At 39.7% G+C, this 126,519-nt stretch overlaps 2 protein-coding genes across 2 annotated transcripts; one reads left to right on the top strand and one right to left on the bottom strand.

Moving 5' to 3' along the window:
- Nucleotides 1-49,756: 49,756 nt before the first annotated feature.
- On the bottom strand, nucleotides 49,757-90,486 carry LOC139709609 (terminal uridylyltransferase 7-like). The gene is made up of 23 exons (XM_071621568.1): nucleotides 90,409-90,486; nucleotides 87,926-88,848; nucleotides 87,039-87,155; nucleotides 86,200-86,377; nucleotides 85,334-85,474; nucleotides 84,497-84,572; nucleotides 80,117-80,357; nucleotides 79,142-79,313; nucleotides 76,940-77,901; nucleotides 75,222-75,318; nucleotides 74,157-74,347; nucleotides 68,456-68,707; nucleotides 66,671-66,784; nucleotides 63,370-63,447; nucleotides 61,078-61,309; nucleotides 60,360-60,460; nucleotides 59,561-59,741; nucleotides 56,118-56,248; nucleotides 55,386-55,631; nucleotides 53,713-54,414; nucleotides 51,471-51,548; nucleotides 49,805-50,589; nucleotides 49,757-49,769 (listed from the first exon to the last, which is right to left on the bottom strand). Exons 2-23 carry the CDS (start codon nucleotides 88,835-88,837, stop codon nucleotides 49,757-49,759), a joined length of 6,000 nt encoding a protein of 1,999 aa, XP_071477669.1. The 5' UTR covers nucleotides 88,838-88,848; nucleotides 90,409-90,486.
- Nucleotides 90,487-98,277: 7,791 nt separating this feature from the next.
- LOC139709614 (uncharacterized) lies at nucleotides 98,278-111,311 on the top strand. The gene is made up of 11 exons (XM_071621572.1): nucleotides 98,278-98,601; nucleotides 100,940-101,073; nucleotides 101,898-102,043; nucleotides 103,281-103,445; nucleotides 104,008-104,186; nucleotides 105,153-105,283; nucleotides 106,938-106,970; nucleotides 107,762-108,095; nucleotides 108,830-108,901; nucleotides 109,813-110,028; nucleotides 110,739-111,311. The coding sequence occupies exons 1-11, from the start codon at nucleotides 98,483-98,485 to the stop codon at nucleotides 111,097-111,099; spliced, it is 1,890 nt and encodes a 629-aa protein (XP_071477673.1). The 5' UTR covers nucleotides 98,278-98,482; the 3' UTR covers nucleotides 111,100-111,311.
- The last annotated feature ends 15,208 nt before the right edge of the window (nucleotides 111,312-126,519 follow it).

Raw genomic sequence — 126,519 nt, 5'->3', positions numbered from 1 at the left:
TTTAAAAGCAACGCAACCGTTATAGCCATAAAGGTAGAATGATATCTAAAATTTTCTTGTGAAGACGCGAGAATCTCCCTTTGTTTCTTCTATAAGATTATATAGTTGTGTATAAAGATAAATCTATGTACATATACATTGATATTTACTGTTGCTCTAATATAGGTTTAGATGCAGACATACTGTTCGTACCTTTTGGCGTGTATGTGGCTTTCGAATCCACATTCCAAAATTCCACCTTCGTAATTTCAGAGCTATAAACACACTTGGATGAACTCTGACAATATTCCGAATTCTTTCCTTTGTCTGTCTGTCTGTTAGTCTGTCTCTGTCTGTCTGTCTCTGCCTTTGTCTCTATCTTGCCGTTTCCTTCCTAGTTATGTGAAACACTAACAGACTTTGTTGACATGCAGTCGTGAATCGGTATAAAAAAGGGCGGCTACATGCATGCATCGGGGCCTCACACTGAAATCAGCCATCCGGCATGATGATACAGGAGTCGAACGGGCATTGACCCGGAGCTCCCCGGGTAAAGCAACCTCTGGAGTCGCTATATAGCTCTCCCTGCATCCTCCCTCCGCTGAGGGCAATGCGAGGCATTTTCAAATCATTTCCGCTAAAGCATTCGTTGCTACACAGGCGTAACAGCACATTGAGTTCAGCTGTCGTTTCAACTGCATTTCTATTTTCTTCGCTCGTATAATAATGATTATTTGAATATCTGTCAATTTAATAGCGCGGAGCAAGAAGAGCGAAAGTAATTCAGTGACAGGGAATGACGAAAGCAGCATAAATCGACACAAAGCAACCAGACATGCACAGACAAAAAAAAAATGTGAGAAGATTCACGAGAAATCAGAAAACCGAGAAAGGGGGTGGGGGTGAGTGTGTTTGAGAGAGGGAGGGGGTTCCCATGTTCCGCTTCACTTTGCATTGAGCAGTATTTATCGTTACTTGGTATTTTCCGGTTAACGTGTATCCTCTCTTGCTATATAATAGCCATGCGATCAAGAATGTGTGAACGGTTGAGCTCGCGAGCGCGCCACAGCATACATAATCACCCCAGGAAGCGCGGCAAAAGCTGCTCTGTGGAGACCTTTGACAGGATCACTTGCAAGGGGCCAGATTTTCTTTTCCCCTTTTTCGGTTTCCCTTTTCTTTTTGTGACTGTAGTATTCTTGTATTTCGGCATATCTCGTTTCCGTTTTGCAGCAATGTAACACGGGCGTTCTCTTAAGAAAAAAAAAAAAGACCGGACGACCCAGTTGATTGTAATCACGTGACACGCTATCTTAGCAACAGGTATAGGACGATGGTAAACCAAGCCGGGAAAAGAGCGCGCAAACAGGTGTGAAGAAGATGCGAATCCACGCGGTTGAGGCTCGTAGGAGGAGAGAAGACACGGGAACGGAAACGAACCGGGTTCCCCGAGGTATATCCGATCACAGTTAAACCAGGGAACAAATTCACAATCAAAGTGAGCATGCAGTACGAACTAGCAAGGAAGAAGATTAATGCGGTCTTCGTCCGCGTATATAAAACAACTAATGACGCCCGCGCCCTAACCCGTCAATATAATGTATTTCCCCTGAAGACGTTCTTGCAGATTCGAATTGGCAACGTTGCCTCTTTTAGGAGAACGTATTCTGGAGAATGAATTGCGCCTCAACCCGTACACGATTTCATTTACGCTCTGGCCTTATTACTGAATAGAAGCGATACGAGTTCCAAAATAGGGGAATATCTCGCAAGTTACACCACCGAGAAGTAAAACAACAACAACAACAACAACAACAACAACAAAAATGACACCACCACCTAGAAATCATGGAATGTCCAATTCCATGGCTTATTTACACGACAATCGAAAAAAGTGATACGATTACTAATACAGTCCGACCTCTCCTATCCGGTCTCCCTTTTCCGGATCTCTCTATTATCCGGATGCGATATCGGCGTGATCCCCCCACCCCCCCCCCCCTAATCTAATAATTACGGGGAAAAGGGGGATTTCAAACTCAAACAAAATTCCGACTCGAAAACACACATGAACTGCATATTATTCCCAACATAATCAACATACATTCACATCAAATTTTCATCTAGATAGCATGCGTTCAGACATGCACTACCCCCAAACCAATGCAAGAACATGGACAGAAAACTTTTCATTAAATCAGGGCACGGAACAGGCGATCGTTCATTGAGCAAATTTTCAGAGAATTCAGAACGCAGACCGGCTGACGAGGATGTGACAAGTTCACGCAAAATTTATGCATGTACACAGTGGCGGATCCAGGAGGGGGCGCACCGGACGCCCCCCCCCCCTTGTATTTTTATTTTTCGTTAAAACAAAAAAAAAATAAAAGATGGAATTCCTGGATCCGCCCCTATATACATGCATGTAGCTATACAATTGGGTATTGTATAGGCTGCTGCGTGTATTAAACATTAAAGGGAATCTCTCCCCTAAAATTTAGATTTGAGAGGTGTGAGAGCATGTCCTAAGAACTCTAGAGAAAATTCTATCCCATCACAAAAAATGCCCCAAACTGTGAAATATTAATTCTAATAACTCAGCACGCACTAGTGCGCGCTGCAATAGTAGCCAGATCTGAAAATAGTAGCCGCGCGTAGATCATCGGTGTGTGCACGTTTCCTTCGTTCGCCTCCGTCTGCACAAAGCCATATCGAATACTCCTCTATCGGTATCGCCTCATCGAGCCATATGCATCCGCATGAGTAGATGCTACTGCGGCTGCCTGGTCAGTGGCCCGGCGCGGCGCAGCAGCACCAACCTAGCTGGGTACGTGGACATTTGTGTGCGTTTGCGTGTTTTGAGAGTATCGTAGTACACTGATCGTACAGAAAATTATCGAACTACGCAATCAAATGCAGTCGATAACGCCAGACGACTACTCTTAGATCAAGGCGCATGTAAATTTTGGCATTTTAGAGATTGCTCTATATCTCTTTATTGCTACATAATTATGTGTATGTGAGCAACGTTGCACTTTTATATTTCACAGAGGTAATCTACCGGTACAATGACCTACAATGTCAGAAAACTAAATTCCGGTGTACAGATACACTTTGAGTCTTCCATATCCGACCAAATCCCTTATCCGGATGAGCGCCTGTCCCAACATGTCCGGATAGGAGAGGTCGGACTGTAGAACGTTCTTGCTCCATGATTGTTTTCAGCCTGTTCTCCGTCAAGGTTTGACAGACTCACAATATAATTAATTTTTTACACTATGACGGTCTGAGATGTAACGATCGCATGTTAATCCTCGGAGTGTACATAAGTTCCTTGGTTTCCAAGAAATACATTGATATGCCATTGAAGTTTGTATACGCAGAAAAAAAGAGGGATCATTACTTCAACTTAATTCACTGTGTGTTTATACTAGATTGTAATAATACCTATCATATTTCATTATATATGTAGAATACGTATATTGGCTTTTGTTGTGCATGATATTTGTTTTGTCCATTTATTGTCTGTTGGAAATGAAAATGAATAAAAGAAATCAAATTAAGTGAAAACTGAGTTGGAGAAGGCAAATTAGGAAGTTCTTATTCGCTTTATTCCAAGCAACTGCCAAGGATCGAAAAGCATGACTTGGTAGACAAGTTGTACGTTCACGATCCCAGTGGAATCGGTTTACCCCGCAACGTACACTGTACCATTATTACGAACTTCCCAGCTCCCGATAGTCTACGAATACATCGTGACCATGAAGATCTGGGGATTAGGTTGCGGCTCTCGAGAAGGCTATTGATGACAGGCTCTCGCGTGATTCGTCAGCTCCAGAAAAAAAAAGAACAACAACAACAAGAATGAAAAGAAATGAGAAACGAGACGCTATACCTGTCTATAGTCGTGACAAGTTGGATGATGAAGTCGTGGTGAGTGTGATGCGCACGTGTCAGTGTGTGTGTGTGTGTGTGTATGTGCGTATGTGTGTGTGTGTGGTGCGTGTGTGTGTGTTTTTGTGCGTTGATTAATTAATTCATTTCATTTATTTCCACAACTTGCACAACTGGTAAAAAAAGAATGAACAATACAGGACAACATGTCAATCATATGCAATACAGAGTGTGGAGGAAGAAGCAAAGGCCATTGACCTGTCAAGGCTTCTTCCCTAGTCAAAAGTAACAATTATGACACAATACAAAAAAGAACAAAACAAAACAAAACAAGACAAAACAAGACAAAACAAGACAAAACGAAAACTACTGACATATACATATATTAGCATAAAGGGGATGGTGTGTGCTGATGTTTATGCTGTACTTGTGCTGATGAGTGTGACAAACTGACACCAACAAAATTCATGATGACGATGTTAAAGATTATGAAAAAAGAAAAATGTGATATTGCTGGCTTATGGTTTCATAGCGAAGCATCCGAAATGACGATTTTTTAGGTCAAGAGCGTCTGATGCGGAAGGTGCGTACACGTGTTTTGATCTTTGCCTTGTACATTAGATACAGACAAAACAAACAAACAAGCAAGCAAATAAACTTGCTTTCTATGTTGTAAGAATGCTTTTCTTGTTTTGAAACGAGGCATTTTCCAGAAAGACCAAGGCATTAGCCTCAATTATATTCATGAAAGAATTCGAAATAATTAGGTTACATTTTTTTTCAGACAGAATTCATATCACATTTACGATAAAATGAAAGAATTTGAAGGACAAACTATCTTGTCATAGTTTTATTTACGTTATGTGTTTAAATAATCTTGGAAAAAGAAACAAACAAAACACACTGTATTGCATAATGGTCAATATTACCTGTGTCATAGATTTGTATGTTTGTAATGCGCAACGAAAGACAAACTTTAAAAAGGACCTGAGTGAAATTACAGCGAATGTCTTCCGTTAACCATTATCAATCTAAATCCCCTTTCCTTCTCGTACTCTATTGTGTTACATATTCTTTCCCAAATTTCTCTTATTCCTCATCCTTTTTTTAAAATAGAATAGTAGTCTCCAGTCTCTTGTCTTCAAAAAGTTTCTTCCTGCTTCGTTTTATTTTCCTTCTTTTTCGAAGCCTCTTATTTTTCTTTCTTTTTTTCACGAAGTTCCCTTTCTTTCTACTTTCTGCCGAGCGCCGTATTCCATTGATGGGTGTATATGTAGATGAACACTGTGGCAAATAGGAGTGAGCGGGGGTTATTCCAGTGAGCAGGAGACACTCACAGCTTTCAGCTCGATTCCGTTGGAGCCGTTTCCGTAAACATTATGCGTTAGTAAAGTCAATATTTGCCCACAAATGAAGCAATCACGGGCTGTCGGCAGAACGCCTGAAAAAGCACTTTTAAGCGTAAAAATATTCAGCGTCTGAACGGTCCTGTGTAGGTTATCCAACTTGAAAGTATTGATTTTGAAACTCGGCTCCTACAGAGTGACTTATAGACCGGATGGGACACCTTGTTTTCCTAACTATCGTCGCAAGCAGTGCCACTCATTGCGCCTATATATATATATATATATATATATATATATATATATATATATATATATATATATGTGTGTGTGTGTACATTTATATATATACATATATTGACATTTATTGAAGATCCAAACATTCCGGGGCCTCCCCCTTCTACTACTATTTCTGCCAATACGGGGATCAAATGGTATATATTCTGTATAATATAATACACAGTAAACCAATGCAGAACTTTTATACTGTTTATATACATACAGGAATTATGATAATGTATTATATACGTATATATAGATCATATTGTATAATATAATGATGACGTATGTTATGTGCATCAAATCATATTAAATATAATCAAATATAATTCAAACATCATGCTATAAGAACAATATCTGTATTTGGATTTGAGTGACTATTTCGTGACTGATTCGGTTTGACTATCGCCATTACACTTCCACAATATTCTGAAACTGAACTGAACTTGAATTGAATTGAATTGAATTGATTGTTTTATTGTCCACAATGCGCATGTGGAAATGTGCCTTCCACCAGCGTTACATACAAGAAATACAAATAGATAGCAATTGTTCAACTTCTATCAATGTTTGAGGAGACGAAAATGCTACACAATAATAAACTATTGCTGTACTGCTCATATACGGTTTGGAGTTATGGTCTTAAAATCTGAAAAGAAGATGTCCCATACTATACAATTTATCGTGTCTTCTACGTTCTTGACGTTTGACATTTCAAGAATTGAAAGGATGCGTAGGAAAACTGTTCAATCGAATTTCATAACATGGCTGTGTCGAGTCAATAACGAGTCTCTCTTGGAGCGCTGGACGAAAATAGTTTAGTCAGGGATCGGTTGATGATGTCAAAAAAACTCAGCATTAATTTTTCTTCGGTCGTTATTAGATAGGCGCGGTCGATGTACTTACATCAGCGAAATATACTTTCTCGTTCTCGTTGCATCGCTCTCTGAATGTCTTCCCTGGCTTTGCCGATTATTGAAATTTATCTATACATTGCTGGCAAGATAATGTGAAGCTGTATCATGGCTGTTTATTTCATTTTTATGCTGTATAGTTTGAAGCAAAATGTTACTGCTGTGTTTGTGTGTGTGAGTGTGTGTGTGTGTGTGTGTTTTGTTTTTTTTGTTTTTTTTGGGGGGGGGGGTTAGGGGGGTATATTGGATGTAATCGTCTCTTTTTTCCCTTGCATGCCCTGCGACATAATGTAGGCCTACAAACCGAATGTATATCTATGACTATGTCTTGAACGAAATGGAAAGTCTGTAGCAAAAAAGACTCATGTGTATCTATTTTTACTTTGAAGCACAAAATCCACACAGGGTCACAAGAGTTAGACTCGTAAATACCTGGCTATAGATCAACGATGTTGATTTTCAACTCTGGGTAGTTTCTCTGAAGAGTTAAGCCTGTATGAACGTTAAATCTTAAGCTTGGTGGCATTGTATAATGCAGTGAGAGTTGTGTTTTTGTATAATGGGTCTGATGTCGAATAGATCTATTTGTATATGGAAGGCTTGTAAAAAATTTTAACACCAATCAGCAGTCGCTTTCAAATCGACTAAATTCAATTCAATTTCAATTCAACATTTTGATTTTTGTTCGTCTTCATCTTCCGCAGAACATAACATGATATAAAAGAAAATCATACTAATGATCTTGAATACACAATAGTTGACTGCACGATAAAAATCAGTGGTAATTAACGAATGAGAAGGCATATATACATATAGTTTCAAACAAACTTGTTACATTATCCATACTCTCATTAAAAAAAAAAATATTGAGGGGTCGACCAAAAAGGAGAGGATGTATCATGTGGACAGCTCATAAAATCGATTAAAAAACTTTCAAAAGGACAATAAAAAGTAATTCCAAACGTGACATACTTTGCAGGACAGACAGAACAGAAAAAAAAGAACATATACAAAAGAACAGCAACATTGCATGATTATACAACATTACTGTAATGACTGCTTTGCTATTGTATTTTCATCAAGTGCGTGCTAATTAAAGAAGTATGCAAAATTTAAGGATAACATGGCAAATCTTTTGTGGCGTTTACCATGGGATTGAACCCCTCTTCTTATTGCACATGGTAAAGAGTGAGTAAGTGATATGATCAGGTCCCAAACTTCAACCCCCTGTTTTTTTTTCTTTTTCAAATGTAATATCATCAGAGGTTAGACTTTCCTATCACCTACAATCATTTGTTTCTATAGGAACATCCAATATTGAAGAGTTACACATCATTCTCAAGTTAAGAATGTCCTTGTACAAAATCTGATCTGAACTAAAACGTTCTCATGGTGGGAGTGTTTTGTTTTGTTTTGTTTTGTTTTTTTGAGGGGGGAGGAGTGCCATGCAAAAAAAAAAGAAAAAAAAAGACAACAACTAAAAAGCCAAAGAAGTGAAAAGTAACGAGGAGCGCCAACACGAAATTAGGATCGTGAAGAGACGACTCCCGTTACAACGAAGTCCTCACCACCGGCAGTTTTAGTTCGTTATATCGAAATTTTGTGATAACCAAACAAACAAAGTATATAGATGCCCATTTAGATAATGATTTGCAGATCTGAATTTTCACTTCGTTGTAACGGAAATTTCGTTATAACCGTATCTGTTATGACGCGAGTACAGTGTATTAATGAAAATACATGCCTGTGTGTTTTTTCCCCTTTGAAAGCTTCGAGTGTTAGTTCGTATGGTTGCCATAATAATTATGGCGACTATACGACTATACAACTATTATTTAGAGGAGGAAAGAAACATATCATTTTACGAGTAAACTGAGTCCATTACCTCAGCCAACGTGGAAAATGCCACAAGCACTCAGAATCTTTTTAGGTGTCCATGCATTCAGCCGAAATATGCATTGGCATTTCATATAATTCATTCCCCCTCCCGTCCTGACATGCCGGTATAATGCAAGCTTGACAAAACTGCGCAAACAGGCCCTTGACATTATGATCTTCATTATTAGACCTGTCGTTTGAGTGAACAAAATGCACACAGTCATGTAGTGGAACTTAAGGACATTGAGTACGCAGTCTGCGGAATTCGTCGTTGCAAAAGTTGCAGGACTGGTTCAAACACATAATTCAATGCCTTTCTCTCTCTCTCTCTCTCTCTCTCTCTCTCTCTCTCTCTGAGATTGTATGTCTATATATCTATCTATATGTACATAATACACACACACAAACACACACAAATATATATATATATATATATATATATATATATATATATATATATATTGTAACGAAATTCGGTGGAACCGATTCGATTTAACCGTTTCGATTATAATTTGTTATGATCGATTGTGCCTATAGCATAGAAAGGGGGCACGATTGGAACGATTGGCAAATGCTGTAATGTGGTAGTGCATTATTATGAGTTTTAATATTTATTATTAGATATGTGGTTACTTGTTTGTCATGGGCAAGTTTGGATTATTTCAATACCAACTCCGGTTTAGACCGATGATACATGCCGAATTATCAGTAACCATGTACAAGAGATACTGCTAAAATGTATAATCGTTGTACGAATTTAATAACCACGCCAACATTGTAAATAATTTGAACAACTACTGCGGGTATCCTCCTCGGTGTTCACGGCCGTGCGGGATTGCCTCCTCATTCCGCGATAGGAGGAGAGGCATATAAAGTGGCCGTTGTGTGACATAGTCCGCAACAAGTAGCCCGTGTATGATACATTTCCAATGTGTTGTTATTGTTTGCTTCTCTATGTAATAAACTGTACATGTATTCTTGTAATGCTGACTTCACTGTGTCTTCTTGAGTGTTCTACCACGCTACTACAGCTTGGAGAGTAGTGGTACATGTTCCTGAGAAGACCAACTAGCAAGTCATTGGATTTCGGGTATATTGATAATGTGACTTGTCGCATAGTCCGTGCCCAATCCAAGTTCCAGTCGTCGTCATTGGATTTCGGGTATAATGGTAATGTGACTTGTCGCATAGTCCGTGCCCAATCCAAGTTCCAGTCGTCGCCTGAGGAAATTGGTAACGGTGCGATACCAGCACTTTACCCCGTGCCATCAACGACACCTGTGCCACCATATGGTTGTGAAAGGTGTTCCACGTTAGCGTGACTGAGTTGGTAGCAGAGTTGGTAACAAAACTTGGTAGCAGAACTTGGTAGCAAGAGTTGGTAGTAAAAGTTGGTAACAAAATAAGTGTACCAATTTAACACCCTCTACAAGTGACGCTTGGGAGTGACATACTTTAAGTGATGCTGAACTTGGTATGTGTGCCGCCTGTGTTGGTGAGCTGCCTCTGACACAACATAATACATGGTAACGTACAGACTAGTAGTTTTAATGATTTAAAGGGATCGTTGTAAACTGCAACAAAACGAACCCCGCCTACTCGGCCATCCTGACACGGCTCGCGGAGACATTTGTACAAACAGTCAAATACACTCTCTTACTTCACGACGAGAAGGCGAGTTCGTCACAATATATATGACGGAGGAGAAGATGGTGCGTAGCTTGGAACTATTATTCCTCTTAGTGTTCCTCCTTTTGGGGAAATATATTGAGATATATGTTATTGTGGACCCATTTTTAGGGAGATTATTATATTCAAGAGGCACACGACCTTAAGGATACAATGTGTATCTCCATCCTTAACGTGTTTCACTATGTTTTACCCTATTGAATCTCATGCATGCTTTACTGCTAATATTGCTTATCTACACAATATCTCCCTAAATCTGGATCCAGAGTTTTGATCGCAGACTCTCTTAATATTATCTATTTCACGTGTTTGATCAAGTCAAACTGTTCAGTCCAATGAAGACGAGAATGAACTCATTGCATTCGTTTCCGTTCTCACCTCCCTCGCTTGCAACAACCATAGGGATCATGTTCGTAACCTTAAGAGCAGCATGCTGTTAAGAATCAAGACGCCCGGTTGCATCAATGTACACACAAACACAGTCATGACTCAAAATAAACAAACCGAACCCTAATTAATTCAGGTTGTCATTTGAATATAAACATCGTCATTTCCTCTCGACCACATTCGACGACACTTTCTCTATTTTTTTTCTCTCGATATATTGACTGAAGAGCGGATCCGAAGTGAAAATAAACAGCAAGCGGTTATCCGTCCTTAGCGATCATGCTCATCCCGCACACAATATTCTGAGCGAACCGCTCTTGAAATATTATTCTAATGTACCTTGTATTACTAAGTCCCCCTGTCGTCATTTCTCATTAGTCCCATCCAACCCCAACCCCAGCCCCCCCCCAAAAAAAAAGTAGAGTCCCTCACAAGAACTGTAAAAGTCATGTAAGAATTCACTTCAAAATTCGGTTCTTGGACTCTACGTACTCTGCATGCGACGTTTCTATGTAGATTCGCCATTTGATTTTCTTATTTGAAGTATTCGACAACTCAAACATTGAATTTCAAGCAATGTTTATAGTTTACTTATGAAATGAAAGATATGGAACAATAAAAACACCAAAAAAATGTTTCTATCCGTGCATATTGTTAGATATAATACTTTATATTCAGCATTTAAATTATTAATATATTGCCCACAGAAATTATATCCAAAATTTATATAAACTCTCTCTGAAAGGCAATTTCGCGCTTTTTTGATAAATCGTTTTCCCGACTGATGATAATCAATTTTCCTTATTTTGCACTGACCGTAATTACTATTCACTTGTCATCATACAATGCTTACCATCTGACTCGTAAGTACCTTAACTCAGCAACCTTTTTCTCATATTTTCATGTCTTCATTTCATATTTTCTTCAATACTGATAATCCAAATGATTGAAGTTGTATTCTCTTCATTGTATGATCATGATGATTCGTATGATGATTTTGCACAAATTTGTATTCTTTCTCTTACATTTCGCAGCTTTGCTGTAAAAAAAGGGGCCCATAGTTGACAAAAGGCCTCCCCCCCCCCCCCTCCCCATGTGGTTGAATAAGTACGTAAACTGAACTCAACTTTCTGAGAGTCCATCTATCTTATTTCTTGTCTTTTCACATCTCTGGCAAGTAACGTTTATCTTTTTTATACCCCCTACAAAGAAATAATAACAATCATGGTCACTTTTTACTTTGAATTACGCGTCTGGCCGAAAATATCGCTACATTAAGAAAAAAAATCATGGCCGTGTGGCTAAATCGGAAATGTTTATAACTGACAGAAATGGATTTTAACCCTGGCAAGTAAAAAAAAAAAGATAATGATAATACAAACAAAAAAGAAGACTTTGATAACAGAATGCTTGTTAAAATGTCTTTATCTTCGCAAACGTTTCCTCTGTCGTGGGACCCCGTTTTCCTAAACTCCGTAACGCTCGCCAGCGGCGGCAGCGTCCTATACACCCTATTGTCCCATTCTCACCTCGTCGCGCTGGGCTGCTTTGATATTCATAGCATGGAGACGCGGCAAAATGAGCTCCTGATGTGTTTTGATTTTTCTCGACAAATTGCTGAGGGACTTAGCGCCACCGGGTGCAAGACATGACCCTGAGCAAGTCGAATCACTCCAGCCGATGAAATACATAACTCTTTCCAGGACTTTAACAAAAACATCAACAGCAAATAAAAGAGTACAAATTGACCGATTGGACATTAATATTCCAATCGAATTTCCGTTCTTCAAAGCGATTAAAGGACCTGGCGGCCAGACAAACACGACTTTCTTTTTCTCTGAGCGTGCAGAGGCTCTTATTATTTTCAATAACTCTCAGAGCTCTGGCTTCTCTCCGGAGAAGGCGCTGGAAGCTCTATTATGAATTCTTCAATTACGTCTGAGGCGGTCCCGGGTGTTTTTCGAAGCGAGTTGATAAGAGTTCTTCAAATCTAACTTTATCAGACTTTTGAGGTCACGCATGAATCTTTACATTTTACTGACTTAGATAATAGACGCCCTTTGTCTCCTTGACTGATGAGGCCAAATCCTTAAATGTATTTATTTTGGCTATTGGTTTCATTTTGCGTCAATTTTTGCGTGTGTGTGTGTGAGTATGCGTGTGCGGAATTTGATTTGGAGTGGAGGGTAGCTTTAAATTGCTGTAATAATTATATGGTATGATTGATTATCCTAAAAATATTATTATGACAGATAAGATTTGCTTCTCTTGGGATGGTAGGGCTTTATCAAAGCTTGTGTAATAGATTTCATTCTTGAGTTGTATATTACGTACTTTTTTTTGTATATATATATATGTGTGTATTCTTATAATTCAATATGATATTTTGTTAACACAATCAAATACAACGCGATTTCATAATCATGTCAATGTTTACTATTCGAGTGGAATGTAATGCATTCTTCAGAATAATTTGTTTTGCTAGTATTGATTAGTTTGTTTGACTCGATGTCGATGTTTAAGTAAAGACTATTGCAGTAAATACTGCAAATTGATTATCTAAATTTTGTTTTAAACGATATTTTGTTGTTGTTGTTGTTGTTGTGTTTGTTTTTTTCATTTTCTGCCCAGCTCGGCTTGTTAATTTGTGCATGATTTGAATGAAATCAATAAAGATCACGGGGAAAATGTACATAGCTTGTGTGTGTGTGTGTGTGTGTCGGTGTGTGTGTCGGTGTGTTGGTGTATGTGCTCCTGTGATATGTGCAGTGGCAATATCGATTGTGTGTGTGTGTGTGTGTTTGTTTTCTTTTTTTTTCTTCAAAATCTCCCTTCGCAGACACGTTTGGCGCTATAAGAATGACAATCCGCGCTCTTTTTAAAGGCCAACCTCATTCCCAAAATCGGTCACGTTCACCCTTCCATTTGGACACGGCCCTCTTGTTGGATTTGCGCGCCGAGAGAAAATCCCCAGCCACGTCTGATTCGTGATTCGTTCACGTTTCTAAACTTAGATAGGGCAGCCCACCGATAGGGAACCGGGAAAGTGGAAGGGGGGGGGGGCGGAGAGAGTAGGGATGGTGGTCAAGGGGGCAATAAGCCTTCTGAAAGGGGTTGAGGAGTCACACATAATCATTGAGCTTGGGTGATGACGTGGTCTCCAGTGACATTTATCAAAAAGCCACGTACAAAAATGTATTTCGTTTTTATTTCGCCATTTGTTCATTTCAAAGCAAAAAAAAAAAATAGATAGATAAAAAATAATCAGAAAACAAAATACAATGAACAATCAAACCAAAGTATGTTATATTTCTTCTTGCAGTTTTTTAATCTTCAAAATTTGTCTACGAGAACAGACAAAATGAATCGTATATGCCGTTTGTTGCGTAAGTGTTCATCCATGATATCGTGTGCAAATTTTGTTGAATATAGTCTCATGTTGTATTGTCTGTGCATCAACACTGAAAATATATAAATAAAACTGAAACTAATATAAAAACCCGTGGGACCCGATATGCCCGACGTCATTGATCTATAGCCAGACATATTTTGCATTCAACAATATTTTAGATCTACGGTTGTTTCTAATTCTCAAGACTCTCATTAGGAATTAGTTAAGCCAAAACAAGCAAGGCCAAACCAGAACAACAAACAATGCATATTGTGGTCAATCATAATGTAAAACGTCCTATTGTATGCGAGAGATTTCTTGCATAGTTCATTCTTGTGGGAATTTATTTAGTTACCTTTAAAGTTAAAGGCAAAATGACCACGAGACCCTCAGGGAATCATTGTCAGAAGCGTATATACCTATTCCCTTGTTGTGTCAAGTAGCAGCGACATTGTTCTACTTCGATGATAGTTCATCAAACAATGTATACTGCATGATTCGCACGTGAGATATCATCTCTAGGGGCCCGTTTCATGAGGGTCTTATGAGAGACTCTTCGCTCGTAAGACACACTTATGAGAGACTTCATGAAATGGATTTGAAAGTCCCATATAGCTACATGATAATGAGCGACTTTGGCCATTCTGAGATTTACGTAAAGACCTTTATGTGATGACTTCATGAAACGGACCCCAGGTTACTGAAAGGACCGTTATTCCCTCTTCGCCGCATGCGCATAAAGGTCCCATGCCTATTGTCGCTTTAGGCCACTTATATGATTGTAAATGTACAAAAAAGAACATGGCGGTGTCCCCGCCCGTTCCCAATGGATTTCTCCTACGTCTTCTTTATGTATACGCGTCATTCAAAAGTAAGTTTTAAACATCATTGTGTCGGATGGCTACTGAGCATATAGAAGCGCAAAGTTTGTGGGGTGTTTTTTTTTCAAGATTCAAGATTTATAAAGGCGCTGTTGATGACGTAGTGATTGCCGCCATGTACATTAAGAAGATCGACGATGTAATGGCTGGTTACTTGTCAATCAAACTACTGTAGATCGCGGGCGCGTCATTATGCGTGCTCTCGCGTTTTTACAGGTCCAGTATAGTCGTTCACAATTCTCTGTAAGCCTATACGTTGCGTAAGTACAGTACGTGCAATTTGTGCCGGATCAATCATATCGTTCTCAGGTCGATTGAGATAAAAAAAAATTACAATCTTACACTTTCACAGCAATCCGACAAAATACTACGTAGGCTTACCTGTTATACGTATATATTTCGAAGACCAGGCGTCCACTAGGGCGCGGACAAGACGCGGAAATCAAATTTAGTAATTTCGCAATTATTCGGCAACCTTTCCGCACGTTCTTGAAAGAGTCCGTTCACTGTCCTAAACGTGTCCTGGCGTTTCCACACCTTCGGGAGAGAGAAAAATTTCCGCGTCCAAATTTTGATCGAGACCAAAATTTGGACACGGAAATGAACTTCCTGAAACCTTCGGCAACTTGTCGTGAGGACATCGTGAGGACATCCCGCCTGTCCGTAACACTCCCGCTCCTTCCGCAAACGCTCCTGAAAGAATCCCGCTGTGTGGGCAGCTTCGCGAATGAAAGCGGAAGACATCTGTAATATTTTAGGACAGCGCGGTGCCGATGCGGATCTATAATGATATGCAAGTGTCCGGAGCCGATGCGGACATTTTGTTATCGAGACATGAAAGAGTCAATACGATCAACGAGCGAAAGGATTTTGAAAGTTAGAAAAAAAAATCAATGCAGCATCATGTCAATGAAACGCAAAAAGACCAAGAAGGGAGCCAAACCTCTTTTCCACTGATGAGGAACAGATGAATATCAGCAGTTACCAGTCCCAAATGAAGAAAGCAAAGCAGAAGACAGTGGATACTTTGAGAACAGTAACTAGGAAAAAGATGAAGCAGCAGGTTTTTTTTTTTTTTCGTTATTTTCAGAAATCCTTTTCATTGGGGGGATTTTCAACATTTGCCATTAAATCGTATACATAGTACATCGTTTTGTTCGTTTCAAATGTGACCAACAACTCAAAACCCACAAAAGTGGGACTCGGTCAACTTTTTTTTAAATATACTTCTGTCAAAGTACTATGTTCTAAGCTTGAAAAATTATCTAACTTGTTTGAAAAATGACCATCCTAACCAATTCAAAGGGGGCCAGGACCAATGCTACCTGAGCATCTCTCACAGCTGGTATTTGAAGCAATAGGGCCAAACGAATTTCGGCTGGAGTGGCCTCCAAGACGGCTAGCAGTCAAATGAGAAAAAATGAAAAGTCGGCTCCCAATTCCTAACCTTGCCTTCTTTCCTTATACTATCCGCATATCTAACTGATGTCCGCAAGTCGTCCTGATTGTCCTCGTTCATGATTTTGCCACTCCTGATGTAATCCTAGATGTGTCCGGGCTGTCCGTTACGATTAGCATATTCCGGGGTATTTCGAGTTCTTCCTGAGTGATTCCTAGAACACTCCTAGGAATGTCTGCAGTCAGTCCGCAGAGGTTCCTAGGAATGTCCCAGAACAAGCCGATTTGCACACTTTTTCCGCGTCTGACGCGGACAGGATGCCGAATTGACAGAATTTTCTTCCGCAACCCTTCCTAGGCTTGTCCGCGCCCTAGTGGACGTCAGCCCTCACATGCAAGTTTCGACGGAAACCTATAGCATGTAAACTGTGTCTTTGAAGGATCATATGCAGTGGACTGAACCAACCATAGAAACAACGGCTAAATTAGGAGAGAGAACTGAAAAACAAAAACAACCCTGAAATTATTTCGACCATCTTCGATATGCTGGCCTTACGTATCAGTTTTATTCCGAATATGGCAGACGCGTAGGTGTGGGTCGGTCCACTGGGTCGGTCCAGTCGGTCCATGCAACGGCGCCCTCACAAGTCCTGGACCCGTTTCCCTTTAAAGATCAGGCACCTCGCGTAGGTTTTCATTCTTCATTGAAGAACAAAATACACAGAGTTGCATATAACTCGACTTTAGCCTCATTGTATCAAATGTTGCGGGAAATAATTATACAGATAAATAACTTGTTTTTCACTTTCACCAAACGACGAAATACAATGAAGTTAGAAAGAAGTTAGAAAGATTGATTTCTACAGAATGGTCAGTGAACCTACTTGCAATCGAGATTGTGTCATGTGCAGGATTTACAAAATTTAGTGGTCGTTAGATGTCTCATAGACGGCATTGATAATCAATAAATCACATGAACTTTACTATGTTATGAGGCCAATGGGATTACCATATCTCGAAACAAGGGATTAACATGCGTGTCGTCACGCAGTAAAGGCATGTACGATTGTAGTTGCAAATTGTACTGGGAGAAGGAACGCACGCAAATTTACAATCGAAATTTTCTTTGAGCAATTCAAGGTTATAACTTGCGGAGTTCTGAGACATTCTGCGCAAATTCCCTTCCAGGAAACATTTTGAAGGGTAATATGGAGAAGTCGGTGGCAATAGCCAGTCCTAGAGTGATTTATGATTATGATTTTATTTTACCTAAGGGTCTGCACTTAAAGTAAGAAGGAATATGAAAGAAAGAAAACCCAAGAAAGCATGTTTGCAAGCATCAACGGGAGTTGAAGGGAACCCCTGTGGTATACTGTTGGACCTCGCGCCAGAATCTACCCGACACCTTCCGCTCTCCGAGGTGTATCAATCATTCGTAACCGGCATGTCGTGCGACAAAAAAAAAAAAACAAAACAAAAACCCCCCAAAAAAAACAACAACAAAAAACGAAATCACCACCATCAACAACAAAGAAACAAAAAAACAAAAGGGCCTGGTTGGATGAAACTTTTCGAGCCTGCTCTGGTATCCATAGCGACGTGCTCACCTTACGTCACAGGGAGTCGGACCAATAAGCCAGTTCGTAATTAGCTCATGGGCACGTTGGTACAAATGGCCTTTCTATTTTCTTAGTTGGTTAGGCACTTCACTCATATTCAAAGTAACATAATGCATACCGGTAAGTTTGCCCGGCGTAACAATTTATGGAATTCGTGTTAAACAAAAAATGATCTTGCATAGCGAGACCAGGTGACCAGAATGGTCCGCCAAACAACCCTCTGGGGAAGCGTCCATTTCTTTGTTTTGTATTGAATGATTTAAAACATGTTTATATTCGTAATGCCAAATACCAGGTTTGCAGTCAGGTGGATGTAATGGCAAGTATCGTGTACAAGGATTGCATGAATAATCATTATATGAGAGATGCTTATCTCCGAGAATTTAAAAACCATCATGCGTTTTGGTTCCAATGACCTTTTTCTGCTCATGCGCAAAGTAGAATTACGAACTGGCTTATAAAGGTAACTATGTACAAGAGATGTAATTGCGAATAGAACATATCTGTTGGTTCCTGTGCATTTTTCCCTCGCACAATCAAGTTTGAATTATGAGTTTCGCCACCACTAATAGTGAAAACTGAGAAAGGAAACAATAAACGGAGAAAAAGTAAACCTTTGCAGTGACACACATGCAGAAATTCGTCACTAAACTTTAATTACTCTTTTGTCTGTCGCAGGGCGAGCGAAGTGTATGAAAATACCTTAAGAGCAGATGACATTTCATAATATTCACACATATTGCAATAAATTCTATTCAAACTCTATCTTTGTATCATGATTGTACTTTCACAATTCCAGAATGAATTCATGAGAACCAAAGTCACAGGCATGACCGTAAACTCGTTGCAAAAGGGCAAGAGCATGCCATTCTTGTCACTGCACTATCATACACTTGATTTTTATATCAGTCCCTTTCTATTAATCTTCCTAAATTCGGTCACGTTCACATCTGTACACAGAAAGGAATATCAATCCTATGATGGACGTGAAATTTGCCATCAAAAATATTAGCACGCTACATGCATTTCCCCATTATTTGTTGTTTGGTGTCGTGTTTTAATCAGGTTGCGAAGGTCACTAGAATATTTCGAACACCAGTAGAAGGCAAAGGAGCTTAATGCTCCGTGTCTCATTAACATGACTTGATGGTTTTACATTAAATGCAATTAGTGTAATGGTCCGTTCGTAATCAATTTCCCCTGCGTGCGTGTTGATGGCATGTCCACGTTTCCCACAGTGGACAGTTTACTTTTAAAAAGAAAAGGAAAAAAATGAAATAAACACACCACACAAGATAGAATATATACAAAACACACACTGCCGCAAACACAAAACACACACACACACACACACACACACACACACACACACACACACAAACACACACACACATACACAAACACACACACTTTAAATGGAATTGGATTTCGCTATTATAATTAACCGGCTTAAACCTTCCTTGAACCTTTGAAGTAAGATGTATCAAACGCAGCTCAATTCAATTCAATTCAATCCAATTTAATCCAATTCATAGTTTTATATCATTTTTCGACCAAAAAAAAATATATACACTTCACTTTTCACCATATAATCATGCAGTTTAGCTACATAATATGATGAAAAGAGACTTTAAGATAGTCAATAACATTAAAAAAAATCTCTGCTGTTTATAAGGAAACCACATTATTCTCATAATAAACTTGAGTGTGGGGATATGGGTCAAGACACACTCTTGCTTTTGTAGCGTGGGTGTAGGAATTCAGTGGCCAGGACTTGAACTGAAAAAAAAATCAAACGCTGACCGGCAAAGCTTCTAACGGACTCTCTATCGCCATTCTCCCGTCGCCGGCAGCGCTGGTGCGTCCCGCGGTAGAAGCCAGTTAGGAATTATTAACCTCACTGCAAATTGCTCCCTCACGCTTGAATTTCCAAGTGAGCTGACGGTGATTAAACTGACACCCTTTCATTGGTGCCGCTTATAATACTTCGTCCGTTCTGAAATCCAACGACAGCATAAAGAAAGCTGGACAATAAACAAGAAGACGGGAAGAGGAGAAAGAGATTTATTACTTCTTTCTTTCTTCAGTGGTGTATATCATGACCTGTATCAGTTTGCATTCATTCATTTTGAAATTCAGCCATTCAGTGTGTAAAATACAAATGATGCACGGGTCAATGTGGTAACTTTCGTTCTTTTCTTCTTTACGTGGATTATTCTATGCATCTATACATTGTATTGATTTAATTTGAGCATATTCATTCAGGATTAAAAAGAAGATACAAATATCAGATGAAAGTTGGTTTTACACTTTGATGTCTTATGAAAAATGAGAGGTTTCATGTAGACTATGCATTGGATCTGAACGACATTGCGTTTTTTTGTTTTTTGTTTTTTTGTTACAATAATACCTAGAGGTACGCAACTTACTTTGTAACTTTGTCAAGTAGCGCACATCAACGGGACGACAAATTGACCAGATATCTACTGACCAATATTGTCCAGATATCTACTGACCAATATTGACCAGATATCTACTGACCAATTGACCAGATAGCTACAAAACCCTTTCCAACAGGACAACGTATGAGAGTATGAGACGATGATTATGTACAGTCGAAAAAATCCTTTTGTGTTGAATTCTATATTCTTATTTTGTGCTCAAACCATTTTTTATTTATTTATTTTTGTTTAAGGCAATATGAAAACATTTCAAATAAATGAAGAGCCGATATTACCCTCTCCACGCCTTAATTTCATAACAGTACGGCGAAGCGGTTTAATCGTACCCGCGATGTAACCGACGATATTCTGCATAATTATTATGTGGACCACACCTATTACACATGCAGATATTGCAACAAAACTAACACATCATTGATTATTCGATATTCTTATTTCCCACATTATTTCATTGCACTGCCTGTGAGTTCAATACGTTATCTCCTTTGCATGGTAAATTGATAGTCCCCGGTGGTTCTTCATAGACAGATGGAACAGTGTAGAATAAATCTACTCCCCCCCCCCCACCACCACCACAGGCACTCACACGCACGCACACACACACACACACACACACACACACCACTCTCTAGCAGTCTTGTGTAGCGGACATTCATTTATTTTCTTCTTTTATTTTTCTTATATTCTTCGACGTCTGCATTCCCCTACTTCATAATTTGTCATTCCCTTCAATTTTAGATTTAATGTATAAGAATACATCTCAAATCAGCATCTGATAATCTACGCCTTTAAACAAGCTATGCTTCTATGTAGATTCCTCGTATTTCACGTGTCTAATGGTCTAATTTGCTGTATACGTCAATTCACTTATTCAATTTCTTGTTATGTTAATCGTTTATTTGTTAAAACGTGGAATATGGAACAACACAAACATTTACACAAACAAAACAAACACACATTGCCACGCACACACACAAATTGATAAGTAATATTCATATCGTAGATGAGGAAAGAAGGAAAGAAAATATTATTACGAAGCGAGAATACAATCGAGATAAGAACCAGTAACTTTGCTGGCCCTGAGCTCACCATACCACCATCGCCTTTCGAGGCAACATTAAAAGATGACAAAACCGTTGTAGGTGCATTTTTGATGACAAACTTTGCTGGAGAAATTGAAAATGATGTTAATTGGCCTTATAATGACCCTTAATTACTAGGCAGAGGAGGAAAAAAGCTCCACTTGATTAAGCCTGCCCATGATTCTATTATATACATCACTTTTATCATCATCGCAGGAACGTTTCAAGCTAAAGAGTCCGTATCTCCCATCAAGTTCTGCAGTGGACTTCAATAAAAACTTAAGTTCATATTATAGACCCATGACACAGTCAAATCTTTCGTATTAGACAGCTTTAGCTTTCTGCATGGATCCTTTAGAATGTTAATTATAAGTTGGCTAAAAGTTCAACAGGCGTAAACCTGATCAGAGTGGACCTATGAACATGTAGTCTGCATATGGGTTTATATAGTTATAGGTACAAGCAACAAATTATCACATATCTCGCAACTTTATTTGTGCATGAACTCATAAATTTCCAAGTCACGACCCTCCCCCTTTTTTTCCGGCGCTTTTTTTTAACCTCATGAAACTCTCTGGTGTTCGGTAGCTCACTTCTAACACTCATACCATTAGCCTGCCATTCCCGTTTGATAAGAAGGTGTATATTGTCCATTGTGTTGCGACGTTTGGCCTTTAGAAAAAGATGGACTGCGACTCTCAGGCAAGACTTGTGTAGATCACTTTGAAGGTCATGGGTCCATTGCTTATCATCTTCCGCAATGTAGTTTATAACATAGGGCTGTAATGGATCAGAGAGTAAGAAGCTATCTTTGCAAGCAATTTATAGGCCATTGATGCACTCCATTTTGTATTATGTAATGTCCCCATTACTCGGTATTCCATGCTGACAACGATCGATAGACATGGTAAGTCGCGAACAAACGAGAGCAAAGGATATACTGTATAATGTAGTTTGATCGATCACGATATCTGCGTCAAAGGCTATAGTACCGTTTAGAGGGCAGGATACAGGGGACGAGATGAAAATATATTGCGCTTCGTCCACGGCCCGTCACTTTCCCATTCAGTAATAATTCTGTGCTCTATGACCTTGGCTCCTCCTCATACCAGCTGACCTTTCCATTTTATACGATACATATTGCTCTTGATAAAGGAGTGACGTAGCACCTAAGGTCTTCCCGCCATTTTGACAACAAAGAAGACGAAGAAGAAAATCTCAGCGGCGGTGAGAGCAACCACCAATAAATTTGGCGCAAAGATAGTCTCTGTTACACCGACGCGCCCCCAAATGGTGAAAAATGAGCGGCGTGTTCGAGCGCTCACCTCTCATCACTGTTTTTCGGATTACAGTCACGGTAAGAAAGGAAAGCCTCTTACAGAGAAAGGGAAGAAGAGAAGAAGGGGAGGGGAGAACAGGGGAGGGGAGGATCGAGATAGCAAGGCAGGGAGCACGGCGAGAATTGTGGTCGAGTGGTTCGTGCTCTGGGACTTTAGAAATGATATCCTATATAGGATCGACTCCCGTCTCAAAGCAACATTCTGTCCACTGAGGCAGATATGGGTATTTGGCGATGCCGAGGTAATGACGCATGTATTCTTGTGAGTTAAGTAAACATTATAAGGTTTGCGCTTGCTGTATATCTCTCTTTGCTGCCAAAGTTCTTGTAACCCACCAAATGGAATGATAGCAGATTGAGAATGACATGGAAGAGAAGAGCAAGAAATTATTAAAATGACGTTATTGTGAGAAACGAGTCATCCTACTTAATGCTCCGAGAAGCAAGAGAGTATATAAGCAATGAGTGCTTTGATGAACGAACATTGAAATGTCTCCGTCAGCTCATACCGAGGGACAGGGTAACACTGTATGATATCTTGCAAGTTTATACCCGTTCCCCGATATAATCAAAGCTGAAACACATTTATTTGTTTGTTGTTGTTGTTGTTGCTATTGTTTTCACAAAGTTATGGCCTAGGTCTTGGTATATTGTTGTTTTCTATTTGGTGTGTCTGAAGAGCGATCAAAGTCAAAATGTTGACACCATGCATTGCTAAAGATCATGTAATGGCAACAAACAGCAGTGGGCTTTCGAAACTAAAATGTGCAACTGTAAAAATTCTGTAACTTTCTTGTCCAAAGTCCATTGACCATCTTTTATACTGAAACTTCTATCATTTTGTTTGTTTGCTTACTTTTGCTGTATCTGCTAATTAGAGTAAATTTGAACGGTAATGGGCACTTTTTGTCTAAAAGTCCAAGTACATGGTAGCAAGTGCGCATCTTTCCTATAGGGCCCGTGTCATAGAGAGTTACGGTTGATCTTACGCTCGATTTATGACTCGAGTGCAAGACCAATAATAATCGTAAGTCTGTTTCATAAAGATTCTTACGATCGATTTAAACAAAAAGCGCATGGTTCACAGCAGATCGAGCGTAACTCTTTTGAATTGCAACAATCGTAAGATCAATCGTAAGATTAATCTTTATGAAACGGGTCCCTGAACTTATACACAGATTCAGATAGAAGTGAAAAGAATGTTTCTCTTTATCAACAAAACGATACCAACGTTTAACACCTAACCATGCCAACAAATATCATGCACCGGTCAAGGAAGTCAGCGTTTGTGTCTTCAGTGCTCCCAAAGTTCAGATTTCGCAGTTCTGCTAATGAAAATGACACTTAAGCGGCACTGGTCACGACGAAGCGAATTCCGGCAAACACCAATAGCTTTTTTGTTGTGTGTTTTTTTTTTATCAACTTCTGAATTCAATGGCTTTTACTTTGTTTATTTCTCGGCGATATCTTTCATTATCTTACCGGCGGCTAAGTGTTTGTCGCATGGGAGTAAAATGTCACGAGAGAAACATGTAGGCCTAGTAGGAAAATGGAATTGGTTGGACATTGGAAAAGGGTATTTAAAAAAACAACAATGCCATGGAAAGTGAATGTCACACACAAAATGTTGGAGGTAACCCTATATAGAGAGTAACGGACTAACTGGTCACACCGCAAAGTGCGTGATTAGGAGCTGAGGTCTAAGAATGGTCACGTGATTTTATGGTTCACCCGTCCGGCATGGAAATCTACTAAACGATTCAAACGCCAACACGGGACTTGCAAACTGCTTTATCTTATTTAATATGAAATAACAGGATTTATGTTTTTCACTTATATCTATTACTCTGCATAACTATTCTCCATAGACATATCCCATAATTCATATGAGCCGTACGTGTTCATGCACAGAACTAATCCACAGGCAGATTAAGGGATACGTGAGTGGAATAAACCAAAGCTAGAACGTTTTGTGTTGTTTTTGAACGAGCGCATGTTGATATGCGCAAATGTGGAATCCTAGATTCTTGGAATTTCATTTTGACTCTATGTATCTAAGCCTTAGTTCTCGCAAGCGTAGAGGTTTGTTACAAACTTAAATGCTTCTGAACAAAGTCCTAAACCAATATGAGAAATGGTCTTTGATTAGAGTTCACCATTCCTGTTTAAGATATGCAATCAACGATAAAAATGTAGAAATCTTTATCTATTTCTAAAGTTGCGTAAGTATTCTTACGTTCAGACGGTGATCCTTAACTTCGAGGCTTAGCTAACTTCGACGATAAATTATTGGGCGACAAGTGTCGCATGGTCTCTTTCGTCACGAGATCAGTCATTTTGTCACGATATGACGATTTCGTGAAGAAATTGTTTTTGCGTTGACAAACGACGTCAATTTCGTGAACAAAATTGCAATTTCCATGACGAAATTGTTATCTCGTGACGAAAGAGACACTTGGCGACCCATACTTATCTACGAGCTTATCCTCGAAGTTAAGGATCAACGTTTGAACGTAGCTGATTTCAACATTCCTCACATGAATATTGCCGTATGCTGACCAATGTATTCAAGAAGGTAATAATAAAGCTCACTAAAGCAGCCGAATATGACCACCTTGCTCAGATTCCCATAATATTTGGCATCTAGGTATCCCCTTTCCCAATTTTGAGTAGTTCTTACGGCGGCATACTCCCGCACAATCTGATAACGAGATCGAAAATGCTGTACGATCGTAGATGCCCCTCCCCTTTGATTATGGTGAACAATGCACCAGTGAATAGCGTGCGAGTAAACGTTAATAAGAGTTGAAGACAACAAAAGAAAACAACTAACAATACCCCAAATCCCACTTATCCTCCATCTTCTTTCTATGAATAAGATTTGACGTTTGGGAATTGAGGAGCTGAGGGACAGCGAGATGTCTCACCTTTCAGGCTGCTTGCCCTCCTCCCCCTTTTGTCCAAAATCTCACCCGAGACGTGATGGGCGACCTGACGAAGAGAAGGAGGAGAGATGATAGATCCTTAACACCTTGGAAGCGATGCTACTGCCGCTGCTGGGAGGCGGATCCCATGAGGGGACGGGGTGAAACCTTTGACATATAGGATGCTCAACACATTCTCTGATTTACGGAGGAGCCGAGGGACCCAACTTCACCCCCGTGTAAGATTAAGGTCCGGTCTTTCCTTATGCCATATCACACTCAACAGAGTGGCCTCATCTTGAGTCGATGTTGCTACTAAACATGAAATGAGATCATGAGAGTAATTAAATACGTTAAATCTTATCAGACAAAAACCAAACAAACTTTCGTGATTGAGGTTCTCAGGAGTGAGAAAGTTTGTGATATGATTGATAGCGGTGTCTCCGAGAAATCGTATTTATGGTCTCCCATTTCTACAGAAAAGAGGGAAAAAGGCACAGAGGTCTGGGCACCGTTTCATGAAAGTTGTCAGCCCTGACAAGTTGTCAGTCTCTGACAATTTCGATCAAAGCCTTGGTTTTGATTGGCTGAGAAGCTCTGGTCACTGACTGTTACTATGGTGGTGATTGTCAGAGACTGACAACTTGTCATGGCTGACTACTTTCATGAAACGGTGCCCTGTGCTTTCATTAAATCGCTCACTTCTCGGCATTCCCGTTTCCAAAGATGTCATCACGACGGACGGCTTGAGTGGTCGAATAATCTCAATTGTAAAGATGCTGTTAAGTTCATCCCGCCGATTCTACATCCCTTGGATGCCACTGCACTTCACAGTCATGTCATTTTCTTCAGCGGAATCATGTCCTGATAAAAGAAAATTATCAAAGACGAAATCCATCCACAGAAAAAAAAAAAATTGGCGGCAAGGCACACTAGATATTAAGAACAAACTTGAATTAGAACGATAGTTACAGTCCATTTGTGAAAGAAGAAAGTCAATTCAGATTATCTTCGCCCTTAAGATATACAAGGTTTCGAGACGGGTTCCTGCAATGAATAGATTGATTGCGGAATGAACTCATGTGAATAACCCTGTGGTAGGTATTATCGTAATGTTTGATAATTATGAGGTCATAATGTTACATCAACTTCCACAGATAGTTTACCTATAATGACTAGTATAACGGGAACTTGAAGATGCAGTACTCATTAAAGGCAAATAGAAAGAGTTACAACTAAAACATTTATTTTACTGTATTTTTGTATGTCATTTTGTATGTATTTGGTGTTGTCTTTTATGCAGAGTCCTTTTGTAAATCATTTTTTTTTAATTGAAAGGGCTACCCTGTGAAAATAAAAAAAAATAAACAACAGCAATAGTGTATACTAACCTGGCTTCAAAGGAGGTAGTTTCAACAAAACCTAAAGCAATATGCACTCTGTAAGAGTCAGTAACATTGCTGATGAAATTCGTTAGATATAATCATGATTCGGGAAAGGGGGTTCTGATCAGTAGGATCTTCTTCGAGGCATGGAGTAACTACTTTAATATCACCAACTCTCCCATCCCGCAGCGTATTTCCCTTCCATTAAACAAGATTCCGTGACGCCCCCATAACCCAATTTCAGGCGATCGATATTCCCGATGAATGAAGCGCGTGATATCGAAATAAGCCTCATAAACAATAACGGTCGTTAATTTCAGTCTAGTTGTCGCCAGACGTTATGCCCGGAGCGACCGATCACACCGATCGGTCGCGCCTCAAAGGGGAGGAAAAAAAAATGAAGCCACGTCAGTTCACTTATCCCTTGGGGCGATCACTATCGATGATTGTTTTCGATTTATCGTGATATTTAGGAAGCGACCAATAATTAGACAGCGCAAATCAACGTATTTAATGGACGGAGAGCGCAACCTTTTAGCAGCAACTGGTTTTATATCAAAGTATAGCTGTCAAGTCGATGGTAAATTTGTATGATATCTTTAAACGTTTCCTAATATACTGTACTAGATTCGAGCCGTGCAACATCCCTGTTATTGTAACGCAGGACCATGAACGATAGTTCATCGCTCCAACGTCAAATTTTATTCTTTCCGCTGCCACACACACACACACACATATATAAATATATATATATATATATATATATATATATATATATATATATATATATATATATGTGTGTGTGTGTGTGTGTGTGTGTGTGCGTGCGTGTGTGTGTGCGTGTGTGTAAGTATTTGTGTATTTGTTTGGGTGCGCCCATGTGTCCATATCATGTTACAAAATAAAAGATTGTCGGAGTTTGATATCTACGGAAGACAACGTTACCATTCTGCTGCAGGTATATTCAGGAAGTAAGCCAACTCAGTTCTGTTCGATTCTATTCTTTCTGCTTGTCGTCAATAGGTGACGTTGAAACCCTCGTCCCCATCACAATCAACGTCCATCATGCGAAATATCCATTTCCTGTCCCCTCCGTGGCTATTGTGACTATCTGTGTAATTGGTCAATAGTTTGAAGGTGTAGGCTGCATCACGGAGTGGTTCCCAGCGAAGTTGGGCAAGGGAAATGGGGGATGCGATCGGACGTTGATCGATAAATCGTTACTCACGCGCCATCGTGCACCTGTTCAATCTCGTCTCGTTGAGTCTGAATGAGAAGAAAATGGAAATGTCGCGTCCCGGCCAATATGCCATACTTCATCAATGCTAACTTATGCTGGGTAACAAACCTCAAGATGACATAATAGTCATGATAGTACTGAAGTCATGTGTGAAATGTGTAAGGTGATTGTCAATCATTGTTTGACATTTGCTTTTGGACATGAATTAGCCATCTTAGCGTCAATATTAGAATCAATAAATACATTTGTCCAACACTACCTTATCGTCACATTATCAATCAAAATTTGTCCGATGCTGAAAACATAGATATGCATGCACTCTTCTTTTCAATGCACTTACGTCAATAGCGAGAACAATTCTCTGAACGGCTAACGTCGTTCTGGGCAAAGTTTAGGAGGAAACGGAAAAAAAAAGGAAGGAAGCAATACATCCGTAGACCATAACCGTTAACCATTACTGCACTGCCAGATTTCAACTTACACCCGAAGGTTTCTGCTGTGACATAGAAACAGTACGCAGGTGAATCCCAACTTCATTTTGTCAAAACAGGAACTGACAAGATGATAATATATCGTTTTCAAAGTAGTCATCGTTTGCCATGATGAAATTGAAGTGGAAACTTTACAAGGTTACAGCAAAACAAGTTTACGCTTACATTAGATCACAAAAGCGTATCGCTTGTATAAGTTGCAATTTTAATGGATGATAATACTGATAAGAACTCTCACTGACGACCTTGTAGTTGTTTGAAAGAATTATGGAAGACAAACATGACGTTTTCACTATTATCAAAAAAATGAAGATCTGACTCGGCATCACGTCTGACTGATGAGGGTGACGAACGTCGATTTCCTGATGTTGGTATTTTCGAATTATCCTGACGCTGGGCTTCCAGTGATGCCATTAAGTTGTTCTATTTTCTTTCCGAAAACCTATCACAAAAAGCGGTACAAAGAAAGTTTGCAGTCAGCATGTTGAGACAATCAGTAGTACGAAGTTAGATGCAGATAAACGTGTAGGAGATTATGGGTATATCTTAACAACCCTTTAAGACCACCCTCTGAGAGGGTAACGGTATAGTATACTAAAGACTGACGTTAGCACAATATGTCATTTCAAAACGCCACAACTGCACGTTTCATGTATAAACTAAATTTTTGAAATATCGAAGCAGTCTGTAATACACATTGAAATTCATACAGGATTCACGCCAAATTTTCCCTTAAACAGATTTTCTAACAAAAATTTGAATTTTGTAGCAAGAAAGAAAAAAAAAATCGGTCAAAATAGCTTATTCAGCACTTTTCTTGGATAATGTGTGCAACCCTAAACTATGTTGACCGATCTTAGGAGAGATTCAGTATAATATTCATGACTGTGGTATACATAATTATGGTACATGTTTCTCAGGTCAAATGCTATCAAAGAGTTTTGCGTGTAAATTTTATTTGTGTGTGTGAGTGTGTGTGTGTGTGTGTGTGTGTGTGTGTGTGTGTGTGTGTTTATGTGTTTGTGTGTGGCAGCACCATATAGATTTGATATGTTTAATGTCTTCCAAACTTTAAACAAGTTATTTTCTTATTCATGTCAATAATTATAATGACGGCTAGCTCTAGGCCTGTTGAGTTTGATTTGGCTGTTCTGATCGATTTAACGGATATGTTTTCAAGTACCATTGAATGCCTGTGGGATGAAACAAAAAATCAGCTATATATAATCTGATATTTTTGTCATCGCAGCCACCTTCTGATGTTGTGCCATGGGTAAATATAAGGACGGATCGTGGACGCCCTCGTTCCTATTTTGAGATTTCCATTGCTTGTTTGCGGTTCGTTCATTGTCATTTGATTTTATCAAGATGTTCCTTTTCGATTCTAATTAATGTTGGTCATTAATGCGCTCCGATGTTCCCAGGTATAAGGGGGGGGGGGGGAGTCTACGTTTTCAATACCGTATTCTAATCCTTTCGGAACAAGGTAAAAGACTGTCAGTGTCGGGTAGTTTAATTCCTAACACAGGGGCGGATCCAGGAATTTCGTAAAGAGGGGGCGCGTTTACAAAATTAAATGGGGGGGGGGCGTTTACAAAATTAAATGGGGGGGGGGGGGCGCACGCACCCCTCCCCCCATTTTTTCTTTTTATTTCTTTTGTTTCAACAAAAAATAAAGGGGGGCGTGCGCCGGTTGCGGTCCTTCCTGGATCCGCCCCTGAGAGTAAGTTCAATGATTAGATACTTGGTTATCCTCCATGAAGTATACAGCGCAGTTGTCGAATTCATGTGTATGAAATTGCGTTTACAACGTGTATCACAGAGAGCAGAGTTTGTTGCGTTGTCTCTGTCGCAGCAAAGACTATGTAGGAACCACAAATTGACATAAATGTAAAGGCTTAAACATGAGCTCGGGAAACTCAAGAGCCTTATTAAAAGCAGAACCCGAGAAAAGGCCCCTTTGCCTGACGGTGCTATGTAGCAGGACATCAAGTCGTTGCAGACAATGCGGGGTTGGTGGTTACTTCCACACGCCCGCAGCGCTGCATGTTCTGGAGTACGGCGGTTTGCGCAAAGCTAGCCGTAGTGCGCAATGTTTTCAATCACGGGGCGGCCTGAAAAACGTGCTCGCCGCGGGAAGTTGACCGTAGTCGTCAAATGTGACGGTTTTGTGACGCCAACCTCGCCGGCGGCTCCCCCGGGGTATTGATTATGTGCTCACCTGTATCGCATCACATAACGGCAACCTGTTAACTAACAGGCAAGGGAGAGAGGTTGGAGTATAGAGGTTGAATAGACGAATAAAAGATATTGAGAGGCTGTTGAATCTGGACGGACTGTGCGTGTTTCACCGTGTTTGTTGTTCATTCAAATTGAAAGCTTACTGCGCCTAAACTCAGGAGCCAGTATAAGTAATGAACCGAATATCTAGCAGCTAAGAGAGAAATGATTATGCAATAGTACATAATTTTAATATTTGTGTAAGCAAGCTGTTTATTTTTTTTCTCTAAATTTATTTATCTTTCCATCAATATCTCTTTCTCTGCCGTCTTAGGGAGCTCAGTGGATTATGTGCAAAGTGGAGATTTTAGAATCTCGAAATATTTGGGGAACGCTACTTGGTTATGGAAAGAAAGACACCTAAAGCTAAAGAAAAGTACCAGGGTATAGCCAAAGCACACGATGTATAACAACATGAGTTATCAATGCTTATGATGGTTACCTGTATAGCTTTAATGGATCATGATAATCAGAACCCCGTCATCCGTGCCGTACATTAGTCTCAGAGACCATCTAATGTGAGAGCTGACATTCGCCAATATTTTCTTATAATCACAGTCCTTCAATCTCATGAGTGATGAATATTCATGAAATGAATATGAATATAAATTTACAATTTAAATATTCATGAGTCATTTGACAAAGTTTGATAATGAATGTTCTTGATAAAAACGATTATACACTGGCTTGGTGTTTTACAATCGACGTCTCATACAACGGCGTACATAGGAGCTGTTTCGTTTTACTTGAAAGTTGTTTGTTTTATTATCGAAATGTCCTGAAATCATTTTTTTTATAGATAAAAAAACCCGCAAAAACAAAGTCAATTTTCGCCTGAAGAGGTCAGATACACTACTTCATAATATATCCCCATACATGATCATATATTCGTACCGATCCAACAAAACAGTGCATTAATTAGCGTGGTTTTGTATCCTTATAGGAGCATCATTATTCTGGTTAACTATACTCTGGCATACTATGTCGTCATTAAGACTACTCGCAAATCCAATACGCAGAAGTGGAAATGCAGTGTATGATAGCATTTTTAGCGTTAACTTCAAAAGGGGAATGCTTGCCCCTTGTCGTCGAGGAATGTACGAGCCCATCATGCAGAAATAATGATCATTATGCATTGAAAGACGTAACTCGATCGTTTGAAGCTGAGTGGATTTCAAATACAGTGTCCCACCATCAACTCCGGCGAAACCTCCCATCACGCAGTGTTACTCATGTGCAAGGTGAACAACACGATCTCGCGGCTGAGATAACGCACTATTAGTATTCACGACAGGAGCATTAACCATGAGCGACTTACACCTGATGAATGCTCAGAGGGATCACTAACTAGAATTCGTTGACCGACAACAGTGGGGTCAAGCGATCATGCTCTCGCTTAAGCCTCTACACCATCACTCACGCTGTTAGTAGCAAGAAATACCCAGCTTGCACAAACCAGTTTCCCTCGAGACCGAAGTTGGTCAGAAACATAATATCGAACGTGTGCTACCTTCTGTCACTTTCTGTTCTGGTGTTGGTGTTCTTACACTGTTTTTTTTTTTCTTTCTTGCACTATCAAATTTTCAACCTTGTAATGTCCTTTTGTTTCGATATCTGCGGATTCTTTTCTTTTTGTTTTTGTTGTTCTGCTATTTTTCTGCTCTTCAATGTCTGAAGAATACGATTTACGTTGGCCATTCTATTCCTCATTACACCACAAACATTGCTGGATTTTTTTTTCTTGTATAGGGGTGAATAGAATTGCTTCTAACAATATCGTAAAGCCAGATGTGTTACGATCTTATCGATAATTGTTCTGCGATATTAATTTATATGAATGTATAAACTTAAAAGGCGTTATTCCAAATCAGCCTAATGAACACCATACTGTGTAGCAATGGTTTCATGTGTCATGCACTTCTGTGTTCAGTGGACTTTAACAAACTGATAAGTCGAAGTTTCATCAGTAATGGACAAGAAACGTGCAAATTATGGAATTTCAAAGTATATCATAAAGATTGATGCTCTCTAATTGCATTGCCACTATCGCTCTCAAAAAAAATAATAAAAAGGTAAGCTAGTACAGGGGCCTGCTGCATACAAGTTGAGATCTAACATAAGTCAGAAAATGAAGCGTAAATCTGTGAATGCTCAGTTCTGATTGGCTGATACCTGACTTGTGTTTGATTTTTTTTTACTCTATGTTTGATTGCATCTCTTAATGCAACAGGGTGCACATTAACTTGCGTGGAGGTTAATGGAATATTGTGATGCAATGATGAATAATGCATGTGATATATGAGTTTTTGTATGCGATACGCACGTATGTATGGCGAGTTGATCTGCCAAGACTAGTGTGTGTGTGTGTGTGTGTGTGTGTGTGTGTGTGTGTGTGTGTAATTTTTGTTATGTCATTATGAACAGCAATAGCAAATTTGCTATTATGATCACAAATGTATATTTTCGTCATTTCAATTGTAGCAAATGAAAATTGTTATTTTTTTTCTATTACTTTGAATGGAACAGAATAAACATCGTTGAAAAACAAAAAAAAGTGTGTGTGTGTGTGTGTGTGTGTGTGTGTGTGTGTGTGTGTGTGTGTGTGTGTGAGGGGGTTTATCACCCTCTGTCACCCTTCCCCTCCTCCCCATTTATCCTTCTCTCCTTTTTTTTTCTCTCTCTCTCTTTCCGTGACCATCTCTTCCATGAGCATCATGTTGGACCAATATTGTTTTATTTCATTAATTCTATGCAGTATCGGTTTCTAAACAGTCAAGCTCGCTCGTTTCGTTCATTTTATTTTCTATCTAAAAGGATGGCTGAATAGTCCATATTCAGCCGCACAAGCAGGTCTCCGATCCATCTGGTCCATTTGGATGTGAAGCGGGACCACTTCATCGGGCATATGCACCCTGTTCTTTGCGATGAATGAATATAAAGCGGGATCTTTTACGTGCGTGAGATGTGGCTCTCTCACACATGGGACCTTCATTTAATATGTCCTATCCAAGGGACAACGTGTTTTGACTTCTAGTTTGAGGGAACGGTATGATTACACACAACGTATACACTGCTCAGTTAGACTCGGGAATCGAACCCGGGTTATGTGGATCTGGGGGCAGACGCTCTACGTTTATACACGACTGAGCCATAATGTCACCGCTGTACCTTGATGGGCTTATTCTTGGCTGCAATCGTTCTGTAAGAAAATTAAGATGTAGCTCATGTGATTATAATTATTACAGATGGGTAGAGTATTAACGCAAATTGATGAATTGTGCAAAAACAAACATTTTTGTGTTATGCCATAGTTATATACGATATCAATGGTATTGCTAAAATTGATGTAATTGTAAAGCAATGCCATACAGAGAATAAATCAAATAAAATCAAATGACAAGCTTCGTTTTTATTGATCTTTTAATGATGATTTTGCGACTGATACCAGTTTCGGACTTTTTGTTTGTTTGTTTGTTTCTGCTTGATGTTGTCTGAATTCACTCTCATCGATGAGGAGACGCAGTAGAGAGGTTCAACTACCTATACGGCTATAGATAACAATTCATTCCCCAAACCCCAACACCCACCAATACACCGTCACCCTTCGCAGACGTGTGGGCAGATGCGCCCCAGGCTATACCTTCGTCACAGCTATCATGTGCCTATATAGTCAATTTGGTATAGCTGGAACGCGATGAAAGTCTTATGAGAAGAAAACCATGACACACTATATAATATATGACACGGGATGTGCCTATCGGAAAAGAGGAGGACATGAAACGTATTGGTATGAATGATTCATCGCGGACGGCGTCTAATTTTAGTGACGGCGATATGCGGATTTCGCGCGGAACGTCTCGAGGGAGTTTCCTTTTTCCCCTTTTTCGAAATCGCTGTTTCACCCAACAGAGGATGATTGCCAATTTGTTCGTCCAATCTCGTCGCCGGATAATCTGACGGAAATTGGCTGACCAGTGTTTCCCAGAGTCATGTAGGTCCGTCCAGCTGACCCACATTGGTACATACACCCAGTATAGGACTTTCATATTCAATGCACCTCCGGAGACAAAATTAATTGGGTGCGTTTCTTTTCTGCGCTCTCTATATAGATATCCAAACGATGTGCAGGGAATATGAAATACAAAATGCATGCATGTATATATGTTTGTATGTATGTATGTACGTAAGTATGTGTGTATAGGTGCATGCATGTGTTTATGTATGTAAGCGTGTAAGTGCATATGTGTGTACATACAATACATTCATTTGTATGTTTGTACATGATAAAATATGATTACAATCTTTGGCGTGTATACTATATACATTGAGATGAGAGTTTTGCGAAAACACCGTTATAGTTTTAGTCCTTAAAGTTCGTGTGTCCCTTTTGCAAACCTGAAGATTCCTTTCGTAAGTTGGTACATTGTAGAGGTTTGTGATTCAGACCTCTTCTCAGTAAACTAGAAGTATCGCTAAAGGTGATTGATAACCCCGCTCCCGCAGCCCATGGCCAGCTTCCTATATAAAAGAATTGAACCTGGGTTTGATAAAAGGTTATGTGTATGTGTCTGTCTGTGTGTTTACATGTGTGTACCTTGTGAGTACCTGGTGAGTTTGACTGCTTCACAATCGTGGAAGTAGTTCACTCCACAAGATTTGAAGAAAATACTGTAGGCAGTTACCATGGCAACACGTTGTCAGGTACAAACACAAAGAGTGTCTTGCATGACTACACCTATAGATCATTATAGGCCCTACATACTGAATTTGAAATATTAACACTGTGGAAGTAGTTCGCTCCACAAGGTTTTGGGGAAATTGTGGTTACCATGGCAATGCTTTTTCCTACAAACACATACACACAAAAGCTTGTCCTGCACATCTACTCCTCAATATTATCATGTACACCAAATTTGAGTTCAATTGCTGCAAAATTGTGGAAGTAGTTCACTCCACAAGATTTTCAAGAAAATATGCCATTACCATGGCAACACCTTGTCAGGTACAAACTCAAAGTGTGTCTTGCATAACTACACCTATAGATCATTATACATACCAAATTTGAAACAAATTGCTTAAATATTGTGGAAGTAGTTCACTCCACAATGTTTTGGGAAAATTGTGGTTACCATGGCAACGCTTTCTCCGACACACATAAAAAACATGTCTTGCACATCTACACCTCAATGTCATCATGTACTCCAAATTTGACTTCAATTACATCAAAGTTGCTTCAAAACTGTAGACGGAGTTCGCGACGCAAGATTTGCAACGGACCGCCCGACCGCCCGACCGACCACACGCTGATTCCTTTATACCCCCTTATACACTTAGTGTATGCGGGGGTATAAAAAGGAGGACACTTCTTTCTAAAAACAGGGGGATACAATACTAAAGATTTTTAGTTTATCTTGACCCCGAAAAAAAAAATCATCCTTGGCACAAAGGGGCAGCGTATTCTCTAGTGGTATGGGGTTAGTTCTTCCGTTCTTTTTATTCTACACTCAGCAAAAAAAGAAAGTAAACACTTTTTCAAGTTTATCTTTCTCATAGACTATCAGGCTAAAAATTGTGTTTTATAATACCATGTTAAAGGTAATTTAATTAGCTATTAACCTAGAAGGTCAATGAAAATGTTAACTTTACGCATGAGTGAACACATTCGTTTTTCTCTTCCAAGGCACAAAAGTAAAAATTGCAAAATGGACAAGTTGTTATTCAAGCGTATTTGCTCTTCCATAGAATAATGAGAACAAAAGACAAGTTTCACACAATAGAAATGCAAATTAATTTGCAAAAATCAACCTATGATCTCAATAATGTCTCTGTAACCCTCCAAAGATAAAGAAAGGCAAAAAATAAGGGAGGAAAATGAAGAATCTTCTGTCAAATCCGCAGTCAAAAGACATAAGAGAAAAATGATGGTAACAAAGAAAGTTAAACTTGAAACGTTATTCCAAATTAAGAAAATTTGAAATAATATTTAGATCTTGAATTTGTCTCGTGAATTTTAAATACCTTAATTAAAAGGTAAAATGAAGAAATTCTGTCGATCTTATCACCATTAAGGCTTAATCCCTATGTCATCTAAAGTTTGAATTGATGGAAAATACATATGTTCCACCTTCAGTTTCCCCACTATGTTTTTTGTTTTGAATATAAGGGGAAACAAGGGAACGGAAACTTATTTCTGCCGTCTCATTCATGTCTCTCATTGCGTTAAATTGGTCTTTTGTTATCATTGCTATCTTGGAGGGCATTTGCAAATGAATTTCAATATGTCCAATTCTGCAATTTTTACTTTTCTGCCTTGGAGGACAAAAACAAATGTGTTCACTCATGCGTAAAATTTCCCTTAGTATAAACCCACCAGATTGATAGCCAATTAAATAATCTTTGATATGGTATATGTTCACATTGATATTCATCTAAATTTTCTATGAAAAATATTAACTGGAAAAAGCGTTTACTTTCTTTTTTTGCTGAGAGTATTTTATTTTTTTAAAGATATCTGAGGTGTATATAACCGTAAGATTTCATACATGACGTTGGGAGACGTTATTCTTCAACCATGCAAAATTTCGTGACGTTTACAAAAGGGATATACGACCTTTCAAAGAACTGTTACACTGTCAAGACGGAAGAGGATGTGTGGGTAGAAGGTTGAGGAAAAAGGAACATTTCTTCGGAGAGAATATAGCTCCGAGCAGAACCCATACGGGGAAGAGAGTGGGGGTGGCGTATTGCAGCAAAAAGTAAAAAAAAAAAAAAAAATGAAGACGAGAGTGGTGTACCGGCCGACTTCTTCTTCTTCTTCTTCTTTTTTGCGCCGCCCGTCCTCACGAAGATCCACTCACTTAAATGCCCTTATAAGTATTGAAGGAGACCTCCAAAAAATTTTCACACTTTTGCCCTAAAACATCGATAAATCGATTATACTGGGCACAAAGTTACAGAACTTAAAATGACTAGGATAGGGGATAAGAATGCTTGCAAATTATTTATAACAAATCACAGTGAAAAAGGGTGATGACGTAGAAAGCTTCGCATAAGAATGCATGATTGGGTGCTCATGGAAAGCAGAACAAAGGAAGAAAACATGCATAAGTTTTACACAAGTGAACTTGCTTAGTAAGTGACGAATTATATTGCTACATTGGAATATGTGAGCCTCCTACGTCATCATCCTTGTTCAATGTAACTTATTGTTTTTGTCAGAGTACTGTATTGCTTTGTCTGCTCAAGGACCACAATAAAGTCCACAAATCTATACATGACACTATCACGTTCATGTACTACATAATGAAAATTATACATTAATATGTCCCTTTAAAGCAAAGATGGTACCATGAAAATCTCTATCAGCATTAAAGAAAAGCCGATCATCCATACCCGTTCTATGCCAATGAGTCGAATGTGCCCAAATTTCACAAACAAACCTATGGACTGGAATTAAATGTGGCACGCAGAGGATTTTAAAGGAACACTCCCTTTCTAATAGTAAGGATAACCACGAGAGAAAAAATGAAGAGCGAACAATCAAGAGTAAGGTGTTATCTCATTAATTTAATTCAGGCACAAAATCGAGAGTGTGAGCCACCCTCAAAATGAAATGGGAGAAATATCAGCAAATACCATGAACAAAACAGATTGTCCTCCGAATTCATCAATAATGATAAAAAAAAAGAAGTCATTTCACATGTGGGGACCAAGCAGGAAAAAAAGAAGAAGTGGTGCTTGAAAAGAGAATATTCTTTATAGTCTGACATTTCAATCAGATACGCAGCATTAAGCTTGTACACTATCCAATCGGAATTAAATTGATATCGACGGTTCAAAGAGAGATGATACAAGAGAGACGGTTAGTTATAACTTGATAAATTGCAACTGAAATGTCCCGAAATAATCAATATTTACAATTAATATGGTCCAAGAATTCATATTGGAGTGAAACGCAAGACATTGATATATTAACGGCGAGTGAGGTCTTTTGCATTCTAAACAATACATATCGGTGCAGGGAAGCTTCATGCCAATTACTGTATTCGCATCATGCACACATTTATAGCGATGTGATAATTATAGACCAGTCATTATTTTCTTATACTGTATAGCTGTCAACTCAGTACAGGGTACAACTTATATTGCCCTATCTCAAGGATCCCGTGTCAACTGCTTTACTTCATGGGAAAGCACAAGTCTTCTGCCTTCCATTGACAACATTTCTCATGTAGTCCATGACGAATAATGTTCCACTTCTCAAAATATTGTACACTACACGGAGAGCCCGCACAAGCGCAATCTAGAAAATGTGGAATGACGTTTCATGCAAATTAATTATACTGTCAATTTGCATGTGTCTCTTGGTTTTTTTTTTTCAACCAGTTTTTTCCGACAACGTGATTCCACGTATTAATCACTGCGACCGCTGGAAGAAGTTAGATATACGAAAAATATCTTCTTTCCGTAAAGGCAAGGATCACAGCGTCATGCCGGCCCTTTGCACAAACAACCACTCTCCATTATGCACTGTACAGCTTCTTTTTCTTTGCCATAATCGTGTTTTCGTGCTCATTATATACAAATTATTCTCATCTTCTGTTTACGTCTCTATTGCAAGCGGAAATTAAATCGAATTCTTTAAGACAGCACAGAGTTTGTGGCGAACTCGATTCTTACATAGTGCATCACACATGCGCATTAAATTCTTTCTCTTGATGCACTTGTTTCTAGCCAATACACTAATTTCAATGTATTGCTGAATGTACACCTGTACATCATTCTATGTCCGATGTACTCGACAAAATTATCGCAAATCGCAAAAATTACAAATTTAAAACTATATCAGGAAATAATCCAAACGCTTGAAAATCATGTTGTGTGATGCAGACGGAAAACAAAAGTAAACTGACTTAAAAAGAAAGAAAGAAAAAGAATTGAACCAGTAATCTGAAAGATGGCTTAACATCAAACATGGTCATCCTTTTCATGTATTCATCACCACGGTCTGTCAAAAACAAAAGAGATGTTTCTTGTATCTCTATTACTTTCCCTACATACACATGATAACCCATGTGCTGTATCAAGCTCACTTGAGCAAAATAAAAGAACAGTCTTCCAGTTTAAATATTATTATGAGTGGAAGGTTTACTGGGGATAACTTGAATATAATGGGGCGGGGGGAGGGAGAAATTTTCTAATGGAGTCAAACATTGTCACTGTAGGAATTGCCTAAGATGAAGTTTAAAAACTCTTTTAATCTAAAACGAGTAATCATGTTGAAAAACAAAACACTGTACTGTGCAGGTCTATCAAATAGTCCTATGAAAAAAAAGTTTGACAATCTCTCAGAGATCTTGCCAAGTAGTAAAAAGAGATGTAACAGACGTTGTTTCTATACTGTAGTTGTAGCCATGACATTCTTTACATTACAAATATTTTAGCACATCTTTTCATACTCTATAATCACCAACCTGCAAAAATAGACTACTCTGGACACATTTTCTACACACTCTCTTATATGCTACACGAAATACTTTGCACCCATAGGAACTCACATTGCATATAACTGTCTATTCATTAAATACAAACAATGGACTATGAGAAAATAGGACGTGAAATTTCCACGAGCATATGTCACGTACATAAAAGTGTTTGCCATACTCGACATCCTCACTTTTGTTTCAAGCAAACCATATCTAATAACTTTTTTGTTTGTTTTTTACTTAGAGTAGAGAAAACCCGAATACTGTATGTCTGCTGTAAGCACAAACTCCAAAGAATGGTCAGCTGAAGAGGCAGGTAAGTATCATGATATGCATCAAATTGAGCTGGATTCTGGAACCTTCATTCTATCAAGTCCTGCTACAGAAATCATCATCCTTTTGCCATTTAGTTGGCATCTCTGAATTTCACTACACATCTTATCTTGGTATATTGGATAAATATCACATGCAACAGGTGACATTCATTAAATCTGCTCAAAATTAGTCATAATAATTTCAAAAACACGAAGAAATGCCAATTTGAGAGAGAACAAAGAACTGTAATCTTTCTAAAAAAAAAAAATGTGTTCTTAATTTCAGAATTAGTTTATGCCATTAAGGGCCCTTTGAAAATTCTGCAACCAACACAATTATATATAAATAACATAGGTTCAAATGAATGAACATTTTTTAATCTATTTTTTTTTACTGAACCTCATGAAACAGTATTAAAGAATACAACAAATTGAAAGAAAGTTTCATTTAGAGGGGTGAAGGTTCAGGTGTGAGTTTTTTTCAATTTGTTTCCTTCTACAAATTAAATTTCTTAAGATCGCAACTGCTGATTTGTAAATTAACAAACATGTTGGAAAAAAGGAACCAGTGGGACTAGTGGGACTAGAATCCCACTTGTTCGAGTCCCACTGGTTCCTTTTTTTACGACATTTTTGTTAACTTACAGATCAGCAGCTGCGATCTTAAGAAATTTAATTTGTAGAGGGAAACAAATTGCAGAAACTCACACCTGGATAAAACAAATTACAATGTATAATAACAATATGCAGCACCAAGCTACAGAAAGTTGGCATCTAGGGCTGGATGGAAGCAGACACCATCACTACCGTTCCATTTCTCAAATGTTAGTACCTCTTATTCTCATCAGTGCTCCAATCATTGCAGCCGGCTGATGTTGTTTTAAAATTCCTTCCTTTTTGTCTTTGCTATTGTTGTTCCTGTTTTCTTGCACACGGTTCACAATGCAGAAATGCGAATCCACCTGAAGAAGTTTCGTTCACTCAGCACAACCAAAACATAACTAGAAATATCACTGAAGGTGATTAATACCCCCACCCCATGACGACAGTCTTACCCAAGGAATGATCTTTCCTTGATCTTCTGCCATTTAAATGCCGTTACCATGGCAACGCAGCTTCCGACACGTCCGAAAAATATGTCTTGCACATCTTCCCACCAAGACTATTGTGTGTGCCACATTTCATAAGCTTTTGTCAAAAACTGAGGAAGTAGTTCAATCCACAAGATCTTTCCTTGATCTTCCACCATTAATATGCCGTTACCATGGCAACGCAGCTTCCGACACGTCCAAAAAATATGTCTTGCACATCTTCCCACCAAGACCAATGTGTGTGCCACATTTCATGAGCTTCAGTCGAATACAGAGGAAGTAGTTCAATCCGCAAGATCTTTCCTTGATCTTCTGCCATTTATATGCCATTACCATGGCAACGCAGCTTCCGACACGTCCGAAAAATATGTCTTCCACATCTTCCCACCAAGATCAAGGTGTGTGCCACATTTCATAAGCTTTGGTCAAAAAACTGAGGAAGTAGTTAAATCCGCAAGATCTTTCCTTGATCTTCTGCCATTAATATGCCGTTACCATGGCAACATACTTTCGGGTACTGTCAAAAAATGCGTCTTGCACATCTACAACCAAAGGCACACATCTGTACCAAGTTTCATGGAAATTGGGCAAAAACTGAGGAAGTAGTTTGCAACACAAAATTTTCCATCATTTTGGCTCATAATATGTGAGCTGTTACCATGGCAACATACTTTTTGTCACTGTCAAGAAATGTGTCATGCTGACCTATATCCTAAGACAAACATTCAATATGAATTCCATGAGAATTGGAAGAACACTGATGAAGCAGTTTTGCCATGAAGCATTTTGCCCTATATTTTACCAATTACATGCCGTTACCATGGCAACGCACTTTTTGCCACTGCGGAAATATGTGTCTTGCACATTAACATATTCAGATGAACATCTGTACCTAATTTCATAAAAATTGATCAAAAACTGTGGGAGGAGTTCGCGACGCAAGATTTGTACCCATTTTTGCCCATAATATGCCATTACCATGGCAACGTACTTTTGGGTACTGTCAAAAAATACGTCTTGCACATCTACAACCCAAGGCACACATCTGTGCCAAGTTTTATGGGAATCGGTTGAAAACTGAGGAAGTAGTTCGCGACGCAAGATTTGCAACGGACCGACCGCCCGACCGACCGCCCGACCGACCGCCCGACCAACCGCCCGACCGCCCGACCGCCCGACCGCCCGACCGTCCGCTGATTCCTATATACCCCCTTCAAACTTCGTTTGGCGGGGGTATAAAAAGATTAAACAATAAACGCAACAAACGCAATTCATCTAAGTCTCTGATTATGATGTTAATTGGAACCAATTTGCTGTTGTTTCTTCTAGTCTTTCTTCATTTTTAGATAAAAAAAACTACACAATCAATCTGGAGCCAGAGTGGTGTGAACTCTCTTGGGTTGTCATGGGGTTGGTGGTGTGGGTGAAGAAGGAAATACAGTAATGGAATATCAAGATATTGATGTTGTGCAGAAACTATATCAAGGGGCCATCCAGGTATCTAGATGTTGTTCATCATTGCACAAAACTCCACATAAATCTCACCTTTTTTCCCCCCCTTGACTAGCAAAAAAAACCCAAAAAAACAAAAAAACTCCCACAAAAGTTTACTCAAGTTTTTTGCAAAACATATCAGTCAAAAAAGGGTCCCGTCATGCATGTAGCAACATGCAATCTAGCCCACCCACCCCCTTGGAAAATGGCAAAGATACAGACAAAATACGACAGAAAGCTAACGCACACAAACAAAAGAACAGTGGCAATATGCACCTACTTGTGTCTGCGTAAGTACGAGTGTGCTATTGTAGTTAAAAACGCACATTTATACAATACGAAACAAAGAATAAGGTCAAAATGATAGACAATCCATCTCAATGCCTACATAGATTACTAAACCAAGGTTTCTGAGATTTTTGCATCAGGTATAAAAGTCATAAAATTGTCTTTATTTTCAAGAGCACCACATAAAATTAAGGAAAATTGTACTGCTCTGAGAATCTCATAAAAATGTGTACTGGTTTAGAAATTTTGTGATAGAGTAATATTGATCTTCCATCAATATCAAATTGGATTTCATACGTAATAATATTCCATTATGCGTGGAGGCATATCTCTAGAAATATATAGCCATATAATAATTTGAGGTATGAGACTGTTGTCTATTCACTGACAGTGCTTGATATGTTTTTTCTTTCATGGAGGTATCATTAGACATAAATTCCCCAAATCGGCATAATGCTCCTTCATGACGGATGATTTTCTTTTTCCTTCTCCAGTGTTGACATAAGCCAAAATCCTGCATGCATTCGCTTCACAAATGCGAGATGAAAGACATGTTAGAGATGAGGACAACAATAATCCACATGACATTTCTGTGGGCGTGATTGAGATGAAAACAATGCATTCGGCTACAACCCACAAAGAGACATCTTCCCAAGGAATTCAGATAGATAACTATATACTATATGAAGTTCACTGCTCCAGTTTGACCTACCCTTGCTTAAGCAGAGGCCCAAATAGTTCTGAATCAAACAAATTAATGCCATTATATTCTGTGGGGATTAGCTTAATAATAGAGAAAAGGTTACCCTTAGTTTTGAGGTACCCACATATTACAAGCATAGTCTTTTGAGAGGGTACCTCCATATTTTTGTTTTCAAAGACTATACATGTGTGTCTGTATAGTGTATGTCTCTTCTTGTAATTATCACATAAGTGAACATGCTGCTATTTTTGCTTCCAGTGTTTTATTCAAATGCACGCCCATTTTCAATCGCTACTTTGTATATTCTGTTGAAGAAAAAAAAACGAAAATAAAGTTTGAACTTTGAACCTTGTGTCTGTACCTACAAAAAACTACGAAGTGCAGCCGAAGCATACGCTACACTTTAAACTCTTCACTACTAGGGAGGGTAAGAATATTCTTCATGTTTACAGAGTCTAGAAGCTAGATCGCTCAATAAGACTCAATGTTCAAGTGCTACATTTTCATAGCAGACTACTACTGGAAGTAAATGTGGTACAAGTCTGGATGGCGGTTGCCATAATTTGCAAAAAGATAGAGCCTATTCTGTAAATATGGGGGAAATTTCTAGGAAAAAGTAATGACTCCAAAACACTTTGCTACTTCCATTCTCATTGGCATGAGGCGATTTCAACCGTTCATGTAATTTGTATTTTTACATGTATGTCATTGCTATGTAATAATGCTTATTGTACAAATTGTTTGCTATTTTATCATGGAAGTGGAAAATGAATTCAATTCAAATTCAATCAAAATTTGCTTCTACAAATTCTGTCAGCGTTCTTCAGGTCACTGTCACCTCAACTTTTGCAATTTCCCAATTTGTGACAATTCCTATGATGAAATCATTTAGTAAAAGTTAACAGAATTCATCATAGTTGCTAATAAATATTTTTTTGTTTTAAGTTCTATGGTACATATTTTCTACTAATATATGTGTCTCAAAATTGTCCAATTCCACAATGACAGCAGTTTTATTTACCAGGGACTCAAAAGAGAATTTGAAATGGGAAAATACAAGAGGGACAGATCACTAAAAACCAAAAAATATATATCTCATTAGTGTGCAGTATTGTATCCATTTCCATATACAACTCAACTTTACAAGTCCAAATGACTTCCAGAGAGAAGCTCTTTCCATGTTTTGGCATTTTTAGAAACACATGAAAGCCGACTCCATTAATTAGCACTAACTTTTCTGATCTTTATCTCTGTGGGACACACCTTAAATATTGAAGTACTTTCATGCTAAAGAGTAGATACAGTCAACCCCTAGCTCATGTTGATCTCATAACCCAATGAAAACGGCAAACAAAAAAGCTTGGAAATTCTCCCAAGTTATACCTCTTCCGTAGCAAATCAAAAAGTATTATAAAGTAGAGCACACTTTGCACATACTAGTTTCTACTGTTGTCTGGCTGGTGAGGGATGTTCTGCTCTTCTGTTCTTGAATAAAAAGGCAAAATTTGTAAAGAGTAGAAGTTATTACTTAAAGTTAACATTCTATGAAGATGTCATATCATCCGATACAGGCAAATACTTGAATGATAAACGTGTCAAAGTCTTTACTCTCTGCCTTTTCCACATATTTACTTCAAATTTTTGTTCTGTGTCAAATTTATAATTTATTAGTGGATAAATGAGCAAAAAAAAATGGGATTCCATCGGGATTCAAACCCGTGACCTCCGGACTGCCAGCCTGGTGCTCTACCGAATGAGCTATAGAAAGCCCTACTTCAGAGTTCGTTCCAGAAATCCTGAATTATAATCTGTATCTTCTGTGTGTTGCCGTTGACAAAATGTACATCTCATGGAACTGTTACACAGTGATAAATTGGTCTGGTCTGAACAAGACTGATTTAATGCCTTTCAGTTGCTCTTGCGCAGTGAAAGTTTACTAGAGATCTGAAGCTTATTCACTGTGATGCCACAATCGGATTGCTTGACGTTTTGACATCATTCATCAATGCTCATCCAACAATGTTTGCTTGAGGCCAGTCGAGTCAATCCGTGACAGCACCAACAAAGTTACGTGGGCAGTGATTATCCATATGCATCTTGTTCCCAATGGCATGTGTGAATACATGCAAATCCAGCTCAAATTATGCAAATCTAAACATGGAAAAAAGGTCTTGTTAGGCACAGAGAGATTTCCCATCTGGTTCTGTAAACCTCGGGGGGGGGGGGGGGGGGGGGGGGCACACACATTTCAGGGGAAGGTACCTTACAAGTCTGAGCAGCTACATCTTGTAGTATGGACTATCTTATTATCTGTGTCCCCTCCTGAAATTCAAATAAAAGATGATGAAGTGACTCAGCCAAAATTCTTTCCTTACAGCTTCCAGCCTCACTCAACATGTTGATTAGTGATGGAGACGATGACAATAGGAGTACTTTAGTTGTGTCATCACCTCACAACAGTATCCCCCGTGGGTCTTCCACTTCTGAAATATTACCATTGCCCATATTAAAGAAGCAAAGTTCAATATTAATGGTGAAGTGAATGTGATTCCGCAACCTCTCCACCTGCAATTGGAAGATGAAGGCACACCATGCTCCTGTAGGGGTGATTAGGCCAATCAAAACTTGGCTTCCTTGGTGCACATTAAACGTCCCTCCTTGATAAAAAAACATCAAATCTGCTGCTTACGAGGACAACAAAGTCCACTTCTTCTTAGGACGTCAAATGTAAATGGTTATTTTCTTGTTTTTTTTCATGTTTTTGTGCCCAATTTAGCTCCTTGCATGGGAGTATTATTTCTCTTCACAACTAATACGTAACTTTATTGCTGTGTTGTTTCACTTGTCTATTTTTGCCTAACAGCTCTGCAGTGAGGTTATCTTCAACTATGAAGGATGCACTTCTACAGAAGAAGAAGAAGAAGAGCTGAACTACATCAGTAGTTACAAGGGAACCTTCTGTGTGTGTCCAGAGGACTATGCCAATACTTAACATTCATAACTTTTTATCGCCGCATGGTTTTGTCCAAATCATGATGGAAACTGCACTACCACTCATTTACAAATAAAACCTAAATGGAAACACAAAGTTTTGCCAGGACTAGGGACTAGAACTTTAGACAACAAACAATTTCTAAAACTGCAAAAAGTTTGCAAAAACAATGGTACAGAAATAAGCTCTGATTACCCTCATTGATGGAAAAAGCAGGAAGAATATGCCAGAGACTCGTCCCTCTTTTCTGCTTTTGGCAGAAAATCTCCCACTTTGAGGTCATTTTTGTGAAATCTCTCACCTTTACAATTTAGCTTTTTCCTGTCCAACTTCAGTTTTCTCATATGTTCAAAAGTAAGGATACGGCAACTTTAGAGAGCATCTGTAACCCTAGAGCTACCATGGCCTGTTTAAGCAAAGGAACATCGCGCTTTGCGCTGGAGATGTGCACTACACGCATATTGTGCATGTATATCAAATTTAAGAGGTGCTTGGGGTTGGAGTCTCTGGTATTCTAACATGTTGGCAGTGAATATCAATAGGTGGGATATGTACGCATGTGTGCCCGACTGTAAACACACAACTCGGTCACTTAACGATACCTAGTTGACCCGACTAGGTACTGCCACAAAGTGGCAAATTAGTACAACTCCACCGCACAGACATGGATTACTTATCGTCAACTACATCTTGAAGAAATGTGATTTTCATATAAGAAATACATCTATAGTTGGTATTCTTCTCCATTTTTTTCACTAACATAAAACAATTGTCAAAAGGAATTACTAGTCAAATGAGACGCAAATCAAAATATTATCCTAATTTGTTATCACACTGAACATGAGAAGTGCCTGTTGAATCACATCTGTATGAGAAGAACTGAACAATTATTACATGACATGTGTCACTACATTCTCCGTTTCATGGGTATATAGGATCCTCGTTGGTTCAAACTCAGCATTTGTTGATTTGACATGCCATTTACACCGCAATATTTGCATGGACCAACAAATTTAATCTAGCATAAACTTCTCACAGACATATGGTAACAAAGAAAGAAACAAACAAAGAATCACCTAGCCCCCTTAGTGTATATTCATGTACTCTCTCTACTATTTCACATGCACTGACAATTATTCTCAGCAGGTTTCACTTAAAACATCGTTGTATTTCCAAGCTAAAAGGTAAGAAAATGAATTACAAATATAGCTACATCTGAGGTTAAAACAAAAATTGACGGTTACGACTTTGGGCGAAAAGTAGAATCACTCTGCGCTACGAGCTATAGTGGGGCGGGGCACGCCCTCTCCCAAGGAGTTCATCAGAGGTGTGGACATTGCTACTCTGCATTGGAGGGGCCTGGGCCATGGTAGGTACGCTGTTAGGGTGAGAGAAGCGCGGTGGCTCGGTGCCAATCCCAGGTTGGTATGGGAATTGCTGTTGGTGTTGGTGTTGCTGTTGGTTGTGGTGTTGGTGTTGTTGGTGTTGGTGGTGTTGGTGGTGGTGTTGGCGTTGCTGGTGGTGTTGGTGGTGGTGCCACATGGCGTCGGGGCGGTGCTGACCGGGGTACGACTGGTGGTGCTGGGGGTGAGGATGCTGGGGTGGCATGGTAGCAGCGTGGCTGGAGCGGGGCAGGCTAGGGTTGAAGCCAGATCGACTGAAGTGGAATGGCTGAGCGCTGTGTGTGGAATGCAAATGTAACAAAAGAAAGATTTTTTTTTCTCTCCATTTTTCTTTTCATCATTGGCATTTCAATGCACTGTAGAAACAAACCATGGTAACATAATCAATATCCAGTGCATCATCTTGACCAACTTCTATCTACAAAAAAATAAGAAGTATGACTTGCATATAATCATAAAGATGGCTGACCTTATAATACTGGGAATATCAAAGACTTCAACCTTACAATATGGGAAATAAGAAAATGCAGCCTCATGATATGGAGAATACAAGAAAATATATCCCCTTGCTAAGGGGGATAAAAGAAAATGTAGCCTTATGACACGGGACATACAACATACTGTACCAGCTTTAATGGGAGACAAAAGAAAATGCAAGCATATAATATGGGGGATATAAGAAGATGCTGGCTCCCATAAGAAAATACAATGCTCCCCTTGGTCTTATGTTATATTTTCATCTCTGCGCAATATAATATAAGTTGATATCCCCCCGAAGGCCAGTCAACAGCACATGAATGCACATGAATGCTTCTAGCCACTTGCATTAAATGTGGAGCTTTTGCACAACACAGAGGTCAGTACTGTAGAACTTTAGGAAACAGTAACCTAAGACGGCAATCCAAACCTGATTGGAAATGACTATAGCTAGGGACTTTCACATCTCGTAATATTGCATTTTTCTTCCAGAGTACATATCGTAACCTACAAAAATGCCAGACATTTTGATCTTACGTGTTCGGAAACATGACTTCAGGCCCATGTCCAGGGCCAAACCTTGGTCCATTCAGACGGCCCTGGTATTGAGACTCTGCGGGCGGGGTCCTGTTGGGTTCCCTGCGGTCCTGGGGACTACCAGCGCCATCTGACCCCGGGGTGGATTCAGGGTGTGGTGGCCACATGGTAGAGGGCATGTTTGATGACAGTGTGGGGTTAGCTCCAGACAGGGACATGGACATGACCGGGCTGCCTCTCACATCTGAGAATCCCAGGGATGCTCTCTGGTCTAATGGGGTGTGTCCGTAGGGGTGTGGTGGGGATGTGGTACCCGGTGGTGACCGCAGCAGATTGTGTGGAGGAGAGGGTGCGCTACCGTACCCTTGCGGCTGATGCCCTGGGGCCAGATCCTGCTGGCCCGGAAACGGAAAGTTGCCCTGTGGTGGAGATGTGGGTGAGGGATTCCCGGGCCCCTGGTGGGTCAAGGGCCATTGAGCAGGTCTCTCACCGATTGGTATCGGCTGCGTCTGCCCCCCTTGAACAGGGGGCTGCTGGAAGAACCGAGAACTCTGCTGGTCGCCCCTACCCCACTCACTGTCCAGATGCCTCGACTGAGATGGTGGAGCCACGGCGCGGCTGGACTCGGGCAGCCCCGCGTCCCCGCCGTGGTGTTGGTGCCACTGTTGCTGGAGGTTCTGGTGGGGCAGATGCTGCTGAGCTTCTGGACCAAACTGGGGTCGGCGCTGATCGGAGGCAGAGGGTTGTCGGTTCTGGAAAAACTGGTCCTGTCGCATCTGCTGCTCTATCTGTTCGCTGGACTTGGCACCCGGCTGCACCACCTGCTGTGTGTGAAGGTGCTGGTGCTCCTCCGCACGTTGCTGGTTCCGCAGTTGGTGCTCCACCTCATCCAAAGTCTGGGCAGTCAGTGGAGTGGTCGGGGCTCTCACCAATGGAACCTGTGTCGGTGCCTGCCACCAAAGGACCAAGGAACAGTACATGAAGCATTGCATTTCAGGCTGCTAACAATCATGCAAATAATGACACATAATGTTTAATACCTATTCTTCGAGAGGGAATTTCTCTTTTAGCTACAAAAATGGGGCAGGCATTCTAGAGAGGCATACTGCCCTGCACCAGGCAATATCATGTTAATATCTCATTGCAATTTGGGTCTCACTGTCGGCACTGTGGGTTTGTATCATATATGATCAGAAGGGGTGGGATGTTTGTTCAATGGGTCTAAATTGCCATTTGCTTGACTTTCTCTGAACTTGACAGCAATGTAATCCACTCAGATGTCAAAATGTTTTAGAGGGTTACGTCATCCTCTTCACTGACAATCGGTTTCATGAATCTGTACAATGGATCGTTTTACCTATGTTTTCAAAATTCGGTACATTAATTGCTGAGGATGTTACAGTATGCCACTAAATTTAGCTGTTCCTAACAAACATATTTCTACACTTTGAATCAGTTTGCACATAGGGGCTGTAGCTGTGTCAGGTCAGCAAAGAGGGAAACATTCTCCCCAAAATGGATAACCTTTGAAAGATAAGTACGCATGGAATCCAAATAAATTTGTTAGCTGGTCTACAGAAAAATACAACAACAACAAAAGTATGCCACCAGGGTCCTATTTCATAAAAGATGTTATATCAACTCAAGCTGGAATGCCATTTTCCCATAGCAACGGCCAGTCACAAAGTTGGATTCTTGTCGTTACCACGACGCTTGCTATTCCACCAAGAGTTTGCCGTTGTATCAACTCTTTTATGAAATGGGGCCCAGGTGTGCCGATCAGAGAAGAGAAGTACAGCAGAGGCAGTACTTGGTCTTCACGGAACCCAACCTGTCTTTGTCCTGGTCCCTGAGGTGGCTTTGCTGAGCCCTTCTGGATAGAATGCAGCAGGGCCGTCAGATCTTGTTGCTGCAGGTTGCAGGAGGGAGGGTTTGGAAATATCCATTTGAAAGATGTTAAGATAAAAACACAGACAAACAACAACAAATTTTATGTAGTCATTGGATTACCCTCCCCCCCCCCCCCAAAAAAAAAGTTATATATGTGACATTTAGGGCTCGACACTAACTTATTTCTCTGGTGGCTTGTTTGGGTCACTAAAATCTTTAAATCTAAAATTTTGGTGGCCCGCATGAGATTTGTAGTGGCCTGAAAAACAGGCAACCGAAACAATCCATTTTGAATCTTAGTTGCCCAGAATTGGGCCACCAAAAGATGAACCTTTTTGGAATTTGGCGGACCAACATCAATTTTTGGTGGCCCTGGGCCATCATGCCACCGCAAATGGGGCAAATGGGCATAATGGAAGACCAATAACTGAATAAATCAAACAGATACAAAAGGGGGATTATGAACCTTCACTGAAGAAATATTTCAAGCTTTTATGGTAAGAAAACACTGAAATACCATATTTTTTTATTGTAAATGGGGCAAATGGGCATAGTGGAAGACCAAATAAGTGGATAAATCAAACAGATACAAAAGGGGGATTATGAACCTTCACTGAACCAATATTTCAAGCTTTTATGGTAAGAAAACACTGAAATACCATATTTTTTTATTGTAAGTGTCAATGGATACCATCTGAGAGCAATTTAAGAGCCTAAGACCCCGTTTACAGTGCGGGGCTGGGCTGCGGCCTTCATTTCGGTGTAACGCGCAAAAGGTCAAATGCCGAGCCCGGCCTTTTCTCAGTGTAAACGCAAACTGGGCCAAATGCGCGGCCAATTTTAGTCTGGCTTCCAGACCCTCTGCCCGTAATATTTCGCTATTCAGGATATTAGCCCCTTCAACGTCGAAAACTAGTATAGTTTAAGGTGATTTTGTCCTGCAAAGGATTTTTCCTTCGGCAAAGGCCTTTGCCCGAACGGAGACTTCGTCACCACAGAATCCAGTTGGCAAAGGGTCTGAAAACCAGACTATACCAAATTGCATTTGTTTACAAGCAGAGCGCCACTACAACAAAATATTGAAAGGTTTGAATTGAAAGCGCGGCCGAGCCCGGCAGTGTAAACAGACAAAATTGCGTGGCTCGGCCCCGCAATTGAGGCCGGGCTCGGCCGTGGCTCGGCCCAGCCCCGCACTGTAAACGGGGTCTTACTGAACATATGTCCAATATGTGGTCAGCTATGGATGCACAATTGACAATATCATCAATCACAATATATCAGATACCAGGCTCAGAAATCAAATGATTACATAGACAGATAGATAGATACAGTGTAGATATAAAGAAAGATAGATTAAGTATATACATACAGAGAGAGAGAAAGAGAGAGAGAGAGAGAGAGACAGACAGATAGATATATGAAGACATACACATTTGTCTCATATATGTTCAGCTACTTATATAGAATTGATATTGACCATACCACTAACTCAACATATCAAATACAAGGCCCAGAAATCAAGTGATTAAACAAATAGATGAATATTTAGACAGATATATAGATAGACTGATAGATAGATGAATACATAATAAACAAAGGAAATAAATAAATGAAATGAAAACACACACAGTTGAACCAACTGGGTAAGTTTGTCTGTCAGACTCTTATGATATAGAATCATGAAACACTACCATTTTTAAACAACAATAATAGTGATAATCCTGCCTTGTTCAACACTATGAACTGTACATCACACTAAATGCTTCATTTTAATGATCATACATCACAGGAACAAAAAAAAAAATGAACTGAATAATATGACAAAGAAATGATGAAGATGAATCATGAATCATGTAGATTTAACTTACTAGACTATTAAAAAGCATCTTTGGTAGAGATGTACAGGTATAATTTTAGTGTGAATATTTTGATATGATTTGAGTGATCATTTAAAAAAAAAAATCCTTTTGTTCTGTGAAATGTAAAAGTCTCAATATATCATGAATAAGATGAAGATGTTGAATTAATCCTTTAAAAAAAAAAAAATCACTTTTTCAGTTTGTAAAACATTTATAAACTGATTATCGATTTGTTGCTTTGAAGCTCTACTATACTTGAAGACATTTACATCTCTCTGGACAATGTCACCATAACTAATGGCAATGATCAAAAGTCTGGCTTACCTTCAGCTCCATAGGCTTGCTACCATACGGTGGCATCTGTCTTGGTGCTTGGAAATTTGGGGGGAATGGCATTCCCATATGGCCAGGAAAGGGAGGGGAGGGGTGTGGCAGGGGGTAACGGGGGTATGGACCATTGGCAAAGTTGTTAGCAGGACCTGGGAAGCCCTGGTGGGTGGGAAGTCCCATGGAGAGGGTTGGAGGCCGGACTTGACCAGGATTGGGGGCGGGACCGTTGGACATGCTCCCAACCGGACCGGGTATGGTAGTATGCATGGTGTTGCTTATGGGCTGAGATGTGGGGTGAATGGGCGTGGTTCCTGGACCAACAGAACTCGCCACTGCAGTCCTTGCTGGAATAACAGAGGGGTGTGACCCCGCTGTGGGGTTTATAACTTCAGTCCTTGTAAGTGGCTGGTCAGTGTCACTACTCTGTTGCTCTGCCCGCACGGGCCTTCCATCTTCCAGGGGAACTGTTCTCCCGCTTTGATTAGGCAATCTCCGATCTTGACTCACAGCCCTAGATGACATTTCTGGGGCTGGAGCACTAGATGATGCGACTCTGGAGTTTCTGACAGGAACATCCACTGCCCCAGACTTTTTCAAGGTATTTGCGTCCGATTTCTGTTTAACGTCTTCACCGCTCGGAGGAGCAGACTTGGAATCGGATGATGCTGCGGACCTCTTCCTTTCTCTCTTGGTATCCTGACATGAAAGTGTAGCGGTGATGAGTTAGTTTTGGAAGTTAGTGATGTTCCGAGTATGACTGAATCATGAAAACACCTTGGGGTGAAGACTAACGCAACTCAACAGAGTGATGGCACAGATGAGAATATTATCGTGAGAATGTTACTGAAATCAAAATGCACCAGTCTAAACACTCATAGTTATCAAAAGTAGTGATATCCAATGAAACCCTCTCAAAGATGGAGTACTGGACTTTGACACATAACAGACAAAAACAATGTTATGTCATCATGCATTATGATCACCAGAAAACAATGTTTCTACGTAACATACACCTCTACATTGCTGCACTAATGAATCAAAATTTTGGTATCAATGAACATAAGCTACAAATTGAGATTTTTGTATGGAAAAGGAGGCATTTGTTTAAGCTATATTTATTTTGTTTTGTGTCGTTTTGTAGGTGTTCCCGAAAACAGCATCATGGACCTTACGAACTGGAATAAGAATTGGGTTTGGTTTGTATGAATGCCATGGAGCTGTATATTAGCTAGAGTATGTATGGCCTCTGGTCAGGTGTCTAGCGGTCAGTAACATTTCTTGATCGGTGTCTGATGCGGTCTACTTGAGATTTAGAAGTCAGTAGAAGTCACTTTGAGCTTGTTCTTTTGGCGGTGTTTCTTCCGCCAAACATGTGTCTGGCATACAATTGTATGCGGCATATCATTTGTTATCCTTTATCGAGGTAAAACGATTGTCAGGTGTTTAAAAAACCCTGCTGATATAGCTAACAATTTTTTTAGATGACCATGAAAACAAAACAGGAACAGAAAGCAAGGCTAAGACACAGACACTACAAACACATCCACAGCAAGTACACCACAAAAAATAACATAAAATAGACCCTGAGACAGCCAAAACAGTACACTTACAGGCAGAGTGAAAAGAATGAGGGTGAGTAGACACAGAAAAGGAGGAACTGAGCTTACCTCGCTCGGTGCATCAGGTCTTCTCTCTTTCTCAGTGGCAGGGGGCGCTGTCACCTCTTTGGCCTTCTCGGCAGTCTTCTGCCCCGCTGGGGAACGCTCTCTGCGATTCCCATTTTGGGCTACAAACAGCTGCCTGGCAACTGGCTCGACGGCCTTGGCTTTCTCTTTCGACCGTTTGCCGGGCCTCGTTTGTATCTCGTCAGCCACATTTGCAGTCTTCTGCGGCTTCTCTGCTTCTTTGGTGAGCTGAGGCAAAAGTTGAACAAACAAGGAATTCAAAAAGGAGGAATTTGTGAAGATCTAAAACAAGCAATCAATGCACCTGTTGTGGTAATAATTGTCACTACAAAGTACACAAAATACTGTATAAGTCGTATCTTTTGCAGTATTTCTATTTTGGGGGAATTTCGCAAGTCAAATGTCGATATTCACCAAAATTATTGCCTACAAAAGCAATGAACATCATCTCTCAGGCGGAAAATTGCTTACTCTTCTCTTACAAAGGGATAACACTACGATTGTCTCCGATTACATTGCTGTGTTTCTCAATTGCAAATTTTCTCTGATTTGAGAAAAAAATATTACAGTGTATACAGTCTAAAATTCTGATTTTTATTGGTATTCTGTAGTCTAATTTGATTCATATTCTGTTTCAACAAAAGATGGTGAAGTGTGTAAACACATTCTCGCATACACACACACAGCGACACAAACATGAGACACCACTGGTACCTCAGTCTTCTTGATACTTGGCTCGCTGCCAACTTTCTGCTTGGCATCTGTATTCTTGTCTGTCTCTTCCTTGGGAGAGGACGGCGTCTCTGGATGCTTGGCACCATTTGCCGAACTCTTGTCTGGAGTACCTACAACCAGATACAAAAAAAAACTAGAAATATCACTTAAGGTGATTAATACCCCCGCCCCGTGACGACAGTCTTACCAAGGAATGATCTTTCCTTGATCTTCTGCCATTTAAATGCCGTTACCATGGCAACGCAGCTTCCGACACGTCCGAAAAATATGTCTTGCACATCTTCCCACCAAGACTATTGTGTGTGCCACATTTCATAAGCTTTTGTCAAAAACTGAGGAAGTAGTTCAATCCACAAGATCTTTCCTTGATCTTCCACCATTAATATGCCGTTACCATGGCAACGCAGCTTCCCACATGTCCAAAAAATATGTCTTGCACATTTTCCCACCAAGACCAATGTGTGTGCCACATTTCATGAGCTTCAGTCGAATAGAGGAAGTAGTTCAATCCGCAAGATCTTTCCTTGATCTTCTGCCATTTATATGCCGTTACCATGGCAACGCAGCTTCCGACACGTCCGAAAAATATGTCTTCCACATCTTCCCACCAAGATCAAGGTGTGTGCCACATTTCATAAGCTTTGGTCAAAAAACTGAGGAAGTAGTTAAATCCGCAAGATCTTTCCTTGATCTTCTGCCATTAATATGCCGTTACCATGGCAACGTACTTTCGGGTACTGTAAAAAAATGCGTCTTGCACATCTACAACCAAAGGCACACATCTGTACCAAGTTTCATGGAAATTGGGCAAAAACTGAGGAAGTAGTTTGCAACACAAAATTTTCCATCATTTTGGCTCATAATATGTGAGCTGTTACCATGGCAACATACTTTTTGTCACTGTCAAGAAATGTGTCATGCTGACCTATATCCTAAGACAAACATTCAATATGAATTCCATGAGAATTGGAAGAACACTGATGAAGCAGTTTTGCCATGAAGCATTTTGCCCTATATTTTACCAATAACATGCCGTTACCATGGCAACGCACTTTTTGCCACTGCGGAAATATGTGTCTTGCACATTAACATATTCAGATGAACATCTGTACCTAATTTCATAAAAATTGATCAAAAACTGTGGGAGGAGTTCGCGACGCAAGATTTGTACCCATTTTTGCCCATAATATGCCGTTACCATGGCAACGTACTTTTGGGTACTGTCAAAAAATAGTCTTGCACATCTACAACCCAAGGCACACATCTGTGCCAAGTTTTATGGGAATCGGTTGAAAACTGAGGAAGTAGTTCGCGACGCAAGATTTGCAACGGACCGACCGCCCGACCGCCCGACCGCCCGACCGCCCGACCGACCGCCCGACCGCCCGACCGCCCGACCGCCCGACAGTCCGCTGATTCCTATATACCCCCTTCAAACTTCGTTTGGCGGGGGTATAAAAAGTGAGTTTGAAGGATGATGTAGAAGGCTCCATGCATTGATATTCAAGCTTTTTCACTTTAACAAACATCTACACTAAACAGAATCTAGGCATACAATTGACTACTTTAGACTTCAGTACCAACCTTACGTGTCAAACATCACAAATCACTTCCACTGATTTAAGACCATAAAATTGTTTCAGGCAGGAGTATAGAGTGTATTTAAAGGTACTGTTTACCACTGGGAGTAGTGATTTTAAAAATGTTTGAGATATCACATGTGATGCATATGTGTAGGTCAGTTATATCACAAAACATCCTACCATATAAACATTTTGCCATAAAGCCTGAAATATAAGGAGATATCACTACTTTTCTCAATAAACTGTAACTGTACATGGTTTAGTCTAGAAACAGTTTTATTATAACTATAGTTCACACTTTGTATATCTAACAATATTTAACATTGACTATATTGATTCAATTTTTTTAAATTGGTTGTTCCTATCCCTAACTGACATTTTAAAACTATTTTGAAGCAATAAAGCTGGGTTTTTGTTTCATCTGCACATGATAAATTATACCTTTAATCTATACAAGGAAACATTTGGAGCAGCATCACAAGGAAGTAAAATGTATAGGAGCTTAATAATCTGAAGGAAACTATGGGAAGGGCACTGCAAAGGAAGCTTTGGCAAGAGAACCACCTGAGGAGTATAGGTGCATAATCTGCAGGAAGCTCAGAGACTCCAACTCTCCCGCTTTTGACGGGAGATCTCCCGCCGAAAGCCCATTTTTGCAAAATCTCCTGTTCTCCCGCTTGAGATTTAATTTCTCCTGCCCTGGCTCTGTGTCTCCCGTTGGAAAAGATTTCCTACTTATTGCCATATTGTATGTTGAAAAATAAGCCTTAGATAGCACGAGAGAGCATCTAGAACCCTAGACTGGACCCCAGCCGCAAGGAATTTCGCGCTTCGCGCACATCAACTTGGAGTCTCCCGTTTGCTAGGGGTTTCAGGCGGGAGAATCTCCAGATCAGAAGGTGCTGGGGGTTGGAGTCTCTGGAAGCTATGAGAAGGGCATTGTATATGAAGCTTTGTTAACAGCACCACCAGGGTACTGCTGGAATTTAGAAGGGCACTGCAAAGTAGGCATCAGTGTCTCCGAGAATGCATGGGAGCTTCATCTGAAGGCAGCTATCGAAAGGGTACCACAAAGGAAGCACTGGTATCACTACCAACAAGGAAAATATAGGAGCTTAATCTAAAGTAAGCTATGGGAAAGGCACCACTTAAAGGGGTAATCCAGTCCAAATATAAGTTAGTATGATAAGAAAGAGTAAAATATCATAAGTCAAACGGTATAATTTTGATTGAAATCAGATGAAAAATAAGAAATTTATGACATTTTGAAGTTTTGCTGTTTTGGGGGGAAACAGTTCTTGAACAGTCAATATGAATATGCAAATGGCAAAGTGAGCATGTCATTCTCTCACAACTTACCATATAGTTTGTACATAAAATTTTGAAATTTCCACTTTTTCATTCAAACGCAATAAATGCCCGAGGCTCAAATCCTTGTATATCTAACTGATCACTATTCTGAAGTTATTCAACCAGGAATAACATCATGTTTCAGACTTCAATGACACAAACATTTAAATTTTTTCATTCTTTTTTTTACACTATCAATGGAAAATTGTGAGGGTATGACATGGTTAGCTCATTCATATGCATATTCATATCCACTGTACAAGAACTGTTTTACAGAAATCAGCAAAACTTCAAAATGTCATAACTTCCTTATTTTTCATCCGATTTCAGTCAAATTTTTACTGCTGAACTCGTAAGATTTTACTCTTTTCTATCAGACTAACTTATATTTGGACTGGATTTCCTCTTTACGGAGAATAGGAGCTTAATCGGAAAAAATAAAAAGCTAATGAAGGGCTCGCAAAAGAAGTTGTGAAAACGGCACCGCACCTTTCCCTCTCTGTTGCTCTCGCCTTTCCCTGTCCCGCCTCTCCTGATCTCGTCTGTCCTGGCCGCGCTTCTTCACCGGGCAGTCCTTGACGAAGTGACCAATCTTGCCGCAAATCCTGCAGCCCCTGTCATTGGGCGGGGCCTCGCCGCCGGTCAGCTTATCGATGTCCAGAAAGTAGTTCTGAAGTTTGATATGAAACAGTACGAGAGCGCAATCATTCAATGTGGGAATTCTTACAAAGCGTAACATAATTTGATAAAAGCCTTTATCATAAAATATGTGAGACCAAAATAAACAAAGGGCTGATTTTGTGATTGGTTTTCGATCCTGATAAAATGCATTTTCAGCTTTACAATAAATATTTTTCATCAATATTGGATGTTTCTAACCACATGGAATAACCCCCTATGACATTCAGCTTTGAGAATTAAATTTGGCTTTGAAGTCAAGGGTCTATTAAAATGTGGTGACTCCCTCTTTTACTGCGCAAACAAGAGACTACGCTCCTTCGTGTCTGTACGAGGAGATTGTCGATTTTCCTGTAATACGATTCTGTCATTAAGCTCATTCTTTTGTGATTATTTCAAAGCGTTGATGCTACTGCTGAAACTGATAAAGTACATATGGGTATTCCTAGAGCTAAGAAATTCCTCCTACAAAGTTTAACCTGCGCCAACCAATAACATATGGCAACTGCTATGCTGCTGTTTGGATGCAGGGTCACACATTATAAATGCAATGTCTCTATCACTTATCTATTAATGTGTTTGTTTTTTTTGTTTGTTTTCTCTCTCTTACCAAATTCACATTTTGCATCCTGTAATTCCCCAGAGCGTGCTTGTTGGGTGTGCCAAAATGCTGCCTAGCATGGCGAAAGACCTGGAGTATATATGTTGCCACTGGAAAATGAAGCAGTATAGAGAAGAAAAGAGATGAATAGAGCCAAGTGCCTTCAAGGTTCATCATAAACATAACACCATTTTCATTCATTCTATCAATTTTGAATGACCACTCCCATCCCCTATCGAGCTCTTAAAAAATTGACTTCCTCATCCAGGAATTCGGACAAGCATTCCAATGACATGCGCTGCACTTTGCAGGCATTTTTTTTTTCTTTTCTGAAACTGATACACATTCAATTGTGAAATTGACTCTACATTCCACAACAATCTTTTACTGGTGAACTCAAGTTCAGTGTAATAGAAAGATAGTTGCATTTGGCCTTGTTCAGGAGCATTAAACAAAGACTTCGGACAGGAAGTAGTTACATTATCTAACTTTTGATTTTGCAAAAACTATCAGTCTATAAATTTTTAGACCGCATCAACTTATTTGCCAATTCTTTGGCTTGAATGTCTGCAAAGTTATCGAGATACATAGCTTGCCAAGAGGTCATGTTTACAGGTACATGTATCACAGAGGAATACTCTACTATCCTTTGAGAGGAAACAAAAAGAGAAGGTTGAGATTATGGAGATGTGCCCATGGGCAATGGATGGTTGCCTCAGCAGCTCACTTTTCTTGGACGCTGCCCCACCGAGGTTGTGGTCCAGATCGAAGGGGTCCTCGATGGCGATCCCCCGCTGGGGTGTCATCCAGAGCTTCTCGAAGCGCGTCAGCTGCTTCTTCTGCCGGATGCTGACCACGAATTTGGTGAAGTCAAACTCCTCTGTGTAGAAGCGCAGCAGGCCCAGCCACAGAGACCCCAGTGACTCCCTGTTTCGCCCACCATCCCTCCACACAAACCGCTGGAAGAAACGACATGATCAAATAGCTGGTCACTTGGTTGCTTTACATCGTCAATACCCTTGCCCACACATTCACGCTCTCAAAGAACAGTCACCAGAAACTTTGATATCATTGTGAGTACTTGGAGTAGTATAATGTTAAAGGGAGTGTACAGTACTGGTTGAGGTGAGGATTCAGCTTGTAACGTTGTGCGAGATATTTAGAGACCACTCTATGAAATGTTAAAGAGCATACAATTCTAAGGGGAATCAAAAGTTTATTTGATGAAGGTCGGTTTTGAAATGACTGAGATATCTAAAAACAAGGAAAAACAAAGAGATCCTAATAAAAGTCGTGGCCTGTCAATTTTATTGGGATCGCTTTTATTGGATATCTCAGCCATTTCAAGGCTAATTTTCATCAAATAAACATTGAATCCTTCTTGAAATTACATGCTCTTTCATATTTCATAAGAGGTTTCTCATTATCTCACCAAAACGTGTTATAAACCTGAATCCTCACCTCAATCAGTACTGTACAGTCCCTTTAATCCTATTCTAACTGGGCTATTTGAGACCAAGTTTTTACTGAGGGGGGGTCAATTTGACCCCCCCTTCAGATCTCGGCCGCTGATGGCGCGATTGCCGCAAAATTTTGCCTGAACATAGAGCCGGATGTCAACTACAAGATTACACAGTCATACAATCCAAAAATATTGATTTTCTATTTTTAGTAAATTAATTATGCAAATTTATGCATGAAATCATATTCTCCCCTGTAACTCCATTAAAAAGACTGAAGGATTTCTAAATTTTTGTGTCAGAATTCCTCAAGACACATTAAACAATTTTCTTGTAAAAAAATAGCACAATCAAATTTAATTCCTTTTGTTTTTTATTGTTTTGTTAATTTCTTATGTATTTCATTGTTTTTTCAACCTTTTGTTTTCTATTGTTTTTTTCCCAAAATTTATTGCAGGCACTCTTTCAAGCTTATCTACATTAGAATTTATTAATTTCAATGATTTAAAGTTGAAATAATCTAATTTATGTCAATTTAACAAAAAAACACAATTTGCATTGGATTTGCACACGATATCATGAATCAGAGCCGTTTTCGGGTTGACATGCATATGCAAAACATTACGTAACATCAGAACGAAGTACCTGGACGTCGCAAATTTGGTCTCAAAATATGCGGGAGACTTCAATGAAAAAAGTCATGAAACGACGCGGCAAAATCTTTGCGCGTTGCGGAATCGTGGCGCGAAACGTCGAGGGGGGGGGGTCAATTTGACCCCCCAGTTAAAATAGGGTTAATGACATTACCAAATTTTAGTTTGTGGTAAACTATCCACAGCGGTTACCATGTAGTTTAATCCACTTTTGTTCCACACAATAAAGGGGACCTCAATGCACTTATAAATAGAACTCAAACTGCAGCCACAGTCACAAATAAGGATTGACTTAAAGTCAAGGCCCAGTGCTGGGTTCAGCATTAGCTGCAGTTACTGCAGCAACAATGGAGAGAGGGTATGCCATTACAAACAAACAAGACAAAAAAACAAACAAACAAAACAAAACTCAAAGATATAAATCTGCTGAATCACATTTCCTGTTCACTGCCAAGTTCGGCATGGGTGCAAACTCTGTCCAGAAGCAAACCACGCTGGAAATGGCAAACAATGGTATTTCATTGCTACAAACTCAAGGAGAAGACAGTGGCGATCAACAGCACATATGTCATTTCAGTCACACCTGAACAATAATAAGGCTGCATAACCACTGAACATTTTAGGAGGAATCGGAAGGAACTAACTTTATATTCCCTGAGCGCCATATGTGCAATCTCATTTTTCTAGAAACTTTTTACACACGTGGGTGGGTTTCCCAGGACGAATTCATGAACGTATGAATTTGCATATAATATGCATATTCATGATATTAGCATTTTACAGCCATAAGTATCAGCACTCACCAGTCTCTTGATGTTATCAAAGAACCAGGCATTCATGTACGAATTTGGATATATATGCATATTCATGATGTGAGTATTTTACAGTATCAGTATTGGCACTCACCAGTCTCTTGATGTCATCAAAGAACCAGGCATTCCAGCCATCCACTTCATGCACTGGCATCTTGTCACCTGGGTACAGCTGAGGCAGAGAAGACGGTTCAAAACATTACACAAATAGTGAATGGTCACGAGTGCGATGGTACAAGATTTCGCACAAGGTGAAAGATACATGCGCTCTATTCAACAAAGTGAAGCCGAGTTGAATAGTGCGCCTCTATCTTTCACCGAGTGCAAAATCTTGTTCCACTACACGAGTAAAGACCATACACTATTTGTTTTGTACAACACCTTGGACATCAACAGATGTAATCTAGGCAGATTCTTGAATTTAGCACAGAAGTGGCAACCATTTTCGTGATGATGGAAAACGAGTAGCTGCACAGTCACAGTCAGCCGTCAAGTGTATGTACGTACATATGCAAAACTGATCAGTTGAAGTTGTTTACAAAAATGAGTAACAAAAGTACGCGCTTGCAAGCGCGCAGGTAATTGTGGAGTGTGCATGGCAAATGTTTGTTTATTGTGACATCGGAGCCGTGCGATGGTAAACATGCATCATCCATTTTTGCTCAAACAAAATTGTCATGTGATGGGCAATCGACCAATCGGATAGCTATATTTTTTTTAGATATTATATAAAAAGGAAAAGTAGAAATTACGCGGTGCGTAATATATGTCCCCGCCGGAAGTAGCATTTTGTAACAAAATGTACAATACAGGTCAAAAAATCAAGGTCAAAGGTCAAAGAAGTCAAAGGTCAAAATTCTGTGTAGAAGTGTTGAAGCCCTCACCTAGTGCCATCACATAAAGCAAACGGAATCGAAATCGGGTTAGAAATGGCGAAGGAGTACCATTTTGTAGCAAAATATACAATATAGGTCAAAAAATCAAGGTCAAAGGTCAAAGAAGTCAAAGGTCAAAATTCTGTGTAGAAGTGTTGAAGCCCTCACCTAGTGCCATCACATAAAGCAAACGGAATCGAAATCGGGTTAGAAATGGCGAAGGAGTAGCATTTTGTAGCAAAATGTACAATATAGGTCAAAAAATCAAGGTCAAAGGTCAAAGAAGTCAAAGGTCAAAATTCTGTGTAGAAGTTTTGAAGCCCTCACCTAGTGCCATCACATAAAGCAAACGGAATCGAAATCGGGTTAGAAATGGCGAAGGAGTAGCATTTTGTAGCCAAATGTACAATACAGGTCAAAAATCAAGGTCAAAGAAGTCAAAGGTCAAAATTCTGTGTAGAAGTTTTGAAGCCCTCACCTAGTGCCATCACATAAAGCAAACGGAATCGAAATCGGGTTAGAAATGGCGAAGGAGTAGCATTTTGTAGCAAAATGTACAATATAGGTCAAAGGTCAAGGTCAAAGGTCACGACTGAAATTCTGTGTAGAAGTTTCAAAGCTCCCATGTAGTGCTATCATATAAAGCAAACAGAATCAAAATTGGCTCATAAATGACAGAGAAGTAGCAAATTGAAGATTTTGATCACACACGGACGCACACACGGACGGACACACGGACGGACGGACGGACGGACAGACGGACACACGGACGGACACACACACATACGGAGCCCGTTTCATAGTCCCCTGCTCGAACTCGTTCGGCGGGGACAAAAATATATACTGCTTAATATATACATGTTGAGTTTTGGTGGGGGAGGCAAAGATAGTCCATGGGCCAGGCCAGATATTGGTACCACCTGAGGTGGCAAAACCTTTTTGGTGTCATTTTGTTTGTCGGGCATAGATATGCTTATCAAGCTATGATAGCATTTCCAAATGAGTAGCTTAGTCATAATAAATGAATTTTTAACCAATTTGGTCTCATTGTTATATCCCTACACTTCTGAATCGAGACCAACCGGCTATACAAAGAAGGGCACTGTCTTCTGTATGTTCACAGGTGTTTTGTTGTAAACGCGGTGCGCTTAGTCTTTATTCAAGGCAGCGAAGGGAATATCCGAAGGTTTTGATGTCCACAGCGCTTAGTCTTTATTCAAGACGGCGAAGGGAATATCCAAAGCTTATAATACAGTGTATATCCCTTTATCTAAAAACAACAACAACGAAAAAGCAATTCCTCGTGAATTTTACCGTATTTTTCAATTATTTATTATTTTCCGGTGAAAACGCTACGGTGAAAACGCTAATAGCACGCCAGTGTCATTTTATTTACATCCAACAATGAAAGATAACGTAAAAAACAATGTACCGGTACACTACAATACATTATAATAAATAATATTGTAAATGAACAGAGTGATTTTTGTTTAAACCTGATGTATTTGTTAAGAGGGTAGTATAAAAACAGTGTAGATAATCCCTTTTATTAGGAACTTTAGACATGATAACGGTACATTGTTCTAGATAAAGACTAAGCGCACCGCATGACAGCTGTGGACATCATAACCCTTTGGATATTGCCTTCGCTGCCTTGAATAAAGACTAAGCGCACCGCGTTTACAACAGAACACCTGTGGACATACAGAAGACAGTGCTCTTCTTTGTATAGCGGTCAGTCTCGATTCAGAAGTATAGTGATATAACAATGAGAACAAATTGGTTAAAAATTCATTTATTATGACTAAGCTACTCATTTGGAAATGCTATCATAGCTTGATAAGCATATCTATGCCCGACAAACAAAATGACACCAAAAAGATTTTGCCACCTCAGGTGGTACCAATAACCCATTTTTTGGGTCTTGGCCCATGGACTAAGAAGGCCAAGTTAAACGCAATCTCCATAAAATACACAGACAGACAAAACCTATATCAAAATCATGTGACTCTAAAATTCATTTACCCATTTACAATAAACATGTTTTGACCTTTTGACTGTTTTACTCACACTTTTTTTTTGTGTACACTGATAAACTGTGTGTCTAAAAATATGCTGTGATCACCTTATATGGTTGGTGATAATACATACAGCATGAGATTGCGACTTAAAATTTTGTTTGGTGTAGTTTACTTCAGGCAAAATGGTGAAAGCCTGGTATCGGCTTACAATACTGCTATCTAGCAGGACCACACTAAGAAAGGAGATTTTAAAAAAAGTATTGTGCAAGTCTCAAGTTCATTTTTCGATGTAAAAAAACAACAACAAAACAACATACACACAAAGGGTTGAAGTCTAAAATATTTGTCGTACAGATCATGCCTTGCAATGCACAATTATAAACAGCCAGTGTTCATCAAGTTATAATAAATAAATAAATGAATGAATGAATGAATGAATGAATGAATGAATGAATGAATGAATGTTGGATATCCACGGTTTCTGGTCCTGAAAACTCACCTCTTGTAGCACTGGAAGAACAGGTGGCTCTCGCTGCTGCAAGAAATACACCGTGAGCAGAGTGTAGGCGTAGGATGACAGACTGCCTCGCGAAGCATCTCCAATGTCACAATACTGCGAGAAAAGAAATACCAAGAAAAAAATAGAAGTGCTGCGCAAGTTTCAAACTTACTATTCTAGATTAAAAAGACAAACACAATAGGTTTGAATCATGGAATTGCTCCATTTTTCTGCAACACACTCCCCTTCCACATTCAAAATGTGGTTTCTGTTCTGTATCAATGCGCTTAAAAATGCCAGTATGAATCGCTATATAAATGTTATTATTATCAAAGAAATTTGTAACGAAGCTCATGAAAGGCATGTTGTTTTCAGGCCTGCTGCAGAATGGATACACTAACTCTTAGACAGATAGACAATAGATAATATGTCTAGACAGATAAATGGATATGTGCAGATAGACAGAGAAACAGATGGATAAACATATATAGATGGAAAGATAGAATATTGAGAGATCGACCAAGACAGCTATGTAGTTTAACCCTAAAAAGGCCAGGGGGGGGGGTTGAATCAACCCCCCCCTTGACATTTTCTGCAACTATTCCGCCGCGCGAATTTTTTTGACCGCGCCGTTTGCTGACTTTTTACTTTCAAGTCTCGCGCATCTTTTCACACCATTTTCGCGAAAATTGCGCATACCGTTACGATGCTGCACGACCTTTTATACAAGCCTGTCAGACCAAAAATGGCTCAAAAACGTGATTTTGTGTATAAAGTCTATGCAAATGGAGTTTTCTCACCTTATTCATAAAGATATGATTATTTTCACTTTCATAGGCTGAAATCAATTAATTTTAGAGAGACATTATGCTTGAATTATGCTTGAAAAAGGTTATGCTTGAAATTATGCTTGAAAAAGGTTCTGTCATAAATTTTGCAAAAAAAATGATAAAAGAAAAAGTCAAAAAACAAAGAAATACATAAGAAATTCATAAAACAATAAAATACATAAGAAATTAAGTTTCATACCAGATTTTTTTTTCAGTACATTGTTAGGAATGCTACAAAGAATGTTATCCCAAAAAAATTAGGATTCTAGAAGTTTCACTTTCTGATTTAGAGCAAAATGTATGATTTTATGCATATATTAGCATAATTTATTAATATAATGGAAATTTCCATTTCTTTTTGCATAATGTGGTAGATTACACCACAGGTAATGCATGTACCCATTTCCATGGCAATTGCGTGATCGACGGCCGAGATCTCGCGGGAGGGGTTTGAATCAAACCCCCCCCCCCCCCCCCCCTCGGCCACAGAACACCCCAAAAAGCCCGGCCTGGTTAGGGTTAATAGCTTGGTTAATCGATAGTTTCTGTAAAACCAGATATATCCGCATGCATTTTAATCTGACAAATTTTGCATGAGCCACTATTCGACAAATTAAATTCTATTCTATCTATCTAAAATGATTTAGATAGATACATTGTAGAATAGACAGATACATAGGCAGAGAGCAAAGATAAAGATGGAAATCAGCAGATCCAACTTCCAGGGCACAATTTCATGTAGGATGTTAGGATAGCAACTTTTGCTGGAGTGGCAATTTTCCAGAGCAACAGCCAATCAGGAAGCCGGATTCTTCTCGTTACCATGACAATTGCCATTCCAGCAAGAGTTGCTATCATATCAACTTTTTATGAAATGGGGCCCAGGAGCTCATGACACGGCTTTTGTCATACCAAGTCTGCATTTTCATTTTCTTCTCCTTTTTTTTTTTCATACCTTTGCAAAGAACTTCATGGTGTAGCCCAACCTCACCACTCGTGCGTCGATATCAGCGTAGGCCCTGAGGAGCCGGGTGTTGCACTGGGCCAGCGTGTTGTACAGACTGATGTCGCCTTCGAGTCGGGTGGGCCGGTGGACGAACTTGACGATGGGAACCTTGGCGGTGGGGATGGGCACAATGTTGTAGAGGTTGCGGTTTTTCCGCAGGGCGCTGGCGAGGTCCTCCACCACTGATGTCACATCTACACCCTGCGGCAGGCAGGTCAAGAATCACAGAACGACAAAATATCATTTCAAGTGTAACTCTATACTGTGGCCAAGTCCACTTTAACCCGTTGAGGACGAGTCCCGAGTATACTCGGGCAAGTATCTATGGGAAATGCGTGTTGTAGCAAAATCAAACCGCCCTCAACGGGTTGATAAGGAGAATTATAACACATGAATAGAATGGCCAATTTTGTTATATATTACAGTTGGACTTAGCTACAACAAGCTACAAAGCTACAAAAAGTTTTCCACAAATTGTCATAAAGAAATATGATTTTTAAAGCAATGGTACACTCAAATTCCCACTGTTTCGTGCATAAATTTAAACGAAATTTCCCTGTTTTGTCACAAAATCAATCCTCTGATTTCAATCAGTGTAGTCTTGTCATTCAAGCCTAACAGCAGTGACTTCTTCTAAGTAAAGGGCTAATAGTGGCTGAATTATCAATCTAAAGCATAATTTTCACAATATAATTTCGGTGTAAATCCAGTTAAACCCTGTTTTAACAGACTTTACCCTGACAATGTCGGGACAACGCCCAGAGAACAAAATTCCTTGCCTTGGGCAATGAAACCGCAAGAGAGGATGAGGGATACCGTCTCAACAGATGTACACAAAAAACCTTCTCCCCAGCTGGTTTGGGTAGAATTTGGCAAAAGTTACCGCGGCAACATCCCAGCAACATTTCGCATAGACCTTCTTCACAGGCTTGGTTTAAAAAAAAAAAAAAAATGCCCGAAAGTTGTCACAGTAACTCTGGTTTGAAAGGCTCTGTTAAAGAGGGGTTCCGCTACAGACAGGTATTAGGTACTGAGAAAATCACCTGCCTTAATATGTATGTGCAACTGCAAGCAAAATCAATGTTCCGTAAATGTAAAGCAACATGCAAAAACTAAAAAAATACAGGAGTTCCATAACTCCTGTATTTCATGCCTAATATTGATGAACCTACCCCACTTTTTCTGAATGATTTTAGTCATGTTCATTCAAACAAGTTGTACATGAGGTTGGTTTTCACTCAAAGGGTAGAATATGTGATGGAAACAGGTCATTATCCCTGCCCTCGAACGTTGTTCTCATTGCTACATAAAGAAATCATAAAAGGGCTACCAAAAGGGCACTGTAATTTGAAAGGATCTACAAAAGAGCTGGGAATGAAAGGATTATGGACACTGTTCTGCAAAGTGAAAGCCTGTAGAGAGGTACTGAGAATGAAAGGGTTATGAAAAGAGTTATGTCATTTGAAAGGGTCTACAAGGGAGCTCGTAATGGAATGGTTAAGAGAAACTGCTCTGGAAAATGAAAGGGTGAAAACAAGTACTGAAGATGAAATGGTTATTGAAAGGGTTCTGTAATTTCAAAGGGTCTACTAAAGAGCTGGGAACGAAAGGGTTTTAAAATCTGTTCTGCGAAATGAAAGGGTGTACAATGGTACTGAGAATAAAAGGGTTATCAAAAGGGCATTGTAATTTGAGAGGATCCACTAAAGAGCTGGGAATGAAAGGGTTATAGAATCTGTTCTGCAAAGTGAAAGAGTGTACAGAGGTACTGACAATGAAATGATTATCAAAAGGGTATTGTAGTTTGAAAGGATCCACTAAAGAGCTGGGAATGAAAGGGTTATAGAATCTGTTCTGCAAAGTGAAAGAGTGTACAGAGGTACTGACAATGAAATGGTTATCAAAAGGGCATTGTAATTTGAAAGGATCCACTAAAGAGCTGGGAATGAAAGGGTTATAGAATCTGTTCTGCAAAGTGAAAGGGTGTACAGAGGTAGTGACAATGAAAGGGGTATCAAAAGGGTACTGTAATTTGAAAGGGACTGCAGAAGAGATGGGAACAGAAGGATTACATACACTGTTCTGCACAACGAAACGGTGTACAAATGTACTGAGAATGAAAGGGTTGTCAAAAGGGTACTGTAATTTGAAAGGGTCTTTAAAATTGAAATGAAATGAAAGGTGTACAGAGGTACTGAGAATAAAAGGGTTATCTAAAGGGTACTGTAATTTGAAAGGGTCTACAAGGGAGCTGAGAATGAAAGGGTTATAGACACTGTCCTGCAAAATGAAAGGGTGTACAGAGGTACTGAGAATAAAAAGGTTATCAAAAGGGTACTGATATTTGAAAGGGTCTACAAGGGAGCTGGGAATGAAAGGGTTATACAAACTGTCCTGCAAAATGAAAGGGTGTACAGAGGTACTGAGAATAAAAAGGTTATCAAAAGGATACTGATATTTGAAAGGGTCTACAAGGGAGCTGGGAATGAAAGGGTTATACAAACTGTCCTGCAAAATGAAAGGGTGTACAGAGGTACTGAGAATAAAAAGGTTATCAAAAGGGTACTGATATTTGAAAGGGTCTACAAGGGAGCTGGGAATGAAAGGGTTATGGACACTGTCCTGCAAAATGAAAGGGTATACAGAGGTTCTGAGAATAAAAGGGTTATCAAAAGGGTACTGTAATTTGAAAGGGTCTACAAGGGAGCTTGGAATGAAAGGGTTATATATACTGTTCTGCAAAATGGAAGGGTGTACAGAGGTACTGAGAATAAAAGGGATATCAAAAGGGTACTGAAATTTAAAAGGGTTTAAAAAAGAGCTGGTAATGACAGGGTTATAGACACTGTCCTGCAAAATGAAAGGGTGTACAGAGGTACTGAGAATAAAAAGGTTATCAAAAGGGTACTGATATTTGAAAGGGTCTACAAGGGAGCTGGGAATGAAAGGGTTATGGACACTGTCCTGCAAAATGAAAGGGTGTACAGAGGTACTGAGAATAAAAAGGTTATCAAAAGGGTACTGATATTTGAAAGGGTCTACAAGGGAGCTGGGAATGAAAGGGTTATAGAAACTGTTATGCAAAATGAAAGGGTATACAGAGGTACTGAGAATGAAAGGGTTATCAAAAGGGCATTGTAATTTCAAAGGGTCTACTAAAGAACTGGGAATGAAAGGCTTATAAAATGAAAGGGTGTACAAAGGTACTGAGAATGAAAGGGTTATCAAAAGGACATTGTAATTTGAAAGGCTCTACTCAAGAGCTGGGAATGAAAGGGTTATAGAAACAGCTCTGGAAAATTAAAGTGCAAAAAGAAGTATCAAGAACAAAAGGGTTATCAAAAGCTACTGTAATTTGAAAGGGTCTACAAAAGAGCTGGGAATGAAAGGGTTATAGAACTGCGCTGGAAAATGAAAGGGTGAAAAGAAGTACCAAGAATAAAAGGGTTATCAAAAGGGTACTGTAATTTGAAAGGGTCTACCAGAGAGCTGGGAATGAAAGGGTTATAGACACTGCTCTGGAAAATGAAAGGGTAAAAGAAGTTCTGAGAATAGAAGGGTTATCTGAAGGGTTATGACAAGGATACTGAAATTTGAAAGGGTCCACTAAAGAGCTGGGAATGAAAGGGTTGTAGACACTGTCTTGCAAAATGAAAGATGTACAGAGGTACTGAGAATGAAAGGGTTATCAAAAGGGTTATGACAAGGGTACTGAAATTTGAAAGGGTCTGCTAAAAAGCTCGGAATGGAAGGGTCATAGACACCGTCCTGCAAAATGAAAGGGTGTACAGAGGTACTGAGAATGAAAGGATTATGAAAAGGGTACTGTAATTTGAAAGGGTCTACAGGGGAGCTCGCAATGAAAGGGTTATAGAATTTGTTCTGCAAAATGAAAGGGTGTACAGAGGATCTGGAAATAAAAGGGCTATGAAAAGGGTACTGAAATTTGAAAGGGTATACTAAAGAGCTGGGAATGAAAGGGTTAGAGACACCGTTCCGGAAAATGAAAGGGTGAAAGAAGTACTGAGAAAGGAAGGGTTATGAAAGGGTATTGTAATGTCAAAGGTCTACAAAAGAGCTGAAAATGAAAGGGTTATAGGATCTGTTCTGCTATATGAAAGGCTGTACAAAGGTACTGAGAATGAAAGGGGTATCTAAAGGATTATGACAAGGGTACTGAAATTTGAAAGGTTCTGCTAAAAAGCTGGGAATGAAAGGGTTATAGAAACTATAATTCAAAATGAAAGGGTGTACAAAGGTACTGAGAATGAAAGGGTTATGAAAAGGGTACTGAAAATTTTGAAAGGGTCTATTAAAGAGCTTGGAGTTATAGAAACTGTCCTGCAAAATGAAAGGGTGTGAACAAGTACTGAGAATAAAAGGGTTCTCAAAAGGACACTGTCATTTCAAAGGGCCTACTAAAGAGCTGGGAAGGAAAGGGTTATAGACACCATCCTGCAAAATGAAATTTGTACAAAGGTACTGAGAATGAAAGGGTTATGAAAAGGGTACTGTAATTTGAAAGGGTCTACGAGGGAGCTCGCAATAAAAGGGTTATAGGATTTGTTCTGCAAAATGAAAGGGTGTACAGAGGTTCTGGGTATCGAAAGAGTACTGTAATTTGAAAGGGTCTATAAGAGAACTGGCAATGATAGGGCTACAGAAATTGCTCTGCAAAATGGACAGGTCTACTCTGGTTTTGAGAATGAAGGGGTCGTCAAAAGGGTACTGTTATTTGAAAAGGCTTACAAAAGAACTGGGAATGACAAGGATATTTAAACTGTGCTACAAAAAAAAAAAGGGGGAACAACTGTACTGAGAATGAACGGGATACTGTAATTTGACAGAGTCTGCAAAAGAGCTGGGATTGCGAGGTATATACAAACTTTCCTACTGAGTGAAAGGGTGTACAGAGTAACTGAAAATAAAAGGGTTACCAAAGGTTACTGGAATACGAAAGGGTCTACAAGAAAGCTGGGAATGAAAGGGTTAGAGAATCTGCTCTGCAAAATGAAAGGGGGTACAGAGGTACTGGGAATGAAAGGGTTATCAAAAGGGCACTATTATTTGAAATGGTCTACTAAAGAGTGGGGAATGAAAGGATTACAGAAACTGCAAAAGAAAGGGGGTACAGAGGAAGTGAATCTATGACCCTAGAGCTTCCAGGGCACCTTAACCACACCTCCAAGGGATGTTGCACATCATATAATAATCATCATTTATATTGTTTGATTTGATTTTGATTTGATTTGATTTATTTCTGCTTAATTCCGTTACATCAGATATGATTATGTACATGTCATTTATGACAAACAGTTTATTGACACATAGTTTTTAGTACAATTATACAAGACATTTAAATACAAACAGTTTATGGAACTTAAACAGAAGGGTCTCCAAAATAAGCCAAGGCTTGACGGTATGGAGACTATATGGTTACCTACTCTGGATAGAATAGGGAATAGAGAAAGAGAAAAATAGGGAAGGGTAGGGGGAAAAGGGAAAAGGGAATTGTGCCCATGTTTGAGAGCTCAGAGTCTCTGGTTTGCTAGATAGAGGGTCCAGACCAGAAAATCTCCCGTTTAAGAGACGCTTAGGGTCGAAGTCTCTTGAAACCACAGATTATTGCAACCACATGCTCCGGCCTCACCTCTGCACTTGCTTGGTCCCGGAAGGTCAGGCAGATGTCGAGGTCGCTGTTGCGGAAGCCGAAGCCATTGCCCGAGGAACCAAACAGTGACAAGTCAGCCTTTGGGAAGGAGTGCTGTCTGATGTAGTACTCCAGCTCCCTGAGGCAATTATCTCGGTGGCGCAAATCTTGTCGACTCGGGGCGTGTAGCTCTGCATGAGACACCAAAGATGCAGGACTGGTAAAGTTTGTCTGACTGGGTGATATGGTTTTCTAATTTCTACTTTTAATAGATTGCCTGAAAGCTCATGATTTTGTGCCAATGCACAATATTTTTGTATCATGATTATGACAGAAAGAAAGAAAATTATGGTCTGGCCGAGTGATTCTATTTCATTCATTTCTTTATTCATCGTCGTCGTCATCGTCATCGTCGTATGTTGTAGCACGGTTCTTGGTCATTCAGTGTTGAATAAAATATGCATACTACTCTGTGCAGTACATTCAAATGCATTCGTAGTTCGGTTAATTGCTATGTTAATAACTTTTGTTATTGTTTTAACATAGATGAGAAAGGTATGTAATCTGTGAATGTTTTCATGGCACTGTAATATCAGACTCAACAATACAGTGCAACTTGGACATACTGGATACTGGATTGTACTCATGAGAAAGCTACAAAAGTTGTACATGTATCAAACACAAGCAAGGCCCATTGAAAGTCATACACTGTAAATGGTTGTTGTATTTTTCTAAAAGGAATTTAAGAGCATGATTCATAGTTCACCTTACTTTCCAATAAAAAACTATGAAAACAAGAGCTTTATCTCCAGTTACTGGAACCTAAGAAATATGCTGACCAATCAACTTGAACACAACAGGAAGGGCAGAATTTCATGGAGAGCAAGTGTATAGTATAAGCAATGTTTTATACCTGCTTTTTCTCCATTTTGAAGATGGTGCTCACATGAAAGCTAGCATTTTGCGAAATCAATTTGCATAATGCAATGTCCATAGAGAAAAAGGAAAATAAACTACAAGGGACGGCAATTAATAAGATAATAATCTTATGTCTAATGAAATTACCAAATATATTATTGCAGAAGCACGTGACCAATTCCAGGAAATTCGGGTCCATCTTCGGTAGTGGTTGCAAGGGAGGCAAGGCGTCTTCTGGACAGTCCTGAGTTGATCAAAACAGAGCAGTCTTTCCAAACAAAAATTCTTCAATTTCAAAGTAGCCATGATAAAGCCTCAGACATTAAAGGGAACGCAAACCCAAAGAGCAATGTGGATTGAGTGAAAGCAGTAACATTAGTAGAACACATCACAGATACAGATACAGATACAGATACAGATATTTTTATTAGTCTTTCTTCCAACAAAAAAGATAATCATTTTCCAGGTGAATGAATACAATATAAATTATACAAGTACACTGTATACATAATTCAGACATCTTAATATAACCATAACAATATAACTAAGCAGTTGCACATAATATACAATCCACATAAATCAAAACACAATTAAAATATCTTCACAATCATAACAAGAATAACAAGGAAGAGAGACTAATAAGAGATAAAAAGACACAGAGAGAGAGAGAAATAAGAAAGAAAGTGAGGGAGAAAGAAAAAAGGGAGACACCCAACAAGAAGTGGTAAAAAGAAAGGAAAAGTCTGATATAGAGATGAGAAAGAGGGAAAAAAGGACATCATTTATGCACTGAAAGTTTGAGGAAACTCGGGCAATCGATGCAAAGGTTATGAATCTTTAGAGTTTTGGTGTTGGAACTGCTGGGTAAGGAGACTATTAGAGGTTATGTCGTACAAGTGGACTACACTATAAAGAAAATATAAAGGGAATTCAACAAAAATTCATTTTTCATGAAAATTACACATTCCATCAACTTGATACTGACATATGTTAGGGGTAGTACATATCCTTATTCCCCCTGCTTTCTGAAAGTGGTAAGTCAAGTACTCTTTCATTTTGCTAGAAAAGTAAATTTTTGTGGAACTCCTTTTATATTTTCTTTATATTGTTGTCCACTCATACGTCATAACCTCTAGTAGTCTCCTCATCCAGCGGTTTCAACACCAAAACTTTACAAATTCATAACTTTTGCATCTATTGTCTGATTTTCCTCAAACTTTCACTGATGTGTTCTGCTAATGTTAATACTTTTACTCAATCCACATTGCTCTTTGGGTTTGCGTTCTCTTTAAACTACAGTCTTGTATGAACACATCTATGAAAATAACTGTATGTTAACCTTTGTCGAAACACTTCATACATGTTTTAGTATAAAGGAATCCATGCGCCCACTATCAGTATAGCAATTGCTAATATTCATACGTCATGAAAATGATGTGCTGCATGCTTCTAATTGTATTCAATGAACCACACACATAAGACATAGTAGCATGTTCCATCAATGTGTAACTGTGGACTGTGATATTGATATTTCCTTGTGAACACAAAAGCGAATGATGGCTGTCGCGTAAGACTGACCTTACTCATTTTCTCAAAATAAACTAAAATAATTTCTGCTTTACGAAGAATCGATTAGGACACTCGGACAGTACAGAACAATTTATTCATAGATGCACGGCAAACTGGACCTTCATTCACTCGTAAACACATTCTGATACTTGAATGGTTGTCTATGCATCGTAAAAACAGGATTGGTTGCAACAAGAATGTCCCTTCACCAAGGTGGAATGGACGTTTTCAGACACAGATGCACAGAATATAAACATAATACAATGTATATGAGCGTATATATTACATGATCTTACCTTACTGATGTGCCCTTCCTTCAAGCAGCTGATACAAATTATTTGCACCTTCTCCCCTCTCGTCAGGATTTTCTGATCAAAGACAAACACGTACTTCTCTGGTCTAACCTCCTCCTCCTCCTCCCTAACCTCCTCCTCCTCCTTTTTCTCTATTGCATCATTGTGATCATCAGAATTCCTCTGGAGGGAACCAGAAGGTCCTTGCGATGGGTCCTCATTCTGTTCTTTGGCATCTCCTAGTTCTGATGTGGGCTCGTCTTCCCTAATGCTTGTGTCAGCATCATTTGCAGGACTCGAGACATCTAGATTTGCATCGGATATCGGATCCTCACTTTCTGAACCCATGGAAGATGAGCCCTGGTGGGACCCGCTGTCCAAATTAGCCCCACTGATCAAGCTGGGGTCTACTGATGATGATCCCGTAACAGCTTCAGTGGCACTGCCAGATTTTGAATGTGTTTCGCTATGGGAGTTACCTCGTTCTGACTCCGCCTCACTCCCACCCGCAGTGTCAGTCGCCGGGTCGGAAGAAGAGGATGCTACATTTGAGGCTGCCCCATCTGAGTCTGATATCGCATCTTCTTCTTCCCCACCCCTTTCCTCCATGTCGACTTCCCTTAAAACCATCTCGGCAAGTTTGGCACCAACATCAGCTGCAGCACCTGCAGCCGCCCGATCAACTTCTCCGTTTTGTTCGCCCTCAGTGCACTCAAGTGCATCATCCTGGACAGAGTCTGCAGTGGCAGGGCATGCAGCATCCAGATGGTTTGGTGGTGACATGGCCCCGCCCGGACCGGGTTCCCCCTCCGTGTGCTCATGGTCCTTGGCGCTGTTTGCTGAAAGCCCGGTTTGTGGAATGCCAAAGTACTTGAGCGCATCGTGGAAGCGGTCCATGATGTACTGAAACACGGAGGATGTGGTGAGAGACTTGGCCAAGTTCTTCTTCCCGTTGGCAAATGGATCTGAGTTAACGAGGAGTGCAAAGAAAAATAAATCATTTCTAGAGCTTTCAATGACAGACGGACATCTTGCTTGAAGATTTCTGGGCACAGGCCCAGTTTACTTGTCTTAAATAAAGGATTATGAATTCATCATCATCAGCAGACAAAGACTCACAAATACTCACCCCATGTCGGCTCACAATGCCACCTACATGTTGCACAAAGATGAATGCACTCCTTACACAAAAAAATGCATTTGACCATTATAAAGCAGGTGGGACGACTGCTTGACAAGTAGAGTAAAAAATGCATCGTTGACTATGTAAACTCTGGAAACGTTTTAGAAAGTCTGCAAATATCAGCCTGTCAGGTGGTACAGATGAGAGAGAAATGATGGGGGGGGGGGGGGGGGTGGGAGTGTCCAGGATCTTTCATAGAACACTATGTTCACTCTATTCAACAAATAATACAGTCTTCATAAAATGTATCACTGATGATACATCGAAGGTCTCCCTTTACTAGAAATAAATGTAATACTTATGATCATGAGTGTCGCTCCTCAAAAAAAAAAAAATATATGGTCCAGAAAAACTGCTAATATATCAATTTCGGTTTAGTTTTAAGCCACCAAATTTTGACAGTAGCTAGAGAAAAGGTTTCTCTCCGAGGTATTATGACAAAATTTAAAAATTTGGGTCTGTCAATCCACAGAGCATGTTTTGGCCCATCACAGAAAATCTATAAACCTGAGACATTTTGTGCATTTAGAGCTGGGTGGTAACATAATGACATGCTGTTGAGTGTCATCTGATCAACAGTGACTGGACAAGTTTTAACTTGAGACCAGGTTCTCGGGCTCGTCCGGCATTGGTATTTCCCCTGGTAAGCCTTGGCAGAGCTTGGAGCTCTGGAGCTTGTTGGCTCAGATTTCACTGGAAGTCATCGGAATGCTGAAAGTTTTGCATTTTGGGGATCAGATAAGCCTCCAATTGTCAGTGGAAGAAGAGCAGTAAATACAAATAGTGTACATGCAGTGCAATAGGCCTACAGTCTAATAAAGTATCTTTATGACATCACAGTTAGTCCTAGGCCCCATTTCATAAAAAGTTGATATGATAGCAACTCTTCCTGGCATGACAGGTGTCGTGGTAGTGACAATAATCCAGTTTCCTGATTGGCTGTTGCTATGGAAAGTTGCCATTCCAGCAAGAGTTGCTATACTAACATCTTTTATGAAATGGGGATCTGGACTGCAGTCTACCTTCAATGGCAACCCTTCTGTTTGGGAGCTTGAGGTCGCCGCGGGTCACTGGCTTCCGCTGCCGGATGCTGATGACGATTTCCTCGATGTTGATGCCAACGAGGTAGAACCTAAGTAGACCCACCCACAGCTCACCGATGGTCTGCTTGTTCTTCGACTTCAGCTGCTCATTCTGCACCAGAGCAAATTTTCACAAAATTTTGTTTTTCTATGGAAAGCACACATTTCCTTAACATAATATCAACATATGCTAAGGGCTATAGCTTTCCCTTTGCTATCTGAAAGAGGCAAGTCAAGTACTCTTTTGTTATGCTAGAAAAATGAAAGTTTGTTGAATTCTATTCATATTTTCTGTACATCATTGTCATGCAGCGACAGCACAAGTTGTTGTAGCCTTTCCATCCAGTGATGGGGGCACCAAAACTATGAAAATTCATAACTTTTGAACGAATTCTTTAATTTTACTGAAATCTCACTGATGCGTGCTGCCGCCACTGCTGCATTGACTCAATCCACATATATATTTGGGTATCATACCCCTTTCAAGGTTGTATATCTCTTTGGCAAATGTCACAAAATTTTACATGATCGGAGAATGTCTGCCAACTCTGTACATGAAATCTTACTTTAACCCATGAGGACGAGTCCCGAGTATACTTGGGCAAGTGTCTTTGGGAAATGTATGTTGTAGCAAAATCCGCCTGTCCTCAACGGGTTAATACACCTCAGAGTTTTTAAAATAAAAATAAAAAACTAACCCTATGTTACTTGACAATAAACTCTATGTTTGTACCAAAAATATCAGTTGGTGTTTTCTGAAGTCTGAAAAGATTCACTGGATATCTATTGCATTGTTTCCGCCGCCATCATAAAGCAGTGACCAATTTTATTATTCTGAGGACGTATGAAAGAAATCTAGATTTCAGGGTTAAAAAAGGGACACAAACTTTAAAGGGTCAAAGAGACTTGCCGCACCTCTTGCAGGATCGGTAAGATGGGAGGATTGCACTGCTGGAGGAAGTAGATGACGAGGAGGACAAAGGTGTGTGCCGGCATGGCCCCGATAGCCTGCTGGTCGATACCACAGAGCCGCGCCCAGTACCGGAGGCCCATGACCAGCGGGCGGAGCCGGTGGTCGCACTGGTTGTACTCTACCATCAGCTGACTGGCCTGCACGGCGTGCTGATTGGCTGTGCCAACTTCGCACAGAAGATTCCTGCCCATCAAGAACAAACAAATCATTCTAGCCACACTCGACAATCTTTTGTCTCATGTGTAACTTCATAGTTTTATCCACTTTGTGATTTAGAAGTCATGATACAATTTTCTGAGAAATAATGTTACAAACTCCATTGAGACAGTGACATTTTTGCACATGGTACTATTACAGGCAATCACTGTAGCACATTGTTCCCAATAGGAAGAGTCAAAACCCATCCATGTTAAAAGAACAAGAGACCCGCGGGTCTAGCGCTCACCTGAGTATCGCAAGTTCACCTTTCACGCAGTCACTAATCTAAATTATTCACAGCTCTACCAAAATTTGACCAGGCATTCTCAAGTAGAAGATGAAACTGTACAATAAGGGACCAAATTTTTTAAGATTCCTTAATTTGGGGGGGGGGGGATTGGGGCCCCCTGGGGCCCTCTGGGTGGGGCATGGTGCCCATTTTTATAAATTGAGATCCTGACCCCCTAGGGATGCTACCTGCCAAGTTTGATGAAAATACATCATGAGGTTTTCAGGAAGAAGATGAAAATGGACAATTCAGGTCCCCATTTGGACCTTCCCAACCAACCCCCCCCCCCCCCCCCCCTGCCCCCAAGAGGGGCACCCCTTGATCTCCTATGAACAAACTTGAAAATACAGTCATTAATGTACTCACTCATAGTATTATCTTACCTCTATAACTTCTGATTCTAGAGAAGATTTTTAAAGATTCCTTCATTTTGGGGGTTTGGGGCCCCCCTGGGGGCCCCCTGGGTGGGGAATGGTGCCCATTTTAAGAAATTGAAATCCTAACTCCCTAGGGATGCTACCTGCCAAGTTTGGTGAAAATGGGTCATGGGGTTCTCAAGAAGAAGATAAAAATGTACAATTTAGGCCCCATTAGGACCCCTCCTCACCCCCCTCCCCTGGGTCCCAAGGGGGGCACCCCTGATTCTGCCATGAACAAACTTGAAACTACAGTTATCAATGTACAAACTCATAGTATTAACTTAGCTCTATCACTTCTGGTTCTGGAGAAGAAGATTTTTACAGATTCCTTAAGTTTGGGGCGTTTGGGCCCCCTGGGGGCCCCCTGGGTGGGGCATGGTGCCCATTTTAACAAATTGAGTTCCTAACCCCCTAGGGATGCTACCTGCCAAGTTTGGTGAAAATGGGTAATGGGGTTCTCAAGAAGAAGATGAAAATGTACAATTTAGGCCCCATTAGAACCCCTCCCCACCCCCCTCCCCTGGGTCCCAAGGGGGGCACCCCTAATTTTGCCATGAACAAACTTGAAACTACAGTCATCAATGTACTAACTCATAGCATTAACTTAGCTCTATCACTTCTGGTTCTAGAGAAGAAGATTTTTACAGATTCCTTAATTTTGGGGGGTTTGGGCCCCCCTGGGGGCCCCCTGGGTGGGGCATGGTGCCCATTTTAACAAATTGAGTTCCTAACCCCCTAGGGATGCTACCTGCCAAGTTTGATGAAAATCGGTCTTGGGGTTTTCAAGAAGAAGATGAAAATGTAAAAAGTTTACGCACGACGCACGACGGACGACGCACGATGGACGACGGACGACGGACGACGGACGACGGACGACGCACGACGCACGACGCACGACGCACGACGGACGCCGGACGAAGGGCGATCGCAATAGCTCACTTGAGCCTTTGGCTCAGGTGAGCTAAAAAAGAAAAAAAAAAGAAGAAGAATCCCCTTCATTTATTCATTGCAAAGAGCAGGGTGCATAACCCAGTGAAGTGGTCTACCCCAAGCACTGCAATTATTCATCACATAGCAAGTGCATAACCCAGTGAAGTGGTCTACTGTAAGTACTCACAACTAGACCCCATGGAAGACAAGACAGTGCAGCTGAATATGGGCTATCCAGCCATTTTTTCAAATGAAAATGAAAACAAACAAACAAAAAACAAACTGTCTTAATTGTAAACTGAATAGTAAAGAGATAGTTCTAAATGTGTGATTACGCTTTAAAAATAATTCCCAAATACTGAAGAAAGTGTGGAGCAAGCCTATTACAAATTCAACATCACTATAGTGGACCAATGATACAAACTTTCACATGTATACACATAGTACATACAACTTGTATGCATACATGTATCACATCTACAAATATACAAAATGTATGCATACATTCGTCTAGATGCATACATACATACAATGTAGAAACATGTCACATGAGCACATACTTACATAAAGTATGTACACACATACATCTCATTAATTACTGAACCTGATCATCAAATATTGTGTAAGATTCAATGTTTCACAGAAATATTTCATAATCTTTCCCTGTTTGTTTCTCTCCCTTTTTTGTGGCTTTAGTTCAATACCTCTCAACTAAACCACAACCAGCCTGACAAGGTTTCAGGACAATGCAGATAGATTCATCACTATCAGTCATATGTACAGTGCACGAGGCACTCTCTTGCAACAACACTGGCCATGAAACTAATTCCCCAGCATAACACATGGACACATCACTCACACAAAAGCCATTCCCTTCTTTGTTGTTGTTGTTGTTGTTGTTTTTTTGTGTGTGTTTTAATCCATAATCTACACAATATCCTTGTTTTCAAGGAAGCAGTAAAATGCGGTGGTTTATCTTTGGCTGTTGACTCACTTCCCTCCCATTCATTTTTCCCCATTAGTTTAGATCATGATTGTTTATAATGTTTTCCCAAGGGGATGATTCATAATGATAATTTTTCTTTTTTTCACAATTTATATAAACCACTGGCTTGTACACAGGAAGCCATTAGGGATGGGTTTCCCCAATATTGAACAAAGAGAGACCACTGATTTGAACAGCTGAGGATAATTCTCATGGCAAATAACTGGACTTGTTACAACTGCATCTGCTGCCAATTCCAGTTCATTGAACATATGCCATTTAACAGCATTCACAACAACCTTTCCGTGGAAAATACATGCTGCAGCACATTGAACATTCTAAACACAGCTTTTAAAGGTATACTATCAGTATATTTATTATTAGTAGTATTTTTTTTTATTCAACCAGCTTGTTTTTCCTCTAGTTTTTAGTACTTACATACTTACATTTTTCCCATTTGTTCTCCCATGATACATATTTATGCACTGCTGATATAACTATTGTCTTCCTTTTGAAGTGAGATGCTTTTGTGCTGTCAAAATTTTCTGAATACCCTCACAAAAACCAAGCAAGTATCATGTTTCATGCTGTTTCAGCATAGATTGAGAATGCGCAATTCCAAGAGGTCACAATTTCATTTCATGCTTGCCCTCTGTGGCCATGCGGCTGTTGTCCCACACTCAACTCAGTCGTACATTATTACGCTTTCCATGCACTTCGTCCCGACCAACATACTTCATTACTGTCTATACCCACTCCACAACTGGGCATTCGTCATACTCTCAACACCTACCCTGTCACCTCATGGCACTTTGTAAACATAGGCATTGTCAGAAACAAAGACACTTCCTTTCTAGATCCAAAGCAAATCATATATAGATGTAGATCATATGAAGAGTTTGTTCGCAAAAACCGGTTAGTCCATTTTTGAAGATTTTGAAGTACGGTCTCTGTCATAAAGTACAAAATAATACCTTTTAAATGATATATTGGTCACTACATATAAAGGTACATTTTTGAAGTTATGATCAAAAGAAGCAAACATGTTCTTATTATTCTCTTTATTTTTCTTGACCTTTAATCCCAAATATCTCCATTTGGCAAATATTGACTTATCGGTTTTTGCAAACAAACTCTTCATATACAATGTATAGCAGTAGATGACAGGTTTGAGTGCCGTGGTTTCTTTTTTCAGACATGTTTGTTTAAATCATGGATCAGCAAATGTGATCTTACAAATTTCATTTGTAGAGGGGGCCAAATTGAAGAAAAACTCACATCTCAAATCATATCTAAACATCTACTGTATGTCATTCTGCTCATAGCTTCCCTACATAAAACGTATAGAAACTTGGGTACTTGATGCAAGCAAAGCAATGCATAAAATCTGTTCTACAGTTTTGTGGATATAAAGGCTTTGTGGATATGTCTTTCACATTCTGCATTATGTGAGTGAAACAAACAAGTATCATTTTGTTCTGAACAAATAAAGAAGACTCACGTTTTCTTGTCCCTAAATCGTACACACGGATGTTTCCCCTCAAAGTCAGGCTCAAAGTCAGTGACATCTTTGTCAACTGCAGATGAGAAAAAGAAAGCGTGCATGTTAGCAAACTGAATATATCAAGCACACGTAGACGGCTCCTGATTTTTCTACAGATTCTTCAAGTAGAGAGAACTCTCCAAAACATCCATTGAATATCTGCTAGCATGGGCATACCACAGAGCGAGAAGGCTGGCCTGACTCGGATATATTCAATAATCCCCATAACAAATAATGTACAGCTTTATTACTGATCTCTATGTAAGTAAATACACAGCCAAAGGATCAGGAAAGCATGTATTGAAATATCTACTTAGATTTAGTGGACCTGCATTAAACGCCATGTCATTTGACAATTGCTTGTTTAATGATCAAAGAGAAAAATTTGTGCCATTCACCCATGCAGCACGGCAATATCGCTACAATTTTCAGCATGTGATCAGCATGCAATGATGCGATGCAAATATGCCTTTGCAAGTTTGGTAGCTGATTTGAGAACTTAATTAACAGGATTGAGTAAGAGACACTTTGTATTTCTTGACCATTGCATCCATCAAACTAGTGCTCGTATCGAAGGGAGCATGAAATCTATCTGACTGAATATTGGACATGTCCATGGTGTGAGCAGTGTCAAAAAAAAAAAATAGACTTCTTCTCTTCCACATACCCCCCCCCCCTCCCTCCCCCCACAATTCCCATTATTATGCAACCGAATACTCTATAAACACAACAATTGAGAATCAAAGTTTTATCAGGAAAAGGAGCTTACCATCTCCATTATATTCAAAAACCCACCTCTGGCTGCAATGGCCTGGCTGACTGCTACAAGAACCTTGGAGGCCAGCTTCTCGCTTGGGGCCTCAACGTCCAGGTTGACATCGCTGTCATGGAAACCAAAACTGCTCAGAGATGACCCGTAGAGCTTGACCCGACATTCTGGGTGTACATTGGTCAGAGAGATGACAGAAACAAGTTTTCACATGCCAGCAATTTTCAGAAAATGTTTGTGACCACAGCAGTAAATATGTATCATGATATTAAGAGAAGACCAGAAGTTTCTTGACTTTTGTAACAAAGCAAAATATGCATCTTTATTGATCCTTGAATTACTACAGTGTACATCAAATAAAAAGAGAATAATGCAATATGTATTAAATACATTTTCTTTAATTTACACTATTTTTTTGATGGTGTTTGTATGTTCCCCAACAATGCTGATCTTGCAATGTTTATCTCCTGCAATCTCACACAGCTTCTATATTCCATATTGGTTGCATCCTTGGAATAATCTTAAAAACCCTGCAGGCAATTCTGACATCTGTATTAGCAAAATCTCCTCGATGGAATCTAATGCATTGACCACACAGTATCAGGTACAAGACTTTGCTGAATTCCACATCTCTATCCTTGCAAGTTCTCTGTACCAGGTATATCTTCTGAGAATAGGTGACCTTATTCAACATGATACAGGTATTGTTTTGAATGTGACAACCATGCCACGATTGCCAGGGGATTATTCCACGCAAGCTATCCCATGCTCTTTACAATTCCATCAACACTGTGCTGCAGAACAACTTTGCAGTTTTTGTTTTGTTTTGTTTTCTATAAGTTGCAATGAATGAAAGATAAACTAAAAATAAAATGGCAACCTCATCATTTACCTGGCAAATAACTTTGGAGGTTTGACTCCATTCTCCTCGCAATCCCAAGTCGCACGTTCATCTCACTGCCTGTCAGACTGTGCTCCTCCTCCACTCTCTGTAGCAGCTCGGTCAGGGCTTGGGCATGCGCTTTGGACGGCGGTGGCAGGTTCTTGAAGAAGTTCTCGGACTCTTTGGCCTTCAAACATCGGCAGACAACAGTCAAATCATGATTTGCAGACATCTCATGCAAAGCACTGAGCATTTCATGAAATACCACAAATATTACAAAGACAACGTCAGGGCGAAATTTGCATAGTGTAAGGTTGGCCCATTCGTTGAATGTCATATCTCTTTACCCAATGACTGTTCCACAAATACAAGTGTAAATGACAGATAATTATGTGAGGGTCTGCAGAAAGAGCTGTAAGAACTACCAACTTTATACATGAATGCATTATTATTTTTCTTATCAATTAGAGTAATCCAATCAAAAGCATTACACTCATATTACATCTTACATTCACTTACCCCATCTTTATCTTAATAGCAACATTAGCAATAGAACTATTATTCTCTACATTTATCTAATTTTCATTTCTGTTAGATTCATTTATTCTTATTCTTGTTTATGGGAAAAGGAGGGGGTCTTTGAAATCTAAATCACAGTGAGGCAGAGCAATTTGACATGATCAGGTAAATATCTTATTTGACAATAACTCTTAAATCACCTCTACCGAGTAGTATTTTTAACAGATTTAGAGATAATCACAGGGATGTATTTCTTGTGCATTTGATAAGACAGACTTATTGTGACTGCAACACTGAGTGACAAACAATGGTTAGACTGAATCTTGTACCTTTGCCAGTCTGTTGTGTCTTGATTGGTCAATATGCGTCCAGCAGAGCGGCACAGTGTCGATGTGATAGTTGCACAGTCTGCAGTAATACTGGGCACGTGGGAATTTTATGCTTTTCTGTGGAAGAACAGGGATACAATGCGTGGACAAAAATAATATTCTGCTATTAGCATACAGGTGAATCGTGGCCACGTTCTCACTGAAAGCAATTCAGGGTAGCAAGGATATATAATTATGCACATCTAAACATGAGAGCCACCTCATGAAATTATTTTGTGTGATGGGATGTGGTCCAAATAGGGTAATTGTTAGGAATTGTAGTGTACCTACTTTGGCATCTGGAAATGCTAACACTTACAATGTACAATGTAGTACCAACAATGCAGCAAGAAATGTATATTTTTAGTCAACTCTATTCCTACAAATTCTATTTTCTCACTTTATCACTTCAGTATTTCTGGTTCTACTTTCATTTATCATTTTCACAGTATGACTGCTCCCCGGCTTCTTACGTTATTGTAAGAGCCAAATAGAGACTCAGAGCAAGATGGTACCATGACAACAAAATAATTTTTCTGTTCCCTGTGATGACAGCCATACCCAGGTAATTGCAATCCCTCAAATTATCATACCTTTTTGATAATGGCTATGATCTGCAACTGGGGAAGATCTAACAAAATGAAAAAGAACATTGATTTCCATCTGATTACATTCTATCCTACATTGCATACCTTGCAAACATCCAAAACAAGCTGGTTTAATTGAATGAATGAATGCAAAAACCTGATGTAAAGAACAGAGCAAACCTTTCAAAATGCAATTTGTACCATAATTACACACAAACTATCAAATAGATTGTACCACTCACAATAGCCCATCACACGTACCTTTGAAAGTCTGAATATGTAGGTCTTCTCAAGCTCATCCTCCTGTTCTGCGAAGGATTTGTGGCCATGCTTCTCCTCACTGCTCCGCTCATGCTCTGGGGTCGAGAGAATCTGCGGTGCCACCGGATCTGCCTGCCGGCTCCTTTCTTCCTGTTCCTTTGGCTCACCTCTCTCTTTCAGATCACGCCAGCCCTCTCTGCGGTTAGCGGTTGATGGTGTCGGCACTGCCTTTTCTTCCGTCCGCAGGTTGGTGTTAACCAGCTTCCTAGGCAGTTTCCTCTCTACGCCCTTCCTCTTGTTCGTATTGGTCACTTGCGGCTGAGGAGTCCTGGCCAACTTTTCTGCATGTTCACTGGGGACACTCTCACTACCATCATTTTTGGAGGATGGCTCCTGAACGTTCACACCGCCTTGAGCTCTCCTGCGCTCTTCACTCTTTTCTGCATTTGCGAGCTTCACGGCATGGTTCCTTTGCATTTTCTTGGCAGAGGTCTTCCTGATGTTTGCGGAAGCATGTCTACTGTCTGTGGCACCCGCCGTCTCCTTTACCATTTGGTCCGCTGCAGGCCTGAATGGTTCCGCTTGGTTCGAGTTACTTTCTTCACGGGTACTCGCCTGACCCTTCTTTTGGGGGTTGTTATCCCTCTGATCTTTCAGTACCTTCTCTTTCTTCTTGGGCCTCTTCTTTGCGCTCTCTGCTTCCGCCTCCTTTGGCCCAATGATGTCAGCTCCGGCTTGAAGTCGTGACTCTGGGGCTGGTACTTTGTCCCCGTCCGACGATGGCATGTTCTCTCTCTTGTTTCCTGGCACTGGCTGGCTTGGTGGAGACGTCCTGTTCCCCGACACCTGTGCTGCACTGGATACTTCAGATGGGCGTGCCCCCTGAGAGGGGCTGGGGTCTTTGTTTTCCATGTCAGTGCCGGCTGCTCAAGAGAAAGAAGAGGTTAGAGGAACTCTATTTCAAATTTGACCACTTTGCAAAATTGTCTTATAAGTCAACATCGCCCAAATATTATCTTGTACTTGTGAAATATATAACTCAGCCATATCATATGCATTATTCCTGTACTCTAAATGTTCATTGAAAATTAAATCAAGACTAATGAACTAGAGTTTATGGTAGGGAAACTGATGATGGGTGAAGTGACTGCAAACAAAAATCAAAGCAGGCCCTTGTAAAGTACGTACAGGCTGTAGGGCCTATAGAATGCAATGTACAGCAGCTTCTCCCAAACCAGTTCACACTTACTAATCACGGTCACTGCCCTACTTTACCTCAGCACAACACAAACAAAATTGGAGTATGGTTACCACATGTAATGGAAGTAAGACTTAAACAGTACACTATACATCATTTTCCTAATTCCTGCTGCAAGCAACTCAGTTTAAAGGGCCTTGAGCCAGGCCCCTGATGTAACAATATCAATACTCTGTTTCAAAAACAACACTTGGTTAAGTTTCTTCGAATTCTCGTTCTAAAAAGTTCAATAACCATGACTTTATTTCACGCTGCACGTTGGCACTGGCCCGACGATTCCTGACCTGTAAAAATCACTGTCAGAATCACCAGAATGGATAAGTAAAACATGGAAAAACTGGGTTCCTACTGACAGTACTGGTCCGACGCAACAGTGAGGTCAGACCATAAAAAATGAGCGGATGAGCTGGTGTGAGTGTGCACCCCTGCTTAGATGCCAATGAATGAATGACGAACCAACGTGAATTTACAGTGTCCGTTTGAAAATTTACTTTCTTCAGTGACAAATACCTGCTGTCAGGCCCCTGATGTAACAATATCAATACTCTGTTTCAAAAACAACACTTGGTTAAGTTTCTTCGAATTCTCGTTCTAAAAAGATCAATAACCATGACTTTATTTCACGCTGCACGTTGGCACTGGCCCAACGGTCCCTGACCTGTAAAAATCACTGTCAGAATCACCAGAATGGATAAGTAAAACATGGAAAAACTGGGTTCCTACTGACAGTACTGGTCCGACGCGACAGTGAGGTCAGACCATAAAAAATGAGCGGATGAGCTGGTGTGAGTGTGCAACCCTGCTTAAACCATTAGATGCCAATGAATGAATGACGAACCAACGTGAATTTACAGTGTCCGTTTGAAAATTTACTTTCTTCAGTGACAAATACATTCTGTTGGAATGCATACTACAAAATATATTTCTACTGGCGCTAATAGGCGATACTACTAACAATGACTCATAGTACATCTAGCACTAATTACGTTAAGAACGCGCTTTTCAATGGGAAACTAAGCGTCACAAACTGTGTGTAGTCCCACCCATTTACAAACGAGCTGGTTCTAAAGTTAGCATTCTGAGAGAAAAAAAAAAAATCTATCACATCGCCTTGCTCATTCATCTGTTAAACGAGCTCAGATTACAAAATATTATCCATCATCTACGTGATAATAATCAAGCTCATCTGTTTCTGTAATATCAAAGTCACTGGTAACTGTCTTACCTTTATTTAATCATTTTGTTCACCTCCCAGATCTCGATTTTCCACACTCTGACCCTGTAGAAAATAAACATTCGCGTGTGCAGTCACCAAATGCAATGTGCGCAGCTAGCTATCATGCAGGAAGCTACTAGTCGTAGTAGTAGCTCGAAAAGCTTAGTGTATGTAGTAAGGGCAAGCACGGAAGCGTAAGCGGAACTCATGCGTGCGCGTTGCGAATTTTAGTTTGGTGGTCGCGAATGAGGCTTTTCACTCAAGATACAGTAACTGAACACAAGCTTGCACAACAAAACGAAAAGTAAACTGTTGGGGGGAGGAGGGGGGGGGGGGGGGGAGCCTACTGGTATTGTATTCGATGATGCGGAGCATGACCACTTGACCATTAGTGTTACAACGAAGTTACATAACTCGTTGTTTCAAGTTTATTAACTCAATCACCCCACTGGGGTATGTGAGTTCACGAACAAGCAAGTAATACAACTATTATGAAAGGCTGCCATTATGAAAACACAAAATTTACAAAATGGCTGTGGCAAAATAGGCATAATTTACCATTCGCAGATGAAACGAACACCCAGCATTAGTGCTTTAAAATAGTTCTTAAATGTGAGTTCGGGATAGAAACAACCACTGTAAAAATCTGAATCTGTTCAATCGATGTTTGAAGTATTGTTGAATACACAAAATGTGAACAGTAGCTATAATAAAAATGTTTCCAGACTAAACCATCTACAGTAATGATTTGATGAGAAAAATACTTATATCTCCTTATATTTTAGGCTTTATTGCAAAAATTTTGTATGGCAGGATGTTTTGTGACACATCAGACCTACACATGATTTGCATCCAAATGTGATATCTTGAACATTTTGTTTTAAATCACTGTTCCCAAAGGTAAACAGGACCTTTAACTTGACAGAATTTAACAAATTTAATGTCAAGGGTAACTTGCACAATCCAAACTATTATGGTAACAGTAACAGTAGGCTCTATACACTGTATATTCCAGTATCGGTACATGTATTGATACGCACATTAATAGGCTACTATATGATAAAAACACAGACATAGGTGTACTTGTACAGATACAGAGTGACACGTACCATCTGCATATTTTCTGAGCAATATGATATTAGCTCTTAATTACAATTGCTAATTTTTACAGTAAGAACTCAAATAACGTCCTCTCCGGTCCCAACCAAATACTGTAATTTCTTTTCTTTTCTTTTTTTTTTTTGGTACCAGCCATTAACTGCAAATGCAAAAAGAACCAATAGGGCCTAATATATATAACAGACAAAACTTCCTGGTACCATGAAATAGACCTTCTTATAATATTTCCACTAGTGTACAAGCTTTAAAAAAATTGAAAAACAAGTATAAATGATGCATCTTTCCCCCATTTAAACAATTTAAAGGGGAATTTAAAGGGTAATTAAATCTAAAGTTCATCTGATAAGAAAGAGTAAAATCTTTCGAGTTCAACGGTAAAATTTTGATTGAAATCGGGAGAAAAATAAGGACGTTATGACATTTCAAAGTTTTGCTAATTTTTCAGAAAACAATTCTTGAACAGTCAATAATTATCACGAATATGCAAATGGAAAAGTGAGCATGTCATTCCCTCACAACTTGCCATATATAGTTTGTACATAAAATTTTGAAATTTCCAGTTTTTCATTCAAACGCAATTATGCCCGAGGCTCAAATCCTGGTACACTGCAAAAAGTCCGGTGTTAAATAGTGAACACCGAGCTGGTGTTAAATTTTCGGTGCTCATTTATGGTGTTAAATTAACGCCTACGGGTGTCATTTCCAAATGTTAAACTGTTTTTTGAAGAGTTTCTTAGTAACTGCACTTCTTGTTGATTTTTAATTTAAACAAGACGATCAAGAATTTTACATTAAAATACTAGATTTTTGAAAAAATGTGAAAATAAATTTACACCAAAGTAACACCAGCTGGTGTGGTCCCTTATTGAAGCTGGACGGGTGTTAAACCATTGATATTAACACCAGCAAATATCAAATCAACACCATGTGGTGTCACTTTTTAATTAACACCAGTACAGTATCAAAATAACACCAGGTACAGTGTCAAATTAACACCACGAAGTGTCAGGTGAACACTTTTCAACACCATCACAGTGCATTTTTAACACCTGTGGGTGTGGTCCTTTATTGAAGTTTGATCGGTGTTAGATTTAACACCTGTGGTGTTAAATCTAACACCGATGTTTTTACAGTGTACTGCATATCTAACTGATCACTATTCTGAAGTTATTCAACCTGGTACTTTAACATCATGTTTCAGACTTTGATAACAGAAACATTGAATTTTCTTTTTTGTACACGATCAATGGAAAATTGTGAAGGTATGACATGGTTTGCGCACTCATTTGCTAGTTCATATCCACTGTACAAGAACTGTAGTGCAGAAATTAGCAAAACTTCAAAATGTCACAACTTCCTTATTTTACATCCGATTTCAGTCAAATTTTTATCGTTGAACTTGTATGATTTTACTTTTTTTATCAGACTAACTTATATTTGGACTTGATTTCCCCTTTAAAATCGATTCAATCACTAATGAAATATCATTACCTTCTATTGTGACTTTCTTATAAATCAACTGTCGTTTGCTTCAGAATTCACTTTTGTGTACAATGTCAATATTATTGACACTGAGCCAAGTTAACTGTAAATTAGGCTTCTAGATTATGTTCATGCATGCCTTTATACATAGTACATGATTTCCCTCATTCTATTTCAGCACAACATTAACCATGGGTGCAAGTCATCGTGCCCAGTCTTCTGTGTAAGTAGGCTTAAAAATGTTCAGAAAACCTTTTCATCTTTCTTGATACCATTGAGTATTTCCCCTGCTGCTGTTACACAAGGTAACGTTTGACGTGAAAAAGTGGTAGGCATATTGAAATGACGACTGACCTTATCAATATAGAATCGAGGACCAGGTTACCACACACAATATATCTGCTGGAAATGGAAAAATAAAATTAATATAAAGTAATGAATGAAAAAGGAATAGTACAACCCTGAATGGTAGAGGGCGCTTGTCAGTCACTAACACGCTGTCATCATTGCTAGCATGTTATTTATTTTTTAAATCTTTTTATATTTTACATTTGATCGTGAACGATAGTGCATCAGAACGGTATTCAAAACATGTTTTTTTTTTTTTTTTTTTAAATACGAACAAGCAAAAATGAATTGAATAATGAATAAAAAGAGTATCATGATTATTGGTCTTTTATGGGGCTTTTTTTTCTGTCTGGATTTTTTTGTCCACCAATATCAATAATATTTTCTCTATTATTGAGGGATCAGGGGGGCATTTCACAGGCATTTTGGTCGGATATTTTTCTGACAAACTGTTACAAGCTACTGTAATCCTTGCATCTGATTGGCTGAGAGCAAATTTGTCCGACAACTTTGTCGGGCAAAATGCTTCATGAAATGCCCCCCCCCCCCTCCCTGGTTATTAGCCGATAGTCCTTGAGCGGTGCACGAAAGAAAATCATTTATGCCTAAAGTTTTATGTGGAGTGGAATTTGTGCTCATGAACGCATGTATTGTGCAGTTCTGCACATCAGTTTTATATACCGGTTTCATCAGTCCTCATAACTTCATAATGCACTTAGTGTAATAGACCATCACTGTATTATAAAGATCTATACCAGCTATGCATTTTGACATGCTTTTATTGATGGGTTCTATACTGAATGATACTTACAACGAATAGACACACATGGATTTATCATAGTTTACGAAACACTATAGGGTAAGGAGAGAGATTGAAGTAGAAGGAACGCAACTGACCTTTCTCGATCAGACAAAATTGTAATGAATTAAAACCACTTGCGCAATGCAAGTACATTGTAATGAAAATGTGTATTCCCACCTTTCTGATGAGGCTCTGAATTATAAATAATGGAAATTTGTAGTGAACGCATCTAATTCTTCTTGTTTCTACTCATCAGTCCGGCATGAAGTCTGCTTATCGACTCATGTTACTGTTTATTCGTTGATCTTTTTTTTCTCAGATTTAATAGTTTTATATCCACTAACGCTAATAAAGAGGGATATTGTTGCTTTCTGTACACTAGTATACTGAAACTGGTAGATAATTACACTGATGGGACCTTCCTCCCTTGGAAATTTGTTGATTATTTTCTGAAACGTTACAAAATAATTTTGATGTTCAAGTTCATCAAAGTTTTCACCGTACTTTGGGACGGCAAAGCGGATTTATCAATGTATAGCTTCAAAGACGTCACCTATAGGTTGAAGAATATATTAGGTATATGCCTATAATACTCTATACTGCTCAGGGTTGCAACGTAGAAAAAAAAATAACGCAATATTTCCATAGTGGACATGTACTATGTTGTGATAACAACACCAGCAATAATCAAACACCTTGAAAAATGTAGGCCCTAAAAATACAAGAGAAAAATAGATTGGCTGGTTATCGGACGTATACGAGGCGATGTTCAATCTTATTGCATAAAGCTATCTTATAATACCGTTACAATGGATACTAAATGAAGAGGTTTATCGCAAAGCGGACGAACTCCATTCTTGTTAAAGGGGAAATCCAGTCCAAATATAAGTTAGTCTGATAAGAAAGAGTAAAATATTACGAGTTCCACGGTATAATTTTGATCGAAATCGGATGAAAAATAAGGAAGTTATGACATTTTGAAGTTTCCCTAATTTTTGAGGAAACAGTTCTTAAACGGTCAATATGAATATGCAAATGGCAAAGTGAGCATGTCATCCCCCATAACTTGCCATATGGTTTGTATCCAGTTTGTCATTCAAACGGTTTATACCCGAGGCTCAAATCCTGGTATATCTAACTGATCACTATTCTGAAGCTATTCAACCAGGAATAATATCATTTTACAGACTTCAATGACAGAAACGTTGAATTTTCCACATTTTTTTTTTGTGCACGATCACTGGAAAATTGTGAGGTTATGACATGGTTAGCTGACTCATTTGCATATTCATATCCACTGTACAAGAACTGTTTTGCAGAAATCTTTAGCAATACTTCAAACTTTCATAACTTATTTTTCATCCAATTTCAGTCAAATCTTTACCGTTGAACTCTTAAGATTTTACTCTTTTTTATCACTTACTTATTTTTGGACTGGATTTCCCCTTTAATTTGAGATATTTGTGATTAAAACAACGAAAATGATAAGAAAATACAGGATATTTTAATCATAAATTGTAGAATAGTCCTTGTAATGTCAATAGTGAGGTCACAGTATTACTGGAAAGGTTCAATTTTACTCTATCTGATGATCGATGAACTTACTTTAAAAGTGGCGCTCAGCTCATTTTGCAATAAAACTCTTCAAATGTTTACACAGGTAAAAAGAAGACGATAAGTTAACACATTAACAAACACACACAAGACGTGATTTTCATATTCTTTTTAATCAATAATGAATACAGAAAGGTGTGAATTTACAGAACATAATATCTTAGACCAGTCAGAAATCATTTAGGAATATTTCCACCGCAGGAATTATTATTTTTTTTTTGATATGTATTTCATCAATGTTGCAATGAATAGAAATAATCTATATCACCCATTATACGCTGCAGTCAACTACATGTGTATAAATGAGCAAAACATTTTAACTGCTGCCGGTATATGTGACAATAGGTTGATTGTATTAAAGAAAATAAGATGATGAATTTGTATAATATTACTAATTGCTGCAAACAGACTTTATTTTGAGTCAAACTCAACAAAGTATGCACATTGTAGTATAAACGTACGTGTCATGCTTATCACAGTTGTAACCCGCAGTGGGGGTATACCTTAACACGTTGAAATATTGGGCTCTTGTTGATGTGTGTCGCATGATCAATAGTATTTATCAAAAATATCATATGCAAAATGTCCATACCATATTCTCATGAATCAGCGATACAACGTTCGTATCATAAATCTTATACAATGATATCTAAAATCAACGAGCACGACGACGCCATGATTTAATGAATTATGATGGATAAACGTAATTATATTATAGTATTCAGTAGCTTTGTGTAATCTTCCGGGAGAAATGATGCTTCTCAAACTCAGTGTTTCCCCTTGAACTTGACTAAGCAGCATTTATGATAAACACAAATCTGTATCCGTGAAACCTCTTACTATATGCACTGCACATTTTGAATGCTACAATTCGTTATTCCGGATTAGTTAATCTGAAAATGAAATGGGCCTAAGGTTCGTTTTTCCGAAAACGAAATGAGGTTCGTAATTCCAACGGTTCGTTTATAGTACGCACCTTCTCTTCATTTTTTTTTTTTTTTTTTTTTTTGTCTGAGTAACTAACCTTCGGAATAAGAAACCTTTCATTTTCGAATTAATGACCCTTGATTCGCGGAACCTTCGGAATAACGCCAAAATGTTTAATGTTCAGATTAACGAATCCGTTTCCATTTTTGGTTTAACGAACATCTAGGTCATGTAGGAAGGCCTATTTGTCTGTTTCAGAATAACGAACGATCGGAATAACGAACCTTATTTCACTTGCGGACTAACGAACTTTTGGAATGATGAACATGATATCTGTGAAACTATACTTATATATTATATAGTAACCTTTTTTTAAAACTTTTTGTTTCTACTCTTATGATACCGTGAAAATTTGGCCGAAGTGTTATCGGCGAGGAGTTCCTTTCAAATAGTATCTAGATAAGATTGTTCTGATTCACGCTATAGAGAAACCAAAATAACTATAATGCTCAACTGGAACTGCAACAGGAAAACAAAATACCCGCTATAAGTATTGACAGCAAAGAAAGAGAATTATAATGAAAGGAAGTTAGAAAGAAAAGAAGATGAAAAGAGAAGATACATAAAACACATCCGTCTAGGAAGAAAGATTTATATAAAAAAAAAGAATGAAAGTTAGAAGAAGGGAAGAAGAAATAAAGAAAACATGAACATAACAAAAAAAAAAAAGGAAAACGAAAGAAATAAAGAAAGTAAGTCAGAAAACAATAAAGAGCGCCTGAGAAAAATCTCTCTCTTTCATAATATAACGATCGCCCCGGCATTGTACAGGCATGCTAACCTGGAAACATTGAACTTAACTGCGCATTACTTGAATATGAGACCATTCTGAAGCAAATAATTTTCACACAACAATCGATATATAATGCACTCTCAAATGAATCCCACAAGGATTGGAACAATCATCCCCCAGCAGGGGCGGATCTAGCTTTTTATAAAGGGGGGTTCGGTATATATGCGAGCGGAGCGAGCGAGGGGGGGGGGGAGGGTGTGGGAGGGGGTGTCCCCCCTCTCACAGTAGGGATAATTTTTGAAAATCTGTGAGTGAAAATGGCGTTTTCTTGAATCTAAAACACCACTATTTTTGGTATAGAGGTCATTGCCATGTGCAATACATAAATAGAAAAAAAAAATTTGAAGTTTTAAAAAAAAGATAAGATAAAAAAAAATGGCCCCCGGATTTTATTTATTTATTTATTTATTTATTTATTTATTTATTTGTTTATTTTTTTTGCTCCCCCTCTAGATCCGCTTCTGCCCAGCATTCCCTCTGATTCCCACTGATCAGTTAGCTAAGTACTTGCCATCCCCTTTCCAACTGAGAGATTTTTCTCCTCTCCACCACACATAACAATGTACAATGTACTAGTACTGGGGAAAAAGCTCTTTGAGGCTACCATACAAAAGGACGCGAAAGCGCCACACGCACCACGCAGCAGTCAGTGGATCTAGCTTTGGCATTGCGTGCATGATGCATAGTTAGACCACTCGGCTACTACAGAGGACTGGTCAATGCACGCATGCACGGTATAAATTTGTGTGCACTCCAACGTTGAAACTACGTCTTCAATGTGAGTTGCACCCAGAAGAAACATTTGAAACAGGTAACTTTGGGGTCTGCATGAGATGATCGACACACTGTAGTTACTAGAGGAGGTTCTTCTGTCCAAAGCAGGAGTATTTCGCCCTTTTCCTATTTAGAGAGTACCGGAAAGGGGCGATCTTCTCAAGATGGCAGTGACAAAAGTGGCGCAAGTAAATAATGTGTCGTCGGCAGCAACGCTGGAACAGGTGCGAACTCTGTTCAGCTTCTTGGGCAAAATCGAAGACATTCGACTCTTCCCAAAAGAGTAAGTAAAGTTTACCAAATAAAATCTAGTGGACTATTCAACTTAGAGGGTAAGACTGACTGATCCTTCAGACTTCGCTTATTGATGGTGTTCTGTTCAATGTTGTTACTGATTAGCTGATGTTGTCACTGTCTGAATTAACCAGTTGTTAACAGTTGATTAACCAAGTTAACACTGATTTATTAAGAGTGATACCAGTAAGGTGAATAAAGAAAATCTAACTACAGAACTAGGAGAGTAATTTAAGTGGTTAGAGTTTCAAATTTACGTAGACTTGAGCTGAACAGCTTGTAATCATCTCTACGTTAATTGCAACAAAAGTTAGGCACGATGTAGCCCGACCAGACGCCTTTTCGTTATGCGAAAACAGCGTCTGACGAGCGCGGCATGCAGCCTCAAAGTGAGGAACCTCAACACAACTACAAAACTTAGGAAAATGTATACTTTTCTCCTTTAAACAGAATACTTTACTCACGTTAAATGCATGTTTCTATTACAGAAGAATAGTTCGCCACACTGGGTCCATGGAGACCACTTGCGATAAGTCCGTGGAACAAATAAATGACACTTTCTGGCGCAATTCCTGACCGTCGGGCTTCGTCGTTGCAGGATTCAAAATGGCGCCTTGACTTATGCGCATGCGTGACCGGAAGTGCTCCAGAGCGAGCGCGCGGTGTGTGCGTTGAAAGTGTCGAACAAACCTTGGCGTCTGCTACACAATAACCGTGGTATGGAGCTCAATGCTCCTCGCCCGACCAGACGCCAGCCGCCGCCAAGCCCAGTACAGTTTATAGCTGTATACTAGTAACCGTGCGTGCGCTGCTTGAGTGTAGCAGCACGGTCGACAGCGCGACCTTTTGAAAGGGCATTCACATCACGTGACCACCCGATATCTAAACTTGGCCTGGCGTGAAAGATTGTGTACCGTGTGGACATGCTGGATATGATGATCAATTTCGGTAAGTTTCATTACGTACATTTGAATACTGATAGCATCAGATGTAGAGTAAATATTGAAGAGTATACTCGATGAGTTTGAGGTGACAAAAATGATCGTAAGTATCAAAAGTCAAAGCTATCGTGATCCGATTACGTCGCTCTCCTAGTGGTTGGTGGTCGTGCTCGTACAGCCCTGTCGCGACGTACCATGTACAGCGACTGGGCTGTGTATAGTTAGGCACGATGTAACTGCGACCGGCAGCCCCATTCGCACAGCGTAATGGGGCTGCGCACTGTAGCATTCATGATCATGACAAGCGAGTATCGCGGATAAATGTCAACTTAAAATCGAACAATTCTTTCAATTTTAAGACTCACCAGTAAAGTTGAAGTATTGACAACAGGCTTCGGGCAACGTTTGGTTCTGCTAATAACTGAATAGTCCCTTTCTGTTCGAATTGATGTCTTAATGTGACTCGGTCGATAGGAACCTGGGAGAGCTACACTGAATTGACGGCCAGCGCATGGGCACACAAACATCTTAATCCGGTCATGGATTTCATGTAATGTGTGCGCATGCGCTGGCCGTCAATTCAGCGTATTTCTCCTAGGTTCGTCTCGACCGAGTCACATTACAAAATGTAAGTCATCAATTCGAACAGAAAGGGACCATTGGCAGAATCAAACGTTACCCGAAGCCTGTTGTCAATACTTCAACTTTACTGGTAAGTCTTCAAATTGAAAAAAATTGTTTGATTTTAAGTTGATATTTATCCGCGATATTTGCTTGTCATGATCGTGAATGCTACAATGCGCAGCCCCATTACGCTATGCGTATGGGGCTGCTGGTCGTAGTTACATGTAGGCACGATGATGCACCACCACTCCAGCTAGTTTAGGATCAGAGTATTCAGACATCAAGTCAACTTGGGCACCCGGGTGCTAAGTACATAAGTAATCTGGCTACATGTCTGGCTACATGTAGAAACCTAGGCAAGGTCATGTTTTGGTATGGGAGGTCGAACCTTGGTACATTGTACTGTACTGGTACTGATACATCTCGAAATCCCTTGTTTCTTGTGCAGCAAGTGTCGGCCCCCTACTTGGTGTTGGTGTTTGAAATAATGTGTAGTGTAAGTGTAAGTCGCGTAACTCTCAGATATTAACTGAATTAGCTTTCAACCCAATGAATGCCATAATGTCAATGACCATCATTAATTACATTTTGTGCCACCTTTAACCCGTTGAGGACAAGTCCCGAGTATACTCGGGCAGGTGTGTATGGGAAATGCGTGTTGTAGCAAAATCAAACCGTCCTCAAATGGTTAAGCTGTAATGCAAAGTCTCTGTGTGCTATGCGACCATCATTTTTTTTTCTCTCTCACTCTCTCTTTCAAAGGGATTCTGTCCTACCAGTGACAGCACGGATATGCTTTGTGCACTTCGAGGATCCCACCAGTGTGGGCATGGCCCAGCACCTGACCAACACAGTCTTCATAGACCGGCCCTTGCAAGTCACCCCATTCCTTGACGGTCAGTTGGAGAGATTTGGTGTTCTTGTAAAGAAGTTGTAATTGCCATTTGTCATGGAGAAACAATTTTGTATTGCTGTAATGCTCACTGAGTAATCTCAGTGTGAAAATTTAAATTCACAAACTTATAGGCAACCTTAAATCACCTTAAGTACAATGTTCATTGGCATACACGCTTATATATCGTCGGGTGAGAATGATAAGGGCGTTAAGTTACCACTAAAGCCATAGTATTTGAGGCAACTTAACGCCCTTATCATTCTTGCTCAATGGTATTATTGGATATTATAATGCCATTGGCAGTGTTGACTGGGCCTTCTTCATACAAGAGGGATTAAATTTGTCCCGTCCGAGTTATTTCAGCTGAGATATTATTAGGAGTCTGTGCCAAGACTACTACATGCACCACTCCGGCATTGTCCCTTAGGCCCTGTGTTGTAGCTTCTCCCAACAAGGTGGATTGGGAGAGGCTGCAGTGCAGTGGTGCTTGTAGTAGTCTTGGTGCACGCAGACTCCTTTACGACCAACAAGGGTTTGTGCCTGCAAACTACTTCAGTCATGTGATCTTGAATTGCATGTTTCATTATGTAATCCAGGGGAGCATGTTTAGAATCAATGTTATAGACATCATTTAGCCTCCACATTTTAGAACTACACGTATGTACCTTTGCTTAAATGTACAGAATGACTGCATAGTAGTGAATGATAATAATGGCAATAATAAAAATGGTAATGATGATAATGATAATAATAATGATAGTAATAAAATGATAACAATACTAATGATAATTACTAATCTCCTTGTGGTTTGCTTGTTTGTTAAAGGTGCCATGCCAGAGGAGAGCAAGGCGCTGCAGATGGTTGCCAATTTGACGGGCGGTCTCAGTGGTGGGATTTCGAGCTTGATGAACAACCCGGGAACTGGACTCCTCCCGACCCCGCCACAGCCCCTCATGTCTCAAATCACTCAGGTAAGGCATTCATTGAACATGGAGGGTTGTCTAATGTTGGAGAAGTGGACATACAATGTACAACTTGTACAATAGCTCATCTACCTGTTCCATACACTTGATGTACATGTATGTGTGCAATACAGTTTGTGTGCGGTATATTTTAAAGGACAAGTCCACCTTCATATACATGTGGATTAAATGAATGCAACAACATTAGTAGAATACATCAGTGAAAGTTTGGGGAAAATCCGATAATCTGTTATAACGTTATGAATTTTTAAAGTATCTGCGCAGTCACTGCTGGATGAGAAGACTACTACAGTGCATGATGTCACATGCGTACAACCATATAAAGAAAATAAAAAGAGGATTTTATAAAAACTTTACTTTTTGAAAAAAGTGCACATTTCTTCAACTTGTTACTGATGTATATTAAGGGCAATATTATTCCCCCTGCCTTCTGAAAGAGAGAAGTGGAGTGTTCATTTGTTATGCAAGAAAAGTGAAAATATGTTGAATTTTCTTTATGTTTTCTTTATATCGTTGTACACATGTGACATCACAAGCTATAGTAGTCTTCTCATCCAGCCATGACTGAGCAGAAACTTCAAAAATTCATAACTTTTGAACGGATTGTCTGATTTTCCTCAAACTCTCACTGATGTGTTCTACTAATATTGCTGCATTCACTCAATCCACATGTCTATGAAGGTGAACTTGTCCTTTAAAGAGGAATCATTATGTTTTTCATGTCACTTAGACACAGCTGAGCTGTCATTTCGATGAATGTGTAGTGAGAAAGCATGCTGCTTCCATTCTTGATACATTTTGGCAGAGTCAGGGATATCGCCCTATCAATAGACAAGGGTATTTTGTGGTGTGATTTTGCAGTATGTTTGAGGGAAGTATACAAATGTAGAGTGTGTATGTATATATGTATGCAATAGAGAGATATACTCCATTTTTGTTGCTATGATCTGTGGGTACCTACATATGCGGGCTTTCATTCACTCATATGTTTTACAATGCATTCTTGTTAAAACGAAGAAGGTTATAACAAAATTCTTGTTACAATGAAGTTAGGATTTAGGTCCCAAAATTATCATTTATATATCTTTATATACTTTACTGTTCAGCTCTAATGAAATTTTGATAGAATGAAAGAAAACCGCTGGTCCCGAGGACTTTCTTTTAACATGAGTCGGCTGTTTAAGTTCCTCATATTTTCCATTGCTGTCATTCTGCACACATCTAGCCTCCCGCTGCCCTGGCTGCTGCCAGTGTTGCTGCAGCTGCCGCCGCCGCTGGAGACAGCTTCTCTGCCCTCGGGGTTCCCCAGCCGCCCCCGCTCAACAACGTGGACCCATCCAAGGTGGAGGAGATCCGACGAACGATCTACGTAGGCAACCTGGATTCTGCGGTGAGTTGGGGCTTTTCACTCCAGAAAAAAGAAGTGGAATGTCAAGGAGTATTGTCTCCTTATTTTTAGACTTTAACCCCCTATTTTTTTTTTTTTTTTTTTTTTTTTTTTTTGTATACCATCCAAGAGGATGAATATCGTTTCGTCTAAAAACCAGATGGTCTATTTGCAATTTTGTCTCCTTGTGATTTTCTCAATGTGGTCTAATAAACTGGGGGTATGAGACAAAATGGGAGTAGCCCATCTGGAATTAGGCCAGCTGGTAATGAGGCTACGTGGCTATCGGACTAAATGGTCATTAGACGAAGTGGTTGTAGACGAAACGGGATTAGACCATGTGGGTTGAGACTAAATGGCTATTACATGTAGATGAAGAGGGAGTAGACCAAGTGATAGATCCCATGCTATGTATAGTTTGGTGATATTCGAAGGATTTGACACTGTGGAGATTCCATGATTTCATCCTATTAGATCTCTAGATATTATCTTCAAATCCAGGAAGTTTCCCATGTTTTTCAAATCCAATTCTTTCTCATTGTGAAATTTGTGATATTTTGTGCAGACGGTGACGGCTGAGCAGCTACTCACCTTCTTCCAGCAAGTTGGTGAGGTGAAGTACGTGCGCATGGCAGGGGATGAGACGCAACCGACGAGGTTCGCCTTTGTCGAGTTCACCGACCAGAACTCTGTCGTCAAAGCCCTCACCTACAATGGAGTCATGTTTGCTGGAAGACCAATCAAGTAAGTTTCTGTTCTGGAATGTTCCTCCAAGTCATATAGTCAGTGCTACTTTTGTGTGTTCTTTATCTGTCAGTGCTTATTTTCAGAGACTCCAAACCCAAGCATATCCTAAACAGGTGATTCTCCTGCCTGGACCCCCTTGCAAACTGGAGACTGATCACATGAACATGCGCACTATATCATATGCGCCTATCACAAATCACAAGCCCGAAGCACAACATTCCTTGTGGGTTCCAGGGCCAGTCTATAGGCCCTGCAATAGCTGGGTTATAGATGCTGTCTAGTGCTGTATCTTAGCCTTGTTTTGAACATATATGACAAAAACAAAGTTTGGCAGGAGAAAACTAAATTTGCAGTGGGAGAAAATACATCTGAAGTGAGAGACACACACAGCCAATGCAGAGAAATTCAAACTCATGTGGGAGAGCGGGAGATTTTGAGAAAATGGCCTTGAAGTGCAAGAGCTGGGGTCTCTGTATTAACCTGCGGCAAAGTCATCAAAGTAAATGTAGAATATATGTGCATGGTAAATGATATTCAAACATCTCACAAGTTTGATAGACAGGGGCAAATTTAACTAGAAATGTTTGAAAAAAGTGCAAAATGAAAGGAGAAAGAATCTTCTCACTTGGTACTTGACTATGTAAAACTTTTATGGCCCCAGCAAGTGCTATAAGAATATCTTGATGGGTGCTGTGTTTCTAACTAAATTTCATTTACTGTAGATGATGAAGAAGCCTGTTTAAAAAAGCATCAAAAATGTAATCACCATATGTCTACAGCTTTATCATGAGCTACAAAATCATAAACGTCAGTGTTACAGAAGTAAAAATTGGGAAAACTGAAATTGTAAATTCTCAATCCAAATGGAGAAGTAAAATGTATTTATCATGAGCCCCTGATCAGTATCTAGTTCACTTTCGACTCTTGGTTTCTAATGGAATTGCCTCATATGTTTTGCTGCAGGATAAACCATTCCAACAACGCCATTGTGAAGCCCCCAGCGAAGACCCAGGAGGCCATACAGCGTGAGCTGGCGGAAACCATGAAACAGGTCCGAGATGCCCAGGCTCTCATTCAGGCTGCTATCGATCCAGGTAAGCTGACCTTTTCTCTCGCTCAATCCTCTTCTCTCTGTCAAACACACACACAAACACACACCCCTTCATTTACGCTTTCTTTACCATGGGAAAATACAGTGCACTCCCGTTATAACGGACAAGGTTATCACGAAATTCCGGTTACAACGAAATGAGAATTCAAGCCGCAGTATTATCGGTTGTATGTTTTTTATTGTTTATTTGTTCGGTTAAAGCGAAATTTGGATATCACGAAAGAAAATTGCTGGTCCCGAGAACTTTGCTAAAATGGGAGTCCACTGCATGTCTTACAGCAAGGTATCTTTTTCTCTCTCCCTCTCTTTCGCATTTTTTTTTCTCTCTACCCAAACTAACCAAGTGCGTCTTGCTACGTCAACATACATATTTAAAAAAAAGAAAAAAGAAAAGAGAATGGTTGAATGGACAGATGTGATTTGATGGTGAGATAATGTTAAGAATGAAAACATAAAAAATCCCAGTTGCTTTGAGCAGAGAAATTGGTCTAATGGACAGTGGCAAATTGACAGGAATGTGATTTAATGCATGTTTGCATGCTTACAATGTATCAAAATGAAAACTGATTTGGAAGAAGAAACTGATCAAGGGTACACGCAACTTGGGAAGACACCTTATGAATACAAGAGACGAAACTTTACTTATTTCCAGGAACAGACAATGGATCTGTCTGCATGTAGTGCTTTTATAGTCAGAATTTAGAAAAAAAAAGAAAAAATGATCATTGAGGTTGAGGAGAAATCACCGTTTGCTATAAGCGAGGGACATCTGTTTCCAAGGATAAACAAATTCTTAAGAATTGTATGTAGAGGTACAGTAATACCTATCATATACACATACTCTGCCAATCAAGAAAGCGTTTACGCAGTGTCAGTTCCTATACATCATATTCTAGGCCAATTCATGTTCTGGTTTTATCAGGAGTTCTTCAAAATAAATAGTCGTATTCTTGACCCCAACCCTAGAACTGTTCTGGTACTTTGTCTTCCATTCACCTCCATAGGAAACCTCTCAATTTCTGATACTGATTTTAGCTGCTAGTCATTAGTTTATGAATGTTATACATGATGAAATGTTTTGCATCCTTTAGATTAGATAAACATTCTGGGTTTTGAATTTGGTCTGTTTTACACGAGACCCCCACCATCCCCACAACAACAGCAAGAATGTGATAATACAGTTTTATTCCTTTGTGGTATGTTTTTCTCCCTATTTGTTGTGATTTTGGGGAGAGGTTGGTCAGGTGACCCTTAATTCAGGTAGAAATGGGTTCAGCATATCTTTGTTTGAACATTGAGAAGGGAGTTGGCTATTATACACAATGTGTCATTATGTGTCATGAAATGGTGGGGCAGTTCCTCCGGTGCATTTCAAACCACAGCTTTGTATCCAATGTGCCCTTGATAGAGGTCATAAGAATGAAGAGAAATTCAGTTGCTAATGCCTCAAGATACTGTTATCTGGAGAGTGATTTCATAATGTGCAGTTTGGGGTTTACATCATTGGCAGAGTGTGCACTTTACGATCAAGAAATATTGTGAGATGTTGCCTGTTAGACCTTTCCTTGGAGAATGACAGGAGTGGTACTATACACTGTGTAGGTTGGCAAAAATTAAATCATTTTGTTTCTTTGCAGCATTACAACCGGAGCTTAAAGACAAACCCAAAGGTAATGACACCCAAATGTTGTATGAATATTACAGAAAATACAAATATAATTTGTCATTGTGTTCATGTTGGGCTCAACAGGAGCCCTTGCAAAATGCCTTCATGATTACTTGACTGTAATATATTGCTTGAGAGATACATACACTGTACTAATTTGTTTGTGAGATTCATAAGCACTGGAGGTGAGTCAATAGACCAATGCAAATTCAATAGTTCAAACGAAAAATACATGGAAGCCCTCATCTCGGACATTGCTGAAGTCTGAATACCCTGGTACAAGCCTGCAGTACCAAGTACCTTGTATGTGTTTTTATCATGCATTTCAACTACAGTTTATAACAAGGAAATTTGATTGTTTATTTTTCTGCAGTATGAGTTTTAGAAGTATTGTTTTACTTTGTCTGTCACCATACTTGCTACTAATCAATTTGAAGCGTATTATGTATTTTACTGTTTTGAGCAAAACTGTACACTGCATTATCCAACTTCATAATTCTGGTATGAACATATGCAGTGGAAATACACTGTACATGTAGGTCTGCCACATTACTTCTGTTTAGTTAAGTTATCAGTACTGAACTGAATCCTTTGTCCTTAGTCGTATTTTTCTGGTCCTTTGATAAAACTCGCTGCTGTTCTTGTTTTCTGTGTGCACTCTATCCATATCTGTAATTGGTATTGCATGCTCATCATAAAGAAATATGACAGTGATCATCATTGAAATGTGTGCCTGTGATTAGATTGTGTTTTGCTTTTTATTAATCCTTTTCCACTTCTTCTTATCTTGCCCAGTCATCGCTCCTGTCGTCGAGGAGAAGGAAGAAAAGAAAGAGAGGAAACGCACCCCGAGCCCGAGTCGGCGTCGCCGTTCACGATCGCGATCCCGTCGCAGGTCGCGTTCTCGTTCCCGTAAGCGGTCAAGGTCTCGTAGGAGGTCCCGCTCGTGGACGCCGGCACGTCGCCGTTCCAGATCACCAAGGAGACGCTCTCGAACTCCGAGGCGCAGGTCCAGGACTCCGCCAAGACGATCGAGAACACCCCCGCGCAGACGAAGGTCGCGTACCAGAACGCCGCCAAGGCGCAGACGTTCAAGGTCTCGCAGCCGTGACAGAAGATCTCGCTCTAGGTAAATAGTAAAGACTTGTTTATCAGTCTACACTCTGTGCTGTGAGGATCATTATATTGTTAGAGGATGTCAATGCTTTTGGACTGTCAAAGTCTACTTTGTAGGTGACAGGTAGAATAGGCTTACATGGAACATGGTTTCTTGACGTCAGGTAGATACCCTGGGTCTGATCAATAAATTGCAGTTTTGATTGCTTCCCCCACGTCCAGAATAATGAAATAATTATCTATAGCAGGGTTACACACAAATCTTTAAATCAGAAATTAATTTGATGGCCGAGCTCAAATAAGTGGAAACGTAGCAATCCATTTTGAATCATAAGTGCCCGAGTGGGCCACAAAAAAATGGCCTTTTTGGAAATTTGATGGCCCAACATCAATGTTTAGACGCCCTGGGCCACCAGGCCATTGCTAATGTCAAGCCCTATCTATAGGCATGCATTCGTGTGTACTATTTCTTGGATGACTTCACAGCACTAATTGTGGTAGTCAGAAGTGCTCCATTTCCTAATGTGTCAAGACTTTGCCATTTGCCTGTTCTGTCCCAGCCGGAATGACGTAACAGAAGATCAAATATTTGACACATTATTCATCATATGATAAAATCGTGTGATTTGTGATTTCGTTCTAACTGTGCTCCTTCTTTTCTTGATTGTCTTTGCCCATCTGTGTCATAACTGCTTTTCATGATTTACGATATGACATTTCACCTGAATGTGTCACATTTTATTTCAGGGAGCGGCGGAAGAGATCGAAGACTCCGCCCCGCAGCTACAGTGCACGGAGGCGGTCCAGGAGCAAGAGTCGGTGAGTGTCATCAAACCTGATCCCTTCTAAACTTTTCAACAGTTATGAGACCTTTATGTGTACGCCCTGCTAAAGAGCTCAGTAGCGTGGGGAGACATGGGTGACCCCGATTGAATCAATCTTAATTTGTTGCCCACTGGGGTACATTCGAAAACCACAAATAGCGCCCCTCTGTGAATATATGCATTGAAGCGTTCGCTCATCTGTAACGGTTGACTCAAGTGGAGATTCTTCGGCTGTGTGTGTACTAACACAGAGATTAGTGATGAAGCTGTTCACACTTTGTAAGGGGATTCTTGATTATATCCGAGCCAGGCCAGCGTTCCCATTTTATGATGTCCGAACGCGACAGGGTCTTTAAAGCAATCATGGGAATAAGATAATGAGTAAAGGTATATTTCACGTAAGAGTAAAATGGGAAGAAGAAAAAAAAAGGTTAGTTTGAATTTCTGAATGGGTTTATTCTTAGTAAAATGGATTTCATCAATTACTTCATAAGATTACCAGATTTGTAATGCAGTTTTGTATTTACAATTTTCTCCATGCAATAATAGTTATGCTGGATCAAGAACAGTCATGGCAAAGAAACCAAGCTCATATCACAATCATCTGACTATGGACGACTCTGAACATGGATAACAGAAGAGAATAGTAAAGAGCATGACACCTCCACATTGCTAGTGGAATGCATCTAATAGTAATTCCATTCAACTTAAAACACAATCGCATTTTCGTAACAGCAGGATTCTTCATTAGCATCTTCACAAATGAAGAAAGCTGGCACATTTTCCAGAGAAAAGAATGTGATCATGATTTCAAGTGTGCCCATGGGAAAGAAGAAATGCCTGATCTCATTACTGACTATGATGGGTTCACAATCAATGTTAATTCTTATTTCGTTTCTGCAACAGGGACCGCAGCCGCTCCCGATCTCCGCCACCGAAGCGACGTAGCTGGAGCAAGTCGCCCCCGCCTCGCCGCCACAGCCGCACCCGCTCCCCGCCCCCTTCCAAGCGCCGCAGCCGATCCAAGTCCCCCTCCAAGTCCAGGCGCCGTTCGCCCAGCGGATCTCCCTCCCCACCTCCCAGGCGGAGATCCAGGTCTGGATCCAGGTCTCCTCCAAGGAAGTAAGTTGTTATCATCAGTGAAAAGCTCAGTCAATGCAGTTTCATTACACACAAACAAAAGTGTTTATCAATGGATAGCTAGACATGAATAATTGAGAAAAAGTATTGTGTAGTCAACTTCCATCATTAAAACAATATTGCAAGTGATCTCTAAAACAAAATCGGTCACTGAAGCACAGTCCTATTGAAAATAAGTTTGAATGTAGCTACACTTTGAAAACTTTGGTTTCATTCATATGTCATCGGGCTGGGGCAAATGAAGGAGGGAAGATGCTGAGTGATGAGTAGACAGGCAGATTTCTTGCAGATACTCCCTGAGTACACTGACTTTTGTCATTGAGGATTATAATTTTTTTTTGAAATACTTTTGAATTTGAGCTGAAATTTGAATGAAGTATAAGAAATTGGATGCACTTTGGTGAATTTTCCCCTTGGTCAGAACTCTTAGTAAGACATAGGTTTTCTGTAGCCCAAAGGCTAAAAAGTGTAAGAGTAGGTTTCCATGCTCAAGATTCTCAATCATGTGTGCTATGTCTGACACAGTTAACCTCAAGAGGCATGAATATAGCCAAGTTTTGTAGATCGTTTCTGGAATTGTACTTAAAAAAAAAGAAATTAGTGTAAGGATTTTCTTAACTGTTTGTAAAGCCATTGTGTGAGAAATGTAGTCTTTCAACCAGCATTCTTTGACGATTCACGTCACTCCTCAGGCACAAGAAAGAGAAGAAGAGCCGACGCAGCCGCAGCAAGGAACGCAGCAGCAGCAGCAAGAAGCACAAGAAGGACAGGGAGAAGGAACGCGAGCGGGATCGGGATCGGGAGCGGGAGCGGGACCGGGACCGGGACCGGGACAGGACCTCCGACCGCACCAAGTCCAAGGAGGAGGAGAAGAGCTCAAGCGGCAGCAGCAGCAAGGCATCCAAGGTGAAGCGCGACTACGATGAAGAGGAGAAGGGTTTCAACAGCGATAAGGAGGAGGAGAAGGCGGCGGCCGAGGGCAAGGGGAAGTCTGGAGGGGGCGAGGGGGACGCGGACATCCAGAATGTAGACATGGATGTCGATTCTGATTAAATCTTCTCAATTTTTGACGTAGGACAAGTTAAGCTAGGAATATGTGCAGTTGTTGTTAGTTTAGCTCTAATACATTTTGTTGTTTTTGTGTAGCTACTTTTTTTTTCTCTTCTTTTTTGGAAAGTCTCTGTTGAAATAACATAGGACCTGTGTATGGTGAATGCTCTTAAGTTCCCCCCATCATTCCTTTGAACCCATCATGACAGAAATGATACAGGGCATTGTAATCTTTTGCTTGGATATCAGTGTTGGTTTGTGCATGAGAAAGTGTAAGCTATACTGTACTAGGATGTCACTTTAAAATTCTTGCCTCTCTCACTCTTGTTTGATGTACGTTGTATTTGCTATGGTTAATCCTGCAGATGTCATGACATTAGAATCTCTTAGAGAGGTTCTTTTAGTTTTAGACTTAAATTTTAGGTAAAGGCTATATTGTCACATAACTCCCCTACAGTTCTGAGCATCTATTATTGACATATATCTGCAGTAACTACATGTAGGTGTTCTGGCTTCAAAAATCCTGCTGCTTAGATTTGTCACACATGTGATATAAACATATTCAGGCTGACTAAATTCATTTTGTAGATCCTGAAGTATGCTATGAGGGAGTCATGCCAAAAATGGTTTCACTTAATTCTTTCTCTTGACTTGATCCTGTCTGTAGTTTTCTGTTGCAGGTGTCCCAGATTCTGGGGTAAGCAGCAGGCAGCTATAAATTTAGGGAGGGTGTTATCTGCAGTGAGCTCAGTACAAAATTATATCCATAGAAATAACCTACCCAAGAACCCCACACATTGTAATGGCCTTTATTGCAAAGGCACAAGAAAGGGTATGCAAGTTGTTTATATTTTCTAAAGCCACAAGTGTTGACATAAGAATGCAAAAAACAAAAAATACAAAAAACAAAACAATTTCCCCCCTATTTTACTTGGGGAAAACCAGTAAATTTGTATATTACGAGAGAGGAGGAAAACCAGTTAGGTGAGGTCTTGAGTACTTGTAGTACACCACATGTCCTGTTTTTTTTTTTTTTTTTTCAATTTGAGGAGTAACCAGCTTAATACCTTTATACACCGTTTGTATTTGTCTTGAGGAGCATGCCTTAGGTGCACAGATGCAAATAAAGAGTTCAGCCATGCAATGCCAAAATTTACAGTCACTTTCTATTTGCATTCCATGTCATGTGTGCGATTAGACTTGAGGTGGAAGATTTTGGGAAGCTGAGTAAACTTGTGTGTGTGTGCAGAGTGTTTGCCTGAGATGATGGAGTTCAGTAGTGAGTTTTGCTTCAGTAGGTCCTATACAACTTGTAGCTCAGTCTGAATGGATGGATACATGGGAAATGGCAATAGTAAAGATGGAAGTGAAGATAGGAATGACAAACTTATTATATGTAGACTCCTTAACCCTAAAAAGACTGGGCTATTTTGGTAGCTCGAAAGACTGGGGGGGGGGGGGGGGCCTAAAGGGCCCCCCCCTTAAGATCTCGGCCGTGGATCGCGCGATCGCCGCGGAAATTTGCACAATGGTAGTGTGCGATGTAATCTACAAGATCGTATATTTAAATTTTACAAAATAGTCTTCTTTTATTTTATTTTGATTAATTATTCTAATTTATGCAAGAAATCAGACTCTTTGATCTAAATCAGTAAATAAAGCTCCAAAAGTGCTCATTTTTCGTCTAATTATTCATTGTGGCATTCTTAGCAAATGTACTCGAAAAAAAATTCGGTATCAAAATTAATTTCTTATTTATTTTATTGTTTTATGAATTTCTTATGTATTTCTTTGTTTTTTCGACCTTTTGTTTTTGTTGTTTTTTTAAACAAAATTTGTGGCAGACACTTTTTGAGGCATAATACTCCTAAAACAAATTAATTTTAGCCATTGATAGTAAAAATAAGCATATTTATATGAACCATGTGAAAAAACTCAATTTGCATTGACTTTGTACACAAAATCACATTTTTGAGCCATTTTCGGCCTCACATGCATGTACAAAAAGTTATGTAACTTCAGAACCGTACCCCCGGGCGTCACAAATTTGGTGTCAAAATGTGCGGGAAACTCGAAAGAAAAAAGTCATAGAGCATCGCGGCGAGAGCATTGCGTGTTGCTGAGTAATCGCGCGAAATGTCGAGGGGGGGGCCTTTTAGGCCCCCCCCAGTCTTTTTAGGGTTAACTAATGTGCAATGTTGGTGTTGTCTTATGTTTGCAAAACTTTCCAGATAATGTGGTATTTTGCAGATAAAAAAGACATTTATTGAATGGAGACCATTTGGATGCAGAACTATTCATAGAGCCATACTTCGGAAGGGAATCCCTTATCACTTGAAATGTAAACAATATCATGACTGGGCCATCTTACACTCTGCATTCATCTATTAGCCATTGCTATCATGTCTGAATTACCAACAAAGCCATCAACTAGCCCCATGCAAATGTTGAATCTGCAGAACAATATCAAAGTTGCACTCAAAATAAAGAAAACAAGTTGAAAATTTGTTGGTTTTGATACATTTTGGCTATATTTGCACAATAAAGATAGAAAGTGAAAAAACATACAAGATCCCTTGCAGGATGGTTAACATTATTAGTGAAAATCTGAGTTGTACTAGTGGATGAATGTAGTTAAGCGCTTCTGTAAGAATGCCTCCATAATCCTTACCAAAACAAATACATAAGATCCATGAGCATATTATGCAGGCAAGCCATTTCTTACAGTATTTACCAGCTCTTGTTTGTGGGACGACTTGAACATCTGAATGCCCCACGGCAGAACAATTTTTATGATGACATGTGTCAGTACTTGCCTTCCAACATTCCCATTCTCGTACATACACATACAGTTAAACTCGCCTAAGTCGACGTCGCATATGTCGAATAATTGCGCAAGTCGAAGATTTTAAAAAGTCCCGATTTTTCCCCATTGACTTGCGTGTATTAATTCACTCACAAGTCGAATTTTTAATGTCGAATACTCGCCTAAGTGGATGAAATTCCAAGAACACTTTCACGGAAAAACCATTGAATTCACTGTGCCTAAGTCGAATATGATTTTATTGTGTAATAAATCACTGTCAAAATCAAGAGAAGCCAGTTTTTGTTTACATACAGTATTACCAAAAGAAACTTTTGCATCAATAAACATTAACTAAGGCAAGCGGTTTCACCTGAATCGTTATTAACGCAAAATAACGATCGGGAAAATTAACGTTTGTAGTAACGATGAGTAACGATCCCAAGCGCAAATTAATGATGTTTCGTTGACATTAACGATAGGTAACGCAAGAACTCACGCGAGATTTTGGTTTCCGTTACCCAGACCTGATGAAAGGACGACGTAGCCCCTGCCGAGTGTAGCGATCTATGCCTTATTATATACTTAGCGGAGTCTTTTCGCGAATCGAATCACGATTTCGCGAATGGTTAATACACGACCGGGGTCACCAAAAACGCACGCCGGGCCACCAAAAAAAAAAAAAGCCGGATGTTTGCCTTCAGTTTTGGAAATGAACAGCGGTAACAATCGGCTCCATAAGATGCTAGAATAAATGTCAGATGTTTGCTCTTAATTTTTGAAATGAATAACTGTAATATTCAATGTGGATAAAGTGTCTTGCTGAAGGGCAAATATCGGGCACACCGCTCCAGCTCTCGGCTCCAGAGTAGACAACATACATGTACATTATACATGTGTACATGTGGTGTAACTGTAAGTCGATTTTTTTTCGACTTACGCACAAGTCGAAACTCGCCTAAGTCGATGTGTTTTGCTCAGTCCCGAGAAGATCGACTTATGCGAGTTTAACTGTATGTTCTATGATAATGAAAGCAAAATTTTGAGCATGAATAATTTTATTTTTTTTAATTTATTTTTTATTTTTTTGCTGGGCCTTATTTCAGAGAACATCACTTCTGAATTTTATGGACAAGAGCGTTTCTGCACGCATCTAGATAGCTTTAAAAAATTGAATGTTGTGAATATTTCCATGCTTGTTCAGTACAGTACAAAAACTCGCACCAAGATCCAGACCCTGCAATATTACCTGATCACTTCTAGAAATATTCACATTCTCACTCAAGTCTTAACGGTGGTTTAGGAAAATCAGCAAAAGGCAGATGACTATCAATTTTCACACCTGTCAGTATGGAAGTAGGTACATTTCATTCAATTGGCCATTTCAAGCTAAAGACAAGGGAAGTCTGAGAATGAACACACATTAATGTCTATCACTGAGACTGCCTGATACAAACGTTCTCATGCAGGTCAAATACTTGTACATGAATTCAAATAACACACAGGATGGCCAAACATTATCCTAGTTAAGTATACCATGTATGGCAAATAAACCTAGGCAACTTTATTCTGTCAGGTGCATCGTAAGATGTGTTTGCTTTGATGGAGTGGATCATTTCATTTCGTCACTTACTGAAAGGAAAGAATATGTGAAAACTAACCCACAGTCTCCTGTAGATAATAAGCCTGGCTTGTATGAAGTGCTTAACCTTTATACCTGAAAGTATTTATATACACATAATACATGTCTATTTGTGTGTGGGTCAAATCAATTGAACTTCATCCGACTACTAGCTTTTAATAACATTTGGAATGAAGTCACAATATTAAAACAGGGATGCCAGTTAGCATGAAAGAGGGGGCCTGAAATACATCTACATGAAGCTATTTTGTACACATTGGGGCCTGAACTTTGATACGACTAGGACCTGAATGCAGGCTCTTACATGAAAACTGGCATTCCTGTTAAAAGCAAGACTTTAAAGTGTATAAACTACATCAATATCATAAAATTTATGTAGATGGAGTAAGAATTTATCAGTACTCTCTAAAAACCAAATCATCAGCAACTGCATTTTAGTAGCACAACAGATTCTTGGAAAGCAACATTTTCATTCTTGTGCCAATCAATTTGTCATAGGCCTCTAGTAAATAATTTGAGTTCTCTGCATTGCTGTACTTATGAAAGAACGCTATCATCACTTCTACTTTCATCACAGAACACTACTAATCTACTATGTTTGGTACACCAAACTGCTTTTGTCTGTGCTACTCAAAAGACATAATGCAAAGCAAATGGAAATCTTATATCTAACTGCCACATTTACTGTATGTTTCTACATGTATACAGCATCAGGTGCCTCTTACGAGTATATAAAATGAGTAATGCGGTAGAGGCAGAGACATACACTAGCTTTATTCATAAAAGTCCATGTGAATGCACATGTACTGCAAGGATTTAAATTTTACAAGGACGAAGGTCATATTATTCTTGTACAAGTAACAATAACAGAAAGCTGTAACCAGGACATCGACATTGTTTCATGGATCGTCACTAAAAAGGTTCGATTTTGAGAGGACACAGTTTATTTGCAGCAGACACATTTGGAACACTAGTAGTAAAAACTCCACAAAGCATCAAACTTTCAAAACCTTGTCCATTCATTTTAGTCAGTCTCTGAGTTTGCTCATCTATTACTGACCAGCAATGAGTCCACCTCAGAACAGGGTCTTTCTGTACACATGCATCCCCAGCCACACAGGTTATGCAGAAAAGTGATGCAACAGGAGCCAACCAGCTTAGTGAAAAGTTAGCCTGGTCTGCCCATCCTTGGCTCCCGGCACCTTCTCATACGTCAGCCTCCGCTTCTTCGTCATGGCATCGCCGAAGGACGTGCTCTGTGCATGGACTCCTGGAAAGGTCAAGTAAAGAAACGAAAAATGATGACCAGGAAAAAAAATATGACAATTACCTTGTTTTATTAGGTTTCTTGCTATATCAGGGTGTAAAAACAGATATATAAGGAGTTACAGGGACGAGCCAAATCACCTTGTTCGTTACAAGTGACCTCACAAAGTGCCAGATTCAATGTGCACATTGTGAGTTATTTGTGCCGAGAGGACGCAAACAATGAAGGTTTATTAACCCTTTGAGGATGGACTGATTTTGCAATGACACACATTTCCCATAGACACCTGCCCGAGTATTCTCAGGACTCGTCTTCAACGGGTTAAGCTTCTTGTTCCCCCCCCCCCCCCCCAATCCTCTCCCTTATCAGCGAGGAATGCCATTATGCAGAGTAGGGTTGTATTAAGGAAATCAAGAATGTAATTGGTTGTGAGCATTTGATCATGCACGGTGGTCAAAGTTTGAGCTGCAGATATACCTTGGAGAAAAAAGTCTCTGGGTGGCACCCTGCCTGATACGGCACCTTGAAAGAAAGCCGGCCTGCATTCAGAGTTTCGCCAGGAGGTCTGGTAGGTAGAAGACTCTCTCACAGCCTCAGTGGGGTGCAAGCAATCTTGCCAGAGGTGGCTGGGATAGCTACCACCAGCCCGCGCAGTGTCTTCCAGGCTTTGACTCCAATCATGTGATGCTGTGTTCCTCATGGTTCTCTTACTGCAGCTCCCACCTTCCAAGTTTGGAGCGGCCCTCGGGCATGGTTGGGCCACACCTATGTGCCTCATGGATGATGGACCTTCCAATGGCTTGCTGTACGATGATCTATGTTGACCAACATCTGGTGCAAAATTTGAAAAAGAAGTGTAGATGTGATGGCTTTAAAGCTAACGATAAAATCATTTTACTACGTTATCACAATTAGAAAGATTACATTTAGAAATGATATACTGGAAAACAAGGAATGTTCGCATGCATTTTAATTTTTCAAATTTCGTGAGAGCCAAGAATCGTAATATTGAAATGCACACGAAAGTTCTTGTCTACACTATATGCAGTGAATGTTAAGAGGCAACTCATGAAATTTCATGCTACGAAAAAGGCTATCGGCTCCAGTTCACGAAAATGTAATACCGCGAAAATATTGTGTTTTACAGTATAGGATGTGTTAACAATTAAATATGCTAGTTGTTAAAAAAAAGTACCAGTTTCTAGTGAGTGTTGCATCATCTTGATTACAAATTACTTGGTGAGTATTAAAACTTAGATGTTCTAACAAAGGAGCAAACCTTTAGATAATTATCAAACAACTTACCAGCATATCTAGCATGACCTGTTGCTTCCCTGTCGGGCTGACCAAGGTATGAGAGTTCAAATTCATCAGAGGGATGATCAACAAATCTGCTTTCATAGTGTTTCTGATGGAGACTTTGCATGGTTCTTTGCTGACGGGGCTTGGAAGTCTCATCCAGCATATCTCTCTGTAGATTGGTCCCGATTGAATGTGAGAGATCAAGTCTTGAGCTGTTCAAACGAGGTTTTGTGGCTCTGGATGTCGCTGAATGTGGCACTTCAGCATCTGCTGATGTCATTCCTTCAACGATCTGGTCAGAGATGTTTCTCTGGCTGTACTCTTGACCCTCTGCACGTCCACTTTGTGGCCAGTTGCACCGCTGCCCACTAGCTCCACCTTCATCAGATGTTAACCTATTACCATATACTGGTCTGTAAGTACCAGGGTCTGTGTAGCCCTCGGGCGTATCCCATGGATTATAGTTCTGGTACTCGTCATTATCGCCATCAGTGTGATTCTCATATGCAGCAATGAGCTCTAAGGGTGTCTTCAAGTCGTCCGGCACGTGGCGCCTTGCCATCAGTGCGTCAGTGCATGTGGACTCTTGGCAATAGGGGAAACCCTCATCCTTTTCGTGTTTGACCCTAGGGACAGTCGCGTGGTGCATCTCTTTTCGATGTTGATTCAGCATACCAGGCCAGGTGTCTTCTCTTCCTCTCTGAAGAAAGTGGTCTGTGTCAGCTGCAGGCAAGTGCTCTCTTTCAAAGTCATTTTGAATCTCAGTCATAAGGTCGGGTTCTTCCTTGATGGGCCTGAGCACTGTCCTCGCATCCATTGCTTGCCTTGTGAAGACTTGGTCCCTGCAGGCTTGGCTATCTCTTGTGATCAAGGCAGGATGCATGTCATGCACAATGCCATAGAAACTCTGCAAAACAGAATCAAACAAAACCAGATATGCCTAAGCATGTCTAGTTGAGCCATGGATTCTTATGCCCCTACAGTGCATTCAAGCTGCATTTGCCCCACAGACGTGAAAATATATGCCGATCAGACTTTCCCCCAAAGTTTTCACTAAAGTAAAATTCAAATGGGCGACATGCCCTGATGATATCCAAACATTGGTGAAATTACACGAAATGCATTTTCTTGCAGTTAATGAAATAGATAGTGACAATAGTGCCATTTTAGTATATTTGTGATAAACTCTTGCCCTCTGCTTGCATCCAGGATTTTTGGAAAAAAACTCTTTTCCTCTGACTTGTCAAGTTTCAATACTGCTGAAAGAAATTAATGAACTGTACTCTAAAAGTGGAAATTTTCGCGGTGTTGAAATTTTCTCTCATTTCGCGCAACCAGAATCTAGCGCGAAAATAAAAGCACACAAATATTTTTGCTTGCATATTTTCCAGTACTTGATGTCTTGATTCCGCCGAGTTAAAAACATGCGAAAGTCTTCTTACATGGCCAAGCGCGAAAAATTAGTCGGGCGAAAATATCCACTTTTACAGTATTATATTACTCATAATTGTTAGTTAACTGAAAATTTTGCAATGTTTGAGTTTCAAGTCAAAACTTTCATAAAAAAAAACCAACTTACTGACATCATTAGATTATATTCATATATCGTCGCTGGGGTGACAAGACCTTGTATCTGCAATTTTGGGGAACATGACTTTTTTGGATTAATGGTCAAATAATGGGTTAAGTGATGTCCTGTCCAAATCCCAACTGTCTTACTCCAAAAATGAAGCCATCACGTCATGTCAAAGGAAAGGCTTTTCCATTCACCACAGTGCTTTGGCTGCCATGTTTTTTTGCTCTCCTGAACATTTGACATTTTGTAGATACAAGGTCTTGTCGCCCCAGCGACGATATGACAAAATAGAGTCAGATTTGCACTGGCCATTGCATGAAGGTAAACTGGCATGCTGTGTTCTTCTGATCTTTGTTGTAATCTTTGTTATATTCCAAAAATCTGATTATCGTTCTTGCCTACGATACATCTCCCTTACATCAAGGTTTATCAAAGTTGTAGTACCAAAAAAGGAAAAAAGAAAGAAAAAAGAAGAAAAAAAAAAGAGGTGACAAGTGTGTATTAAATGTTGGGATGAGATGTATGCCAGTTTTGGAGAAGTTCTAATTCTTATTGTTTACAAGTAGTCAGCATAAAAGAAAATATCATCTGGTTTGGATCATAATGATTGTATGAATGATGTAATGTCTTTATGATCATACCTCAAGCATTTTCCTAGGAATCCAGGGGCACAGCTGTACAAGGTTTTTGAGAGAGGCTGTGAGTAGAGCTGGGAGTGGAGCGGCCGTCAGCATGATCTGGGCACTCATCGAGTTCAGGCAGGGGAACCGGACCAAGAACTCTTCATGCTACGTGCCAGGGAACCAGAACATTTATAAACATGCGATTGTGATGAAGGATGAAGAAGGTGCTGTCAGGATTATATGATAGTTTTATAACCGACACAACATTGAATTGTAAATACTTGTCAAGTCTAGATTAATCACAATGTCACTCTAACCCATTCCCATGAGATTCTGAAATCTCTGTAGACTGTGCACAGAGTCCACCCAGTTCCAACATTCAATGGGTATAGACTGCAGCATCAATTAGAGGACTAGTTTGTGCCCCATTGATTAGAAGACAAGCAAAATTCAAAGTTTCAATCATAACAAGCATGCCTACTTCAACCAAATTCCTGATGTAACCATTAATAACGAAACATATTCCTACAACACATTTTTTCAAAATTTGCACAGCCAGTTGAAATATTCAATGGGATTGTGTGTAAAAGCCTTTGGCATTAATTCTCTGCTTCTCATCACGCTTCAGATGCAATACATTTCAATTCACAAGCTGGTGTATAAGCTACTGAACTTGCACCCTGCTATCGCGCCTTTACTTACCCTGGTAAGACGGTCCACTACCCACGGCCTTGCTCGCCAGTTTTCCAGACCCCAAACAGGTGTAGCAGTATGCTGGCTGAAGCTACAGATAGACTCAATGGCGGCAGCTGTCTGATCACTGTTCCCAGAATACATCACCTTCACAGAAATCACAAGAAATTTTTGAAATGTGATGAGATGACACACTGGGGAATATCTACACTGAAACCTATTTTGAAATCAATTTTTTTTCCCCCCAGGGTATATATACATTCATCATCCACAGTATTGCCATTACATACGCTTTATGCATAACATGTAACCCTACAAACAGGTTATGGCATTACATTCCTATAATTGAAGAGGTATTTGTCTCTAGGTCCTTTCTACAAATTATGTGTATGTTTTCCTTGATGATCTGAAGCATAAACACTGGCCTGAGGATTTGATGGCGGAGTGGACCACTGGCTCTCACCAGCACTGAACATGTTCAACTCAATTCTGGACAAATATTATTGGTTCGAGGGCAATTACCCCCTGGGCGATACCCTGGACCCTTCCCCCAACCCTAATCCTAATCCTGAACCTAATCCTAGCCCTAACCCAACCTCTAACCCTAAATCTAACCCTAAACCCAATCTTTCCTCTAACCTTATCACTCACCAGTATTTGGCCTGGGGGTAATTGCCCTGATACAATATTATTCCTACTCATGCACTTGACAAATATTTGTAATTGACTTTTGTAACAACAAAAGAATATGTAGTGACCTATTAGTATATGGTATGTGACCTTCCATCATATCAACCAACAGGAAAGGTCATCATGCAAGATTTTTGAGTTTGGGTCACATTTTATGATGTGACTTTTGTGAGTTTTGTGATGCATGGTCACAAGTGTCTTCACTGCATGGCATGCATTTTCCTCAAACATCAGTCATACTTTAATTTTGACAGGGATAGTTACTCACTTTCACTTCAAAGTCGTTTGATTTGGAAGAAAGCTGTGACAGCGCAGCATGTAGTTTGGTAGTGTTGGCAACCACCTTCCCTCCCAGGGAATACCTGTGGCAGTGAATGATATGAACACTGGACTGAAGGAGGAACATTGGTCATCAAAACAGATTATTGCACATACTCTTAATCTTAATCTTTATGATGATGAGACACAAGATTCTATCATGCTCAAGTTGATTGCAATGTATGAAAAAATGACAATGATAGAAATGGTTCTTAAAGTTAGAGTAGTCGCTACATGACATGTCAGTGGAAGTGCTTGTGTAACAAGTGATCTGTCAAGCATCTTCTCCATATTTATTCTTTTGTTTTCAACTTTACAAAATACTATCCAAACAGACAAAACAACAAACCAACCAATCATCCAACCAACCAAAAAACTAACTGAGCAATAGTCTATCTAACTTGCATAACAAACTTTATCAAGAAACAGACCAACAGATTGACCACATTGACAGCCATGACCACCCATTGACCGATCAACTGGTAGACCAACCAACCAACGCATCAACCACCCAGCAACCCATGCAACCCACCAACCACCAACCTACCAACCACCCACCCAACCCACCAAGCAAGCAAGCAAGCAACCAACAAACCCACCCACGACCCACTAACCACCACACCAACCAACCAACTAACCAACCAACCAACCAACCAACTAACCAACTAACCAAGCAAGCAAGCAAGCAAGCAAGCAAGCAACCAACCCATCAACCAACCAACTCACCAATCAACCAATCAACCACTATACTAACCTATTGGCACCACTGTTCCCTTCCAGTATGATCCACAGGACACAGAACTGCTGGGAGAGGAGGGTAATGGCGCGCACCAGAGGCTCCACCGACCCATCCTCCTGCAGCATCTCCATCTCCTGGAGGATGACACCGGTTCTCTCATCAATGATGAGGTCAGCTCTGGGCTGCTTGGAGGGAAGGCTGGTGGAAGACTGACCGTAGGCACCAGACCGTTCCACTATCAGGACATTATGTCTAAGGATTGAAAGAAAGATATGTCTTTAGTGGTGGTGTCCTAAGCAGTGGTTCTCATCTAAACGGATAAAAAGTACATTATTGATGTTGTCTAGGAATTGATATCGTTGCGGGAAAATGTGTGTGTAGCACTGACTACTGGGGGTTTGCACTATTTATAGGCCGAGCGGGAATTATACCCCAATAGACAGGCAGATTTTCCACAATGGAAGAGAGTAAGTTATATAAGGTGCAGATACATTCACGCAATTCACCATCATGATGAGAGAGGTTCAACATGGAGTTCAAATGGAAGAGCGTATTTCCGGGCAAACTGCTAGTTTATTGGCAGATACTTCTCGTTGCCACACATGATTGACATGAGCTGTTACAGGACTTGTGTAAATGCAAGACATGAAGACTCTCTCTAAAGTCCTAGATGGAAGAAGTCTTTAGATTCGAGAAGTACCAGAAAGAAGTCCCTTGCTTTGTCAGAGCAATCGATATTTATACCTCAATGCTTAGTGTATTTCTTTAAACTTAAATAAAAGTATTCAGGTGATTCAAATTATGTGGAAGCTATGAGAAACTTAGAATATTTGGGTGCATACCTTGATATAGGGTAAAACATAGAATCTTTAGTGGACTATACACAACATAGAATTCCAAACGATGTAATTCGAGGAATGGTCAGAATTTAGGGAATGTGCAAGGAATGTGTACTTTATCAGAGATTCAGGCTAGAGCGGAAATCCACTTTTTTTGGAATGTGCCCTGCTCAGTACTTTATGAGGTCGAGGTATGCAAAAAATCCTAATGTTATGGTACGAAGGCCGGAAAGAGGAGAAACCCTAGAAAGTGTCAACATGGAGGGGTGTGCTAGGCACGTGTGGAATGTAAACATGGACCCCTCGAGAATTCGCTGTGGAAGGCAAATGGTTTTCAAATACAACAAGGCACAATTGTTCTGCATAGTCAGTGGTTTTCTGCTTGTCCACATTTGTAACACTATATGTAACAGTACAGTACATCAACAAAACTGAAAGATGCACTAAACACAGACTGAAATTGACAGACATCAATCTATCATAATTTATCACTACAGCAGTGCAGTTGAAAAAGCATGGACAAGGTGATGTAATGTTGGTAACAAGTTCATCAATATCTTTTGTACACAATGCTGATGGATTAAGCCTTGTCTCACAAACACAGTTAATAGTTTTACCCATATTAAGTGTAGAATAAAGAAGGGGTAATGCTTTAAATATACTTTTCATTACATATAAAATGTCGAATAACGAATAACGAATATTTCCAAAGTACTCTGTTGATAGAAAATATCAGGACTAATGTTAAATATTTTACTATCTTACCTTGTCTCCAGTAGCTGTAGGAGTGTAGCTGAGTGTGTGATCTTCTCAGATCCCACCAGCTTAAGAGGAGCCACCTTCATACCTCTATCATCAACAGACTTTTTCAGATCTGGTCATGTAATATATAAAAACATGAAAAAATTTACTATTTCCACATTCTGATAAAATCATCACAGTTTGCACATATGGGAAAAGGTAAAACAGCGCAACATAGTATAGGTACATATACCTCGTAAGTATATATGCCTGCCGATGCATATGGACGTTAACAATGAATAATAATTCTACACAAATCTACTTTAGATATTGACTTAGTCAAAACCCTAAATCATCAAATATTGTACTTACATGTATATTATTGAATTATTTTTATCAGCAGAATAGTTTGCTGCACAAAAAAACTATATACAAGTGTATATCCCTGAAACCTAACACACTGAATCTTTCCAGAAACAAAAAACAATATATATAAGTAACATGTACATAAAAGTTGAACTGTCCTTTGTGATGGCTGTATTTATCAGAATGTTCTCATGATCATGAATATTGACATCTATGCCACCCAACACATTATCCTACAATACCCATTGCCAAAATGACTCAATGATTAAAAAGTCTGACCATTGATTTTAATAAGGATTCAATGATTTCCACATTGGACAGAAAGAAAAATAGCAAACAAAAACAAGTCCATCAAAGATATATAATTGGCAAATCAGAGGGAGTATGGAATCTTTTAATGTGCCCCTGTCCTTTTCAGCAGTCTTACCTGTACCTCCACTGTCATAGCACCCAGATGCAGGTGCAAGTATCACATCCACCACACACCTCAGCTCAATGTGGCGGATCCTCTGACGCAGACATAGGTCCTTCCAGGGTGACTTGGGGGAGGCCTCGTACTCCATGACCAGGCCAAACTGGGCCCAGGGAAAGCTCTCATCTATCTGGGAGGGGGTGGCTACCAGGGCATTGCGTTTCTCCAGCATGTTGCTGATGGCCGTGTATGTTGTAGGTGAAGACTCCAGGACACACGCAGACATGCCTAGCAATATTTCAGAGATGAGCATCAACAGCCCCGCCACACACATACAAACACAACAGTCAAACAAATTCATACACAATGTATGAAATGATAGCAAGACAACGGGAAACTAATGAGGAAAACAGATGTGAACAATGATGGAAATAGTACGTCTCGTTTCATATTAAAACCTCATTTACAATTCTATTGGATCTGCAGTACAATGCATGTATATTCTTGTTTGAATCTCTGGTAGGTACCAAGAGTCTAAATACTAAAGCAGTGAACGTCAGAGAAAGAAAAGAAAGTCTTCTGGGACTGCTAAGTGGTATGGGCCTATTACAAAGGACTACATAATGGTATGAAAGTGAAATTATGCCTAATGGTCTCAGCTATGCAGGAAATGCTCACAAATAGCTGATTTGATATCAATGCTGTCTTGCAGCATTCAGTTATCTGTAGAGAAAATATGTAATGGCAGCTGAGGAAAATAATGCCTATTTCAGAATGTGTTATTGAGATGCAGCCGATCAAAAACTCAGGGTTGTCCAATCACGGCCCTTCTCTTTCCTTTTCACCTATATGATAAAAGAGTATTGACAGGAAGCAAAGAGTGGCAAGGTTGTATTATCTTTGAATCAACTGCAGAGTTTGTCTGTTATAATGCATGAACACAGCTGTGATAAAGGCTAGACATAATTGTTCCTAAAGGCACGCTCTGAGTTGAGAGCCATGTGACAAAGGATTTCTCTTTGTTTGGCCTGATATGCACTCACTGTAATCTGTATATGAGTACAGCGGTTACAATTAAGATTGATAATAAAAATGTAATAACATGGTAATATCTGTTATCAAACCTTTGATTGATGACAGCACAGAGGAAATGCTTTCGGCCAGCTTTCCACTATCACGTCGGGCAATTACAAGCACCTGAATGAAAATTTAATGCAAAAAAGAATTCTTTTGAGGCTACGCATCTCAGAAAAATAAAGTCACATCTTGGTTTGGGCATGACAGTGAAATTAAACAAGGTTTAGATGGACTCTAATACTGTATCACATGGTACACATAATACTGACAATAATTCTGTAATTCACAAGAAAAGTAGTTGTTGACTTGTTGGTGTAAAGTTCACCTAGATACAA

Source organism: Diadema antillarum, unplaced genomic scaffold, assembly GCF_040938485.1.
Source record: "Diadema antillarum isolate AM-2024a unplaced genomic scaffold, OU_Dant_1.0 seq00001454_RagTag, whole genome shotgun sequence".
Taxonomy (NCBI): Eukaryota; Metazoa; Echinodermata; class Echinoidea; order Diadematoida; family Diadematidae; genus Diadema; species Diadema antillarum.
Note: the sequence above shows the minus strand (reverse complement) of the source record. Positions and strands in the feature narration are given on the sequence as shown.

Coding starts and splice junctions, on each gene's coding strand:
- LOC139709609 (XM_071621568.1), bottom strand. CDS start 88,837: ATGGAAAACAAAGACCCCAGCCCCTCTCAGGGGGCACGCCCATCTGAA. Junction 63,448..66,670: donor TTCTTCCAGTGCTACAAGAG/GTGAGTTTTCAG, acceptor TCTCTGCCTCAG/CTGTACCCAGGTGACAAGAT. Junction 61,310..63,369: donor TTGATGACATCAAGAGACTG/GTGAGTGCCAAT, acceptor CGTTTCTTCCAG/CGGTTTGTGTGGAGGGATGG.
- LOC139709614 (XM_071621572.1), top strand. CDS start 98,483: ATGGCAGTGACAAAAGTGGCGCAAGTAAATAATGTGTCGTCGGCAGCA. Junction 105,284..106,937: donor TCAGGCTGCTATCGATCCAG/GTAAGCTGACCT, acceptor GTTTCTTTGCAG/CATTACAACCGGAGCTTAAA. Junction 108,096..108,829: donor GACAGAAGATCTCGCTCTAG/GTAAATAGTAAA, acceptor ATTTTATTTCAG/GGAGCGGCGGAAGAGATCGA.